We start from the raw sequence: 121,896 nt of genomic DNA on the forward strand, positions 1-121,896 counted from the left end.
TTAAAACATTATAAGCAGAGCAGACGCTAACCAACGTTCACTGGTAATCGGAGAAGGCAGGTGCGTTCGCTGACACATGGACAACTCAGCTTCAGTCGTTAAACAACAGCTTATCACGTAGGACAGCCACTAGGGTGGCCAATGTTACTCCAGGGAGGCCAGATCCAGCACCACGGAGACAAGGAGCAAAGACAAAGAGATGTCCCGGAAGAGTTGTCTCTTTTCAGGTTGAGTTTGGGCAGCAGAGAGAAAAAAGAACTTGACCCTGCCTGCCACCTTTTAGCATCTGGTTTAACATCTCTCAGTTTACTTGTGGGCTGAGACAGAAACAGGTCTGTGACTGCATTAATCATCAATTTGACATTTGGACAGCAGGTTTGCATTTAATTAGTCAAATGTTTTTTTGAAATAACATTTCAACACTGAGTATTTCTGTTTCCATGACCAGTCACAGAAACAGAAATATGTTGTCTATAATTGCAATAAATGCCATATGGTTTCAAATGAAATTAGCAATTATGCTAAATAATGCCGTTTTCAGTCAGAATAATTGAGATTCCAATTTAATTGCACACCCCTAACAAGCAGCAAATAAACAAAGTAAATCAAAAATCCCAATCAGTAGATTCTCTTTTGTTCGTTCTTGTATATGAGCTAGCATTAGCACTGCAGCACAGATAGCTATGACAGGAAGGTAGAAAAGAAGCTGTTTAAAATAGTCCAGATATTATATTTTTATTGATTTTTTAATGTGGCAACTATTAAGCCAGTTAAACACTGTAGTGGGTGACTTTATTAGTTCTTCCAGCAATGAGTAACACATAAGACTTTAACAAGTAAAATAATATAATTAATCGATCGACAAACACATCAGTAAAAGTACATGCTAATATAATTTGTGTAGAACATTAATACAGGATTTATCAATATCTCCCAAGGGAAGATTGATCTTCCTGTGTGTGTATTCCTCAAAGTATGTAACTTATAATGGCCCCTTTCCTTTATGAGATCTTTGTTACTATAAACATAAATATCTCCTGAGATCATAAGTCAGGGTTTGATTTTTGCCTCCAACTCAAAGAAATAAAAATGGAGTTATACATTACCCAATATTTTATATTCTTTCCTCCTCTTCCCTGGAATACAATAATAATAGTAAACTAAAAAGTGTCTGCGAGATATACTTGTCTTTTTAATGTCTTAATGTCAATACACAGAAAAATCAACAGGCCTAAATGAATTTCCCCAAATTATAGCTCATTACATAATTATAGCTAAAAAAATTGTTCCTCATAATCATGTCTGTGATCATAAAGATCAGCTGTCTGCCAGGCAGTCATGCTAGACCATCGGGTGATCGGTCCAGGCAGGCAGGCTGGATAGTTTCTCCTCAGTGGCCTGTTCAATAGGCCACCCCCAGGCTTTGAAGAATCCAGTCAGGTTCATTCCCACAGTCTGGGAGAACGTCTCGGCATAAAGATTCATCTTTCCTTTGTTGTCATTGGGGAAGCTGTTCATCTCATGGTAGGCAGCAAACACCTTCTTAATGGCATCCCAGCCAAACTTCTCCTGGAGCTATGAGGAAAAAGACAGAACTTAATTATTTAATTAAAACTATTAATAATTATGAAAAGCTGCTGTTGGGTTTTTGATTTTTTGGGGAGATTGAAGAACAGTTTATCTACAGATATAATCCTTTTACCTGCATGTATGTCTCCAGGGCCACCCACACACTCCAGCTGCTGAGGTTCCTGCCTTCTTTAATATAGTCCTTGACTCGTTTATTTCGCTCTTCCAAAGTCATTGCTGGATGAGCCTGCAATAAAGACAGTAAAGCCATGCAACTGTGTAATAGAACTTAGTAATTATAAATTAAATATTGAGAAAAGAGACGTTGTGTATAAAGTTTAGTTCATAAAAAGACCAATTTAACTATTTAAGCTAGTGATTTCCTTTACCTTTTCCCTGTTGATGCCAAAAACCACTTCATGCACATACACTGACCACAGGTTGCATGTGCACTCTGTGGTGTGTGAAGGGAACTCCCAGCAGCCTCGCTGTTGGTTGTGTCCCAGTTCGTGGATGGCACCCCACATGCCTATTGTCCTAGCATGTGTAACGCTCACCAAACCCTCTGCAGAAGCCTTATGTGCCATAATAGGATAACCTGCATGCATCCAACCTGAATAGAAAATGAACTCCTTAAAAAAGCATGCAGTGCTGAAGCACTGTTTGGAAGACTCATAAGGATAAAGATTGCTGTATGAAAGCCAAGAAATACCAACCATGAGAAATTTGAACATCTGCTACAAAACGCTCTTTACGTGGAAATTTGTGGGGTTTGGCAGCCAGGTCAGCGATGGCCTTCATGATGTCATTCCAAAGGGCCGCCAACTCATTGGGGTGCTCCAGCTGTCGGACTGCCTCCGACGGTACGGTGAGGATGATGTTGTCAAACTCCAACTCTGCCCAAGGTGAAGGAGCCATGCGCAACAACGACCAATCAGCTTCAGTTGTTACACCTGAAAAAGGAGAAAATGGAAGCAATGAAGAAACACTGAAAAAAAGAACAAAAACCCTGGTGTAATACAGCTCATGAATGAATTCAATCTGTCTTAGAAGTCAGAGCTGGTTATTGATGGCATATCCGAGTTGAGAGTGTTCTTGTTGAAACTCAGAAAACCAGAACCATTTTCCATTTGTTTTAGTGCTAACTGCTGCAAACAGTAGATCCTGATCATATATTTTTCTCCATTTTATGCGTTCAAATACTAAAGGAACATGTTCACTAATTTCCCAGTTGAAATTCTGGCTTAAGGGAGCACTCCCCTTAAATTCCGACAATGAACTTGGAAAACATGACTGCTAAGTACAAACAGAACAATTTTTTTACACCTCCACATGGGTAAAGATGACGTGTTGCCTGGAACAGAAGACCGCCACTGTCCATTCTTTTCAACAGATTGTTGTTACATCCAAAAAGGAGCGAGTGGGTACTCACATTTTTTCCAAAAATCCAGCCAGTCAGGAAACATTTATCAGATTTGTGAGAAGAAATAGAGGAAGAGGGCATCTCCTTGGATGTTGAAAAAACATTCTGTGTGGTTGAAAAATTCCTTGGTACAAGATTTTGAAACAAAAATTTCACAGTGTTGGTTTCCAAAAGGTCTGGGAAACCATGGCTCTGGTAGAGTCAGCAGCCAAAATATCAAGCGTCTAAATCAAGTGGCATGTGTAAAATCTGCAAAAACAGCAGGCGCAGACTTTTTAGCACGTTTGCCCTCATGAATATGCAAAACATAACACAATGACCCAAATGCAAAACTATATGTGAGGAGGAAAGGCAAATGTAATTCCTTACCACTAGCAATGTGAATTATCAGGCCTAAAACAGATATTGGGTGCTGTTTTTGAAGATGGAACACAAAAGACCAGCCAAGGGCATCTCAAACCCCATCACAGACTCCACACAAGAGTAAAAAAAAAACCTTTGTCTATTGCGACAAAAAGGGCAAAGTTGGAATCTGATCAGCGACAGAACAAGACTTGAATAAACATTGGGGCAGTTTTCAAGCAATGGAGGGAGCTCAGATCTGCCCTGGGAATGAAAAAGGACCAGCAGTTGGCCCTCTTTTTACTAAAAAGGTAAGATACTAAAAATACACGTATTATATACATTGAACTAAACAAGTGATAAAAGTTATTAAGTGAAATATCTACGTTATTGGCCAACTAAAAGGGTAGCTACGTTTTTCTCCTAAAAAAATTTATTTGACTATTGACTCAAAATGAAAAATTTCCATAGAAACTAAAATATTTCTATATAATATTAGATAATGAAATAATACTTCTAACTTTCTTACCTCAGAAGGGGGCAGACGTCTGCAAGAATCATGGATCTTGCGCTATGCTCCTTTAACATAGAAAGGATGATTGAGACCAAAGTTGGTGTGATTGATCCCCGACAATTGTATGTGGTCATATGCTGGCATCATCAAAGCCCCGCCCTCTGAGATGATGAATTCACTTTTTTTTACTTAGAAAGGCTCCTCTCTGACCCTCTTGACCTAATCAACTTGAAAGTGTGTCAGAAGACAGGTAGCAAGTTGGTCTAATGTCGTTTGGAACACTGAGACTGTACTCTGGAGGGTGTGGCCATGGCGGCATGACAAAATGAGACGTGACACCGTGGCCATACGTTTGGCTCTAATTTCCACATATATCATCCGATGCGCACCAAATTCAATATGATAAATCTTAGTCCAGCCCCCAAAAGATATCCAGTGACATATTTGGTGAGCGTGGCCTAATTCCTGCACAGCGCCCCCAAGAAGGTTTTTAAAAATCAGCCCCAAGCCGTGCTGTGACCGAGGATTATGAAATTCATTACACATATGTATCTTCTAAGGACATGATATTTTTAAAGCACAAAAAGAAATCTTTATTAATCCTTTACCACTAAACACGAAGTGACCACAGTTTCTATCAGGAAGGTCAAATTTCGTCCAAATTTTTAACACTTCTTGCCAGGCAAAACTCAGTAAGATTGAAGGTGATGTAAAGGCTTGCTCATGTTACTGTAACCTTATTTAGTGCTTTTCTAGTCATACTGACCATTCAAAGCACTTTTAACTAAAGCCCTATTTACAGAACCCCGTTCACAGCGCACAGACATTCATACACCGTTATGAATGTCTGTAGTCAACTTGTCATTGAGTGCCTTGACCAAGATGAATTAAGGACACATTTACAGGTAGTGGAGTGGGGGAAGTATGAATCAAACCCTCAACTTTCATACGGTATGACAAATAGTACTTCCAATGATCTTTTAAGAATTTTTGCTAAAAGTGGTAATTCCCTACAGAGGTAATCTACAGAAGACTGGGCTCAACATAGCACACTTTTAAATCCTTGGATGGGTCACTGGCCTGTTAGGTTTCAAAGGTGTCGCCCTCAAACAACATTTCTGCTGAATTCCCCTTCTTCACTGAACAATTCACTATATACTGTAAATCTTACTGTAAATACTGTAAACTAGGGACTTTGTTATCACTACCATCACTTTGTTTGGCCACTGTTTTGTGCCCTGATGCCTGAGGTCAGTGTTAAATGTGTAAATTAATACCTATTGACTACATCAGGACAGTCTTCATTGGGACTCCCATTCTTCGATCACCACACTCACCTGATTTATAATAGGGTGCAGGAACAGCCATCTGCACAACAACCTGCAGCCCTTGTGCCTGTGTTTTGGGTGGGGCCACAAGGTAAATGAGTCCTCCCCACAGGTTCCACACCTGTATCATCTCAGAGGTGACAGGAAAGCGCTCGTGGACACGTGGAGCTCTCTTTAACTCTGCAGCATTCAGATGATCTGTTTGACAGCCTATCTGAATCTGTGGGTAGAATTAAACACAGGTTAAAGCTTTGGAAGCATCATTTAATCTCCTTCTGGGGCAGAGTTATGTCTCCAAAAGCAAATACAGCAGACAGGTCCAGTTTTAATCCAGATAGAGAAACCTTCCTAATTCCAGAAAAACGTGTCTCACTTGAGTACATTCCTATAACAACTACAGCTGATCAGAGTGAAAACATTAACAAACACCACCCCCATGTGGCACTGTTGTAGCCAGAACTGTGGTAGGATTGGTACAGACAATGTGGTGGCCTGCTGCCAGTATCAAGACACATTAAGGTTTCATAAAGTTAGGGTTTATTAAAAATCATTAAAGCTTTTTGTCATGCCGTTACGTTCAGAATGACCGGAGTTTGGAGCACAGTCGCTTAACAATGACCCAGTTTTATCTGTTTTTCTGTCAATCACTTCTATATATTTCTCTTGTTTACAAGAATGTTGGGTGTGTTTGGAAACTATAAGAGTTCCTCCGCTTTCTGTTATCAAGGTAATGCTAATCTAAAACAATAAGAGGTTAGAGAGGCATGTCTTTTTACAAGCGGACTAAATGAGCATACATCCTATCTTACCAACTAATATCAGCTTGTTAGACCCCCCCAACTCTATTATTTAAAGAGAAAATTGGCAAATGGCATTATAATCTCAGTAATAAGCATGTATTTTACTACATGTTTGCTTTTGCTAAATTCTTTACCTTTTTTTTAAAAATAAGTAAAGTTGAATATTTTAAAACAACCTACGGTTTAGCTTACACTGACTTTAAATTTCTCTCACTACTTCAGACTAAGATTAAATCATTGATTTAATTTAATCATTGCTCAAGCTACGGGTTGGGCTGTTAAATCAACAAAATTATTGGATTTTGTGTAAAGTACCTGCCATCCTTTGTTGACGATCTCTGCTGGTATGGCCATGTATGTCTTCATACCCGGGGAGAGGTAGAGACCTGTGCTGATCCACTCCTCTCCTTCTGATTAACATAATAGTTCAAAGTTAGCAATATCTATGTCAGTGATTATTAAGAAAGCAAGTAACTTACTTGGACAGGACGTTTCACAAAAGGCTTTACAGTAAAAAACTAAAATAAACAGAGCAAACGACCCTATTTAACCTAGTGGGTAATGCAGCTTTCTCAATGGACAGTTATAATGAGTGACGCGAACATTACGTTGCAGTAACCAATGTGGGATGAGATGAGAAGATAAATGAGCATCTCCATATCTGTGGAGATACCTCCCTTAGCTTGATAGTGATTTTATGTAGGCATTAAAGAATGACTACTTGAATGAAGTACCACCCCTAGGTTTCTTAGTCTTGAGCAAACCTGCTAATGATGAGGTTTCTGAGATTCAGTTTCCTTCAGACAGTCTATGGATAGAAATTGAACAAACAGTATGTACGAAATTTGTATTTCATAAATTCCATTTATCAGTATTTTAATTAAGCAGCACATACATTGTACATTGTAAATTGTAAATTTGTATATTCTGTAATGCAAAAACAGAACAAAAGAGCAAAGTGTACCGGAGTCAAATTCCTTGTTTGTATGCACGAATTTGGCAATAAAGCTGATTCTGATTCTGATCTGATTCAAAAGTACCCTTATTAGTAAATCTCTGATAGCTTGGTAGGATATATATCAAAATGAATAGGCCTTCAACTCTCCCATGCAGACGAACATCCAATTGAAACAACCCAGACATAATATAAAGGGGCTATTTAACATGGAGCAGTAAAGGAATAAATCATTTAGAGGATATTTTTGATGGAAAATACTTTATACCCTTTAAAAATCATATAAGATTCATATAATAGATTCATAATACATTCTTTGAGTATCATTAACTGAAATCTATTATCCAAATCTCCCACTTTAAGATTTAACAGATAAACCTAGAAATTATATAACTTGCTTCTTTAAACCATAACCCACAAAGCACCTCTCAAAACCTGACATAAAACTCAGATTTAACAATCTCACTTCCTATCAGTAAATGGGAAGTTAATTTATCTACCAGTGCAGATTTTAACTTTTAGAGTAAAATTTGCACAAATAATTTTAGAATGACCCAAATGACATCCTTTAGTCTATACAATGGAAAATCCTTACTAGAACACACTGCACAGAACAAGGGACGTTCCAAATGGGTTTCTCACTTACTAACACATGTCTAAACTAAATGGGAGATTTACCTGATGACTATTTACATGCTCTATGGCATTGTCCGCCTGTATTTGGCTTTTGGCTAAAAGTATGTGGAGACCTGTCAGCATGCCTGAGTACACAGTCCCCATCTTCCCCTGACTTTGCTTAGTAGATTTGGAAACGAACAGATGCCACACTCTTCTTGCAGTTCAAAGCATTGGAAATTAAAACAATATTGAATAAGAGTAAACAAAGCTTAAATATAATTTATTTAAAAAAAATTGCTACAAGATTTGTTTCCATGGAGAGAATGTCTGCTTAAACGAAAAGCGACGGGGTTGGGCCGTGGACCAATGTGCCCTTGTGTCTAGCCTGCTGCTGCTCCTGACTGATATCGTTGTATTGGTGTGGGCATGGGTGGGACAAGCAGGGGTCTGGTTGGGGAGGTAGCCCCCAGGGGGATTCGTGCTGGCGCCTTGGAGCCCTTCCCTTCCTTCCTAACATATGCAACACCGCATATCAGCAGGGTCTTGAGGTATGGGGAGATGGTTCTTGCAGGCATGCAGTGCCCCCTCATCTGCTATGCTTGGTCCCATCCTGCACCTCAATTTTAATACACTATAGGCACTTAGGTCTATTACCCAAAGGCAACATATTCAGGATAAACAGAAATGGTCCCAGCACTGACCCCTATGCCCCTTTTCCATTAGTACCTAATCGAGTCAGGTTGGATTGGGTCAGTTTAGCACGGTTTGATTCATTTTCCATTACAGTTGTGTACCATCTCAATGGGGGTGGGATCATTAATAGCAAGGCAGCCCCACAGTCTGAAGTGATGTGATTTAGAGACAAAAACACTGTTACATATACAAAAAAAATCCTCAGAGAGCAAAGTGTACCGGAGTCAAATTCATTGTTTGTCTGTACAAACTTGGCAATTAAGGTGATCCTGACTCTGATAAACACAAGAACAGCCTATACTGCTATACAGCGAGACCCAAAGCACCGTGGATAAGTACAGGAGAGAGAGGGAAGCCATGTTGTATCAAACAGAAGGATACGAAAGAGGATGTGTGAGGGTAAGCTAACGCTACCTAATGCTAGCTTGCTATAAAAGTGCTCGTATTCACAATTATCACAGCAGAAAACAATTTAACAGTTGAAAATATTAAGTACTGAAATATGCTGTTAGTATTGATGCCCCCCTCCCCCACCCAATCAGTAGCTGACAGTCTTCTGACATCACGTTTTCTGTGCAAATCGGAGCAGTTGGAACCACAAGCAAGCGGGTACTAAAAATAGTAACTGTTACGTGGAAAAGCCTAAAAAGCGAGTTGAACCATAGCGAACCGCTCTAGTGGAAAAGGGGCATTATCTAACACCACAACCAGAGGGATCAGACAGAGTCTGAAAGAGAGACAGAACTCCTATCCTTAAAGTAAAATATACACCAGTCTAGGGCCACACCTGATAAGCCCACACATTCACCTAACCTATTTATAAAGATGTGGTGATCAATTCTATTGAAGTTGGAGCCAAGTTTAAGAAGTACAAGTAGAGAACAGTTTCCAGCATGGGCGACCATCTGTATTTCATTTTCTTTTATTAATATCACATAAAAGACCAAACATGTATATTTTATTTATGCCATGAGTTACACATGAATTGAGGAAAATTATAAGAAATTTACAATAAAAAGACCTGCTGTGTTGATGTCCATCTTGACCCTGTGATTGTGGACAACTGGCAACAGTGGATTATCCTTAATGAGGTAAGGCAGGAGGGCGTCTGGATCTGGGCAAACCTTATAAACCTCCGTCCCAACGTGGAGAAGTAGGTGTTCTTTGGGGCTTTTGACAGGGCAATTCTCACTCACCTTGAGTGAGTGAAAATGACAATGAGAGGTTATTGTATGATACCCATGGTCATAGAGTATGTTTGTAACTATGATAACTTGGTTTGATATAAAAAAAACCCCTGAAAATTCAAATTTTTTTTAGCAGTTTTAGAAATACTTTTTATATTCTAAAAACATGTTATTTTGAGCTCACCTGTGGCAGGCCGGACTTTTTTAAGATGTCTGTGAGGGTTGCAACCACCTGAGAGTAGTGGCAGGAGTCATGAGCCTTCATGTTCAAGTAGGTGGCACAATCGCTGCCCAGCTTTTTGAGAAATTCCTCCTCTTGTTCAGTGAGTGTTTCCTCCACAGTTACATGCTTAGCAAAGCGGTGCAGAAGGTGCCGGAAATGGTAGGTATCTTTAATGACCTGGGTGGGATCAGGAACCTTGTATGAACCTGCATTAATAGTTGTTTTCAACAGGCTCAACCCCATTCGGTTCAGGATTTTGTTCCCTGAAAGACATCCAACAGGTCAGAAGAACACAGAGCAACACAGAAACACACAAACTGCAATATTCATACATACACTCAAAATCAAATAACCTAACATGCATATGCGTCCTGCACGGTGTTGGGCTGTGAGCACAACCCCTATTTGAGGACGTCATGCCCTCATACCATCCTCATGGAGTCTGTTTCTAACTGTTTGTGAAGACACATGCACATTTGTAGCCTGCTGGAGGTCCTTTTGCGGGGCTCTGGCAGTGCTCCTCCTGTTCCTCCTTGCACAAAGGCGGAGGTAGCGGTCCTGCTGCTGGGTTGTTGCCCTCCTACAGCCTCCTCCACGTCTCCTGGTGTAGTGGCCTGTCTCCTGGTAGTGCCTCCAGGCTCTGGACACTACGCTGACAGACACAGCAAACCTTCTTGCCACACCTCACATTGATGTGCCATCCTGGATGAGCTGCACTACCTGAGCCACTTGTGTGGCTTGTAGAGTCCGTCTCATGCTACCACGAGTGTGAAAGCACCACCAATATTCAAAAGTGACCAAAACATCAGCCAGAAAGCATAGGTATTGAGAAGTGGCCTGTGGTCCCCACCTGCAGAACCACTCCTTTATTGAGTGTGTCTTGCTAATCGCCAAAGATTTTCCCCTGTTGTCTATTCCATTTGAACAACAGGATGTGAAATTGATTGTCAATCAGTGTTGCTTCCTAAGTGGACAGTTTGATTTCACAGAAGTTTGATTTACTTGGAGTTATATTGTGTTGTTTAAGTGTTCCCTTTATTTTTTTCAGCAGTGTAGTCTCTGTTCAGCCATGTTCAAAGAAAAAAAACTCATTTAGTACTACATAACTGCTGGTACACATTTTCAGATGTATTATATTTTAAGAACATTTCAGGCCTTCCCAGAACCATGTTTCATTATAGAACTAAATGAATATCAAGGAGTGGGTATTTATTTTAAGGCTTTTAACATATCTTTACCAGGGCTGCCAATAAAAGGTGAACGGTGCTGTATATGCAGACCCACTAGAAATATACTTGGCATTCATCATGAAGTTTTATAATAATTAATTCAGGTTTATTACCTCCAAAATCTGTCATTGGGTTTTTCCCACCATGCGACTGTGCCCAGTACCAGGCATGTCCACCAATCAGAAGACCTCCTCCCTCTGCTACAAAGTTCTGAATCTCTTCCCAGTGCTCGTTGGGGTTCGATGGAGACACAAACACACTCAGGTCTTTCTTGAAGCCTGTTTTCTCCATTTCTAGACCTGAGTCAGTAGCTATCTTAATGCCATTGTTCAGTCCTACGCCAACAATGCCCCTGCGGCCTTCATCCAGCCAGTGAAGGGCATTCTTCCAAAATGAAGCATTTTCCTGGTTTACAATCAGATGTTACAAGAGAAAGAGAAAAATTTACCCATGTGTTCTGATAAATTTTGAAAAGTTTTAACTCAGGTCTCTCGTGGACTTTACCTCAGCACTCAGAACTCCTTCATGTCCAGCAACGATGACCCGACCTTGACCATAGTAAGCTCCGGCCAGGAATGCCGGTCCACCTCCCGCTGTAGCAATCGGGAATGATAATGGGCCATGGACCAGAACCTCTGAAGCTAGAGAACCATTTGGGATGGCAAGCTCTGAAACGCCATGGAGTAAGAACTGCAAGTCATCCTCAAAATCCTTCCCTATTCTGTATTTGAAAACAGAAGCGAGTGAACGAAGAGTCATTGAAAATCAAAGAATTGGATCAGATATTTTATATCATTAGACTCAGAAAGGTGTCAGAAGTGAACAGGTCCACTTCAATAGTGAGTAAAGGGCTGCTGGCTCAGATTTGTTAAATACTATTACCTCAGTGTACTAATACACAACTGCATTACAATTTGTCAGCTGAGACTTAAAAATGTTCAAAACAATAGCTTTGCCTACATTTGAAAACTAATATTTTCAAAAAACAAAATTCCAAAAAAGATGCAAACATTTATAAAAACATTTCACTTTAAACTCCTATATCTATAAACATAAATTAAGAGCACAGCCTCACTGTTAGGGAAAATGTTTGTCTTAAAAGTCAAAACACAAAATAAAATGTTTTGATCTGATCTTTTAGTTTCAAAGGGAAAACTTGACTTTCAGAGTAAAACAGAAGAAATAGAGTATATGCTCACACTACAGCCATCCAGGAGGATGGGATCTGTGGGTAGACTGGAAGGTGCTCCGCCTCACCCTGATTCTTAGAGAAGTAGATCCCCGCAACCCCAGACACCTTGTTTCCATCAAAGTAATGCAATGTATTCTCCTTTGGGTGATCCGCAGCCCAGCTCCAAGCCTGGCCTCCTAATAGCACCCCTCCTCCAGCCTTTAGAAAGGCCACCAAGTCTTTTGGGTCAGCACCAACACTGTATGCATCTGTCACGTACACGCCAGACTTCAGATTACTACTAAAGGCCCCCACCACTTCTACTTGGAAGGTGGAGCTGCTCAGGTTATCGCTGACAACCTTCACGTTTTGATGCACGGCTACAGAACGGTTGTCTGATCCGTCGCCCCGCAGCCAGATCAGGGCGTTCTCCACCAGAGCAGGAAAAGCAGTCAGGTAGCCCTCATGACCCAGGACAACAATCCTCCCACGACCATACAGAGATGCGGCCATCAGAACCTGACCTTTGCTGTTCATGGCTAAAGGAAAGGCATGGTCTCCGATCAGCAACAGGTCGCTGGGGACATAGGGGCCACGGAGGTCCAGCTCTCTCAGGCCTTTCGTTAGAGACATGTAGGACGTCTCATGGTTGCTTTGGACGGTTGGATTGGACATGGTGTGATCTAGTTCTACTTGAAAGATCGATGAAGAAAATGTAGTGCAGGATAGTCTCCAACAATGCTTTCAGTTGAATCTGTCAACACGTCAAGTTTAACAGGTGCTCCTCGATGGATGAATGCAGGTTCAGGCTGTCAGACCTACAGAAGGAGAAAAGATTAAAATACAAACCAATACTGAGAGAACTTGTGACAGTCGGGATAAAACACAAACATGTAAACCCACAAAGATAAAATATGAAATATCTGTTCACTAGTTTGCTTCACAATATGCATACCTGAAAGCTGAATTTTTATTCCTGATAGGTAGACAGAAGCTTCACAAAACACCAGCTGTCAGCACAGAAGCAGGAATGTAAATGACAGCTGAGCAGGGAGTGACCACCTGAAGGATAATAACAAGAGGAGGAGGGATTTATTATTGTTTACAAATGCTGATGAAGACATCAAGTAAAACCTGCTTATCATGTGGGATTTAATCTGTATTTGAGAAAGATGACAGTACAAGAATGCATGTCAAGTACATAAAGAAACACACCCTGGACATGAGTTTTTTTCTTTATTCAAATAAATAGTTTTGCACAGTATCCTACTGCTGTATTGAAAAACTAGTTTTACAAAAATCAATTTAGAGCAAAACATTTTTGTTTTGTGTTCATGCCATCAGGGAAAAAAACACATACAACATATGACATGAAAAACACAACTCAACAAAGATTTTTTGCTGTTTTCTTTTTTTTTTACTTTTTGACTTCCACAAATGTATTCTAATCGGACTGAATGGAGAATAAATAATTACACAACCAAACAGCCTTCGACAAAATTAAACGGGTATATCAGAAGGAGCACATTTTATAATGCACAAGACCGCGAAATATAGTAAGTTTTACATGAATTAAAAAAGACAGAAATTAGCTGAATAGTGGTAAAACGCACAGTTGCGTAGGCCTAGTACGTAGCAGTCATTGCGGAACACTAAGGTGTAATCCACTTTTCTACACGAGCCTATTTGCAGAAGTACCGCATGTACAAAGAAAAACTAGCTTGCAACTAAACAAATCATTAGTTTCTTCATTGAAAACGGTCCGAAAAGGGAAAGCAAATTTGTCGGGTAATTTTCTAAGCCGCGTTACAAAATACACCCAGAAACTCCAACGCAACAGGGCGTAAAAAACTGTTATGTTTGCCTTTACAGATGCTCTAAAATAGTTAGTAAAAGTAGCTAAAAGCGGCTACAAAACCTCACAAAGATAAAATATGAAATATCTGCTCACTAGTTTGCTTCACAATATGCATACCTGAAAGCTGAATTTTTATTCCTGATAGGTAGACAGAAGCTTCACAAAACACCAGCTGTCAGCACAGAAGCAGGAATGTAAATGACAGCTGAGCAGGGAGTGACCACCTGATGGATAATAACAAGAAGAGGAGGGATATTCCTGTTACCACACCCTGATCTAGACATCAAGTAAAACGTGTTTATCATGTGGGAGTTAACCAATATTTGAGGCTGATGAAAGGACAAAAAAAACTTGGGCAGTAAAATAAAGAAACACACCCTGGGTATGAGTTTTTTTTCTTTCTCCAAACAAGCATTAAACAGTAATTTAACATGCACAATACTCTGGGAAAGCAAGCACACTTATTAAATACAGAGTTAAGCAAGACACAATTTGGGGACATCGTTTGGAGAGAGCTAGGTGTTTAAACTTCCGCTGTGTCGGTCTGAAAACGCTGGTCTACTTAGAACCCCACAGTGGTAGAAATTATTTACTTTTGGAAGTGGCAGTAAAAGGCATAAACTGGTATGTGAATGGTTCAGAATGGATACACAGGAGGATAATATGGACTTTGATGAATGGACGCCAGTAAGTAGAGGGAGAGGAAGAGGTAAAGCAGAAGAAGGGAAATTGTTAGACAGCCAAAGGAGTAAAAGAGAGCTGGAAGAAAACAGTTCTGAAGAATGTAAAATAATATTAAAGATAAAAAATGAAGAAGAAAAAGAGAACCTGAGTCCTATTTCACTATCTAGAGAAATAAAAAAAAAGATAGGAGATGTTGAAATGGTGAAGGTCTTGAGAGATGGAAATATACTGGTGTTGTGTAAAACCGAAGAACAAAGAAGAAAGGCTTTACAAGTGGAAAACATTTGCAAGAAAACGGTGACAGAGAGGAAGATTATAGGAGAAGATAAAATCATTCGGGGGTAATTTATGGCATTCCTCTGGAGGAAGATATAGACAAGTTAAAAAAAAGCATTGTTGGTGCAAAGATAAAAAATCTCAAAAGACTGACAAAAAATATAAATGGAGAAAGAGTAGGAAGCCTATCAATTTTAATAGACTTTGAAGAAAAGGTGTTGCCACAAAATGTTAAAATAGGATATCTGAGTTTTTCTGTGAGGCCTTTCATTCCTCCACCACTAAGATGTTTTAAATGTCAGAGATATGGTCATATAGCAGCTGTCTGTAAAGGAAAACAAAGATGTCCAAAATGTGGAGAAGATGACAGAATTGAAGATTGTGGGGAAGAAGTGCAGGAAAAATGTTGCAATTGTGGAGGGCAACATAGAGTTACATTCGGGGGATGTGAGGTAAGGAAGAAAGCAAAAGAAATTCAACAAATTAAGATGACTAAAAACATAAGCTATGCTGAAGCAGTCAAAAATGTACAGAAAGAAAGATCAAGGGATGAAGGTCAAATTAAGATTCCAGATTATCAACAAAGAAAAGTAGAATCAGAGGCAAATGTTACAATGTCTGTGGAAAAACTGATATTATTCATAGCTTATGTCATTAACTGCACTGAACAGGCTAAACACAAAACAGAAAAGATTAAAATAATAGTCAGAGGAGCAGAAAAGTTCTTAGGGTTTAAAGAAGGATCTTGGGAAAACATTCATAAAAAGTTGGAAACAGATGGGAGGCAAGGAGGAACCCCAGCTGATAGAAATATATGATAATATTACAGTGGAATGCAAGAAGTTTAATCGCTAATGGACAGGAATTTAAATGGTATATAGATGGAATTGAAGAAAAACCAGAAATTATATGTATACAGGAGACGTGGTTAAAGCCAAACCTAGATTTTGTGTTTAAAGGGTACAATAGTATCAGAAGGGATAGACAAGAAGGAAGTGGAGGAGGATGTGGAATATTTATAAAACAAGGGATACAATATCAGATATTAGGAAAAGGTAAAAATTTAGAATACATAGTAGTTGAAATTTACAATAAAAAAGAAAAATGTAAGATAATAAATTTTTATAATCCATGTAAAATATTATCATTTGAGTTGATGGATGAATTAATGGGGTATTTAGAAGGAAAAGTAATCTGGTGTGGAGATTTTAATGCTAACAGCACATTATTTGGAAAATATAATGATAAAAATGGACAAGTTATTGAAGAAATAATGGAAATAAAAAATTTGGTATGTATAAATGATGGAAGAGGAACAAGAATTAATGTAAAAACAGGTAAAGAGTCTGTGATTTATTTAATAATAGTATCAAATTGTTTAGCCAATAACTGTGAGTGGGACATTGACAAAGATACAACAGTAGGCAGTGATCATTACCCCATTAAAATCATAACAGGAATATTAATAAATAACAGGAATACAGGATTATATAAAAGATGGAACTTTAAGAAGGCTGATTGGGAAACATTTTAATATTTAAGTCAAAAGAAATTGGAAGAAATAGATGAGTCAATTGATATAAATAGTTTAAATATAAATATCTGTAAAATAAATCTTACAGGCTGCAGAAGAATCAATAAAAAAAGGAGGAAGAAAGAACGATAAAACAATTGTGTCATGGTGGACAAAAGATTGTAGTGAAGTAATAAAACTAAGAAATAAAGCATTTAAAATGTTAAAAAGTAACCCAATTTATCAGAATCTAATTGAGTACAAAAGAAAGCAGGCAAAGGTAAGAAAGATCATTAAACATGCAAAAAGAGAATATTGGAGAAACTTTTGTAATACCGTAGGGAGAGAAACAAAAATTGATCAAATTTGGAAAACGATTAAAAGAATGAAGGGTATTAGAAAAGAATATGGATATCCTATATTAAAAATAGATAATACAACTATAACAGAAGATAAAGAAAAAGCAGAAATATTAGCTAAAACATTTAGTAAAATTCATAGTTCAAATAATATTAGTGAAGAGGGGAAGAAAGGTAGGGAAATCACAAAGATGAAATATAAAGAATTAATGCAAAATAATGTAGATACAAATAAATTAATAAATGAACCATTTACACAAGGAGAATTGAACTTTGTTACCAGGAAAACAAAAAATACATCACCTGGAAAAGATCAAATGTATTATATGATGATAGAACATCTTAATGACAAAGCAAAAGACAAAATATTAGAATTATACAATAAAGTCTGGGAGGAGGGAGAGCTGCCACAGAGCTGGAAGGAAGCAATAATTATTCCAATAGCTAAACCAGGAAAATATAACACAAAACCAGAAAATTATAGACCGATCGCATTAACATCAAATATTTGTAAAATAATGGAACAAATGATTAATAATAGATTAACATATTATTTAAATATTAATGGATATATCTAGAAATCAAAATGGGTTTAGAAAAGGGAGAAGCACAAATGACTCTGCATTATGTTTAGAAAATGAAATTAGGAGAGCACAAATAAACAAAGAAAATGTAGTAGCTGTATTTTTCGACATAGAAAAAGCATATGACATGATGTGGGTTGAAGGATTATTAATTAAATTAAATAAAATGGGTATTACTGGAAAAATGTTTAACTGGATTAAAGATTTTTTATCAAATAGAACAATACAAGTAAGAATTGGTCAAGAATTGTCAGGTAAATATATAATAGATAATGGTACTCCTCAAGGAAGTATCATAAGTCCGTTATTGTTTTCTATAATGATAAATGATGTATTTAAAAATATTGGTAAGGAAGTCGGTTGCTCACTATTTGCAGATGATGGAGCTATATGGAAAAGGGGTCGTAATATCAAACGTATTGAAAAGAAAATACAGGATGAGATTATTAGAATAGAACAATGAGCAAATCAATGGGGATTTAAGTTCTCAGTGGAAAAAACAAAAGTAATGGTGTTTACACAGAAAAGGAAAAGAGAAAATATCAAACTAAAATTATACAATCAAGTTTTAGAACAAGTAAAAAATATAACATTTTTAGGTATATGGTTTGATGAAAAAATTATATGGAAAGTACATATAGAAAGAATCATAGATAAATGCAAACAAATATTAAACATTATGAGATGTATGGCTGGTATTGATTGGGGAGCAGATCGAACATCATTAAAAAGAATTTATACAGGATTAATTAGATCAAATATTGATTATGGAAGTATAATTTATGGATCAGCAGCAAACACTCACCTTATAAAATTAGACAATATACAACATCAAGCTTTAAGAATTTGTACAGGAGCAATCAGAACCAGTCCAATAGCAGCACTTCAGGTAGAGATGGGAGAGATGCCATTAGATTTAAGAAGGAAACAGTTAGCATTAAATTACTGGATAAACTTACAAAGCAATAATCTGGATCATCCCACACGTGATATTTTAAAACCATGCTGGGAAAAAAAAAAAAAAAAGTTAAGAGTTTTGGTTGGATTATCAATAATACAGCAGAAGAATTTCAAATATATGAAAAAGAAATAAGTTTAATGTTGCCTTTGCCAGTAGTGCCACCGTGGCTGTTACCAGAGGCAGTGGTGGATATGGCATTGATGGAAAAGAAAAAGGATCCAAAATGTAGATTAGATTCAAGTATAATACAAGAATATATAAACAATTACTATCATTATGTCCAGATTTACACAGACGCATCAAAAACAGATGAAAAAATAGGAGTAGCATTTGTAATACCAGAATTTAAAATAAATGTAGGAAAAAGAATTACAGATGGATTATCAGTATATTCAGGAGAATTATTAGCAATATTGTTAGCAGTGCAGTGGGTGGAGGATATAAAACCATTAAAAACAATCATTTGTTCAGACTCAAGTTCAGCATTATTAAGTTTAAAACATAATCATTCAGAGGGTAGACCAGACATTTTGTTGGAAATAAAACATACTTTATTTAGAATACAAAGAATGGGATTAATATTAGTGTTTTTATGGGTACCAGCACATGTAGGAGTTGGAGGGAATGAGAAGGCGGACAGGATAGCAAAGAAGGCAACACAAAACAACATTAGCTTTATAATTAATATTAGTAGGTCAGAGGCGAGAAATATAATTAAACAGAGAATCAGGAAAGAGTGGCAAAAAAGGTGGGATGAAGAAAAGAAAGGAAGATGGTTTTACAGAATCAACAAGATAGGAGAAGAAGTAAGAACAGGAAGAAGGAGCAGAAAAGAGGAAAGATTAATTACAAGATTAAGATTTGGACATACAGGACTTAATTCTACATTGTTCAAGATAAAGAAACATAATACAGGAAAATGTGATCATTGTGGAGAGGAGGAAACAATAGAACATGTAATATTGAAGTGTCAGAAATATGAACAAGAAAGAACAATTTTAAGGAGAGAATTTGTAGGTGTTAAAGAAAATTTTATTTTGAGAGATACTTTGCAAAGAAGTTTAGGTAGCAAACATATTCAAATTATAATTAGATTTTTCAAAAGCACTAAATTAATAAATAGAATTTGATTGTTGTAACAGTAAATAAGATTTAAAACCATGAAGAACCACACTCCATACCAGTCGGTGGCGGTAATGCACACCATAACGTTATTTGCTAACTGCCAAAAAATAACACAGAAGAAGAAGAAGATAGCGCACAGGAGAAAGTTAAAACCCTTGGGAGGCAAAGCGCTGCAGAAAAAGTACTGCAGTTGAGCTGAACGCAAGTTTAAGTTTCTGCCTACAGGTGGGTGATTGTTCTTAAAAACTGCAAGCATGTAGGCCAGTCTAAGGGATAAGAGTGTTGTGAATCCTTGGCAATGACATGTTACCGTAATGTGTTGAAATAGTGAGGTTAATCCATAAACGGCTATGCTAGGCTAATGGACCTGTTGCTAAGGAGTAACCCATAAAACAAAGAAAGATTAATGGTCCCGGTTTCTGTTGTTAACTGACCTGAAAAAAAAAACACCCAGTGCTAATGTGTGTATAACACATGATGTTAAATGGTTTTCCTGTATATGTAAGCATCGTGGATGACTTTAAAGGTGATTGAAATACAGTAGGTTGTGAAGTTGTTACAAGTAATGGTAATATAAGCGGCACATTTATTAGTTGAAAATGTTGGTACATAACCAAGTGAGAACAAATTACCGTAGTTTATTTGTTCTGCTGGTCAATATGAAAGTCACGTCATCTGAAGCATGGTGAAAAGTATGGACACTTATAGAGTTTATTATTATTATTATTATTGTTTTTGTCTGACGATCTGGTGACATCTTAAAGACCTAAAGAAACAGTTAAGCACTTGATGTTGCAACAAGCATTTTGCGTTATTATCTCAGAGAATCAAATGTTAATTTATTCCCTTGTTGAGGCAGAATAAATCCTGCAGTTGAGCTGAACGCAAGCTTAAGTTTCTGCCTCATTGTTTCTGCATACAGGGTCAATCTTTTCGCCCCATCCCCTCCCCTTCCTCCAGGCCAGAGGGGCAACAACATCAGCATGTCAACGTTGGGATGGTGTGTTCAGGCTATTGCATTGTGGCCAGAAAGATCCATTTTGTTCTCATCTGGCATGTTTGCCGTGTCTCCTGCTTGGCTGGTGGAAAATTGTTATTGTAGGACTTTTTATAGTTTTCTTTTAACAATGGATGTCTTAAAATAACCTGATTTGTAGAGCACTAATAGTTGTCCTTTCGAGAGACTCTCCAACCTCAGCTCCAGAGTTACCACGGGCCTCTTAGTTGCTTCCTTGATAAATGCTCCTCTTACCCAACTTGTCAGTTTAGGTGAACAACCATGTCTTAAGCAAGCCTTTGAATGTACTGCCACATCTTTGAACTCCGCTTCTCTTTGCATGTTTGTGGTTTCCAACTAAAACACAATGTTTAGGTTTACACAAGCAAAAAAAATGCATCATTCGTCTGTCACCCTCCTGTCACTTTGCACACTAGTGCTGGTTTCCAACTGCAAATAAATGGATTAAAGAAATATGTGAGTTGAGCCCTTCTCCTGTGGCATTTTAATAAACAAACAATTTGTTTCTATTCGCTTGCCTGATTCCAAAAGGGATTGAACAGAGCAAACCATTTGAAACACGTCACAGAGATTTCCTGGACAGTCCGAGAGCTCCAGCTCTAGAATCTGTTCTCCTCACGTCTGCTGTGGGTTAAAGTGGATCTTTGCCATGAAATTCTTCACTCTCTTAACCTCACTTCTTCACTCTCACCTTTCACCAGAGCCAGCAGTTTCACAAAGCAAAGAGAAGGGGAAAGGAAAACAGGAGATTGAAAAGAAACAAGCTCATACTTCTTTTCACTTCTAACGTTTGGCTTCCTTCTGTTACTAACGCCTCACCTCTGGTCGGCGTAACCCCCTCAGACACCGAGCTGGAGAGGAAAGAACTGTGATGGCGAAACAAGTAAAAGAAAGAGCCCAAGATCGAGGGCGCTGTTTTGATTAATGGTTCTTGTATTCATCTGGTGCTCAAACAGAATTACTTCACCCCAGTGGAGAATGAGAAAGTTTCAGTGCAGATTGAAACCAGATATTTCTGTTCACACTGGCTCGCATCCATCACTTGCACTGGACCCATGTTTGAGAACATGGCTAGTGACTAAAAGACCTACCTATAGAGTGTCTGGACTGTCTTACCCCAGTCTCAATCTTCACTATGAGCAGAGACGTGTTTGGTACAGCAGGGGGAGCAGTGTGGGTACTCGTGTCAGGGCACATTTCCATTGCTTTTTATTAAAAGAAAGAATTACTTGTTCCTACTGAGATCATTTCTAAACAAGAAACAAATGACTCAACCCTGACCCCTGACATATTGTCACATTACAACCACAAACATAAATATATTTCATTGGAATTTCATGTGAAAGATCGACACAAAGTGGTAAACGATTGTGAAGTGGAACGAAAATTATACGTGATTTATTTTTATTTTTACAAATAAAAAACTGAAAAGGCCACTATACAAAAGTATTCAGCCCCCTGAGTCAATCCTTTGTGGAACCAGGTTTTGCTGCAATTACAGCTGCAAGCCTTTTAGGGTTCATCTCTTCCAGCTTTGCACGTCTAGTGACAGAACTTTTTGCCCATTCTTTGCAAAACAGCTCAAGCTGTGTCAGATTAGATGGAGAGTGTTTGTGAACAGCAGTTTTCAGATCTTGCCACAGATTCTCGATTGGGTTTAGGTCTGGACTTTGACTGGGCCATTCTAACACATGAATATGTTTTGTTTTAAGCCATTCATCATTGTAGCCCTGGCTTTATGTTTAGGGTCGTTGTTCTGCTGGAAGGTGAACCTCTGCCCCAGTCTCAAGTCTTCTGCAGACTCCAACAGGTTTTCTTTCATGATTGCCTTGTATTTGGCTCCATCCATCTTCCCATCAACTCTGACCATCTTCCCTGTCCCTGCTGAAGAGAATCATCCCCAGAGCATAATGCTGCCACCACCATATTTGACAGTGGGGATGGTGTGTTCAGAGTGATCTGCAGTGTTAGTTCTCCACCACACATAGCGTTTTGCATTTTGGCCAAAAAGTTCAATTTTGGTCTCGTCCAACCACAGCACCTTCCACATGTTTGCTGTGTCCCCAACATGGCTTTTGCCAAACTGCAAATGGGACTTCTTATGGTTTTCTTTTAACAATGGCTCTCTTCTTCCCACTCTTCCATAAAGACCACATTTGTGCGGTGCACGACTAATAGTTGTCCTGTGGGCAGATTCCCCCACCTGAGCTGTGGATCTCTGCAGTTCTTCCAGAGTCACCATGGGACTCTTGGCTGCATCTCTGATCAGTGCTCTCCTTGTTCAGCCTGTAAGTTTAGGTGGACGGCCTTGTCTTGATAGGCTTACAGTTGAGCCATACTCTTTCCATTTCATGATGGATTGAACAGAACTCCATGAGATGTTCAAAGCTTGGGAAATCTTTTTATAGCCTAAACCTGCTTTAAACTTCTCCACAACTTTATCCCTGACCTGTCTGGTGTTTTTCTTGGACTTCATGATGCTATTTGCTTCCAAATATTCTCTTAACCAACCCTTGAGGCCATCACAGAGAAGCTCTATTTGTATTGAGATTAGATTACACTCAGGTGGACTCTATTTAGTCATTAGCAATCATCAGGCAACTTCTGAAGGCAATTGGTTGCACTCAGAGTAAAGGGGGCTGAATACTTAGTTGTAAAAAATGTTTTAAATCTTATATGAATTTTGTTCCACTTCACAACTGTATACCACTCTGTGTTAGTCTTTCACATAAAATTCAAATAAAATATACTTATGTTTTTGGTTGTAATGAGACAATATGTGGAAAAGTTCAAGGGGTATGAATACTTTTACAAGCCACTGTAAAATGTTCTGTCAATGTTTCGCTTGGTAACGGAAACACAAGATGTCCTGTATAATGTGAATTTTTTTTACCAAACTTAAATCTTGGGAACGTTTGGAGAGAAAAAGTAGAAATTAAAAGGTATTAGATCTGACATCAGAAAACAGCCTTAGATAAATTAAGGAAATGCCTTACCTTTGGCTTGGGTCTTGTACCACCTTACAATGAACTGGGTCTCTGAACCTGTGGTACTGGCAACCCATTTTCAGCTTTGTTGACCTAGGAATCTTGACCCTACATCGATTTGACCCAGCCTCAAGGTGGTTGTTCCAGTGCAAGACCTGCTGTTGTCATCTGGCTCTGGAGTGTTGGCTGTTCAGTGGATCCTCTTTAGAACTCAGAAACACATTGGTAAAGGTAAAAAGAATCTGGCTAAATAAGCTAGCTCCGGTCTATACCATAGTTGTGAAAGAACAAGAAAACAAAGCTTGCTGGAACCTTTTTTCAGATATTCAGGGAAGGAACACATGCATATTTGTCTGGCTGGAAGCAGAGGTCTAAGAAAAGTTAAATGGCATGCAAGCCTTTTAAATGAGAGAGAAAAATGATACATTTACTTTAAAAGCTGGCTGAACTACAAAAATTAGTATTTCCTGTGAAAATGCAGATTGAAGGCTGCAATCTGAAATTCTTCAGCTAAACACTACTGAAAAACGCTAAGTATATTCAAATAGATATGTGCAAGATGAAAACTGGTGAAAAAGCTGTAATAAGTGGGAAAACAGTAGCTCAAACATAATGACAATTCAGAAAAAGTACAACTAGAATTGTAAGCTAACCAGCAAAACTGTCAGCTTAAAACCGGATGTTGGTGTCTGTCAGTGATCTGCCAAGTTACTTTACTTTTGGCTGAAGACTTCTCCAATAGTTTTCAGCTGAGCTGCTAAATCAACTGGATCACCTGCTAAAACTTGCTTTATAAGCTGATCATAAAAAAATGAAATATCTGCAGAGCATTTAGAAAAGCAAAACTGAAGTAGCAACACTGTCTGCTGAAAACTGCAAAAGAACAACTGTCAACTAATCTGTGAAAGTAACTGGACTGTCTACTGTGGAAATTAGTTGAAAGATTAAAATAGCAAACATTTTATGAACAATATCCTGAAGAAATACATCAAATGAATATGTAAGAGCAGTGGATGATGTATTACATGTAGCTCAACAAGTGAATTGAATTTTCAGTAAGTGAACTTAAAAGGCAATAGTGACAAAAGTAGTCTGCTAGTGATCTGAGATAATTATTTTACAGATTAAAATATGTCCAGTCACTAAACAACCAAAGCAAAAATAGTCATTTGGTTTTTCTGTTCCTTGTATTTATTAGTATTTGTCGTTGTGTTCCAAAGGTTACTACCTCTCGAAACTTGAAACTAAACTTAAGTTATAGTAGAATTCTATAGTCCAGTATACATTGCTTTATCTTCAATCTTAAGGGTCCCGGTATAACTCTTATTTAATCCTCGGAAATCCCATGTGAGAACATCCCTCATTTTCAATGGTGCCGAGTCCAGCACAGTAGCATGCCTTATAATCAACAGAGTTAACAGTACAAAATCACGATAAGACACTTCAAATCAAAAAGATTAAACTGAATCGGAAACACTAGAATCACTGAAGTCACAACAGATGTGGGGTGCATGACATGGCAGATCTATACATTTTTGAGCTTGAAAGGTGAGCCGTGATGAACAGATAAAATATTTCTGGAAAGTAGATCTGATAAGGATGTAGCTTTCGTAAAATGACAAGACAACTTGTAAAGGAAAGTGATTCGCCAGGGCATAGATTTTATACTATAAGACATGCTTCTGTCAATCCTGGAATCCCTCTGTTGCAGTTCCCAGTGTTGTCATCCTCCTCTTGTGAAAGAAAATATTTATCATTGTTAAAAAAATGAAAATAGTCATATTATTCATGTATTAGATGAGATCAATATGTTAAAATGTTATTGTAATGGTTTGCAAATAAAATTCTCTTAATGTTATACTTAAATGTTTTCTTCTTTTTACCCTGATATTTCAGAGTATAAAATGAACATTTTATTTAGTCTGCCACTTTAATCTAGGCTCTATGCTAGAATTGTAAATACAGATAAATGTTAAATGAATGAATGAATTCTATCCTTTCACAAACGCATCCAGTGCAGTAACCAAGGACTACTTGGATGCAATGTCTCTTTCAGCAGCATTTTGAATGAGCTTCAGCTTCATGATAATTGGAGGGCTGTACACACAGTCATCCAACCTACAAAAAATAAAAGCTTGCACCAGTCTGCCATTTTAATACACAACCCATTATTCCACTATTATGTTTTATGATAGGCCAATTTAATAATCCACTGTTTGGTTGAGATTCTGCTCTGAGTCTATGATGAAATCATAGCCTTTAGCCCAACGAAGTCAAGTGGAGATATTATTTGGAACCAAAAACTTTCATTTTTGTATTTTCTGCATAAAGGAGTAAATTCTGACCCATCCACTCATGGATATTTTGAACAAGATTTAAAGCTAGCGCACAAACCTTGAAGAGAAATCTGAAAAAAACAACAACAAAAAAAACACTCAATGTATTTTATTCAGCTACTGGGAACATACAATCAGTTTGGCACTCTGGTAAAGACAGCAGCATAGTTTAAACCTATACTAATGTGTAGGATTTTTCACAGTGAGGGTTTTTACAGGAAACTTCATGCTGTCTACATTTAAAAGAGATTGTATTCCATGTTTTTGTATGTGTATACACATACAAGACTATCACAGCATGTGGACATCACTAGGAACACGTTACCAGCATTCACACATCGTTTTCACAAATAAAATATATCGTAGAGTTCTCAAATTCCATTTCTTGGGTACTAAAGCATTTAGCCCTTACTGGAGTTTTGTGTTGTGTGGCTCGGCAAGCAGCAAACAGGTCCATTAAAAAACAGGATGTTTATTGAAGGGCTTTAGAAACTGCAATATAAAAACAGACATACGCAGTTAAAGACTTCAATGTGTCGGCATTGTTTTGACACCAAACGCCCTAAAAATTGAGTGCTTTCCCAAGCTTCTCGGCAACGATTAGCATCATAGCTAATTTAACATTGAAAATGCCCTTGACAAGCTAACAGAGTTAGCATCATCAGAACAACTAAATTCAGAAATAACAGTTTTTTCAATCAGTACTAATAGCTCTCATACTGTGAAAACTTTCACTGTTACTTACAGACATATTCTTCAAGGCTGGCATCAGATTAGTGGGAAAGAGCATCAAAAACACTTTGGCTGCTGACACGTTTCATTAACATGAAATAGTGGCAACTTAACAAGAACAAGAGATTGGGTCGGCCATAATTACTTTGTTCCGTTAGAGGAGCATTACACAGCTGGAGGTCAGCCCACACAGAGGAAAATTGCTCCTACTGTCTTGCACACTTAAAATGCTACCAGTGACGTTCACAACTGACAAACATTTCTGGTTATTGTTCTACAAGTTTTGTTTCTTGAACAGAAACAGCAGTCCAGAAAAAGTAGGCAGACAAGAAATGGGGGATGAGAGAAGGTGAAGACCTGCAGCATAGGTCTCCGGGGTCGGGAAAGCTGCGCCGAAGACCCCCCACCCCCAATAAACACACACACACCCAAATTGTGTCTTCTTCTTCTTGTATTATTTTTGGTGGTTGGCAAATAACGTTATGATGTGCATTACCGCCACCGACTGGTATGGAGTGTGGTTCTTCATGGTTTTAAATCTTATTTACTATTACAACAATCAAATTCTATTTATTAATTTAGTGCTTTTGAAAAATCTAATTATAATTTGAATATGTTTGCTACCTAAACTTCTTTGCAAAGTATCTCTCAAAATAAAATTTTCTTTAATACCTACAAATTTTCTCCTTAAAATGGTTCTTTCTTGTTCATATTTCTGACACTTCAATATTACATGTTCTATTGTTTCCTCCTCTCCACAATAATCACATTTTCCTCTATTATGTTTCTTTATCTTGAACAATGTAGAATTAAGTCCTGTATGTCCGAATCTTAATCTTGTAATTAACCTTTCCTCTTTTCTGCTCCTTCTTCCTGTTCTTACTTCTTCTCCTATCTTGTTGATTCTGTAAAACCATCTTCCTTTCTTTTCTTCATCCCACCTTTTTTGCCACTCTTTCCTGATTCTCTGTTTAATTATATTTCTTGCCTCTGACCTACTAATATTAATTATAAAGCTAATGTTGTTTTGTGTTGCCTTCTTTGCTATCCTGTCCACCTTCTCATTCCCTCCAACTCCTACATGTGCTGGTACCCATAAAAACACTAATATTAATCCCATTCTTTGTATTCTAAATAAAGTATGTTTTATTTCCAACAAAATGTCTGGTCTACCCTCTGAATGATTATGTTTTAAACTTAATAATGCTGAACTTGAGTCTGAACAAATGATTGTTTTTAATGGTTTTATATCCTCCACCCACTGCACTGCTAACAATATTGCTAATAATTCTCCTGAATATACTGATAATCCATCTGTAATTCTTTTTCCTACTTTTATTTTAAATTCTGGTATTACAAATGCTACTCCTATTTTTTCATCTGTTTTTGATGCATCTGTGTAAATCTGAACATAATGATAGTAATTGTTTATATATTCTTGTATTATACTTGAATCTAATCTACATTTTGGATCCTTTTTCTTTTTCATCAATGCCATATCCACCACTGCTTCTGGTAACAGCCACGGTGGCACTACTGGCAAAGGCAACATTGAACTTATTTCTTTTTCATATATTTGAAATTCTTCTGCTTTGTTACTGATAATCCAACCAAAACTCTTAACTTGTTTTTTTTCTTTTTCCCAGCATGGTTTTAAAATATCACGTGTGGGATGATCTGGATTATTGCTTTGTAAGTTTATCCAGTAATTTATTGCTAACTGTTTCCTTCTTAGATCTAATGGCATCTCTCCCATCTCTACCTGAAGTGCTGCTATTGGACTGGTTCTGATTGCTCCTGTACAAATTCTTAAAGCTTGATGTTGTATATTGTCTAATTTTATAAGATGAGTGTTTGCTGCTGATCCATAAATTATACTTCCATAATCAATATTTGATCTAATTAATCCTGTATAAATTCTTTTTAATGATGTTCGATCTGCTCCCCAATCAATACCAGCCATACATCTCATAATGTTTAATATTGTTTTGCATTTATCTATGATTCTTTCTATATGTACTTTCCATATAATTTTTTCATCAAACCATATACCTAAAAATGTTATATTTTTTACTTGTTCTAAAACTTGATTGTATAATTTTAGTTTTATATTTTCTCTTTTCCTTTTCTGTGTAAACACCATTACTTTTGTTTTTTCCACTGAGAACTTAAATCCCCATTGATTTGCTCATTGTTCTATTCTAATAATCTCATCCTGTATTTTCTTTTCAATACGTTTGATATTACGACCCCTTTTCCATATAGCTCCATCATCTGCAAATAGTGAACAACCGACTTCCTTACCAATATTTTTAAATACATCATTTATCATTATAGAAAACAATAACGGACTTATGATACTTCCTTGAGGAGTACCATTATCTATTATATATTTACCTGACAATTCTTGACCAATTCTTACTTGTATTGTTCTATTTGATAAAAAATCTTTAATCCAGTTAAACATTTTTCCAGTAATACCCATTTTATTTAATTTAATTAATAATCCTTCAACCCACATCATGTCATATGCTTTTTCTATGTCGAAAAATACAGCTACTACATTTTCTTTGTTTATTTGTGCTCTCCTAATTTCATTTTCTAAACATAATGCAGAGTCATTTGTGCTTCTCCCTTTTCTAAACCCATTTTGATTTCTAGATATATATCCATTAATATTTAAATAATATGTTAATCTATTATTAATCATTTGTTCCATTATTTTACAAATATTTGATGTTAATGCGATCGGTCTATAATTTTCTAGTTTTGTGTTATATTTTCCTGGTTTAGCTATTGGAATAATTATTGCTTCCTTCCAGCTCTGTGGCAGCTCTCCCTCCTCCCAGACTTTATTGTATAATTCTAATATTTTGTCTTTTGCTTTGTCATTAAGATGTTCTATCATCATATAATACATTTGATCTTTTCCAGGTGATGTATTTTTTGTTTTCCTGGTAACAAAGTTCAATTCTCCTTGTGTAAATGATTCATTTATTAATTTATTTGTATCTACATTATTTTGCATTAAATCTTTATATTTCATCTTTGTGATTTCCCTACCTTTCTTCCCCTCTTCACTAATATTATTTGAACTATGAATTTTACTAAATGTTTTAGCTAATATTTCTGCTTTTTCTTTATCTTCCGTTATAGTTATATTATCTATTTTTAATATAGGATATCCATATTCTTTTCTAATACCCTTCATTCTTTTAATCGTTTTCCAAATTTGATCAATTTTTGTTTCTCTCCCTACGGTATTACAAAAGTTTCTCCAATATTCTCTTTTTGCATGTTTAATGATCTTTCTTACCTTTGCCTGCTTTCTTTTGTACTCAATTAGATTCTGATAAATTGGGTTACTTTTTAACATTTTAAATGCTTTATTTCTTAATTTTATTACTTCACTACAATCTTTTGTCCACCATGGCACAATTGTTTTATCGTTCTTTCTTCCTCCTTTTTTTATTGATTCTTCTGCAGCCTGTAAGATATATTTTACAGATATTTATATTTAAACTATTTATATCAATTGACTCATCTATTTCTTCCAATTTCTTTTGACTTAAATATTTAAATTTTTCCCAATCAGCCTTCTTAAAGTTCCATCTTTTATATAATCCTGTATTCCTGTTATTTATTAATATTCCTGTTATGATTTTAATGGGGTAATGATCACTGCCTACTGTTGTATCTTTGTCAATGTCCCACTCACAGTTATTAGCTAAACAATTTGATACTATTGTTAAATAAATCACAGACTCTGTACCTGTTTTTACATTAATTCTTGTTCCTCTTCCATCATTTATACATACCAAATTTTTTATTTCCATTATTTCTTCAATAACTTGTCCATTTTATCATTATATTTTCCCCATAATGTGCTGTTAGCATTAAAATCTCCACACCAGACTACTTTTCCTTCTAAATACCCCATTAATTCATCCATCAACTCAAATGATAATATTTTACATGGATTATAAAAATTTATTATTTTACACTTTTCCTTTTTATTGTAAATTTCAACTACTATATATTCTAACTCTTTGCCTTTTCCTAATATCTGATATTGTATCCCTTGTTTTATAAATATTCCACATCCTCCTCCACTTCCTTCTAGTCTATCCCTTCTGATACTATTGTACCCTTTAAACACAAAATCTAGTTTTGGCTTTAACCACGTCTCCTGTATACATATAATTTCTGGTTTTTCTTCAATTCCATCTAAATACCATTTAAATTCCTGTCCATTAGCGATTAAACTTCTTGCATTCCACTGTAATATTATCATATATTTCTATCAGCTGGGGTTCCTCCTTGCCTCCCATCTGTTTCCAACTTTTTATGAATGTTTTCCCAAGATCCTTCTTTAAACCCTAAGAACTTTTCTGCTCCTCTGACTATTATTTTAATCTTTTCTAACATCTTAGTGGTGGAGGAATGAAAGGCCTCACAGAAAAACTCAGATATCCTATTTTAACATTTTGTGGCAACACCTTTTCTTCAAAGTCTATTAAAATTGACAGGCTTCCTACTCTTTCTCCATTTACATTTTTTGTCAGTCTTTTGAGATTTTTTACCTTTGCACCAACAATGCTTTTTTTTAACTTGTCTATATCTTCCTCCAGAGGAATGCCATAAATTACCCCCCGAATGATTTTATCTTCTCCTATAATCTTCCTCTCTGTCACTGTTTTCTTGCAAATGTTTTCCACTTGTAAAGCCTTTCTTCTTTGTTCTTCGGTTTTACACACCACCAGTATATTTCCATCTCTCAAGACCTTCACCATTTCAACATCTCCTATCTTTTTTTTTATTTCTCTAGATAGTGAAATAGGACTCAGGTTCTCTTTTTCTTCTTCATTTTTTATCTTTAATATTATTTTACATTCTTCCCTTCCAATTTTCCTCCTAACTACTCTCTCTTCTTCAGAACTGTTTTCTTCCAGCTCTCTTTTACTCCTTTGGCTGTCTAACAATTTCCCTTCTTCTGCTTTACCTCTTCCGCGTCCTCTCCCTCTAATTACTGGCGTCCATTCATCAAAGTCCATATTATCCTCCTGTGTATTCATTCTGAACCATTCACATACCAGTTTATGCCTTTTACTGACACTTCCAAAAGTAAATAATTTCTACCACTGTGGGGTTCTAAATAGACCAACGTTTTCAGACCGAAGTTTCGCGCTCCGCCGACACTCAGCCTCACTCGTCTTCACTCTGGCCCCATCCGTACCTGTGCGCTATCTGCCACCTAGTGGACTCTTTAAGTATCGCAACTAATACCATACAAGGAAATTGGCACTTTAGTATTCATCTAAGACACAATATCATTACAATTTAAGATATATTGCTGTCTTTTACACCTTATTTACTTTACCAGTTAGCAGTAGTATTATGAGCTGTACTGATTCATTTACTTTTTAACATATTTTTATCTAACTGCAAACATTTTAACCCTTTACAGTAGCAATGTGGTGGTTACTTTCTGCACAGGGAGATGGAAATGGGCAAAGATTATATTAAGATGGATAGAGCTAAATATAGGGCAGTCCAAAAAGAAAACCTGTTAGAGGCAGCAAAAAGACTTGAGACTAAGGTGGGGATTCACCTTCCAGCAGGACAAAAACATATAAATAGAGCTACAGTAAAATGATTTAAATCAAATTATATCCATCTGTTAGAATAGCATAGTCAAAGTCTAGACTTAAATCCAATTCAGAATCCATGGGAAGAATTGAACATTAATGTTCACAGATGCTCTCCATTCAATTTTACTGAAGTTGAGATATTTTGCAAGGAAGAATGGTCAAATATTTTGGACTTGCCGCTTTAAGTGCAGAGAAAGGATGTTATACTGAGTGTTGACTCAGATGGATTACACACCATAGTTTTTAGATTTGTGTGTATAAACCATGTATAATTTTTCTTTCACTTTACAATTAAGTTCTACTTTGTGTTCGCCTATTACATAAAAACCCAATTAACTACATTGAAGTTTGTGGTTGTAATTTGACAACATGGGAAGGGGTTCAAGGGGTGCTGTTGAGCCCAGCCATGGGAGGAACAAGAACTGAACTACACACATAGGAGAGAACAAAAGAGACTCTGAATCCCAGAATACACAGTATTAACCTATTTTTATGACAGCTCCCAGCAAGGAAGAGTCACACCTAGAATCCTAGTGAGGTCACAGAGCTACAAAACACGTTGCAAAGAAGCATTTGTTTCTTTTTGCCTGCAGCTCTCCACAGGCTGCATTGGGGAAGACACATGCATGCACATCTTGATCTTGCAGGTCGAGTAAAAGATAGCATTTTTGAAGAAACCTTGGATCCAAAGTAGAGTACAGTTTGATGTCTGTCTATCTGGTGATCGTACCCTGGCGTACCCTGACCGAAAGTAAAACTAGCCGCCTGACCTCCTGCCGAAAAAATCTGATCATAGCTTCTCCAAGAAGAGATGGTGTCTCTGATTACGGTGATGAAGCATTTTTTCCCACGGCCTAAAGAAGACAGTATGGAAACCGCAGCTCTGTGCATCTTCTCTGTTCATCGGACCTGCTGAACTCAACGTGCACTAGCCTGCATAATAGATGTTCACATAGTCCTTATACGTGATAATTGTGTCTCAATTATCCCAGCTGCCGGTGGTAAAACTAAAGCTCTGCTAATGCTAAGACGGTAGTCACCATTAGTTCTGTTGTGTTTACTCCACAGCTTATTCTGTTTGCGTGGTGATCCGCCATGTCACCCTGCAAGTGCTCATGCACACAATAGCATCTGTATTAGTGATACTTAAAGGTACACGTGGGAAGGGTTGTTAGCAAGGTCGCTAATCCTGGATGTGACATCATCACAGCTGACATCTGTCTGCAAAATTGTGAGTTCATATCTGATTTTTGCTGCCATCTTGGTATTCCATCACACCATTTAATCAGTCATTGTGATGGCTAGTTAACACAACATTAATAATCAGTTGTCCAAAGGTTATTGATCTCTAATTCAGCAAATTACGTTTTTTAACATTATTTTATTAAAATAATTTTTTATTTTCCTATCTGCTTTGCACTGTGAACTGGTTGTTTGAACACCAGCTTTTAGAGCTAATTAGGCCTCATTCATATTCACACTGAACTTTAATATCCCTGCATTATTTTATTAGTTATTCGTGTTTCACTTTAATTCCTGTTCTTGTCATTATTGTTTAGTTTATTAGTGTTTTTTTTATATAATTTTTTATTTAGTAGTTTAGTTGAATGTTTCAAGCCTTTTTAAAGTTTCTTTAAAAATACAGAGTATTTTCACTGTAGGTTGAAGTATTTTGGTAATAAATTCTTGTATTTGGAGAAAATATCTTGGAATATCTTCTTGAAGATGAAGAGGCGCCGGGCTCCGGTTCTTGGCCGGGCAGTGTGTAGTGTTGATTGGGATGTGGATTTGCTTTGGTAGAGGAGCTGGCCGGTCAGACTGATTGGTGCGGCCTTCTGAGGCCGTGGTGGCCTTCCTCCAATGCTTCCTTCTGTGGTGGGCGGTGGTTGGGTGGGTGGGGTAGTGGAACATGTATTGTGCCTGCACTGGGGCGGCTGGCCTGCCCGGCCTGGTTACCGGGCTGGTGCATGTTTCCCTCTCTTGCGCTGACGGGCTGGGACTGTTGGCGCTGGCCGGATGGTTGGGCGGGCTTGGCGGTGTGCTGCTCTGCTGGCTGTTGTGTCCGGGGGAGAATTGGGGCGGCAGGCTAGAGGGTGGCTTGGAGGTGCTGCAACATGTGGGGTGGGGGGGTTGTGTCCTCTTCTTGGGGTCACTGGCATTTGGATCGGTTGAGCGGCGATGGTAGAGCTGAGCTGGATAATGTGTTCCCAGGGGTATCGTTGCAGTGGCGGTGATGTGGTTGTGGTGGGTGTGGTGGGGGACGCCGGCCCCGGGTGCTTGCAGCTGGCCGGGGACCTCTTGCCGGGTGAGTTTGTCCCATCTTGGTGTGGGGTCAGGGGTTCCGTTGTGGGTGCGGTGCTCAGGGGCTGGGGCAGCGTTGCGTGGGGCCCTTGCCTTGCCATTGCAGCGCGCTGTGTGGTGGGGTCAGGGTTTTGGCGGGGTGCTTGGAGCGGTGCTGTGTGTGGAGCTTGCGCTGTGTGGGTGTGGCTTTGTTGGCTTTTCAGAGATAGTGCTCACCTGTGGGGGTGTGCCGCTGTGCTGTTTGGAGGGGATTCATGGCGTTTGGGTTCGGGGGCATGTGTTCGATATCTGTGTCCTGGTTGGGGGTGGCCCTGTAGGGAAATTCATGCTGGGGTCCATTTTGGGTGGGGGGGCTCATGGGGTTAGGATTGGAATTCATTGGGGGGGTTGGGATTGTTTCATCCTGTGGTGGCTTTAGTCGGCAGGCTAGTTTGGACCATGTAGACCCCTCTTTTGTACATGGCCCCCTCTCCGCATGAAGATGGAAGTTGTTGGGGACTGGGGTCGGGGTCCGGGCCGGGGTCGCTCAGGGTCAGGCACCGGCCCAGGCCAGCCCAGCCCAGGTTCAGGTGCGGGGATGGTCTGCTTTAATGAAGATGTTTGGTGGTTTTTCTAAAATCATACCTGCTGGCAGCCCGCCATAGCCAAGGCCACCTGTTCCAAAACCTCCTGGTACCACACTGCCGGGTCCAACATCTCGGCCTCCACCTCTACAACCTCCTACTGCTGGGTTCAAACAAACACATGTGTGACTCTAATCAGTATCATTATTAAAACCATGCTTAACATTTTCAATTACTTTGTCTAACAATCCAGAGTTCTAAATATTAATATCACAAGAATCTCCATCCACCAAACCTAAAGATTTCTCAACTATTCTGAAGAGAATGACGGTTTTAATCTTGAGGGCGTTAGTAGAGTATGTGGTATTGTTTATTCATAAATACTGTGTATTATGTTTAGAACGGTCTCTGTAGATAAGGCTTCCAGAAGCTATGGCCTGCAGGTCAATGATGCCTGACCTGGCAGTGACCAGAGGACCCTGCTCGTAGGCAGCAGCGATGAAAGCTGTCGAACTGCAGTGGGAGACCTTGTCCAAAACAGTAGACAGGTACCCAGTGGGCAGAAAGACTGTCTGTAGTTGTAAAAGCAACAACTTGGGCATAGGAGGATTTCAGAGAGGATATGGAGAAGGACTTTTGGTTGGAAATTTCTGGAAAACTGTTCAACAACTCAGACTGGGAAAGCAGGGACTATCTAATGCTAAGTATCATGTATGACAGCAAATGCTGATTCGGAAAGAGGTTACTGTCGAACAAAGGAAGGAGCACTTTCATGATCTTCTCAACCCGGTCACCATGTCCTTCTCAGAGGAGGCAGAGGCTGAGGGCTCAGGGAAAGTCCTCAGACAATTTGGGGAAGTCTTTGGCGATGGTAGAGGTTGAAAAGGTCATTAAAAAAATGAGTAGATGAGATTCACCCCAAAAGCTGAAGGCTCGGGAAAGTGTGGGCCTGTCATGATTGACACACTTCTTCAATGTTATATGGAGGAAAAGTAGAGGCAACTCCAGTTGAGTGGCCCACTAGAGTGGTGGACTTAGTTTTTAAGAAAGGGGACCAGAGAGGTCCTGATAAACAGAACGTAGTTCTCTTCAGCTGTTTATTAGTTAGGTGTGCATCCAAATACTGATTTTAAGACCTTTGGGATGTAGTTGCAGTAGCTGATTATTTGCATCTCAAGTTATTTACACCGAAGACTCATCAATGTTCCATGTTATAAGTATTGCAAATTGTGTTCTATGCTTCCTTTTGTTCAACCAAACTGAGGTTGTTCAGAGAGTAACCTGCTATTGGTAAGATTCTTATTACTCATAATCTCTTGACAAAACTCTTTAAACAATTTTTTGACACAGTGATTGGTTCTGGATGCTTGGTTTATTTGCCGAAGCTGCAGTAAATCAGTTGTAGATTCTCAGAGTAAGAAGAAAATCTACGGTTCTTTACTCTCTGACCTGATCAAACCACTGACTACAAATAGGACAATTTCTCTTCACAGCATCAATCTGTTCTACTGCGTTGTTTTACTGCTAAATGTTCCAACAGACATAAATATGTCAAAGGTCACATCGGTCTTACTGCAGCCTTAGCTTTATTATTTTTGGCTTTAAAAGGGTCAAACTGCACACGGTCAAACTTGTACAGCCAATGGAGGCTGAAGGCTGGCCAACATTATGATTACAGAGGGTGATCTGCTGCTAGTGGCCTGTGCTGCAGAACTGTGAGTGATAGATGTGTGAAGTGACAAGCAGCAGAGAGAATATGCGTGGCTTTGCAGCATACCTGGTGAATGCACTGACCATTTGAGCCAGCAGAATTATAAAAGATTTCTAAAACAAACATATTTAAAGTACCTTTTAAAAACTGCAGCTTTATATTTTAATGTATCTATAAGAAATAAGAGATCATTCCTAAAAATATTTGTTTAATAGCATAAAAATCCCAATTATGTAATAGTGTTAAGGTGTTTTTCACTTACCCCCAGGTTTTGCTGGTTTATAGCCTGCAGGGCCTCCTCCAACAGACCCTGAAAGAGTCACAGATTCATAGTATTACTATACGCCTGTTTATGTACAAGATTTGGCTTTCCAATTGTGGGAAAAGGTCATATCATACATCAAATCATGTCAAACTTGAAAAAGGAAGAACCAATAGGGAATGAATGAGGGGCTAATTGGTAGGTCATTATTTAATGATTAATATTTCAGGCAATAATTAGTTGATTTCTTTAGATAACCATTTGTAGCCGGTAGATGTGATGAGTAATCATTCACAGTCATATGAAATGAGCTTGTTCATTAGCGGTGTTAAATGTTTTTTGGAGATCTTCTATCTTAACAATGTTATTATCTATTTACATAAATTGAACTCCTTGGCATCATTAAATGTTGCTCTATTTTGGATTTAGTGACAGATTAAAACCGCAAAATGTTTAATGTAAAGTTTAGCAGAAGAGAATAGCAACATTTTCCAAGATCGAAGGTAATAGAAAACTGCTGGGTATGTGTGCATGGTACAGGCTGTTACACAGATGCATATCTGCATTTGTGGTGACCCGACATTGATAATATATGCCTCTTCCCTCACTTTTAACTTAAAATTATATTCTGAGAACTTTTGCGACTAATTAAAACTTTTCATGCTGAGATTGAGAGCCTGTTGCAGGCAGGGAGTATTTAGTGAGTTTGCAGATATGGAAGAGATAAGCAGATGAATGAACCCGCAGCTACACAGAGGGTTAAGCATTTTAAGGCTCTTTTAAAAGCCCACTTTGTTACTTTGGCTTTTAGTTATTGAATATTATAGCTTTTACTCTGTTAATTGCCATACTTATTTGATTACTTTTTTCACTTAGTTAAGAAACGAGTAGAATAGAATAATAAAACACCACTGTTTTACTAGTGATTTTTTACCATGTGCAGCGCTTTCGTCAACTATTACTCTTTTTAAATGTGCTATAGGAAAAAAAAAAGTTGGACTTGTATGTACATAGCATCGGCACATGTCCACAGATTGCATTAGAACAATAATCACTCTCTCTAAACGATCCTCCTGCTCATCCACAATTAATAGCTGCAGCATCAACTAATGTCTTCTATGTGTCATCCAAGTACTTAACTTCCCTCCCCTCCACCACATGTATAGCATTAGTAAGTGGCTATTTGGTGTCCTAGTAACAACATGTTGAAAGCTACATTACTGTTGTGCAGTTTTGCTGTCACATAGACTGTCACAAGTGAAACATGGACTGAATATACACGGAGAAAAGTGGGACTTGCACAATCATTGCATGGTTCATTAATGTGGAGTATTCTGGTGACAGATAGTGGGAGTGCTGGTCCCCATGGGCAACAGAGTAACAAAGCTGGTCAGAACGAAGGCAGAAATTGCAATATCTAATCTGAATGCTGACAGGAATTTCGAACAGTTTTTATCGCAGGCTGTCCTTCACTATCATTATAAATTACAGGCAGACAGCTCATCACACGCTACTGCACACAGACAACATTTCACCTGACTTCCTGCTCCTTACTGGATAAATTTGCCTATCACCAGTTTTAATATAAAAGTGTTTACAGTTAGCCTGATTATTTTGAAACCCGGAGAATGTGCCTCCTTTGACAGACGTGATAATGGCAACAGTTACAGTGACAGCTGTGCATGATTTCATGAATGAGCAAATAAATTGGAAGATCAGACAGCTAAACAATAGTGGAATTTCTCAAATTTCTTGTGGGATGGCCTTGTAATACTAACTAAAAAGAACTGAAAATCCTACAGATTTAAAAAGATTATAGTAAAATAAGTCACAATACTTTTGATTCTGTGTCTTATTAGCAAACCAGCTAAAACAATAAATGTAACATCTGTGAACATATGTCTGTTTATGAGCCTCTGACATTTTGTCTGTTCAAATAGATCATATATAGCTCTCTTACTGTCACGGTTTTTCAAGAGACCTTTTGAGACTACGCACTCCAACAAAGTTTCAGTTGTCTTTGGAAAAGAATCAAACCCACAGCATCACAGATCCTCTACCTTTCTTTTCTGTTTGTTTTCTGATCATATTTGGGTTTTCTTTATTTGTTATTTCATACCTTCTGAATCTTGTGTTCATTATTGTTGGATGGATCCTGTTCTTTTAGTTTGTTCCTTTGTGTTTAGCTTACTTATTCTGATGTTTTGGCTGTGCTTTAAGGATATTCTCTTATGTTAGTGTTAGTCTTGTACTTCCTGTGTGTTTTGGTTCAGCTTCGTTGGTGTTGGTCTCCTTCACTTGGTTACGTTGCTCAGTACTCTCTTCTGCCAGGTGTTCAACATTCTCTTGACTAGACTCACATAGTTCCCATGCCACTAACCACATCTCCTGTATTTCATTATCTATTGCTGGATTCTTCTGTTATGCTCACACCGGTTCCATGTCCCAGTCTCTTTGTGACACAAAGTCTTTATTGTCTTTATTAATAAAACCTTCCACTTCACCTCTCTGCCTGAGGTCTGTCTAGTTTTTGGTCCATCATAAGACCAAATATGACACTAAATGCTTGTCCCTGGCATGTTTCCCAAACAACTGGTTGGTATTTAGATTGGGTCTGATACTTTAGGGAGTCCAAGATGCCATTATTTGCTGCAGCTCTCTAAGATGGTGTTTTGGAGATTTTTTTTTACCTCCCTTACCACTCTCTTACTGAGATGAGATGAACTTTAGTTATAATGCTAGCATAATGTGACACACATGAATGTTTTGCCACATTTTCTTTCTACTTTTTTATCTTGGTGGATGTAGCACTATTTGTGTATATAATAAACGAAATGTGTTTTCCAGTAATAGGAACTAAGTATGACATTACTGGTGGTTTAGTACCAATTAATGTCACTGAGGGGCGTTGCATCTGTGCAGTCTGGTATGATCAGGAGTCATCTCCCCTCAAACTGGCTTAAGAGAAAGCAGGAAGCAAACCACATTTTGCAAACTCATCGTTTTCTCTATTGCCTACAGAACAAATAACATTTTTCAACAGGTCTCACACCTGAGGCCTGTTTCAATTAGCATTCCAACAGATGGCTATGACAGGAAGGTAAAAAAAAAAAGAAGCAGCTATATTCAAAAGTCAAGATATTGTTTATGATCTTTTTATTGATTTTTGCCATGTGGAATCTATTAAGCCTGTTAAAGGAATTGAGGAGCCTGTAGTTGGTGATGTTATTAGTTTTCAATACAATACAGTGTTGTATTGTTGGAAAGTAAAGACACCAAAAAAAAGTTCTTCCAGCAATGAGTAACACATCAGACTGTAATATGTAAAAAAACATAATATATTGATGGACATAAGTAAAAGTAGGTGCTAGTATCCTTTATGAGGAACATGAATACTGAATTTATTCATTTGTCCCATGGGAAGATTGGTCTTCCTGTGTGTGTATTCCTCAAAGTATGTAAGTTAAAATGCCCCCTTTCCTTGTATGAAATCTTTGTTACTATAAACCTAAATATCTCCTGAGATCATAAGTCAAGGTTTGATTTTGGCTTCTAAGAAATAAAGATTAAATTTTACATTACTCAATATTTTATATTGTCCTTCTCTTCCCTGGAATATGATAAAAATATTGCATTAATAAATAATTAATTGTTTCTCCAAATTATAGCTCATCTAAAGAAATTGTTAATCATAATCATGTCTGTGATCATAAAGATCAGCTGTCTGCCAGGCAGTCATGCTAGACCATCGGGTGATCGGTCCAGGCAGGCAGGCTGGATAGTTTCTCCTCAGTGGCCTGTTCAATAGGCCACCCCCAGGCTTTGAAGAATCCAGTCAGGTTCATTCCCACAGTCTGGGAGAACGTCTCGGCATAAAGATTCATCTTTCCTTTGTTGTCATTGGGGAAGCTGTTCATCTCATGGTAGGCAGCAAACACCTTCTTAATGGCATCCCAGCCAAACTTCTCCTGGAGCTGCGAGCACAAACAAAAGGTAAAAAAGACAAAACCATCAAGATTGGCAAAGATTTGCATCTGATATATTTGGACTTAAAGCAATTCTGAATCACTTCATTAACATTATGAATAACTATGAAAAGCTGTTTCTGGGTTTTTGATTTGTTGGTGACACTGAAGAACAGTTTATCTACAGATATAATCCTTTTACCTGCATGTATGTCTCCAGGGCCACCCACACGCTCCAGCTGCTGAGCTTCCTGCCTCCTTTAATATAGTCTTTGACTCGTTTGTTTCGACTTGCCAAAGTCATTGCTGAATGAGCCTGCAATAACGACAATAAAGCCAGGCAACTGTGTGGTAGGTTTTGGAAATACACATTAAGTGTTAACAAAAGAAGATATGTATTTGGAGTTTGGTTCATAAAATACTATTTAACTGTTTAAGCTACTGATTTCCTTTACCTTTTCCCTTTTGATGCCAAAAACCACTTCATGCACATACACTGACCACAGGTTGCATGTGCACTCTGTGGTGTGTGAAGGGAACTCCCAGCAGCCTCGCTGTTGGTTGTGTCCCAGTTCGTGGATGGCACCCCACATGCCTTTTGTCGTAGCATGTGTAACGCTCACCAACGCTGCTGCAGAAGCCTTATGTGTCATAATAGGATAACCTGCATGCATCCAACCTGAATAGAAAATAAACTCCTTAAAAAAGCATGCAGTGCTGAAGCACTGTTTGGAAGACTCATAAGGATAAAGATTGCTGTATGAAAGCCAAGAAATACCAACCATGAGAAATTTGAACATCTGCTACAAAACGCTCTTTACGTGGAAATTTGTGGGGTTTGGCAGCCAGGTCAGCGATGGCCTTCATGATGTCATTCCAAAGGGCCGCCAACTCATTGGGGTGCTCCAGCTTTCGAACTGCCTCCGACGGTACGGTGAGGATGATGTTGTCAAACTCCAACTCTGCCCAAGGTGAAGGAGCCATGCGCAACAACGACCAATCAGCTTCAGTTGTTACACCTGAAAAAGAAGAAAATGGAAGGATCTATGAAAAGAAAGCAATGAAGAAACACACTGGCATCCCCTATTTTTTTTAAAAAGAAGATTGAGCTCGAGAATGAACTCCATCTGTCTCAAAACTCTGAGCTAGTATTTGTCAGGACTTGAGCAACGGACCAACCCAGAATGCAGACTAGCAGGCAGCATGATGGTAGGTGAAAAAAGATTTAATAACAAAAAACACATTCAAAGGAGGAGGCAGGAACCAAAACAATAAACGGACAGGCAGGACAGGCAAAAACAGACAGGCTGGCTAGACAGGCTTGGCATGAATAACAGGACAAGAGCATGATCTGAAAATGATTCCGCAAAGAATAAACAGAACGGAGGTGTATATAAGGAACGTGAACCAGGTGAAGAATGGAGCCAGATTAGCTTGGAGCAGGTGAACTGAATAAAGTTAATTGACAGGAGAACAAAACGTGGCTGGAGCAAAACAGAGACTAGAAAAACAGGAAACTAAAGCATAACCAGATCTGAAAACCAAACTTGACAAACCATGAACATGACGACAAAACTAAAGCATGACCAGAAGCATGATTTAAAATCTAACAATAATAATAATAATATTAATAATAAACAGAAGAATGATTCAAAACCTTAACTGTGAAAAACATATTAAAAAAACCCAAAACCAAACAACCCCAAATCATAACAGTATTGATTTCAAGTGCTTGTTGCAACTCAAGAAACCAGAAGAATTTCATATGTGCAGCAATCATACTGGATATAAATGTTGGCTGCTTGGTGAGAGTCATCTTTCCCAGTTGGAAATCCAACTTCAGGGTGTGTTCTTGTTAAATTTAGACTAGGAAATGGTAAAATATGACTGCTGAGTACAAAGAGAGCAATCTATTTACACTTCCACATGGGCGGTAATGAGCAATCTGGAGCAGAAGACAGCCACTGCCCATTCTTTTCAACAGATTGTTGTGTTGCCAAAAAAGGAAAGTGTTGGTACTCTTACTTTTTCCAAAGATCCATCCAGTCAGGAAAAATGGACAAGATTTGTTAAAATAAATAGAAAAAGAGGCATGCCTTGGATGCCGAAAATATTCTGTGTGTTGAAAACATGTTTTGCAACACGATTTTACAACAAACAATCTACAATATTGGTTTCCTAAAGATCAGAGGGACAAGGAATGGACTAACCCACAGTTTATGTTGCACAATGACTGGTAGCTCTAGTAGAGTTTGCTTCCAAAGCTTTAACCTGTATTTAATTCTACACACAGATTCAGATAGGCTGTCAAACAGATCATCTGAATGCTGCAGAGTTAAAGAGAGCTCCATGTGTCCACGTTCGCCTTCCTGTCACCTCTGAGATGATACAGGGGCATTGTACCCTCTAGGAACATTCGAGTACTCAAACACCTCCACCATGTTAAGGTGGCGGTTCAAGGAGGGTCATTGTTTAATGACTAGGATAGATTTGACTAGGAATTGACTACGAATCTGCCTATATGATTGTACTGACCTTAAGATGAGATGAGAGGGGGACAAGTTTATTATTTACACATCAATCAAACAAACCCAATTCTTTAACTCCTAAGTTTCAATTTTTAAGAAATGAAAGCCTTTTAATTTATGTATGCTAAAACTATCAAATCAAATTTTATAATATTCTCATTCTCAAAAAACAAATACAAAACATTTTAAATATATGGTCTGTATTAAAATGTAAGCATTCAGGGGATGCCGCTAATGTTTTGGGGACTCTAAACAGCCGTTTAGTTTACTTATGCCCTTAAACAACATTTCTCCTGATTTCCTCTTTTTCAATGGACAATTTACAGGATACTGTAAATCTTTTTTGTGGGAGCCAACGTTCAAGCTGAGGTAAGGTAAGTTTATTTATATAGCGCTTTTCAGCAACGTGACACTCAAAGCGCTGTACATACAATTACAATACAATCACAAAGCAAATAAACACAGATACAGACACAGAAAAACAAATCAAATGATAAAATCAAACAACAGAAGTAATTTAAAAAAGTTAAATAAAATAAAGAGAATAGAATGATGGACAAGAAAATGAAAGGAAAATTGGACTGAAAACGCAACTAATCATGCCTAGATGGCACAGTCAAAGGCCACTCTAAACAAATAAGTTTTTAATCTTGATTTAAAGTAACTTATGGTTTCAGCGCTTTTACAGTTTTCTAGGAGTTTATTCCAGATTAGTGGAGCATAAGAACTAAAAGCTGCTTCTCCATGTTTGGTTCTGGTTTTGGGTACGCAGAGTAGAGGCTGACATTTTTTCGGGATTCCCACGGGAATCCCGCGGGACGCGAGACAGCCTCAGTAAAGATCACGTGATTGGGACGGTACAGGATATGTATTTTGGTGCTAAGCCATTCAGTTATTTATAGACTAACAGAAGTATTTTAAAGTCTATTCTCTGAGCTACAGGGAGCCAGTGTAGGGACTTTAGAACCGGGGTGATGTGCTCCACTTTCTTAGTTCTAGTGGGGACGCGGGCAGCAGCGTTCTGGATCAACTGCAGCTGTCTGATCGACTTTTTAGGCAGACCTGTTAAGACACCGTTGCAGTAATAAATTCTACTAAAGATGAACGCATTCATTAGTTTTTCAAGGTCCTGCTGAGACATTAGTCCTTTAATCCTGGAGATGTTCTTTAGGTGATAGAAGGCCGACCTACAGGTCCTTCTCAAAATATTAGCATATTGTGATAAAGTTAATTATTTTCCATAATGTCATGATGAAAATTTAACATTCATATATTTTAGATTCATTGCACACTAATTGAAATATTTCAGGTCTTTTATTGTCTTAAAACGGATGATTTTGGCATACAGCTCATGAAAAACCCAAAATTCCTATTTCACAAAATTAGCATATTTCATCCGACCAATAAAAGAAAAGTGTTTTTAATACAAAAAACGTCAACCTTCAAATAATCATGTACAGTTATGCACTCAATACTTGGTTGGGAATCCTTTGGCAGAAATGACTGCTTCAATGTGGCGTGGCATGGAGGCAATCAGCCTGTGACACTGCTGAGGTCTTATGGAGGCCCAGGATGCTTCGATAGCGGCCTTTAGCTCATCCAGAGTGTTGGGTCTTGAGTCTCTCAACGTTCTCTTCACAATATCCCACAGATTCTCTATGGGGTTCAGGTCAGGAGAGTTGGCAGGCCAATTGAGCACAGTGATACCATGGTCAGTAAACCATTTACCAGTGGTTTTGGCACTGTGAGCAGGTGCCAGGTCGTGCTGAAAAATGAAATCTTCATCTCCATAAAGCTTTTCAGCAGATGGAAGCATGAAGTGCTCCAAAATCTCCTGATAGCTAGCTGCATTGACCCTGCCCTTGATAAAACACAGTGGACCAACACCAGCAGCTGACACGGCACCCCAGACCATCACTGACTGTGGGTACTTGACACTGGACTTCTGGCATTTTGGCATTTCCTTCTCCCCAGTCTTCCTCCAGACTCTGGCACCTTGATTTCCGAATGACATGCAGAATTTGCTTTCATCCGAAAAAGGAACTTTGGACCACTGAGCAACAGTCCAGTGCTGCTTCTCTGTAGCCCAGGTCAGGCGCTTCTGCCGCTGTTTCTGGTTCAAAAGTGGCTTGACCTGGGGAATGCGGCACCTGCAGCCCATTTCCTGCACACGCCTGGGCTCTGGATGTTTCTACTCCAGACTCAGTCCACTGCTTCCGCAGGTCCCCCAGGGTCTGGACTCGGCCCTTCTCCACAATCTTCCTCAGGGTCCGGTCACCTCTTCTCGTTGTGCAGCGTTTTCTGCCACACTTTTTCCTTCCCACAGACTTCCCACTGAGGTGCCTTGATACAGCACTCTGGGAACAGCCTATTCGTTCAGAAATTTCTTTCTTTGTCTTACCCTCTTGCTTGAGGGTGTCAATAGTGGCCTTCTGGACAGCAGTCAGGTCGGCAGTCTTACCCATGATTGGGGTTTGGAGTGATGAACCAGGCTGGGAGTTTTAAAGGCCTCAGGAATCTTTTGCAGGTGTTTAGAGTTAACTCGTTGATTCAGATGATTAGGTTCATAGCTCGTTTAGAGACCCTTTTAATGATATGCTAATTTTGTGAGATAGGAATTTTGGGTTTTCATGAGCTGTATGCCAAAATCATCCGTATTAAGACAATAAAAGACCTGAAATATTTCAATTAGTGTGCCATGAATCTAAAATATATGAATGTTAAATTTTCATCATGACATTATGGAAAATAATTAACTTTATCACAATAAGCTAATATTTTGAGAAGGATCTGTATGTGCCTCTGAAGGTTCAGGTCTGAGTCCATCACTACACCCAGGTTTCGAGCCTGACTGGTGGTTTCTAGCTGTAATAACTGAAGCTGTGTGCTAACTTTTAAACGCTCTTCCTTTGGTCCAAAGATTATTACTTCAGTTTTGTTTTGATTCAGCTGAAGAAAATTTAGGCCCATCCATGCATTGATTTCTTCTAAGCATTTACCCAGCGCTTGAATGGGTTCATGGTCACCTGGTGACATCATAACGTATAGCTGTGTGTCATCTGCATAGTTATGATAACTTACGTTGTTGTTTATTAAGGAAAGCTGTGGGTAAAAGATCGAGACAGCAGGAAGAAGAGCTTAGTTGCTGTACGATTTCTTCTAAGATTTTGCAGTTTATTTGGTGAAATTGGGAAATCTTGTCAAAATCAGTTCTAGTTGGAGACAACATTGGTCCTGGAGTTGATGTGGATGTGCTGACTGCTTCTCTGATCTTTTGGGTTTTTTCAGTAAAGAATTTCGCAAATTCATTGCAGGCCCTGGAAGAGTGGAGTTCAGATGCTACAGTTACAGGAGGGTTTGTTAACCTGTCCACCGTGGCAAATAATGCACGAGCATTGTTAATGTTTTGGCTGATGATCTCAGAAAAGAAAGATTCCCTTGCATTTTTCAGTTGTAGGTTATATCTGTATAGTCTCTCTTTATAGATAATATAGTGAACCTGGAGTCCAGTCTTTCTCCACCTGCGTTCAGCTTTTCGACACTCCTTTTTTCACTTCTGACTGGTGGAGCACTTCTCCATGGAGACATTTTCTTCCCAGAAATGACTTTCACTTTAATTGGAGCAATTGAATCAATGATGTCAGAGATTTTAGAATGAAAGTTGTCTACCAGCTCATCTACAGTGTTACAGGGCAAAGTGGAGGTAGAAGAATAAATCTGGTTAAAGGTTTCAGCAGCACCGTCCTTAAAGATGCGTTTTCTTATCATGTCTCTTTGTGAGGACTTTGTTATCACTACTTTAATTTTGTTTGGCCACTGTTTTGTGCCCTGATGCCTGAGGTCAGTGTTAAATGTGTAAATTAATGCCTGTTAACTACATCAGGACAGTCTTCATTGGGACTCCCATTCTTCGATCACCACACTTACCTGATTTATAATAGGGTGCAGGAACAGCCATCTGCACAACAACCTCCAACCCTTGTGTCTGTGTTTTGGGTGGGGCCACAAGGTAAATGAGTCCTCCCCACAGGTTCCACACCTGTATCATCTCAGAGGTGACAGGAAGGCGAACGTGGACACATGGAGCTCTCTTTAACTCTGCAGCATTCAGATGATCTGTTTGACAGCCTATCTGAATCTGTGTGTAGAATTAAATACAGGTTAAAGCTTTGGAAGCATCATTTAATCTCCTTCTGGGGCAGAGTTATGTCTTCAAAATTAAAAAAAGCAAACAAGTCCAATTTGAATCCAGTTAGATTGAGAAACCTTCTTAATTCCAGAAAACATATCTATCTTGAGAGCATTCCTATAATCACTGATCCTTGGGGATCAGCTCTTTAGAGTATTCAAATTAAAAAAACGGGAGGAGGGGCGCACTACCTATCATTTCTACATATTTTTCTTGTTTACAAGAAAGTCAGGTGTTTACAAACAAAAGAAGTGCCGCCTATTTCTGTTATCAAGGTAACACCTTTTAGAAACTATAAGAGACTAGAGATGCATGTTTTTTAAGCAGCAAACTGCAGATTCTCTGAATGAGTAAACATCCTGTCTGTTTTTCAAGTAGAATCAACTTGCTGGGTCCCCTAACGCAATTCTCTAAAGAGAAAGTGTTTTCTTACTGTATATATTCTTGTATGTATCAAAATCAAAACAATAAAATACAATTTTTGTTTTAACACCTTAATGAGGTCATCATTTAGTGCGAACTAACACAATGATTGGATTTTAGATAAAGTACCTGCCATCCTTTGTTGATGATCTCTGCTGGTATGACAACATATGTCTTCATGCCAGGAGAGAGGTAGAGACCTGTGCTGATCCATTCCTCTCTTCCTGATAAACACAAACAAATACAAAAGCACACCAACATATATATATATATATATATATATACACATATATATATATATATATATATATATATACACACATGAACTTGTGGCATTATTGGATAGTAATTTACAAAAACAACACCTGCAGTCTTGACGTCCATCTTGACCCTTTGATTGTGGACAACTGCCAACAGTGGATTATCCTTGATGAGGTACGGCAGTAGGACATCTGGATCCGGGCAAACCTTATACACCTCTGCCCCAATGTTGAGAAGTAGGTGGTCTTTTGGACTTTTGACAGGGCATTTCTCACTTACCTTGGCAGTACAAAATAAGACAAATAAGAGGTTATGCTATCATACCACTGATCATCTGTATGTACTGTAAGTACATATATTAAATGTGTTGTTCTGTGCTCACCTGTGGCAGGCCGGACTTTTTTAAGATGTCTGTGAGGGTTGCCACCACCTGAGAGTAGTGGCAGGAGTCATGAGCCTTCATGTTCAAGTAGGTGGAACAATCGCTGCCCAGCTTTTTGAGAAATTCCTCCTCGTGTTTGCTGAGTTTTTCGTCAACAGTCACATGCTTAGCAAACTGGTGCAAAAGGTGCCGGAAATGGTAGGTATTTTTAACGACCTGGATGGGATCAGGAACCTTGTATGAACCTGCTTTAATAGTTGTTTTCAACAGGCTCAACCCCATTCGGTTCAGGATTTTGTTCCCTGAAAGACATCCAACAGGTCAGAACAACACAGAGACACAAACAGTAATATACACACACTCGGCTAGGCTTGCAGAGGAGACATACTCCCCCATGCTGTTAAGCACATTTCAAGTAAGTATGTAATTACCTATAAAATACTGTATAGAAAAAAGTTGTTTTTTTGTTTTTTTTAAATACACTCGCACACCCCTCACCCACCCCCACAATATACTTGGCATTCATCGTGAAGTTTTATAATAATTAATTCAGGTTTATTACCTCCAAAATCTGTCATTGGGTTTTTCCCACCATGCGACTGTGCCCAGTACCAGGCATGTCCACCAATCAGAAGACCTCCTCCCTCTGCTACAAAGTTCTGAATCTCTTCCCAGTGCTCTTTGGGGTTCGATGGAGACACAAACACACTCAGGTCTTTCTTGAAGCCTGTTTTCTCCATTTCTAGACCTGAGTCAGTAGCTATCTTAATGCCATTTTTCAGTCCTACGCCAACAATGCCCCTGCGGCCTTCATCCAGCCAGTGAAGGGCATTCTTCCAAAATGAAGCATTTTCCTGGTTTACAATCAGATGTTACAAGAGAAAGAGAAAAATTTACCCATGTGTTCTGATAAATTTTGAAAAGTTTTAACTCAGGTCTCTCGTGGACTTTACCTCAGCACTCAGAACTCCTTCATGTCCAGCAACGATGACCCGACCTTGACCATAGTAAGCTCCGGCCAGGAATGCCGGTCCACCTCCCGCTGTAGCAATCGGGAATGATAATGGGCCATGGACCAGAACCTCTGAAGCTAGAGAACCCTTTGGGATGGCAAGCTCTGAAACGCCATGGAGTAAGAACTGCAAGTCATCCTCAAAATCCTTCCCTATTCTGTATTTGAAAACAGAAGCGAGTGAACGAAGAGTCATTGAAAATCAAAGAATTGGATCAGATATTTTATATCATTAGACTCAGAAAGGTGTCAGAAGTGAACAGGTCCACTTCAATAGTGAGTAAAGGGCTGCTGGCTCAGATTTGTTAAATACTATTACCTCAGTGTACTAATACACAACTGCATTACAATTTGTCAGCTGAGACTTAAAAATGTTCAAAACAATAGCTTTGCCTACATTTGAAAACTAATATTTTCAAAAAACAAAATTCCAAAAAAGATGCAAACATTTATAAAAACATTTCACTTTAAACTCCTATATCTATAAACATAAATTAAGAGCACAGCCTCACTGTTAGGGAAAATGTTTGTCTTAAAAGTCAAAACACAAAATAAAATGTTTTGATCTGATCTTTTAGTTTCAAAGGGAAAACTTGACTTTCAGAGTAAAACAGAAGAAATAGAGTATATGCTCACACTACAGCCATCCAGGAGGATGGGATCTGTGGGTAGACTGGAAGGTGCTCCGCCTCACCCTGATTCTTAGAGAAGTAGATCCCCGCAACCCCAGACACCTTGTTTCCATCAAAGTAATGCAATGTATTCTCCTTTGGGTGATCCGCAGCCCAGCTCCAAGCCTGGCCTCCTAATAGCACCCCTCCTCCAGCCTTTAGAAAGGCCACCAAGTCTTTTGGGTCAGCACCAACACTGTATGCATCTGTCACGTACACGCCAGACTTCAGATTACTATTAAAGGCCCCCACCACTTCTACTTGGAAGGTGGAGCTGCTCAGGTTATCGCTGACAACCTTCACGTTTTGATGCACGGCTACAGAAGGGTTGTCTGATCCGTCGCCCCGCAGCCAGATCAGGGCGTTCTCCACCAGAGCAGGAAAAGCAGTCAGGTAGCCCTCATGACCCAGGACAACAATCCTCCCACGACCATACAGAGATGCGGCCATCAGAACCTGACCTTTGCTGTTCATGGCTAAAGGAAAGGCATGGTCTCCGATCAGCAACAGGTCGCTGGGGACATAGGGGCCACGGAGGTCCAGCTCTCTCAGGCCTTTCGTTAGAGACATGTAGGACGTCTCATGGTTGCTTTGGACGGTTGGATTGGACATGGTGTGATCTAGTTCTACTTGAAAGATCGATGAAGAAAATGTAGTGCAGGATAGTCTCCAACAATGCTTTCAGTTGAATCTGTCAACACGTCAAGTTTAACAGGTGCTCCTCGATGGATGAATGCAGGTTCAGGCTGTCAGACCTACAGAAGGAGAAAAGATTAAAATACAAACCAATACTGAGAGAACTTGTGACAGTCGGGATAAAACACAAACATGTAAACCCACAAAGATAAAATATGAAATATCTGTTCACTAGTTTGCTTCACAATATGCATACCTGAAAGCTGAATTTTTATTCCTGATAGGTAGACAGAAGCTTCACAAAACACCAGCTGTCAGCACAGAAGCAGGAATGTAAATGACAGCTGAGCAGGGAGTGACCACCTGAAGGATAATAACAAGAGGAGGAGGGATTTATTATTGTTTACAAATGCTGATGAAGACATCAAGTAAAACCTGCTTATCATGTGGGATTTAATCTGTATTTGAGAAAGATGACAGTACAAGAATGCATGTCAAGTAAATAAAGAAACACACCCTGGACATGAGTTTTTTTCTTTATTCAAATAAATAGTTTTGCACAGTATCCTACTGCTGTATTGAAAAACTAGTTTTACAAAAAATCAATTTAGAGCAAAACATTTTTGTTTTGTGTTCATGCCATCAGGGAAAAAAACACATACAACATATGACATGAAAAACACAACTCAACAAAGATTTTTTGCTGTTTTCTTTTTTTTTTTACTTTTTGACTTCCACAAATGTATTCTAATCGGACTGAATGGAGAATAAATAATTACACAACCAAACAGCCTTCGACAAAATTAAACGGGTATATCAGAAGGAGCACATTTTATAATGCACAAGACCGCGAAATATAGTAAGTTTTACATGAATTAAAAAAGACAGAAATTAGCTGAATAGTGGTAAAACGCACAGTTGCGTAGGCCTAGTACGTATCAGTCATTGCGGAACACTAAGGTGTAATCCACTTTTCTACACGAGCCTATTTGCAGAAGTACCGCATGTACAACGAAAAACTAGCTTGCAACTAAACAAATCATTAGTTTCTTCATTGAAAACGGTCCGAAAAGGGAAAGCAAATTTGTCGGGTAATTTTCTAAGCCGCGTTACAAAATACACCCGGAAACTCCAACGCAACAGGGCGTAAAAAACTGTTATGTTTGCCTTTACAGATGCTCTAAAATAGTTAGTAAAAGTAGCTAAAAGCGGCTACAAAAAATGTCGTGTGCGCTGGTTGGACCCTCTGGGATCCGGATTTCTCTGCAGGATGGACGGGCCGTGATTCTGGGCCGAGGTCCGGAGACCGGAGTGGCCGACAAGAAATGCTCCAGGCACCAGGGTGAGGCACAGAGGGACTCAATGACTGCACTGCTGGGCCTTATATATATATATATATATATATATATATATATATATATATATATATATATATATATATATATAAACAAACACTGAAGGCATCAAAACTATGAATTAACACATGTGGAATTATATACTGAACAAAAAAGTGTGAAACAACTGAAAATATGTCTTATATTCTAGGTTCTTCAAAGTAGTCACGTTTTGCTTTGATTACTGCTCCGCACACTCTTCACCAGCCTCAGAAATCGCAGGTCAACAGCAGCTCAGATTAGAGAACAGGTCAATGCCACACAGAGTTCTAGCAGCAGAAACATCTCTAGAAGAACTGTTAAGAGGAGACAGTGTGAATCAGGCCTTCACGGTAAAATAGCTGCTAGGAAACCACTGCTGAGGACAGGCAACAAGCAGAAGAGACTTGTTTGGGCTAAAGAACACAAGGAATGGACATTAGACCAGTGGAAATCTATGCTTTGGTTTGATGAGTCCAAGTTTGAGATCTTTGGTTCCAACCACCGTGTCTTTGTGCGGCGCAGAAGAGGTGAACGGATGGACTCTACATGCCTGGTTCCCACTGTGAAGCATGGAGGAGGAGGTGTGATGGTGTGGGGGTGCTTTGCTGGTGACACTGTTGGGGATTTATTCAAAATTGAAGGCATACTGAACCAGCATGGCTACCACAGCATCTTGCAGCAGCATGCTATTCCATCCGGTTTGCATTTAGGTGGACCATCATTTATTTTTCAACAGGACAATGACCCCAAACACACCTCCAGGCTGTGTAAGGGCTATTTGACCAAGAAGGAGAGTGATGGGGTGCTGCACCAGATGACCTGGCCTTCACAGTAACCGGACCTGAACCCAATCGAGATGTTTTGGGGTGAACTGGACCGCAGAGTGAAGGCAAAAGGGCCAACAAGTGCTAAGCATCTCTGGGAACTCCTTCAAGACTGTTGGAAAACCTTTTCAGGTGACTACCTCTTGAAGCTCATCAACAGAATGCCAAGAGTGTGCAGAGCTGTAATCAAAGCAAAAGGTGACTACTTTGAAGAACCTAGAATATAAGACGTATTTTCAGTTGTTTCACACTTTTTTGTTCAGTATATAATTTCACATGTATTAATTCATAGTTTTGATGCCTTCAGTGTAATATTTAGTGATCAATCTACTTTAGGCCTTAGGTCTTACGTGTTAGAGGCACTGAATGAAAGCTGAAAGAGTTACAGTTTTACTGGTGTGAAAGCTAAAAAGGAATCTGTGAGGAGTTTGGTCATTTCAACAGAATTTAAAAGATACAAATTATATTTAAATAAAATGAAAGTATATGTTTGTGCTTGGCTGTCAAAAATCAAGGGAGATGTACAGAAAATTATGTCTGTATAATGTTTGAAATTGATGATTTATAGTAGCTGTGGTTGAAAGACAGTATATATCCGGGGTTTGTTTTGAGAACATATGTTGTTAAAATGTAATTTGTAATAATTTTAAGTTGGTCTTAGTGTAGGAAAATTAAAACCACATCACCATTATGTCACCTCCTCTGTGGCCATGTGCCAGAATCCATTTTAACTTTCCTTGTGTTTGTTTCAGTGAAGGTGGTGGCTTGTTATGAGGAGCAGGATGTGGTTGTTACTCAGGTATGGAAACAAACCAGCCCAGGGTGGTGATTTAACTTCTGTGTTTATTAACGTGTAAATAAAATGTAATTACAATAACACCTCTGCCAGATTATGCAACATTTCTCTCTAAACAGTCTTTGACCATCAAATCAGTTCTTTTATTTCATGTAAAAAGCTGAGGTCAGCACATTTTTCTTACACACGCCCTGCTTGTCTGGGAGCCAATAAACTAATTGTTGCCATGGGAATCTCTGCAGTCCAACGTCCACATATGCCATATTTCTTTCCCTGCAGCTGGGGCCCAATCCCAGTTTCCTGAACGGTGAAAAGCTTGGCCGGGGTCAGTCGGGTAAACTCACCCACCAAGGGACCCTTTACCTGGTCAACCAGAGCCACCCGTTTACATTGAACTGCTCTCTGAGCTCCAATGGAACAGCAGCTTGCAGCATGGCAAAGGGCCTGAAAGCCAAAGATAAGACTAAAGGAGGGAGAAATGGAAAAGAGGCCGAAGCGAGTCCGACGCCCAAACGCAGCATCAAGGATTTCTTTTCCACCTCTCCCTCTAAGGTAAAATATAATCTTCTCATTTGTTCTATACATTTATGATATACCAGCAATAAAATTATATGAGTGAGGTGAAAAACTGAGCTTATATGTACAATTTTTCTGTTCAGCCTTCTAAAAGGCAGCTGAGCCCAGAGCAGTACCACCCTGAAGTGAAGCGACAGAGATTAGACCACCAGGATGAGGAGGAGGAGAGACTCGCTGAGGAAAAACTAAAGCACCTGCAGGAGTTTGCAAAAACGAACATGACAGAGGAGAAAAAAGACGCCCAGTCTTCCCTTTCTTCATCTCCAGCAAAGGCGTGGGTGACGAGCAGCTGGCAGCAGACAGGAAACCTGATGTTTTACACCGCTGCAGGAGTGAAAGCGAGCGACAAGGTAGGGAATGATTTCCTCCTAATGCGTTGTTCCTTTTTGGAACAAAGCACAATATTCAATCGTATATATGTGTGTTATGCACAACTAGAGACGGTTTGTGTGCCTGTTCTCTGCTTTCAGATTGCTGGGTTTGATATTGATGGATGTATAATCACCACCAAATCTGGAAAAGTATTTCCTACTGCACCTGATGACTGGAAGTATGTCCAGTCTCCTACGCTTTACCAGCTTACTTTTTTACAACCATGCTATTATTATTGTTCCTTTTTGATTTCCAGTGTGTGCAGGTCCACTTGTTCTTTTCTGATTTCTGTCATGTCTGCTACCTACTGTGCCTTGCAGAGGTGCATAGCATAACGTTTGGGCTTTTCAAACATTTTGTCATGTTGCAACCACAAATGTCAATGTATTTTAATAAGGTTTCATGTGATAGACCAACACAAAGTAGAACATTGTTTCAGAAATGTTTTTACAAATCAAAAGTATGGGTTGCATTTGTATTTATCCCCGTGGGTCTGTGCTTTTTACCATGTTTTGGTGCAGTTACAGCTTCAGGTCTTCTGGGGTATGTTTTTACCTGTTCACACCTTTAGACTAAAATCTGCCAAATGTTTGCAGCTTCTAACAGGTTTTCTTCCAGGGTTGCTCTATTTTCCTATCAGTTCTAACCACCTTCTTTTTTCCTGAGTAAAGAAAAGCATCCCCACAGCATGATGCTACCACCACCATGCTTCACTGTGTATTTAAGTTTATGCAGTGTTAGTATTTCACTCTTATCTGATCCGAGCACTTTCTTGCACATGTTTGCTGTGTCTCCTACATGGTTTGTGGAAACTTTTTTTCATGTCTGCCAATAATAAAATCCTATGTGCTAATATTTCATAAAGCCAAGTTTGGGCAGTACATCACTAAAAGTTGTCGTAATGACAAATTATCCCACCTGAGAGGTGGCCTTATGCAGCTCCTCCAGAGTAACTATGGGCCATTTGGCTGCTTCTTTGTTAATTGCTCAGTAGAGAGCGACAATGTACTGAATCTTGGGGCTAACTAGATGGACTCTTAACTGCCCCTAATGCCCACACCTGGTGTATATTTCTAGTGGCTAAGACGTCAAAGAGTTGTGGATACATTGTGTAGTGGTAAAAGAAGAAAAGTAATTTTCAGAAATGGCAATTAAATCTTTTTCTGATATTGTGCACCTCTAAAACTCTCCTTGCCGAGCCTTTGCCAGACAGCCATATCTTGGTAGTTTTGCAGTGGAGTCATACCCTTTCCATTTTCAGATGAGGGACTGAACAAAGATCTGTGAGATGTTGAATGTTTGGGATATGTTTATATAACTTAACCCAGCCTTGAACCTCTTCACATCTTTGCTCCCGACCTGCCTGCTGTGTTCCTTGGTATTCATGATGCTGGTTGTTTCTAATGTTCTCCAGCAAACCTCTGAGTCCTTCAGAAAACACCTGGAGTTATAGTGAGTTTAAATTACACACAGACAAACTCTGTTTATTAATTACGTAGCTTCTGACGGCGCTTGGTGTTACTGGATTTTATTTAGAATTATCAAGGTAAATGGGGCTGGATACAAATGCCTACCACACTTTTCAGATTTTTACAAATCAATGTAACCAAATGTACAGAAGTTCAAACTAAGTAACAGATGGTAGATGGTTTAACTGTCCTTTGTTGATTTACCAGGATTCTGTACCCTGAGATTCAGCCCAGGCTGGCCAGCTTGCTCAAAAAAGGATATAAGGTGCGAAGGAATACAACATTTGATCTGCTTGACTGTTTTTTTAGTACTTTGCTCTTGCAAAGGCTGGTGCAGTATTGGATGTTACATGCTTGGATATCCCTTTGCAGGTTGTTTTCTTCACCAACCAGCTGGGAATCGCTAGGGGCAAACTGAGACCGGAAGTGTTCAAGTCAAAAGTCGAGGACGTCCTCGCCACACTGCGGCTCCCCGTGCAGGTTGGTCAAGTCTTGCACAGGTTCTTTTAGCATGAAGTAGCACCTGATCTCTTCCTGTTCTGTGTTTTAGGTGTTTGTAGCCAGCGGTCCTGGTGTTTGCAGAAAGCCTGTGATTGGAATGTGGAATCACCTGTGTGAGAAAGTAAGTACACTCCTTCGTAACTTACCTGCCACACCTGATATACATCGTTTTCACCACTGAAGAGCAAATTCATCAATAAGAAATCTGTTGCATCCTTTCTCTGATGTGTTTCCTGCTCAGGCTAATGATGGTGTGACTGTCGACAAGACACAGAGTTTTTATGTAGGCGGTAGGTCCAGTCTCAGATGTCTGGTTTTGATGTCCAAATTATAAACATCCTCTTTTTTTCATGTTGCTGTTGTCAAACATGTAAGCTACCATTGCTAAACTAAATCATGGGTTAGTTGTTTTGGCTTGACTCATAAGACAGCTCTGAAACTTGGTACCACCTCTGTTAACAAATCCACACATCATCTTGATTGGCTCTCTGTATCCAGATGCTGCAGGAAGGCCGGAGAACTGGGCTCCTGGCAAGAAGAAGAAGGATTTCTCCTGCAGTGACAGACTGGTAAGAGCTGCAAGGTTTAGTTCATTTCCCCTCTTCTTTTGAATCGCTCTTCCCAGGGTCCCTACACAGTTTGAGGAAGGCTGGGACTTCATTGAAATATGTTCCAGGTTTGGATAATTCTAGGAGAGAAAACTGAAAATTAAGAATATTTACTTTGTTTTGTAGCCTATTGTCTACATGTTATGTCTTTCCTTGACCACTCCTTTCTTTCTGTTTTTCTTACTTCTTTTATGTCCTCCTTTTTCCTTCCTTGTGTTCTTTCTATCCTACCAAGTCTCTTTCTCCTTCTTCCTTCTCATGATTCCTTCCTCGCTTTCTTTCTTATACCCTGCCTTCTATCTTTTTTCTGTAATTTCTTCCTTCTTTGTGTCCTTTCTTATTTTGTCTGTCCTTCCACTCTATCTTTCTTGTCATTCCTTGTGTCCTCCCTTCCATCCCACCTTGTGTCTTCTCCATCTACATTCTTTCCCTCCTTCTTTCCTTCTGTCCTTTTTTCATGTTGGTCTCTGGTTTTTGCAGGTTCCATATTGAAAGGCCTTGTGTAAAAATATCTGCTATATATTCATAAGGATTATTTTTTATTTTAAAACATGAGAAGGACAAAACTTCAAAGAAAATTATTACATGAAAGACCTCCTCCTGCTATCACTTCCTGTGTGCAAAAAGTTAACTGTCAGTGAATAGATTATTTATTGGAGCTTGAACCTTTCTTTTTCTGTTGCAGTTTGCACTGAACATTGGGTTGCAGTTCCACACCCCAGAAGAGTACTTTTTGGGTTGGAAGAGGGCCCCCTACAGCCTGCCTGACTTTGACCCTGTGAGCACAGCTTAGATCTTCTGAATGCTGAATTATAAGCCTTCTCTTGTGCTTTGCTCCGTCTCAGTATCAAACTCATCAGGCAACCTGTAAAGACCTAATATGTTAAAAGGGACTGTAGCTTTTCATTGGAGGATCCTATTTACATCCAGGCCCAGGGCCGATGAGCCTCTGCTGTGTAGATGTATAATCGGTGTGTGTATCTTAATCGTTGTCTTTCATTCTGAATTAGCGGAAACTTGACTCCACCTGCAGATTGTTCGACCCACCGTCCACCTCTCTCACCACCACCAAGACAGAAGTCATTGTTGCTGTTGGTTACCCTGCAGGTACTGTCAGGAGGAGTATGTCACCTTTCTGGTCTGCCCGCGCACCAAGATAATCTTTTTTTTGTTCGGGTTTCTTTCCTCTCCAGCTGGTAAATCCACCTTCTTCCACACCCACATTATTCCAGAGGGCTACGTCTATGTCAACAGGGTGGGTCGTTTCTAAATGGTATAGCTTAGCTAACTGAATGAGTCGTGATTGTGTTGCTGTTCCGTTTGGTAAAGCTTATTTCCACTCCTGTGTGCATCAGGACACACTCGGCTCCTGGCAGAACTGCGTGTCAGCTTGTGAGCGCGCTCTTGGGGAAGGCCGAAGCGTCGCTGTGGACAACACCAACCCAGACCCAGAGTCTCGCAAACGGTAGCTCTGTTACTGTAGCAGACCATGTGTCTTTCTGTGTGTTTGGGTGTGTCCTTTTTATGTTTTAGTTCGTTGGTCATGACCCCCTTTACTGGGTGCGACTTTATGTAAACAATCGCTATAATTAAACACAGACCGAGGAGTGTTTGCAGGCAGGGTGGAGGACTCCATCTTGAGTTTGCTCTAAAATCCATTCAAGACACTTTTCTCAAGGTTGATACTTTCTGTTATTAACTCAGAAAAATTGATTTGTTATAATTCAGCAATAAGGGTTACTATGCAGCCTTAAAAAGTCTGAAATATGCCTTTAACATTACATTAACTGAAAAAAATCAACAATATACATATTTTATAGGAAACTTTTGCTAAACATGTAAAGTTTTTCCTACATAAGAAGCACACTGATGAGCTGTTTGGGTGTTTTCTGCAGATACATAGACGTGGCCAAAGCAGCGGGAGTTTCCTGTCGCTGTTTCCTCTTCACTGCCAGTTTGGAGCTAGCCAAGCACAATAACAGAGTAAGAATAACTTTACCACACCTCCCATGTTTTTACCGATGGCTTAGTTTTATCCTGGTTATGAGGAGTCTTTACTGTTTTTATTCTCAGTTTCGTGAGATGGCTTCATCCGACAGGAAACACGCTAAGGTCAACGACATGGTTTTCCACAGCTACAAGTGAGTGCAGCCGGCCTGGAATGGCACCCTTTCTCATGTTGCTCAACTTGTTTCTAGAGCCAAAAGGCACATTCTTAAAGGCAGCTCAGGTGGATTAAAAATGAGCTGTGATCTGTCTCTGTTTCTGGGCAGGAAACACTTTGTTGGTCCAGTTCTCTCAGAGGGATTCTCAGAGATCCTTCAAATCCACTTCGTTCCACACTTTACGGACAGACAGACTGAAAGTCTGTTCAGACAGTTTTCTGAGGGCTGACTGGACTCCTGCTGCGTGATCTGACCTGGACGGAGCCTAGATGACACCTCAGGAAAACAACTGGCAGTCATTAGACCCACAGCTGATGACCAGGCTGCTGATTTAGCTGACATACGGTGTTTGCAGCAAAATGTTGAAGAGATTACTTTAAGCAACAGTGATGTTAGTCAGATTAGATCAGAATCAGGGCCTCTTATTTAGATAATGTTGCAACAAGCATTTCAACATATGAACAGACATACATGCTTGCAGTCTGTATGTTGAGCTTAGAGAACAAACTTAAGAATAAAGCGTTGCTCTCCACTGAGCATTTCAGTGGTACCTAACTAGACATTAAAGATCCCAAACCTTGACCCGTGTTGTGGTTCTTGATATCATGTATTGTTGTTTCAAAAGTGTCACCTATAAAAAGTCTTCTTTTGGATCGAAGAGTTTGCATTTAAAAATGTTTTGGACGTTCTGCATTATATGTACTGAAACATTACTCCATCAGAATAAAGTTAGGTTTATTTTTTGAACTGTTGAATGCAGTTTGTGTTTCCGTTGAAGTTTATGTAATCAACGGCACGATGTTACAACTACATTACATCAGTTATTCATTATAATATCCTGGACTGTCCCACTGTATGCAGACTGGTCCTGGATCTGCTCTATGGCTCTAATGAAGAAACTGGATGTCTTTCCCCAAGTGCCTTTTCAGCCACGGGATTATCTTGAAGAGGTCGATGTGAAAATCTCGAGCTTCAGGAGGAGGCCTGCTGCTGCTTCCTTGTTTGTTTCTAGATGCGTCACACACATTTATGGTGCCCCAGCTCAGCACTCCCACCTAACGATGAAAACAAAAGAGTTTGCTTCCTTCCACACAACTCATGATGATCCAGCTCTCTCAAATAGGAAAAAAGCTTTCAGACCTGAAAAAAGCGCTGTCTTTTCTGCAGAAACAGAGATCCACCAGAATCACCTATAGAATCAGAGATGTGTAGCTGTTACATGCATCTGATATGATTCTGTTATTGTCTTAGAACAGTAAGAGTCCAGACCTTTACAGCTGATGGCATCCTGATATCCTTCAGTACCTCCAGAGCAGAGGAAACTGTCAGGCACATATTCTTCTAAAGTTACATCTGTGGGCTGAGTTAGTGTTTGCATGGCCTTTTCCACACAGGCAGGCCTCTGCAGAGAGCGAAAACAACACTTTGTTTCACCGGGAGGATTTATATCAGATTTATGACGATGGGCAAGAAAACGCTCACCTGACTCTTCAGATGGATGTGAGTTTGTTTACGTTCCGTCTTCTTATGGATGAAGAAGGCAGTCGTCACCGTGTGTGTAAGAAGTTCTTCTCCTGTTGAAACAGACATGGTGCTTCATTAGTTTAACAAAGACAAACCACGATTATGCTTCCCTTTGAACTTTTACATGTTTGGTCGCGTTGCAACCAAAAACCTAAGTGTGTTTGTTTGAGAATGTTGGCGATAAACCAGCAAATGAACTGAAAAGGAAAACGATGCATGTTTTTCATATATGGTGTTTTTGAAAGACTACAATTTCTCAATTGGATTTAGGTCTGGACTTTGACTGGACCATCCAAAAACAAGAATATGCTTTAAACTATATCATTTAATTGTAGATCTTGCTGCATGTTTAGCCTTGTCCTGCTAGAAGGTGAACCTTTGTAGTCATCTTGAGGCTTTTGCAGCCTCCAGTAGGTTTTCTTGTAGGAAACATTTTGTTCTCATCAACCAGAGCAGCTTCTCGCACACTCTGCCAGTGCACAACTAATAGTCCTTTCAATAGATTCTCCCATCTAAGCTGTGGATCTCCGCAGCTCCTACAAAGTAACCATGGTCATCTTGGCTGTTATTCTGATTAGTACTCTCCTTACCCAGCCTGCAGGTTTAGATGGATGATCATGTCTTGGTTAGCTTGAAGTTCTGTAATATTCTTTCTTATTTCAGATGATGGATTGATAAGCTCTCCGTTAGATGGTCAAAGCTTGGGTTATTGTTTGATAGCCTAAATCTGATACAACTAACAAACAGGACACAGAACATCTGAATTTATGGAGGTATTAAATTATACAACTGAACTAAATTTTTTTCTTAGATGGCTTCTAGAGACAGTTGGTTAGGATCTATTTTATTAAGGAGCATCAGAGTAAAGGGGCTGAATACAATTGCCCCTCACACAATTTACATTTATATTTGTAAAAAAAAATCTAAACCATGTTTCATTTTCTTTCCCAATCATGCACCCCTTGCGTTAAGGTATCACATTAAACCACAATAAAAAAAAAGATACAAGCTGGAGGTTGTAAAACGTTCAGGGGGTTATGAATACGTTCTTGTTTCATGTTCTACTGACAGAATAAAAGCTACGTACTGTGCTGCTCACAGGTGGAGTTTATTTTCTTCATGGCTCGAGAGGCTGCTACGGTACATGGCAAGCAGACAGGTCTGTTGGAAAACATTTTGTAATTATTTCTTTTACAAAACTCACACAAAACCACACCTATAGTGCCTTGCAAAAGTACTCAGCCCCCTTTGAACTGATCAACCACTTGCCACATTTCAGGCTTCAAACATAAAGATATAAAATTCTAATTTTTTGTGACGAAACAACAAGTGGGACACAATCGTGAAGTGGAATGAAATTTATTGGACGTGTCAAACTTTTTTAACAAATAAAAAACTGAAAAGTGGGGCGTGCAATATTATTCGGCCCCTTTACTTTCAGTGCAGCAAACTCACTCCAGAGGTTTAGTGAGGATCTCTCAAGGATCCAATGTTGTCCCAAATGACTGATGATGATAAATAGAATCCACCTGTGTGTAATCAAGTCTCCGTATAAATGCACCTGCTCTATGATAGTCTCAGGGTTCTGTTCAAAGCGCAGAGAGCATCATGAAGACCAAGGAACACACCAGGCAGGTCCGAGATACTGTTGTGGAGAAGTTTAAAGCCGGATTTGGATACAAAAAGATTTCCCAAGTTTAAACATCCCAAGGAGCACTGTGCAAGCAATCATATTGAAATGGAAGGAGTATCAGACCACTGCAAATCTACCAAGACCTGGCCGTCCCTCTAAACTTTCATCTCGAACAAGGAGAAGACTGATCAGAGATGCAGCCAAGAGGCCCATGATCACTCTGGATGAACTGCAGAGATCTACAGCTGAGGTGGGAGAGTCTGTCCATAGGACAACAATCAGTCGTACACTGCACACATCTGGCCTTTATGGAAGAGTGGCAAGAAGAAAGCCATTTCTCAAAGATATCCATAAAAAAGTCTCATTTAAAGTTTGCCACAAGCCACCTGGGAGACACACCAAACATGTGGAAGAAGGTGCTCTGGTCAGATGGAACCAAAATTGAACTGTTTGGCCACAATGCAAAACGATATGTTTGGTGTAAAAGCAACACAACTCATCACCCTGAACACACCATCTCCACTGTCAAACATGGTGGTGGCAGCATCATGGTTTGGGCCTGCTTTTTGTCAGCAGGGACAGGGAAGATGGTCAAAATTGATGGGAAGATGGATGGGGCCAAATACAGGACCATTCTGGAAGAAAACCTGTTGGAGTCTGCAAGAGACCTGAGACTGGGACGGAGATTTATCTTCTAACAAGACAATGATCCAAAACATAAAGCCAAATCTACAATGGAATGGTTCACAAATAAACGTATCCAGGTGTTGGAATGGCCAAGTCAAAGTACAGACCTGAATCCAATCGAGAATCTGTGGAAAGAGCTGAAGACTGCTGTTCACGAATGTTCTCCATCCAACCTCACTGAGCTCGAGCTGTTTTACAAGGAAGAATGGGTGGGCAAGAATTTCAGTCTCTCAATGTGCAAAACTGATAGAGACGTACCCCAAGCGACTTGCAGCTGTAATTGCAGCAAAGGGTGGCGCTACAAAGTATTAACGCAAGGAAGCCAAATAATACTACACGCCCCACTTTTCAGTTTTTTATTTGTTAAAAAAGTTTGACACATCCAATAAATTTCATTCCACTTCAAGATTGTGTCCCACTTGTTGTTGATTCTTCACAAAAATTTGAATTTTATATCTTTATGTATGAAGCCTGAAATGTGGCAAGAGGTTGACCAGTTGAAGGGGGCCCGAGTACTTTCGCAAGGCGCTGTATATGTTTTCCTAATCAAATGGGCATATACTGGTAACAGTTCCACTCTTTCAGTCAGCTGTGTCCCAACCAGCAGCCATCTAAAGATTGTTTTTCTGCCATCTATCTCACCTGGCTTCCCAGGACAGCGGGATGCTTCTGTTTGTCTGAACCAAAGCCACATCATAGTCATAAAACTCTGAGACATTCCTCTCTTTCATTGCGAGAGTGTTGTAATCGGGGTGCATGATCACCTTGTTAATTTGCACTTCTCCTCCACCTGGAAACCAGAGACACTACTGATTATGTCAGCATAAAAGGTGAGAAGTCAGCATGATGGAACATGTTCAACCCCCCCCCTGGAAATTGAATGTCCAGGGCAGTGTCAAAGTCCAGATCTTGATTTCTTTGAGATGCTTTGGGGTTGCATGGAACAGGCTGTAGATTTAGGAAACACTTCAAACATTTCGCAGCTGAAAGTGAGGAGTGGAGCAACCCTCTTCAGACGGTCAGGTACTGGTACATTGCTACAAGAAGCATCTCATTGATGTTATGACAAGCAAAGGGGGAAAGACTGGCTATTAGAGGGTAGGGTGTCCTGATTTTTTCCTCACCTAGAAAACACCTTTGTCTTTATATGTCTAGTCTAATAAATAAAACATGGTTAAGTTTTTGGGGTTTATCTGTAATTAAGTAACTTTCTTTTCCAGAGATACAATTAAAAAGGATCTGCCATCAGTACGTGAACATTTCTTTTGAAAAGACTGAATATTTAATGGGGTGTCCTAATTTTTTTCACCTGGCTATATCCAAATTATTTCCCATTTTAGCCACTCACCGTACTGTATGGTTAGCTGCTTTGGGACTCTGTGTGTGTCTGTGCTCACTTTGGCAAAGCAATGAGCAGCCGTCAGCACCCAGTTCTGGCTTAAAATGGATCCTGAACAGTACTTTTCCAAACCCCATGTAGGCTGCAGGGAAAGAAAATTCATTTAGGATTCCAGCCCACTTTAGATTTCTATAAACCAATTTCTTCTAACTGGGAGAGAATGCAAAGCCCTTACTGATGTCAAAGTCACGTGCCAAGGCCTGGTGTAGGCTATCACTCCATCCAACTCCTGTTCTTTGGATAACTGCTCCTGAGCTATCCCACACATGGTCACACTGCTGTCACCTGATTAATAATCCAAAATGTACATTTTAATGATGGTTTGGCTAGGTTTCAAAAATGTGTTTGATTTTGCATTGAGTGAGAGCTGCTACTCACTGATGATGCTGTTGAACACCTCTCCCAGTTTGTTAAAGTCTTTCAGAACGAAGAAATGATTTTCACCACTTTTCTTTGAGGCCAGAGAGTTCAGCTCATCTTTGTTCACGTGCTCTCCGACACCAAATACGTAGACGTCTAAAAAAATTGGACATGAAACTCGTCACTTCTTTCAGTTGATAATTTTCTGAAGTAGTTCACGTCAAATTTGCCTTTTTAAATTAAAAATCAAAAATGCATCAATTGTTGTACTACCCAGCATTTTCTCATGTCCATGATCATGTTGTGTGGTTCTATAGCCCAGTGAGCTCCTGATCTTGGCCAGAGCGGCCTCAGGCTTTTTCCCTGTATTGGAGTAACCTGCAGGTAGAAAAAGACTTTAATAAAGCAGCATCTAAACATTTGACAATCAACTGATTGGTTTAAGAGTTCATGGTTCTCACACTGTTATACAGGTCATCCGTTTTATTTCAATAGATTCTTTTAGGATTGTTAGGGTTTTTATATCTTTTATTATTTTATTATTTTACTAGCAGCATTTGGGGGCTATTCATCAGGTTCCCACTTCCTCTGTTTGTTTATAATCAAGACAAATGAACCCTAACCTTTCTGACCCCACACACACACACACACACACACACACACCCACACCCACCCTGAATGTTGTTTGAACTGTATGTGACCAAGCATGTATAAATAAAGAGGGAGGAGTGTTAATACTTCGTAGTTTGTATTGCACAGCTACCCTTGCCGCAAGTAAAACTGACTCTGTGTCGTTCCTTACCTCTGAGATGATTAAATAATACCTAACAAGGATAAAACCTCAAGGTGCTTCCAGACAAAACAACATGGTGGACACAAAGTTAGTTTGTTTAAAATGAAAATGAAAGTAAACTTAATTAAAAACTCAACTAAGTAAAATCAAATAAAAGAAACCCCAGTGTGGACAGATGAGACTTCACAAAGCAGTAATTTAACGGGATAATACAGCCAGAGTTGAACAGGTACTTTCCAGAACCTTCCTGGAATCAATACTTGATCTATTAGCTATCACACTAAAATGTTTTAATGATTAATTAAGTAAAGAAAAAAACAAAATATAAACAACAAAGACCAAAATGGAACTTTAAGGGACATTCTGAGGTAAATTCAAGGTTTTTGTGCATCAGCTCTGTCCATCTTAAACTGCTGTTAAGAAGACCCTTACTTTTGGATCAGAACCCAGACTGCGTTGCCACCTCTCTGTGGGAACACAGTTTGGACATCATTCATTCCCCTCGCTCTGAGGCTGTTGATGGGAAATATCTCAACAGCTGTTCGGCCAAGGAGGTCACCCCCAAACTGCTCAGTGGTCTCTCCCCTAACTCTGGCCTCTAAATGTCTCTCACTTGGACTTATAAACCAAATTATAACTAATTCCAAAAAAGCGATCTTACTGGTTAAACTAGATTGTGGGCGATAAAAACAAAACTTGTTGCAAGAGTAATTAATATCCTGGTCAATAAAATCTATTTCCTGACCAACTTTAACCAAATTGATCCAGGCTTGGTTAATGTGATTGGCTCTGTGTGTCTGCTAGTCTGTCCATCATTCTTGTCTGACTCTTCTTCTTCTCTTTGCACTCAGCAATAATCAGCACACATACATTAGCATTCCTAGGATCAAACAGGATCTGGAATTTTTCAGAAACATTTAAATATGTCTGGAAACAGTCTGTTCAAGGTCTTAACCAGCGGAGAAAGATAATATTTAAAAAAAAAAACATTATTTTATGTGCATTCACTTCACTCCAAATGAACAGTGTCCCAACCCCGGACCAGAGGCTGTGGAATAACATTTCATGATGAAGGCCCTTGCAACACTCTTCATCAGAGTGTGATGTGTGTGCATGTATTTACAACTTCAGTGTTTTTTTACATTCCTAAAATTGTTATAAAAAGCTTGAGACCTGCTAAACTACAGTAGTGTTTGTGAGACTGTGAGTTTTTACCATCTGTTTCTATGATGATGATGTTCTGGGTCTCATTTAAACGGTTCTTTTCTCTGTTTACATTTAAGAAGCTGATCTGTTGCCAAACATTTTCCAGAGCAGAGTGAAGGTTGGTGCCTGTTTTATACCCATGGCCTGCAGCAGAAAGAAAGAGCAAATTCTTAAAAAAAAAAAATGAACCAATAGGTTCAATTCATTAACACACCGGAACACGATCAATCATTACTGCTGTGATTTCCAGTTTGATTCATTTAAAGAAAACAACAAGACAAGTCGTACTTGTGTAGCTGAACTCCATCAGAGCCGTTATGACCTGTTCAGTATCCCCACTTATATCCGTTTCTTGGATATTGACAATGACTATAGTTTCGCTGGCAAACGACAACACGTGGAAATTCAGCTGGACGTCATAGCTGTCAAGCTGAAAAGACAGAGAAGAAGATACAAAGTCGCAGACTGTAGTAGGACGATATCTTTTCAGACTGTAACTTTAACCCTGAGCACGTTTTATGCAGACCTTTTTGATCAGAGCAATGGTTGCGTTCCTGGCCAATTGAAAGTCCTTCTCTTTGATGCTTCCTGATGTGTCCAGCAAAATGTAAACGTTCATACGACTGACTTCAGCCACACGAAAGCTTCGGCCAAATCCTCTACTAACATCTTTTTACACACAAACACGCAGTTCACTTTTATTCCTTCTTTTGAAGGTAATATTGTTATTACATATTACTTAATATTAAAAACAACAAGTTCACAAAGAAATTACCCACTTTTCTTTTTGTAATCTGGTGAGAGAACGTCCAACACTCCGGCGAGTGATCCCGCCATGGCTGCAGCCACAGAGCTGGGTGTGTCAAAGGTGTGAGGAGCTGTGGTAAAGCATAAAATCAGTGGATTCAGGGAACAGCTGCCTGCACTGCTGCTGGTGAAGTTATGATATAGGTCTGTTTTTGTGGTGAGGAGTTAAGTGTGTGTGAGCTATTTCTAAAATGAAATATAAAAGCTAGCACCTTGGCACCTTGGTGATGAACCACTCCACTCCCTGTTCTCCAGGCAAACCCTTTCAGCCGACCCAAGCAGATGCATACCAGCCTGACACCGATAAGTCACTTTTGCTCCTGTCTGAAATCGGTCACCTGTCCTCTCAGCTCCTGAGGGGACCCCTGGGTCATCGCAGTCATTGGCTGCAATTGAAAAAAACAAATATGACCCATAATTGATTTATTTTGAGGCTTCAGAAAATGTATGTTTGTGTTCATAAAATGTTCAAAATATATTTGATTCTTAGCAAAACAAAACAAAAACTATCTACAGTGCCTCGCAGAAGTCTTTATACCTTGTAAACTTCTTCACATGTGACATTACAATCTCTGGAGGAGCTGCAAAGAGCCACAGCTCCAGCAGAAGAATCTGTTGACAGAACAAATATTGCTGCACTCCGCAAATCTGGCCTCTATGAATGAGTGGTTATAAGAAGTCCAGTTCAAAGTTTGCCACAAGACAAGCAGGGGAAACAGCAAAAATGTGGATCTATAAAAACTTTGAAAATCCTGTTTCCACTTGACAACTTTGCACTACTTTATTTAGGTTTATCACATAAAATCCCACTAAACGCCACTGAAGTTTGTGGTTGTGAAACAACAAAATGTGGAAACAATCATGAGCTAAAATGATCCACAGAAGGCTAATAAAATGAACAGGAAGCAGGCCCTAATATAATTTGAACCTTTTGTAATTATTGGGTTCTGCCATAGCAATGAATGGAGGCACCTATATATGTATATCTCCTCCTCTAAACTGGACTCTTAATTCTTATTCCATCTACATTAACATTAACTGTAAGGTGCAACCCCACAATTTATATATATTATAAATGTGTGCTATATTATAGATGTTTTCTATATTATAGATGTGTGCTATTACTTTTATTGGTGTTTCAAGTTACCATGGTGACCCCCAAAAATCCAATAGTAATGAATGGAGTCAGGTGAGGAAACAATCATAAAAATGAACTGTTTTTGAGACTTTGTTGTGTTGTCACACTTTCGCATAAGAACACAGTTAAACCTTCTGTTTGTAGAGAAATCTGTATTATTTTCAGCAGTGAAAATGGTGTGTTAAAAGCTGCTACAGTTTTTAAGCTCAAGTTTTTAGTCTTTGCAGGAAAAACCAGCAGCTTGATATATTGAATAGAATATTTGTTCTTTATATGCTTTTTGTCTCAAAATAAACATGAACAAGCGGCCCTTGTTTTAAATTAAATGTCTTCTTTCATAGTTAAAAGGAAAAAATCCACCATATAGTTTTTAGAATGAAGTAGTGAAGTGAACCTGCATTTTGTATTCTAATGTACAATTGTTTGCTTGTGTTAATTTTCAAACAAGCAAATGCAGCAGATCCACTAGACTCACAAACACTGGGTGAGTAACCAAAATATGAACACCACACAATGATTAAGGTCAAAGTGACAGAAGCTGTACAAAACACTCCTACAGTTTTAACCCATGTTACACCTAAAGGAGGATTCCCAATGATCCTACATTCCCAAAGAGCTCAAACCAGCAGTGGAAAACAGGAATTATGAATCATGCTTTTAATCTAAGTGTAACAAGTGCTATTTAAAATCACAGCCTTGGTCATATACTTGTCAGATAATGAATATATGAGGTGTTCTATGTGGGCCTACAACAGAGTTGCACAGTTGCATTAGTCATTAGGACGTTCAACATAAAGTTATAGATACCCTAAAAATACATTTAGAGATAAAAAAATAAAACATTGACCCACTTTTATCTGGACAAAGCCAGCAGCACTGTGAGGATCATGTTCTATGATTTCTCCAGTTCATTTAATACAATTCAACCTGATTTGCTTTGTCAGAAACTCCAGGAGACTCCGTGGAGGCCTCAACAATCTCCTGGATCAAAGACTACCTGACAAACAGACCACAGTTTGTGAAACTGAAGGGTTGTGAGTCTAACCAGGTAGTCAGCAGCACAGGAGCACCACAGGGTACTGTACTCTCACCATTCCTTTTCACTCTGTACACCTCAGACTTCCAGTACAAGACAGATTCCTGTCACCTGCAGAAAGACTCGGGATGATTCTGCAGTTGTGGGGTGGATCAGAGATGGGCAAGAAGCTGAGTAAAGGAAGGTGGTGGACCGCTTTGTGGCATGGTGTGGAAACAATCATCTCATGTTGAATGTGAATAAAACAAAGGAGATGATTGTAGATTTTAAGAGAAACAGGAATAAGTCAAAAACTATTTCTATCATGGGAGAAGAAGTGGAGGTGGTGGAGGAGTATAAATACCTCGGTGTTCACCTGGACAACAGACTAGAGTGGAGATGCAACTGGAGCTGTCTACAAGAAGGGACAGAGCAGACTGTACTTGGTGTACGGTGTTTGCAGCAAGATGCTGCATATCTTCTATAAGTCTGTTGTGGAGAGTGTGATCTCTTCTCCCATCATCTGCTGGGGAAGCAGCATCAGAGCCAGGGACTTAAAATAGTTTAACAAGCTAATAAAGAAGGCTAGCTCTGTCCTGGAGACTCTTCTGGAAGCTCTTGAGATCATTGTACAAAGAAGGATCCTTCATAAAATGAAGAACATTATGGAGAACCCTGAGCATCCTCTAGATGAGACTGTGGTTCGATAACAGAGTGTCTTCAGTCAGGGGCTTCTTCAGGTCTGCTGTATGACGGACCTCTGCAGGAGATCCTTCCTGCCCACAGTCATCAGCATCTACAGCAGTTCTTTGAAGAAACCTGCATAATATGAGCTACAACAACATTTAATTTCCCTTCGGGATTAATAAAGGATTTTTAAATTGAATTGAACTAAAGTACTGGGAAAATTCTATATTACTACTGGGATTAAACCCGTCCTTAAAAGACAACAATGCTGGACTTTCAAAATAAGATCTAAATATACTGTACAAAAAAATAGCCTTCATATTTCACCAAACAGATAATTGCAGCATTGGGTTTAACATTAGCGCTGGAACTCACCCAGTGTTAGAAATAGGACTACTTTTGCCTTTTAAAAGAAGGCTTTCTGAAAAGTTCAAAATAAAAGCCTAAGTTTCCAATAGTTACTATTTAAACTTAAGGCTGTTAATATAGTGTTAATATAATCACACTGTGATTTTAGCACAGGGAGCTACTAAACCAGACCTGAAAGGAAAACTACGCTGGACGTTCAGAATAAGACCTAAATAAACTCCACAAAATAAAAGCCTTCATATTTCACACAGTAGATGATTGCAGCATTGGGCTTAACACTACTGCTAGGACTCAGCCAGTGTTGGAAATGGAACTAGATGGTCTTTTAAAATCAGGCTTACTGAAATTTTCAAAATAAAAGCATCAACTTTCCATAGTTACTAAATACATTTAAAGCTAATAAAAGAGTACACATGGCACATTTTAGCAAATGAAGAATGTTGCATATGACTATTGGACCCAAACCAATGTTGAAAGGAGATCTATGCTGGACTTTCAAAATAAGACCTAAACGTTCTCTACAATGTAAAAACCTTGATTTTTAACAAAGCAATTTATTTCAAAATTAGGACATACAGCACTGTTGGAACTCAGTAAGTGATGGAATGGTTCTACTTTATCCTTTCATAATAAAGCTTACTTATATTTTCAAATAAAGGCCTCAATATTCCATAGTAACTATTTGCATTGAAAACTATAATGCATCATAATGTGATTTTAGCATACAGATGTTAAGGACTTTAATAAAAGGCCTGCATGACAAAACAATACATATTTGTTGATTTTCATGGAACTGACAGACACACACAAATTTACTATCCTTTTAACCTCTCCAAGGTTTTCACACACAAGCCTGATGCACACTGGGCTTAACTCAGGCACAGAACCTTTGGCTCTGGTCCAAGAAGCATGTACATCAAAACCTCTTCAGGAATTGTTCTACCTCTCTATTACGCTGTTATTCAAAGTCAAATCACAGCATATATATTATTCATTAGTAGGGTAGTGAGCAACCTTTGCATCATTTCCTCACCATGATCATCACAAATTGGAGTGGCTCCGGTCCACTCTCCAGACAGCGTGCAGTTTCTTTGGGCTGACCCATAAAGGGAGAACCCTTCCTGGCAGGAAAAGCTCTGCGTTGTGCCAACTTGGAACCATTGATTCCTGGGCCAAAATTCACCATTGTCCAGCTGCAGCTGACCCGGACACAGCATGTCTGTGTGCGGCAGAAAAAGAAGGGTGTTCAGTAGATGGAAGAGGAAACAGGTGGGGACTTTTGAAAGAAATGTAACCTTTGCAAATGGGCCGGGACACAGGTCTGCCACTCGGTAGTCTCAATGGAGACCAGTCTCCATCAGCACTGCAGACTCTGTAGCTGACTGGGAATGGGAATTTCCCAGGATCACAGTGGTAGGTCATTACACTGCCCTCCATGCCTCCCTGGGGAGGAAATGCGTGATCACATCAAGTGTTAAATCAGGTAAAGAGAAGCTTTCATTGAAAAGAAGCTCACAGTTCTTCTTCTTTTTTATGCTTTGTGCTCAATTTGCTGATAAATAAACAAAGTTAGTGTAGGAAGTTCAATCTACAAGCTTCAGTTTATTTATTTTCTTTCTTCTCTTTTCTTTCTTCTCTACTATTTATACTCCTTGGTGCTCTTACTATTAATTTCTTTAAAATATGTTATTCTGTTTCAAGCCTTGTTTTTTACTACTTTCATCAGCCTAATCAGCTTGATAAATGATTTTTGAGACAACTCATGAGGACTAATCATTGCATATATGTACAGGTACACCTCAATACATTAGATTATCATCAAAAAGTGAATTTACTTCAGAAATTTGATTTAAAATGAAACTCATCTACTACATAGCGTCATTCCAGACAGAGTGATGTATTTCAATCATTTGATTCTGTTAATTTTAATGATAATGGCTTACAGCTAATAAAAACCAAAAACATTGAACAATTTTATATTACATCAGACCAATGAAAAAAGATTTTTGGTACAGAAATGCTATGTCATGGCCTTCGCAATTATGTGGAAGACTACTGACATGACAGATGTCCAGCAGACAGTCACTAACACTGCCCTTAAGGACAGTAATCCACTAAAGGTGATTGCTGTAGAGGCTGGCTTTCACAGAGTGCTCCATCCAAGCAAATTGATGGAAAGTTAAGTGGAAGGAAAAACTGTAGTATAGGTATTGCAAGCAACATGGATAACTAGAGCCCTAAAGAAATTTTGAAGCAAAGCCCTTTCAGGAGTTTGTTGGACATTAGAAAGACGTGGGCTGCAGCTGGAGTCAGAGCTTCAAGAGCGACCACACGTTTTCAGGGTATATCCCACAACCAGAGTTAGGACCAAGTCACCCTTTGGCAACTCGCAACTAGGTCACAAGTTTTTCCTGCCTACTGCGTATTTCCATCACTGTTGTTGGTGACTCCCATTTTGGCTCATAGCCAGTTAACAAAGGCGCTTAATGGCAGATGTTCCTGACAGAGGTGGCCAGAGAGATGTCTGGGTTTCCCTCATAGAAGTCTCAAGTAAAGATATGAAGGTCATAAATCAAATCGGACAATATCTAGGTAAGCTCATGTTTAAATATATATATATATATATATATATATATATATATATATATATATATATATACATACATACACACAGGTCCTTCTCAAAATATTAGCATATTGTGATAAAGTTCTTTATTTTCCATAATGTCAAGATGAAAATTTAACATTCATATATTTTAGATTCATTGCACCCTAACTGAAATATTTCAGGTCTTTTATTGTCTTAATACGGATGATTTTGGCATACAGCTCATGAAAACCCAAAATTCCTATCTCACAAAATTAGCATATCATTAAAAGGGTCTCTAAACGAGCTATGAACCTAATCATCTGAATCAACGAGTTAACTCTAAACACCTGCAAAAGATTCCTGGGGCCTTTAAAACTCCCAGCCTGGTTCATCACTCAAAACCCCAATCATGGGTAAGACTGCCGACCTGACTGCTGTCCAGAAGGCCACTATTGACACCCTCAAGCAAGAGGGTAAGACACAGAAAGAAATTTCTGAACGAATAGGCTGTTCCCAGAGTGCTGTATCAAGGCACCTCAGTGGGAAGTCTGTGGGAAGGAAAAAGTGTGGCAGAAAACGCTGCACAACGAGAAGAGGTGACCGGACCCTGAGGAAGATTGTGGAGAAGGGCCGATTCCAGACCTTGGGGGACCTGCGGAAGCAGTGGACTGAGTCTGGAGTAGAAACATCCAGAGCCACCGTGCACAGGCATGTGCAGGAAATGGGCTACAGGTGCCGCATTCCCCAGGTCAAGCCGCTTTTGAACCAGAAACAGTGGCAGAAGCGCCTGACCTGGGCTACAGAGAAGCAGCACTGGACTGTTGCTCAGTGGTCCAAAGTACTTTTTTCGGATGAAAGCAAATTCTGCATGTCATTCGGAAATCAAGGTGCCAGAGTCTGGAGGAAGACTGGGGAGAAGGAAATGCCAAAATGCCAGAAGTCCAGTGTCAAGTACCCACAGTCAGTGATGGTCTGGGGTGCTGTGTTTTATCAAGGGCAAGGCCAATGCAGCTAGCTATCAGGAGATTTTGGAGCACTTCATGCTTCCATCTGCTGAAAAGCTTTATGGAGATGAAGATTACATTTTTCAGCATGACCTGGCACCTGCTTACAATGCCAAAACCACTGGTAAATGGTTTACTGACCATGGTATCACTGTGCTCAATTGGCCTGCCAACTCTCCTGACCTGAACCCCATAGAGAATCTGTGGGATATTGTGAAGAGAACGTTGAGAGACTCAAGACCCAACACTTTGGATGAGCTAAAGGCCGCTATCGAAGCATCCTGGGCCTCCATAAGACCTCAGCAGTGCCACAGGCTGATTGCCTCCATGCCACGCCGCATTGAAGCAGTCATTTCTGCAAAAGGATTCCCGACCAAGTATTGAGTGCATAACTGTACATGATTATTTGAAGGTTGACGTTTTTTGTATTAAAAACACTTTTCTTTTATTGGTCGGATGAAATATGCTAATTTTGTGAGATAGGAATTTTGGGTTTTCATGAGCTGTATGCCAAAATCATCCGTATTAAGACAATAAAAGACCTGAAATATTTCAGTTAGTGTGCAATGAATCTAAAATATATGAATGTTAAATTTTCATCATGAACTTTATCACAATATGCTAATATTTTGAGAAGGACCTGTACATATATATATATATATATATATATAGTACAGACCAAAGGTTTGGACACACCTTCTCATTCAAAGAGTTTTCTTTATTTTCATGACTATGAATATTGTAGCTTCACACTGAAGGCATTAAAACTATGAATTAACACATGTGGAATTATATACTGAACAAAAAAGTGTGAAACAACTGAAAATATGTCTTATATTCTAGGTTCTTCAAAGTAGGCACGTTTTGCTTTGATTACTGCTCCGCACACTCTTCACCAGCCTCAGAAATCGCAGGTTAACAGCAGCTCAGATTAGAGAACAGGTCAATGCCACACAGAGTTCTAGCAGCAGAAACATCTCTAGAAGAACTGTTAAGAGGAGACTGTGTGAATCAAGCCTTCATGATAAAATAGCTGCTAGGAAACCACTGCTGAGGACAGGCAACAAGAAGAAGAGACTTGTTTGGGCTAAAGAACACAAGGAATGGACATTAGACCAGTGGAAATCTGTGCTTTGGTTTGATGAGTCCAAGTTTGAGATCTTTGGTTCCAACCACCATTTCTTTGTGCGGCGCAGAAGAGGTGAACGGATGGACTCTACATGCCTGGTTCCCACCGTGAAGCACGGAGGAGGAGGTGTGATGGTGTGGGGGTGCTTTGCTGGTGACGCTGTTGGGGATTTATTCAAAATTGAAGGCATACTGAATCAGCATGGCTACCACAGCATCTTGCAGCAGTGTGTGTGTGTGTGTGTGTGTGTGTGTGTGTGTGTGTGTGTGTGTGTGTCCATCATCACTAAAGATAAATCATCAAAATACCGGTGGAAATATTAACAAAGTTGGTTTTTGATGTCTGTAATGTCTGTAAAGATTTTTCCATTGATTGAGAAGGGTATACATAGTTTTCAGCTTTCAGTTTTTATTAAAATGTGGGTAAAAACAAATAGATTTTTTGTTCCAAAAGTGATACTTTTACATCTCATTTCCTATCAAAAACAAAGTTCTTGGTTAAATAAATAATTCTAAATCTAAATTTGCTGGGGGTATGAATAACGTTGAGCTTGACTGTAAGTTCAGAGTCAGGTTCCAAGTTCTAAACTTTAAATTTTGAGTCTTAAACAAGTAAGCAGAGCAAATGTTTATTTTCAACACAAATTAGCAACCCAAAAGAAAAAAATGTCTGTTTGTTAATACAAGGACAGTGCATTTTCTGTAAGACTATTTTAGAATAAAAGGAGACTGTAGCTAAATGTTTTTTGTCAGAAATAAAATAAGCCTCGAGTCTTTGGTATCAACATTTTTTGTATCTTCATCAAGTCAAATCCAAAGTAATTCAATTTCTGAATTTAGTCCAAGGTCATAGGACTGGAGTTCATACCTCTGGCTACAACTGTTGCCTTTCTTGTTTAAAGCCAGTACTGAAAATGTCTGCAGTGCCTAATAAGGAGAAAAAGGACTGGACTGTTTCTCAGTGATCCAAAGTCCTCTTTTCAGATGAAAGCAAAGTTTGCATTTCATTTGGAAATTAAGGACCCAAAGAGCGGAGAGGCATGTTGTTTGAAGTCTCTTGTGGTGGCTCCACAGTAGGTGAGAATTTCGGGTGACATCTCCTGGAATTGGTCCACTGTGTTTTAAAACATTCAAAGTCATTAAAGACGTCTACCAGGAAATTTTAGAGAGCTTCATGCTTCCCTCTACTGACAAGCTTAATGCAGAGGTTCATTTATTTTTCAGCAGGATGTGGTACAAGCCCACAGAGGCAAAAGCACCAACACCTGGGAGCCAAAATCATCAAACTTAACAGAAGTAAATGCTTGAAATAGACCACTCTGTAAGTTTTGAGCTTATATGAAAATACCTTGACTTTTTAAAGTGAATTACTGAAATCAAAATTATTTTTGACTCTTTTTAAATTTTACTGAAATTCACCTGTACTACAGAAAAATAGTATGTTGATGTAAAATGTGACACCTTCATTTACTAGCAGTGTGATGCTACTGTGATAAAGATGTGTGCAATTTGTAACTTCCACCTGTGAGTAGGTGACGTGTCCGCCCTTGATGCTCTCTGTGGTCGAGCAGTTCTGAGGTTCTGGGTCACCATAATCATAGTCATAGTAGTTGTCAAACTCCTGCAGAGCCACTGGAGCATAAAAAATGTAAAACGTTTGAGACAAGCACATAACTCTGCACGTAAATACAGCAACAAACCATCTCCATTTGCTGTTATAAATAGAGATTAAAGCTGAAATGCTCACCCCCCTGGATGGTGATGGAGAGAAGGATCCACAGTGCAGACGTGAAACTCATAGTCAGACTCAGTAGTGCTCAGTTTCTTTGTCTTGTGGCAGGAACCACACACAGACGGTCTGAATCTTACTGCAGTAAGTGGCTTTATTTGATGACTGATTACCCATTAACATCCATCTACCAAATAGGGACAGAGGGATTGAGCAATTTAGGACAAAAAAACATTTATTTCAGCACTTTCGTTTTTAGTGGCATTACCCCTTTCTGTTGAAGGGTTCTGTTTTCAGAGTAGATCGCGATGAGCTTTTACTGTCTAAAAGATATTAAAAGACAACTTTGCATTTGCATCCTACTACTGATTTGTTGTTTTTTTTTTGTACTTCTTGCAGGTATATAGCTGGAATTGATCTTTGATAACTGGGACTGCTTTGTTTTTGTCAATTGCCTAAATTTCTGTGCTTGTCCGTTCAGGTTTGTTTGCACTCAAGGGTTTGTTTACCCGTCCACTCTAGCTCAAGCATGCAAGAGTATGTTTCTGTACAATCAAAGGATAACACACATTTAGCAAAGACTCCCACCCACCCCTGCTATCCTTTAGTTTTTCCCTCCTTCTCAGGGCTTAGTCCTCTCAGCTGACTCGGCTTTGATCAGCACTGAGAACAATTTTCTGAAACTTTTTTGTAGCCAGTCCCATACGAAAAAAATCCAAACAAGACAAATACAGGAATAAAGAGCAGGAAGAAAGGTTATGCTGATGACTGCATCTTTAAACCCCTTCCCTATTAATTATTGTGGTTTTATTGCTTACCTTTATGTGGATTACGGTTATGGATTACCAACAAAGGAATGTTGTGTGCAAGAGGATTGAAGACTGGAAGTTTTCACATTCAAAGAGGTTGACAGTTTGGGCAAAATGAATGATTGTAAGAAAACTCTGGAAAATTTTCTTTGAAAAATCCTTACAGAGAAACAGCTCTTTTCGCGATGTCCCTTCAGACTTTTTCCGAAAAACGTGAGACATTTTGTTGATGAGAATCCCTCTTCTTTCCCTTTGAGATTGAAGATGTCAGATCTCAGCCAGGTATCCGTTTTCTCCGACTCTTCGGACATTTATAAGGTGAGTGGAAAAGCATTAAGCTGAAAGCATTTATCATTAACATGGGCTAAGAACAAGGACACAGAGATTTTGAACATAGACATTCTTTTACTGTAAATGTGACATGGTTAATAAATAGCTTCATGACACCCTTTCATTTCATGTGTGGGTCCAAATCTCCTTTGTGAACATTTTAAGACCCAACCTGTTTTAAGCAATACCAACCCAAGACCACTTGATGTTTCTACTGGAACCTTTCAATGTTATTAGTTTTTTTAAATAAAGTGTTTAGTATCCACTTGTATTAGACAATAGGCACACAACCTGAGCTAGTCTAATGCGCCTTGACGTCCCACAGCTTGTTCAATTCCTCTTTCTTGGATTTCTTTAATTTTTAGTCTTACTTTTTTTTGAGTAGAGGCAGTTTTAATATGGACATTTAGGTGAGCATGGTGCTGAGGGTGTAGCGGTTAAGCGTGGGACCCATATACAGGCTTTAGTCCTTGACGTGGCCATTTGAGTCCCTGCCCCAGGCGACATTTGCCACATGTCTTGCCCCTTCTCTCTGCCCCCATTTCCTGTCTGTCCACTTTGAGCAAAATACTGGAAAAATAAAGGTCACTAGTGCTACAGAAAAAAAAAGCATATTTATATATATATATATATATAAAAATGGAGATGGGGGGGCTACACAAATGCTAGATAAGAACAAATCATTTATCGATCAGTTGAAATTCAGCAGGTTTGCTATTGCTTTAATGCATATGCAATCATATAGGGAGTAGGTGCCCTAATGGAGGAGAAAAAGAGAATAGCAGAACAGCCTTGCATTTTATATTGCATTACTATTTAGACTACATTTAGAATGTTTTTGAATGAAGACACTCAATATCAAGAACAGCTGTTCCTGATATTACTGCAATTGGGATTTGCTACATCTGTCATGACTCCCCTCTTGACTGTTTCATCCATCACTATATTGTCAAGTTGGTAAGCCATCACCTGCTTGTCAAAAGCTTCACTTGGTCTTTTGTCCTGCCTATCTCCACCACTGTTTTTGATGACTCCCATTCTGGCTTATTGCCAGTAAACAAAAGCACTTAATGGCAGATGTTCCTGACAAAGGTGGCCAGAGAGATGTCTGGGTTTCCCTCATAGAAGCTGCTGCGCCCGTGACCCGGAATACAATAGATTGATGGTGCAGTAGACCATGTTCACCGCTATGTTTAGTGCCTCTAAGTATAAAAAACATAATGGACCAGTAGGAAGACTCAGTTGGCACTTCTACTTCCTCAAATAAGTTACAACATAGATACGACTTTGACTCAAATAATATTAGCGATGGTGGCACAAGTGGTAGGGGTTGGCAATCCTGGCCTGTCCGTCTCAGTCGTTGCGTCCTTGAGTTAGACATTTCACCCGCCTTGGTGGTCAGAGGGTCCAGTGGCAGCCTCACTTCTGTCACTTTTTAGCTAGCTAAAAACAAGCTAGTCCAAATAAACATCTAATAGGAGAACGTGTTCTCCTGTACTGCTTATTTAGACTTTGGTCAGTTAAAAAAAAAGCTTGTTCACATTTATTCTTTTTTCATTTCTGCAGAATGTGTTCTGTAACCCTGCGTTTGAGCTGGAGGGGGAGCAGGAGGAGAGGGTGGAAGGTTTCAGGACATCCTCATCCACCCCTGAACCAATGAAACCCCCAGCTGCCAGTGAGTCAGCCAATCCCTGACTCAAGTTAGGATGTCTTATAGTTTGAAAAGTTTGAATCTGCATACAATAAATAACACCGATGGGTAACACAAACTGAGATGGCACATGCACACCTTTCTTAATGACAGAAATTATGGAAAATAATTACTTACATTATTTATTTTATATTTGTTAGTTTTTCCATGACTGTGAAAAAAGGACAGTCAATGCAATCTCTAGCTCTGGAAAAACAGAACTCGCAATGTTTTTAATCCGCTCATTGGGAGTGTTTGCACATTCTTTGGTAATAATAAATCAGATTTATGTGTGCTTATAATCTGTCACTCAGGCCCAGGCTTTCTGGAAGTGTGCTCGATGCATCTCAGAGGCACAGGTGGTGGCTGGGGGGTGGTGGTGGTCTCTGCTGCTGCCCTGCTCCTGTTAACAGCCATTGGACTGGTGCTGGCTTTTATTCTCACTCGTGAGTCCCTGCTGCACCATGGTTGTTCAGAATGCAATAAGAGACATTTAAGAGTGGCTGAAAGAATAAATGAATGAAGTTAAACTGTTTACTACTTACTCTAGATTAAACATAATTCTCTGTCCAGATTTGTGTAATTTCTCATAGTATTTCGCTTTCTTTAAGAATTAAAGGGCCAGGTAATAGACAATCATCTGACCACAACCTCTACAGGCCTACAAAGTGCAGGACATGAAGTATCACACACTTCACCCACAATACCTTCAAAAATAAGTCACATAGAGAGCACGAAGGTACCACAGACTGCCAGGATCCCCCAGTCTGAAACAAGTAGGTCTGTCCTCAATCAACAGAATTGTCATTGCTTTCTGTACATGTTTTTTCTAACTCACATAAAATATCCTTTTCTGCCTCTCAGGTTGTGGAGGTGGTATGACTGACTTAGGGGGAAGTTTCAGTTCCCCAAACCACCCTGGCTCCTACCCCCCAAACTCACACTGCATCTGGGTGATCCAGGTACCACCCCCTCACTTGGTTCAGATTCGTGTTTCCTCTCTGGCAGTGGAGGGTCCATCTCCCTGTCTGTTTGACTGGTTGGAGGTTCAAGAGCAGGTCGAGCAGATCTCTGTGTTCACCAGGTCGGTCAGGTCCCATGGAGGTTGATATTGTCATAGTTCTATTTTTGTGGTGGACCAAAAGGCACACAAGCACGGAGAAAAGCAGAGAGGTGGTCGAAAACTCCTTTAATTTAAAGCGAGTCCACTTACATGCAGGCGAGGTGCAGGGTGACAAGATTATCCAGTTCAAGGACAAAATCCAAAAGACATCTCATGAGGACATTGAAAAGACATAACGACACCACGTGGAACAAAGGACGAAGGCAAACTTAAATACAGACAAAGGTGGACAAGAAACAATAGGGCAGGTAATCAGAGGAACAGGGAACAGGTGACACAAGGAGGCTGGGAGGCAGAGGGAGCAGGTGAAACAGATTAACCAATAAGGAGAAACACAGACCCAAGCAGAACAGGAGAAAAGATGACTAGAATAAAAGTAAACAGTAACTAAAGCTAACCTGTTAAAGGAGGAATTGGAGAATAAAGATAAACAGAAGAAACAGAGCTAAGATGGACAATGAATGTAAAGGGAACAGAAACTGAGTAATTAACAACTAAAAGAGGAAAACTAATGATGAGAGGAGAACAGACAGGGAGGCAAAAGGAAACCAGAATTGTCAGAACACAAAGTGATGAACAAGAATACAAAACTTTAAACAAGAGCATCTAGTAAAACAGAAACCCCAAACCACAAACAAAGTCCAAAATCTCACATCCTGACAGATATAGTATCTCCTTTCATTTTCATACCACAGGCTTATTTCTTGAAACTGCTTAACTGAGATGTGAGGTTTGTACCTTCGCTTTTCCCACAAAATACTAAAAGATGACACAAGATGGCGCTAAAGATTTGCACATATTTGTTGAGCTCTTTAACAAAGAGGACTTGGACTTGGGATTAAATACATTGACCTTTTTGCATACTATCTTGGAAAATGTAACACAATGGTAAAATTATGGATATCGCATGAATGCTGCCTACAAATCCTAAAAGCTGCAATGGAGACTTAGTAAAAATGATTCAAATAAACCTTTCTGCTGCAGGTTTTGTGGTAACGTCGCCCCACCAACAATTAACACAAACAGCAGTACCGTGTGGGTCACCTTCCAGTCTGACGGCAGCATCGCCGGTAATGGCTTTGCTGCACAGTACAGAGCTGTCCTGCCGGCAAACAGTCAGTATTCTGTGTTCTAGATGTGTGTGCATGCTCTTATTCATTTGCAGTGTCACCTTAGGATCTATTCTGTGTTTTCTCAGAGAGCTGCAACAGAGAAGAGTTCATGTGTGATGGCGGTCGATGCCTGCTTCCTGTGTCTGTGTGTGATGGTCATCTAAACTGCAATGACCAAACAGACGAGGCAAACTGCAGCCATAAGCACAAAGGTGACAGCACAAAAGCTATCAATAAACTCAACAGGGATTCTCAAGAAGCATGCATGAGTGACTAAAGTTGTTTTCCAGAATGTGGTGGTCAGAAGTCTGGCCCTTATGGTTACATGGCAAGTCCAAATCACCCCAGGCCTTATCCTCACCAACAGGTACTTCTGGAAAGACTGAGCACTACCAAACCCACACAACTGCTAATAACAAAAGCGTAATGCTATTTTTATGTTTTCTAGCTGTGCATGTGGCATATATCTGTTGACGAGGGTCATGTCATCATGCTGAGCTTCACAAACTTTAGCCTGGAAACCCAGGATGTGTGTGAGTTTGACTATGTGGAAGTTCATGACAGCAGCAGCATTGGAGCTGGAAGGGTTTTAGGGAGGTAAGGACTCCACAGTCCTTTATAAACTATTGTAACATTAGTGTTTTCCTTAACCTGAGTCCCGTCAGTGGAGCTGAAGCCACTGATCTGCCTCAATGACAGGTTTTGTGGTACCACCTTCCCACCGGATCTGACCTCCTCGGGCCACCACATGACAGTGGTGTTTGTGGCTGATGAAGGCGTGGCTGACAGTGGCTTTAAAGCAACATACCAGGCTGTATCTGTGCTGAACAGTGAGTTTTTGCTTTTATAAAGTTAGTGCTCTTGTTTCCTATTACCCCTCTACTTTTATCCCCATGTTTTCCAGATGGGTCAAAAGAAGACAAGTCGACGCTCGTATATTTAAAAGTTAATAATGACCCCAGTAGAAACTAAAAAGGGTATGACACACAACTGCAAACCTACAAAGACATGGCCATCCAACTACACCAAGACATCAGGCAAGAATTAATCAAAGATGCAGCCAATAGGCCAATGGTAACTCTGGAGGAGCTGCAGAGATTCACAGGTCTCTTTGGAAAATCCTTTGACAGCCCAAACAATTAGTTGTGCAGAAGAGCGGAAAGAAAAAAGCCAAACGGAGGCCCATTAGCAGTTTGCCTCAAAGCCTGTAAGGGATAGAGCTAATGTATAGAATAAGGTGCTCTGGTCAGATTAGATTAAAATTTAACTCTTTGGCCTACACGCAAATACTATTTATAGCAAAGAACTCACACTGCACATCAACCTGAACACACCATCCCCTTGGTTTCCCATGGTGATGGCAGCATCATGCTATGGGGATGCTTTTCAAAAGCTGGGACAGGAATATTCATGGAGCTAAAAACAGGGCAACCCTAGAATAAAACCTGCTGGAGGCAACAAAGACTTGAGTCTGGGCCAGAGATTCACCTTCCAGCAGGATAACCCTAAACAACCAACCAGAATTATAATAGAATGGTTGAGGTCAAAGCAGATTAATGTGCGAGAATGGCCCAGTCAAAGTCCAGACATAAATCTAAAGATTTACCGTCGATGTTCACAGATGCCCTTCATCCAGTCTGACTGAGCTTGAGCTATTTTACAAAAGAGAATGGACAAAAATTTCAGTCTGTACATGTGCAAAGCTGGCAGAGGTATATCATGTAAGACTTGCAGCTGTAATTTTTAACATAAACTCAAGAGGGCAGAAAAGAAATGCACCAAATATTTCTCAGATTGTTACTGGTAAAGATTTTTGCAAACCATGGATGCAATTCCTTTCCCTTTAAAGTAACTCACTAAATTGTGTTGAGTTGTTACATAAAGTCCCACTAAAATACAGGTCCTTCTCAAAATATTAGCATATTGTTATAAAGTTCATTATTTTCCATAATGTCATGATGAAAATTTAACATTCATATATTTTAGATTCATTGCACACTAACTGAAATATTTCAGGTCTTTTATTGTCTTAATACGGATAATTTTGGCATACAGCTCATGAAAACCCAAAATTCCTATCTCACAAAATTAGCATATCATTAAAAGGGTCTCTAAACGAGCTATGAACCTAATCATCTGAATCAACGAGTTAACTCTAAACACCTGCAAAAGATTCCTGAGGCCTTTAAAACTCCCATCCTGGTTCATCACTCAAAACCCCAATCATGGGTAAGACTGCCGACCTGACTGCTGTCCAGAAGGCCACTATTGACACCCTCAAGCAAGAGGGTAAGACACAGAAAGAAATTTCTGAACGAATAGGCTGTTCCCAGAGTGCTGTATCAAGGCACCTCAGTGGGAAGTCTGTGGGAAGGAAAAAGTGTGGCAGAAAACGCTGCACAACGAGAAGAGGTGATCGGACCCTGAGGAAGATTGTGGAGAAGGGCCGATTCCAGACCTCGGGGGACCTGCGGAAGCAGTGGACTGAGTCTGGAGTAGAAACATCCAGAGCCACCGTGCACAGGCGTGTGCAGGAAATGGGCTACAGGTGCCGCATTCCCCAGGTCAAGCCACTTTTGAACCAGAAACTGGCAGAAGCGCCTGACCTGGGCTACAGAGAAGCAGCACTGGACTGTTGCTCAGTGGTCCAAAGTACTTTTTTCGGATGAAAGCAAATTCTGCATGTCATTCGGAAATCAAGGTGCCAGAGTCTGGAGGAAGACTGGGGAGAAGGAAATGCCAAAATGCCAGAAGTCCAGTGTCAAGTACCCAGTCAGTGATGGTCTGGGGTGCCGTGTCAGCTGCTGGTGTTGGTCCACTGTGTTTTATCAAGGGCAGGGTCAATGCAGCTAGCTATCAGGAGATTTTGGAGCACTTCATGCTTCCATCTGCTGAAAAGCTTTATGGAGATGAAGATTTCATTTTTCAGCACGACCTGGCACCTGCTCACAGTGCCAAAACCAATGGTAAATGGTTTACTGACCATGGTATCACTGTGCTCAATTGGCCTGCCAACTCTCCTGACCTGAACCCCATAGAGAATCTGTGGGATATTGTGAAGAGAACGTTGAGAGACTCAAGACCCAACACTCTGGATGAGCTAAAGGCCGCTATCGAAGCATCCTGGGCCTCCATAAGACCTCAGCAGTGTCACAGGCTGATTGCCTCCATGCCACGCCGCATTGAAGCAGTCATTTCTGCAAAAGGATTCCCGACCAAGTATTGAGTGCATAACTGTACATGATTATTTGAAGGTTGATGTTTTTTGTATTAAAAACACTTTTCTTTTATTGGTCGGATGAAATATGCTAATTTTGTGAGATAGGAATTTTGGGTTTTCATGAGCTGTATGCCAAAATCATCCGTATTAAGACAATAAAAGACCTGAAATATTTCAGTTAGTGTGCAATGAATCTAAAATATATGAATGTTAAATTTTCATCATGACATTATGGAAAATAATGAACTTTATCACAATATGCTAATATTTAGAGAAGGACCTGTACAATGACATGGTGGTTGCAAAGTAAGAGAATGTGGAAATTGTTACAGGGTAAGAACCTTTGCAATGCATAATAGTAACATTTAAATGCATTTAGGTTCTAATGTGAACTACTAGGTTCTTGACATGTGTCACTAGAGACGTGTAAAAACAACCAACCAAGGCACGCATGTTATCTTACCAAGTTTGGTTATTTTGGATTTTCTTTACAAGAAACATGTGGCCCAAACCAGTTTGCCTGCAGCACAGGGGAGTGCCTTCAGCAGCAGTGGCTGTGTGATGGTTGGAACGACTGTTCAGACGGAGCTGATGAGCAGGGCTGTGGGAACTCCACCTACCCTCCTTTCAGTGAGTCCATGTTATCGCTGACCTCAATCTGGAAGCCTGACATAGGAGACATTTATTGTTCATATCAGGGAAAAGGAAATAAAAGTAGCAAAGATAAAGAAGACACCCCGATTTAAATGAGTTTTGATGAAATCCTGTTTTCTCACAGCAGTTTTAATGAATTGAAGTAAACTTTGTTTGTTCTTGCGCAATAAATCCAGCTTCATCCTGTGAGATCATAGAGGTGGAGATGTGTCAGGGCCTCAGTTACAACTTGACCTCATTCCCCAACATATGGCTGTCCATCTCTGACCAGAGAGAAGCCGCCACACTCCTGCGACAGTACCGGGTAAGAGTTACCTCTATAACACTTATTCTTTTTAACACTGGTTATAACCAGACAGTAATGATCAGGTTTTTCTCTGTTGTACGGGCAGGTGCTAATGGAGCTGGCATGCTTTGAGCCTCTACGGAGGCTGGTGTGCGGGATGTTTCTTCCTCAGTGCAGCCCTCAGGGTGGCATCCTCCAGCCCTGCCGCTCAGTCTGCTCCTCTGCTGAGCAGCAGTGCAGCCAGGCCCTGGACCTCTTCTCCTTTAGCTGGCCTTTCAACTGCCACCTCTTACTGGACTCGCAAGACCCCCTAGAGTGTTCACAGCCTTAAAGATTTCACTGAGAACACATTCGAGTTCCCATTGTGGAGTTACTGCAAGACCCATATTAGTGTTTTAACCAGAGGATGATGCAGCACATGGCATAGTTGTGAGGGAGTTATCCTTCTGAAAGTCAGACTAAAGCTGTATAACCCTCAACCAAGAACATATCTTACTAATTTTGCTGAACATTTTGAACCTGAAGCCAAAAAAAATGACAACTTTAAACCTCTAAAAGTAAAAAAGACCCAAAAGTCATGTGAGTTTACAGATACTGTAAAAATAAAAACCAGTAATCTTTATTGCTGTGTTTTTTCCACCAACATGAAATGCTTTCATCATTTAGGCTTTTAGCAGTCTGGGTTCAATCAACGAGGAAATAAGAAGGCAAACAGGATCTTTTTACAGCCGCCTTGGTTCACTATACATGACTTCACGAGTGTTCTTGTGTTTCGGTCATATGTGGATCAGTCAGACAAAAAATTGACTCCATCACTTTATTAACTAAACGAAAAATCCTAGGAGAAAAATTTAAACAGTATATTTCTTCAGTGAGGTCAAAAAAGCAGGCAGCTGTCTTTATGCATAACAGATTATATTATTTTTTTTCAGTAAATGTACAGGAGAAAAGATCCTTCTCCTAAAACTTGATAAACACAACAAATCATATATAATTAAAATTAGAGTGGATGAATTAGAGGGGCTGATTATTGATACATGATAGTTGCTTCAAATAAAGCATTTAAGAATTGAAACTTTCTGTAACAGAACTGTATGGAGGTATAATAAGTTTCAGAGTATGGTCCAGAGCGACTGCAGTCAGACCCCACACTCGATGTTTACCATTACGAAACACTGGGAGTGTGTATCCATGCTTGTCACCACTACGGAAGTGTGTGTAGCCACGGTTCTGGGGGCTGGACAGGTGTGACAGGGATAAGGTGAAGATCTCGTCCACCTGGAAAATAATACAGTCAAATAAAGTTCACTGTACAACATTTTTCATCGTTTTCAATGCGTAACCAAACCATTCGACCTGACATCCCTGGGTCAAATCATCGTTATGCCTCTGACCGTACCTCCTCTGGGTTCGGTTTGAAAGTCAACTCCTCAAGAGGACCAAGGTTAGCCAACACTGGAGCAATCATCATCCCCGACTGCAGAGGAATAACAACATACACATCCGAGTCAGAACATAAGAAAGTCACAACGCTTAAACTTTCTCATATTTTGTCAAATTACAACCACATTCTCAGTTGGATTTAGATCTAGACTTTGACTGGGCCATTCTAACACACGACTATGCTTGGATCCAAGTCGTCCCAGTACAGCTCTGGCTGCACATTTATTATTGTTGCCTTGCTGGAAGGCGAACCTCTCCAGTCTCAATTGGTCTGCTGCCTCTAACAGATTTCTACCAGTATTGACCTGTATTTAGCGCCATCTATCTTCCCATCAGCTCTGCTCAGCTTTCTGGTCCCTCCTGAACAGCAACCCCACAACATGATGCTGCCACCACCATTTTTCACATGAGTGATGTGCTCACAGTTTTTTTCTCCACAGTATTTTTCACATAGCCAAAAAGTAACATTTTGTTTTCATCTGACCAGAGTTTTCTTCTGCATGTTCACTAAATGGTTTCTTTCAACAACAACTCTTGGATAATGGTCCGATTTAAGGAGTACATGACTCCAAGTTACTTAGTCAACAGATTCTCCCACCTGAGCTATGGATCTCTGTAGCTCCTCTAGAGATATCATCAGCCTATTTGGCTACTCATTGCCCATCCAACCAGCTTTGGTGGACGGTCACATCTTTCCATGTTCAGATGGACAGAAAATCTTGGGATATTGCAATGTAACCTAACCCTGCCTATAACCTCTCATCAAACCTTCTCCCTGATCTGTCTGCCGTGCTTCTTGGTCTTCATGATGCCGATGGTTCACTATTCTTCTCTAACAAACCTCTGAGGCCTGCTGCAGAACAGCTGGATTTACATCGCTGTGATTCAGGACATCAAGTTACTTTCGACTCTTTAATGATATTCATTGCCTTATTATCTTCATTGTTATTACCTTGACGGTTTCAAAGAAAAGTTAGCTTTCAAACCGGTTCAAAACAAAACCCTTCCACTCACTGCGTCCCTCAGAGGTTTCATGACACCCCAGACCCTCTCAGTTGGAACAGTAACTCCCAGCTCCTCTCTGGCTTCCCGTAATGCTGTGGCCACTACATCTCTGTCTGACGGATCACTCTTTCCTCCAGCAAAGCTACAAGAATGACACATAATATTGTTCTCGGACTGGGAATCCATAAAATACAAAGTACAGAACAACACCACCGCTGCAAGTTTGTCTCCTGCTTCCCACTAACCTGACGTCTCCTTTGTGCCTGCCCTTCAGCGTAGAGGACCGCAGAGTAAAAAGAAACGCCGGTCCGCCCTCATTGTAGCAGAGGGAAACCAAGATGGAAGCCCACTTCCCCTTGTTCTTTCCTTGAGTCTGACGGGCCCCTGTTCTTACTTTCTCCATGTCGTAGAGCTTCCAGTTGGCCTGCAGGACCTGTCGACATCTGTTTTCATTCTCAGGGGACATGCAGTCCCTCCAGGTGTCTGCCACACGAGGGACAGCCTGATGAACAGTTCTGATTTGATGAGCAGAGCGGTAGTAGAGTTGTGCTTGAAAGTGGAGCTGGTTTAAAATCCAGGGGTTAAGTGCTGGCATTTTGAAAGAACTATAAGAACTGTGTTTGGGATGCAGACAGTTCTGGAGAAAGTTACATTGGCTCTTATTAATGAGACTAAATGTAATCTGGTTAGGATCCCAAGGCCAGAAACTATTATTGATTAAACAGTTCCAGAAAGCGCTAAAAAGATTAGATGCTACTTTGGTTTTGGTAGAAACCAGAGGGTGGTGATAATAGCTTTTCAAAATGGCTTTGGAGAGGGGGTTTTCAGATGTAAGGTCTTCCAGCTGATACGTCTCACTGTCTGCGCTGAGAGACGACAGCTGCGCTAAACAGCATAAAGTCTTTTCACGGGTTTCTCCAGGTCTCCTGTCATGAATGTGTTTTACTTCCAATCCTGCAGAGCTAACACGTTCAGAGAAAGCAAAAAGGTTCAATTGTCTCAACAGCTGCGATGACCTTGAAGGACAAGCCCAAACCAGGATTGGTGAACCTCTAAACATCCTGTAAAACAAACAGAAACACACTGAGAACAATGTCAGACAGGCTGAGACTCAACATGAATAATGCTCATGTGAACCTGATGCTACATTTTTCAGCCTCAACACAGGAGACTGACTGACTTCCAATAACTAGATATAAAAAAAAAATACAAATGCCCGTCACACTTTTCAGATTTTGATTTATAAAAAATTCAGGAAACCATGCAGCATCTTTTCTTCTACATCACATTTAGGAAATACTTTATATCAGTCTGTCATAAAAATCCTAATAAAACACTTTGAAATGTGTTGTAAGGTGACAAAATTTGAGAACGTTCACATTTTCAGCCAAAACATAAATACACTATTTCAACAACCAGCAGCTAAAGTTTGTGCCTAAAGTCAAACTTTGCTGCTGCCTGACCTTAATGTGACTTACTTTAACTTAAGGCAATAAATTCACTGATTATTTAACGGGCAAATAACACACAACAGTTCTCTAGTAGCAGCCCTCTGTAAGAGGAGCTCTCCGAAAACCAACCCAAACTATTTGGCTAAGTGAGCAAAACACCTGCAACACAGAAAGCTAGCAAGCTAATGTCAACCGTAACAGAGCTGAAATGTGTGTTTTACAAGCTACAGCTATCCAGCATGTCCCACAGCGGTGATTAATATGTGTCGGTGACATATTTACTAGAGCAAAACGTAACAAAGAGCTGAAAATGTTCACAATGAGACATAGATCAACAGTACCTGGTCAATCGTCGTGCTACCACCGGCTAGCTGCCCAGGAGCTAGCTGCTCCTTTTGCTCTTCACGGCGCCGACTTAGGGTAGAAAGTATGAAAACGTCCGGCGAGGGAGGGGTGGATTGCTTAACCAGAGCAACTCAGATTTATTATTGTTATATTACAGGCTTACAAGATGAATATGCAACAAATGAAAAATATGTTTAATACACAGCCTGTAACATATTAAGTATTTTCGCTGATTTCATTCATATATTTATTCACTGGCAAATAACATGTTGTTGCTTAGCATTAAGTAGAAGCAGGGACTGGAAAACTGGTCTAAGTTGAGGGAAAGATAGATGATGCTAAATACAGGGATATTCTTTAGCAAAACATATGACAATGACCCAAAGCATACTGCTAAAGCAACACTTGAGTAGTTTAAGGGGAAACATTTAAATGTGAATAGCCAAGTTGAAGTCAAAGCCCTCAGTCCAGTTCAGAATCTTAGACTTGCTAACAAGCCAAAACCATCCAACATGAAGGAGCTGGAGCAGTTTTACATTGAGGGATTTTCTGTTTGCATTACAATAAAAAAAATGAAACATCTTCATAGTGGTAGGTAGGTTCTGGAAATGAAATGGTGCAATCTCTCAAACAAAACATTTTAATTCCAGGTTGTGAGGCAACAAAACATGGAAAATGCCAGGGGAGGGTTAATACTTTTGCAAGGCACTGTATGTAAACAAATAAATGAAACATATACACAGATTTTCAAGCACAACCCTAAGGTTGTGGAAGGACATTGACATGTTGGGGTGAAGGCCACAGGGCTTACAGCTCGTGCTTTCACAAGGAGCAAGTAAGCCTGCACCCAAAGAGCAGAGACTGGAACGGACTGAACATTTAAAACCAGTTTTATTCTCACCAGAATAAATAAATAAGGGAAAATATAATTAAAGTAATCACAAGACAAATAAAATAATTTCTTAAACAGGCAAAGCTTGGACTATTCGTTTCATAAATATAGTAAAAAATAAAATATCCAAAAATATAATACAGAAAAACATGGCATTTTACCAGATGTTCAAGAACCCTCCACACAGCACTTGCGACGCAGGCTACATTCTTAACCCTGTAAGGTCATAAAAATATTTTACAAAATTGTCCTCATCATACCGATCACATCTATATATATGAGTTTATGTTACTTGTTCTTGGTCCTTTGTATTTGTATTTGATTTAATAAAAATCCGTTGGACAAAACCTCTAAATAGCGTGCGCTGGTGGGAAAATGATGCGGACCCAACTGAGTTACATCACTTGCGTCAGTGCCGCCCTCTGTGTTGACGTCAAACGTACCTCACATACAGGTCCTTCTCAAAAAATTAGCATATTATGATAAAGTTAATTATTTTCCATAATGTCATGATGAAAATTTAACATTCATATATTTTAGATTAATTGCACACTAACTGAAATATTTCAGGTCTTTTATTGTCTTAATACGAATGATTTTGGCATACAGCTCATGAAAACCCAAAATTCCTATCTCACAAAATTAGCATATTTCATCCGACCAATAAAAGAAAAGTGTTTTTAATACAAAAAACGTCAACCTTCAAATAATCATGTACAGTTATGCACTCAATACTTGGTTGGAAATCCTTTTGCAGAAATGACTGCTTCAATGCGGCGTGGCATGGAGGCAATCAGCCTGTGGCACTGCTGAGGTTTTATGGAGGCCCAGGATGCTTCGATAGCGGCCTTTAGCTCATCCAGAGTGTTGGGTCTTGAGTCTCTCAACGTTCTCTTCACAATATCCCACAGATTCTCTATGGGGTTCAGGTCAGGAGAGTTGGCAGGCCAATTGAGCACAGTGATACCATGGTCAGTAAACCATTTACCAGTGGTTTTGGCACTGTGAGCAGGTGCCAGGTCGTGCTGAAAAATGAAATCTTCATCTCCATAAAGCTTTTCAGCAGATGGAAGCATGAAGTGCTCCAAAATCTCCTGATAGCTAGCTGCATTGACCCTGCCCTTGATAAAACACAGTGGACCAACACCAGCAGCTGACATGGCACCCCAGACCATCACTGACTGTGGGTACTTGACACTGGACTTCTGGCATTTTGGCATTTCCTTCTCCCCAGTCTTCCTCCAGACTCTGGCACCTTGATTTCCGAATGACATGCAGAATTTGCTTTCATCCAAAAAAAGTACTTTGGACCACTGAGCAACAGTCCAGTGCTGCTTCTCTGTAGCCCAGGTCAGGCGCTTCTGCCGCTGTCTCTGGTTCAAAAGTGGCTTGACCTGGGGAATGCGGCACCTGTAGCCCATTTCCTGCACACGCCTGTGCACGGTGGCTCTGGATGTTTCTACTCCAGACTCAGTCCACTGCTTCCGCAGGTCCCCCAAGGTCTGGAATCGGCCCTTCTCTACAATCTTCCTCAGGGTCCGGTCACCTCTTCTCGTTGTGCAGCGTTTTCTGCCACACTTTTTCCTTCCCACAGACTTCCCACTGAGGTGCCTTGATACAGTACTCTGGGAACAGCCTATTTGTTCAGAAATTTCTTTCTGTGTCTTACCCTCTTGCTTGAGGGTGTCAATAGTGGCCTTCTGGACAACAGTCAGGTCGGCAGTCTTACCCATGATTGGGGGTTTGAGTGATGAACCAGGCTGGGAGTTTTAAAGGCCTCAGGAATCTTTTGCAGGTGTTTAGAGTTAACTCGTTGATTCAGATGATTAGGTTCATAGCTCATTTAGAGACCCTTTTAAAGATATGCTAATTTTGTGAGATAGGAATTTTGGGTTTTCATGAGCTGTATGCCAAAATCATCTGTATTAAGACAATAAAAGACCTGAAATATTTCAGTTAGTGTGCAATGAATCTAAAATATATGAATGTTAAATTTTCATCATTACATTATGGAAAATAATTAACTTTATCACAATATGCTAATATTTTGAGAAGGACCTGTATAGCCCGTTTTTCCTCTGCTTTTTGTCGAATAGGGGCTGGGTTGGTTGTAGAAAAAAAATGTTGACAATATTGGTGGTTAAATCTCCACGAAAACACCTCAACTGCGTCATTGTTCCTTAGTGCTAAAAAAAAAACCTGTTTGTCTTGTTTGCTACTTTGTTTTCCAAAGGGAACGAAAATTTGCTCTTCAATTCCTTTCGTTAAAAAAATAAATAAAATTAAACCTACTGTTAGTTCATATTTTTTTAACATTTATCCTAAGTATTTCGTGTTGATAATTTCAAAAGAATTATTAAAATGGTTTTAGTTAAAAGTACTCACTTTACAATTGAGAAACACCAATGACATAATTTGGAAGAAACTCCTCACCACACCTGTTCAACAAGCCCCACCCCAAGCCAAGGCAGCTTGAGTATTTCAGTGGCTTGTGATTCAAGTCAACTGCCATTTTGGTATTTTAGTTCCTCGTTGTCCTTTCTTTTTGCTTTAAGCACTGATTTTTGTAAACTTAAACCTTTTCTGGTTCATCCATACCTTCAAGACCTCAAGCATCATTATGGCCTCAGCTTGGCCTGAAGAGGACAGCTTTGCTTGCTCAGTATGTCTGGAAACTCTGAAAGACCCCACCACTCTAACATGTGGACACTCTTACTGCTTGAATTGCATCAAAAACCACTGGGACAAAGAAGAAGACAAAGGTCAGTACACCTGCCCGCAGTGTAGGCAGCTCTTCACTCCTCGGCCTTGTGTTGGCAAGAACAATCTGCTTGCACAGGCCATGGAGAAACTAAGAACAAACAGTATAAAGCAAAGCTCCTTGGTGGGCATCTATTCAGCTGGACCATCAAGGCCCTTCTACTTAGACGTTGTACCTGATATTGGACCGAGGAAGGGGAGCATGTACCCACATCTGCCTTCAGTGGAACCCAGACCCTGCCCTCAACACAACCAACCACTGGATCTATTTTGCCATGAAGACGAGGAGTGTGTGTGTGTAATGTGCTGCCAAGATGGACACACAGGACATCGTGTGGTTAGACCACAAGACGAAAGAAGAGAGAGACAGGTATGTAATTGGCAAAACTCCCACCTTGGTAATGGGTTTGGTGTGCTTTTTGCATATTTGGTGAGTAGAAATATAGATCAGGTGAATCAAGAACTACCTTTATTTGTCTCTGCTGTGATCTTACTTCACTACAATGCATTTATTCACTTTGCCCAACATACTGTGAAATGTTTCTAGAAAGAGGTCATCCAGATGCAGGCAGAGGTACACAGGAGAATCCAGGAGACTGAGAGGATGACCGGGAAAATCCCACATACGGCTCGTCAGCACAAGGTTTGTGAACCTCATTTTTGTTAATTCCTTCTAGTATATTTTTGTTAATTTTAGTGTTTAGGTATTCTTAGGCTTGTCCTTTTAATTACTCTTTTATTTGTTCTTGTGACTGTACGTTCTATGCAAATAAAAAATCTCGCTCTTTTTATCTGTTAGGCATGGACATTTACAGCATTTTTGTGTCTTCCTCTCTTGGCTTCTAGGCTTTGCTACAGGCCCTTCAAAGAGAGAGTTCTGAGTTATTTCCTGAGCTGGTTAAAAGTCTGAATCTTACAGGGACACAGGTTGGCAAGCTCCTTAGTGATCATGAGATGGTCTTTGACGATCACGTTGAGGGACTGGTCAAGTGTTTAGAGCAAGATTTAGCACAGCTTCATCTCAAAGGTGAAGAGCTAAGCAGGCTGGCTTACATGCAGGATGACATCAGCTTCTTGAAGGTAAAGCAGGATTTTTCCGCACGATGGTTTCGTTCTTTTTCACCAGATTTGGGGAATTGAAAGATGGGTTGTTGGTTTTTTTTTTCTTCTTCCTGAATCCTTGCAACATTTGTCTCTCAAGAATTTCTACCTAACGGAGCCGCTGGGGCAGAATGATGCCACAGGACAGTCTGGGATTGATCAGGAGGAAGCCGTAGTGGCCTCCATACGATCGGTCATAAAAGGGCTGCAAGAATCAATGCAAGACCTCTGCAAAGACAGTTTGGCCAAGATTGTCAAAATAAGTCAGATTCTCTTCCCTTCTCATTGTTTTTTCTTTATTTGCTGTTCTCTTCATGGCTAAAATGTTGTTTTCTTTGTAGTGAGTCATGAACCCATGGCTTCAACACCAAACGGTGTGTCAGAAACAAGCACAATATCCACTGATAATTCTGGTCAGGCCACTACACAAGATTCAGGTTGGGAAAGCTCTTCTTTTGCAAAGCTACCTAGCATATTCTCAAGTTTGAAAAGGTTTCATTTTAAATTCGATGGAAAAGCCTTACTTTTTACAGAGTATTTTCTTTTCTGTAGTCTATGAAGAAATAGATATTTCTCCAGCTTTGCCACCTCTCCAACTTCAGTGTAAGTTTCTTATTCACATAACAAGGATGTTTTTTTATTATAAAATATGCCAAGACTCATTGTGTCATTGTTTCCTCCACAGCACGTGAGTCTTCAAGATTCAGAGGCTCTATGAGTCATCAAGGTAAAATTAGAACAAAGCAGGACAGGGTTGATGATGTACTGATGCTTGATCATATGGATAGGATCTTTTTTTTTTTTTATCTTTAAAATTATTTTTCTCTTTCCCCACCTATTTTGGATATGAAGCTTCAGTACCCCCTCCACCACTCCCACCCCCTCGACGTCAAGGTACTTCAACTTGCAAAGCATCCAAACTGAACCTTCCATATCAATTGTATTGCTCAAAAATGCATCATTATGAATTTGTTGTTGTAGAAACATCAATTAGGCTTGTGAATCCAGAGCCGAAAACAAGGGAGGAGATGTTAAAATGTGAGTGTGTTTTATCCTTCATAATGAAAACAACTGCACTAAAGCCTCCCGAGACTTCATCACAATGCTTCCTGTTTCTCTAGTCCGCTTTGAACCTACCATGGACCCCAACACAACATACCGCCACATGAAGCTCTCAGATGATTGTCGTAAGATTACGATGCGTGCTGAAAACCTTAATCCTCCTGACCACCCTGATCGCTTCTTCTTCTGGAGACAAGTTCTCTGCAAAGAGTCTCTGGCAGGGAGCCCTTATTACTGGGAGGTGGAGTGGACTAGCCAGAAGGTGAATCATTACACATTAGCATTCAGTGCACATTTGCCTTTCTTTATGCTTGGATAATCATAATAATACTAATTATTGTGTGTCTGCCATTAATGAATGTTCATGACTGTCATTTTGACAGAAACGTCAAAACTAGTGGATTAATGGGTTTTAATATCTCCCCTCACTGTGTGGTCATCTTCACTTTTAATTAGGGAGATTTGAGATCACTGAATACATGAAAATTCAAGGATGCCACTAAACACCAGTGCTTTAGATTTTTCCATGCTAAGCAGAGGTGAGCATAGCAGTGAGAAATTGTACTCAAGTCATAGTAGCACAACTTCAATATATTTTTAAGTAGGAGTAAAAACTAGTCATCCAAAACAAATTACGCAAGAAGTAAAAAGTGTTTGATTGAAAAGGCTGCTTAAGTAAAGAGTACTTGAACTGTTGATGCTGATTTTATTTGTCAAAATGACTTCTCGTGGAGGCAAAGTATAACATTATGTGCAGGTTCTGGTATTTAAAATAATAAAATTAAAAAATCAGTAAAACAAACCGCATCATTACAAAATAACACATTTGGGAAAGTAAAAAAAAATGCATTTCCAAATGTGTTTTCTGCAACATAAAATATTTGAAACCAATACTGGTCTAACATGTATGCACTTAGGTACTGCATACATGTTAGACCAGTTCAAAGTACTTCTGGTGAAAATAAATACAGTTTACAGTATGTTCACTTGACTTTCAAATATCACAAAGGGCCTAGCAGATAGGAAGTAATATTAAAACAATGAAGTTTGTTTAGAAACCAGAAGCCTCAGCATTTTTGGTTAGAAGTACAATTTGTTTTCAAGAAGTTACTCAAGTAAATATAAGGGAGTAAACATGTCTAGTTACTACGTACCTCTGATGCTAACATATTATTAGCACTACTGTATGTCTGGCTAATTGCAACCTACTAACATCGATAAGGTGTGTTGGTAAATTAGCATGTAAGACCTAAATGAGCCACTTGGATGGCAATTGTTTTATTATACACTGCCTGGCCAAAAAAAAGTCACCACCAAAAAAAACAAGGTCACACACTCTAATATTTCATTTGATCGCCTGCATCTTTGATTACAGCATGCATTCACTGTGGCATTGTTTTGATAAGCTTCTGTTATGTCACAAGATTTATTTTTACCTAGTGTTGCATTAATTTTTCACCAAGATTTTGCATTGATGATGGTAGAGTCTGACCGCTGTGCAAAACCTTCTCCAGCACGTCCCAAAGATTGTCAATGGGGTTAAGGTCTGGACTCTGTGGTGGCCAATCCATGTGTGAGAATGATGTCTCATGCTCCCTGAACCACTCTTTCACAATTCGAGCCCAATGAATTATCTTGAAATATGCCCGTGCCATCAGGGAAGAAAAAAATCCATTGATGGAATAATCTGATCATTCAGTATATTCAGGTAGTCAGCTGACCTCATTCTTTGAACACTTACTGTTGCTGAACCCAGACTTGACCAACTGCAGCAACCCCAGATCATAGCACCACAGGCTTGAACAGTAGCCACTAGGCATGATGGGTGCATCACTTCACCTGCCTCTCTTCTTACCCTGATGCACCCATCACTCTGCAAAAGGGTAAATCTGGACTCATCAGACCATATGACCTTCTTCCATTGCTCTAGAGTCCAATCTTTATGCTCCCTACCAAATTGAAGCCTTATTTTTCGGTTAGCCTCACTGATTAGTGGTTTTCTTAAGGCTACACAGCTGTTCAGTCCCAATCCCTTGAGTTTTCTTCACATTGTGCGTGTGGAAATGCTCTTACTTTCACTATTAAACATTGCCTGGAGTTCTACTGTTGGTTTTTCTTAGATTTCACCAAACGTTTAAGTGATCGTCGATCACGATCATTAAGGATTGGATTTTCCGGATTTTTGGTAATTTGCACATTTTATGTGTCCTCCACTTTTATTACCTGCTGTCTGTGGCAGCTCTTTGATGAATGGTGCCCAGGGTGGGTCCCTCTGTCAATGCATCACAAAGTCTTGAGTCAAGTTTAACCCATTCACCACAGCAGCTGCAGACTCTTACATTTCTGTACTACTAAAAACACCAATACAATGCAAACCTGGCCTTTTTAAAGCTAACATTCGAGGCCGTTATTAAATGTCAACTCGCCTTTAGGGTTTTTTCGTGTGTATAGCTTATTTTGAAGCCTTCTCTTTTGCAGATTTTGTTACAGCTGTACCCAACTGTAGTTGCACTTGACTTGCAATTTACTTTGACAAGCCCCACAAAGCAAAACCTTCTGGCCTTCATGATTGCAAACGTCCACATAAACTTCAATGGTTTTTGAAAGCTCCGTTTCTCCAAATTTCGAGTGTGACTGACTAAAAATAGTGAAGACGTGACAAGTTAACTTCCACTTCAAGTTGTGTGCTCAGTTTTATTGAAAGGCAAAGCTGCTATAAATACTAGAGCCTTTACCATTACCCTTAGTCATTTAATACATGGAAAACATTATTATTGTTCATCTATCATTCATTTCTGCCTTTCTAAAACCAATGAAAATGCTGGAAATTATCAAAATGTTTAGGATGGTGAAAAAATAAGGGAACACTGCTCTGAAGCCCTACATAAAGTAGAGGACCTTAATACACCCAGCCCCCCTCATTCTCTGTTGCAAGTGGCTGCGTCAACGTCCCACTGAAATGACCTGCATATAAGCAGCATGTTCATCTCAGGGCACAACTGGCAGATGTTTGTTGTTGTTTTTTTGTTTTTTACCTCCAGGTGCTTCTGCCACCATTGATCTACTGCCACCCTGAGTGGAGAGCCATATCACTCACATCATCAAACCTGCCACTTCCTGCTATAGTTGTATGGTTTGCTGCTCTTTAATTTGTTTTACTCTCTCTGGTACCATCCAGGTCACCGTTGGTGTTGCTTACAAGGAGATGGAGCGTAAAGGCTCTGACAACAAAAGCCGTTTGGGTCACAATTCTCAGTCCTGGAGCCTATACTGGTCTGGGACTGGCTTCTCCTTTTGGCACAATAACCAGGAAAAACTGCTGGGCTCACCTAAGGCAAAGCGGATTGGCATCTATCTGGACCAGCATGGAGGGATTCTAAACTTTTACAGCATCATCAATAACCAGGCTCATCTCATCCATCACTACGAGACTCAGTTCACCGGGCCATTGTACGCAGGGTTCAGGCTGTGGGCAGGAGTAGGGGACTCGCTCACTATTTGTCAACTGGACTGAGCTAATGATTATTTTTGATTATTTTTGATAGAGCCTCCCTGTTTGGTTGGAATAATGTGAAACTAAATTTTAAGCCCTTAAAATGTTTTATGGCTCTAATGTGCATAGAAATATATTTACTGTATGCGATTCCATGAATGTTATTTGTGTATCAACCTGATTGTGATTTGAATTTTACTAATGGTTATAAGGTAATAAAATAATAAGCATCTTATTTTAAACTTTTGTTTTCAATAGTGATTTTCGGTTTGAATTTGGAGTATTAATCATTAGGTTTTTTCATGTATTATTATATTTAACTCCTTTTAATTGTAACTGAAGGAACCAAAAGTCTCTTCTAACTGGGGTGATGCTAATTATTTAAGCCGAAATCATTTGGAATTGTTCTGTTTTTTCATTTTGGATGCAGACAGAAGAATATTTCTTTGATTCCCCCCCAATTTCAGTATTGCTATACATCTGCAGGACGCACATGGTCAAAAACGTTTGTGCATGTTGTCATGGTAACCAGAATCAGATTCGTCATATATATATATATTACTGTAAATTACATTGGACCAAAATCGTATGGCATGTTATGGTCCTAATGCGGTACAAGCTTTTCTGACTCAGATCTGAAGAAAAGGAAATCCAAGTCTCCATCATGACCTTTTGTTGACCCCAAGATGTTCTTGAGGCGTTTACACTGTCTTTAGTATAACATAAACTTTGTTCTGATCCACTGCGAGGGAGTATCTGAAAAATGTAGAGGTCTAAATAATGTTGCATGAATTACTTCCTTTGTGAGTAGTTTGAATGTTGTGGCCAATCAAAAGTAGTTTTTCTGTCTCTGGGATCATTGTCTTATTGGAACATTCATTTTTTTCAAGTTTCAGCCATCCAGCATGCTGGGATGTGAAGTTTGAATTCAGGCACATTTCATTTTTTCATTACTTCAGTCAGTGTGCTCAGTAGTGTCTCGTATGATTACAAAACCATGTGGCTTGTTATGTGAGCTGCTGAATATATTAAAACCCTTTAAGTACCGCCATATCGCCGGCACTATGTTGCTGGCGCGGCCGGTGTTACTACTATAAAACTGAGGTATGTTGTTTTTAGCATAAATTGTAAGATTTAGAACAAATTTTGTGTTTAGCTCAATTTTATCATAATTATTTGTCAGAGAGTGTTTATGTAACATATGAGACATATCTATTATTTGTACATATTACAATGACATATTACAATTTGCCATTTGAAGAGTTGAAGGCCAGGTATGATATCCCAAGTAAACATTATTTTAAATATCTACAGATGAGAAATGTTACTAGATCCTCTCAAAATCAATGTGAATCCATCCCTCTGCTGTCCACCTTGGAAATCGAAATTAAGAATGATTGCTTTAGAAAAGGAATTATCTCCAAACTATATAGCATGCTAGTGGAGGGATCCTCTGACTGTTCTTTATGGAAGCTCAATGCCTGGAGGGAGGATTTACAGGAGCACTTGCCTTCAGAGGACTGGGAGAGGGCATGTGCTGAAGCACAAACACAAACTATCAATACACGCCTCAAAGTACTGCAATATAATTGGTTAATGAGAACATATGTGATGCCAGAAAAGCTTAATAAGTACAACGGTGCCATCCCAGACCTGTGTATCAGATGTGGAGAGGAGAAGGGAACATTCTTCCATTGTATCTGGAAATTTAAGAAGGTTAAACTATTCTGGAGGGAGATTAAACAAGCTCTAGAGACTATTCTAGGTATAAAACTAGTTTTTGACCCCAAATTGTTCATTCTAGGTTTATATTCTGACAGACATATGTCCAGAAAGGTTATTACTGCCATGGATTTATGTTCACTACTTGCAAAAAGAGTCATAGCACTCTCATGGAGTACCAGTAAACCAAAATTCATTAACTGGATTAATGAAATATCCACAACATTACCAATGGAAAAGATTACTTTCATTATAAAAGGGAAACTATTGTTATTTCAAAATATTTGGGGTCCTTTTATGGAATATATAGAAAACATGGATATGAGGGTTGTCGGTGGTGAATTATAGTTGCGGTTTGGGCTAAATCCTGGAAAATAGAGCAACCATTATTGTTGTAATTGTTGTTTCTTCTCAGGGGGGCTTGGGGTTGGGGGCATTATTTTTCTTTTCTCATATATATTCTGTATGTAATAAGTGCTGCTCTAAAATATCTCATAAAGAGCTGGTTTGCAAGGAAAGACAAGTTGAATGCTGGACAATAATTTAACTACCCTGGACTTTTCCTTTGATGTGAGAGCACACTTGTGTCCTGTATATTATTGGAAACGTTGAAAAACCAATAAAGATAATGTTGGGGAAAAAAAAACAATGATGGAAATCATTGTGTTTGCTGCTTCTGTAAAAATGAAAGATTTTCATTTGTTATCCATTTTACTTTCAGCACTTACCCCACTGATGCGTTGAATATAATTATTTATTTCTCATTATGTGTAAAATGAGGAAAAATCAAGCACTTGTGATTGAAAAAAACTTTTTCAGTTTGAAGAAATTCAAGCTACACTGCAAATGATTTTGAGTGTGGGACTTGGCAATTTTTCCAATTTTCTTCCATCAATGTTCTCTCTTCTGATGAGCAGCCATCCTGCAGTGGTCCCAGCCATGGTGACTACATCTCACCACAAGGGAGAGGGAGATGCAGGGAGAGATATTATTGTTTTTATTTTGACTTATGAATGTTAAAAATGCACTTTTTTCTCAGTGTGTGTATATAGTTATCTTTTGCACTGTTTTTTGCACACATGTAAAGGTTGATATTTCAAGTTTCAAATCAAAAGTTCATGTGCAATATTAATACATGACTTGAGAATGTTCATAACACATTTTATATACCTTTGTAATGTTATTTGGCCAAATTTCCGCCTATGTATATTATGTTTTGCACTGTTTTTTGCACACCCAGTGTCCTAGACTCAAAAAATGACTTGTGATTGTTCAGAACATGTGTAGGCTCACATTTCAAATGTCAAATCAAAACTTCATTAACAATCAGAAAATGTATTCTCATTAAAGCCTTAAAAAACAAATTTGATTTTGCATTTGTCTTCTTTTAAAGAGCTGACAATGCTTTATAATATGCAATAGTCATTAACCAGGTGTTGGAAAGTCAAGTTCAAGTCCCCCCTGGCAAGAGGGGCCAAAGTTCGTAGACTTGGGCATTCTCTGGCCATTTTACAGCCATAATAGCAAAATATGTCAAAATTGGCATTTTAGCCTTGGTTCTTAAAGGCATAATTGAAGGGGTTGATTTTTGAGTAGTAGTCAGGTGGTTGAACAAGCTGGGCCTTAGCCATAATAGAAATTTGTGGACTATGCTGAGATGTTAGTTTATGGAGAAAACAAACAATTCAAATGCATTGTTAAAAATCCACACTTAATGTGGCAATCATGCCAAATATGGAAGTATGTACATTTCTGACTTAGAATGGGAATTGTCAAACATCCTTCTAAAAATAAAAAAAGGACCCAGGCCAGGAGTTTGGTTTGGACACCGAGCAGCTCAGTTATTTAACCAAAAGATTAGTACACCTCCTGCAGGTGACGGATAATACCTGAGAAGCATGAACAACAAAGCCCCAAACTATGAGCAAATGTCAGGGATGGATAGCCTGCAGGTATGAAGAAATCTATCCTCGCTCATGAGGTTTTGAAGGCAATTGGGAGGGACGTAAAGGACAAGGAGGAGCAAAGACAGATGGTTAACAAGGGAGGAGCAACACAACAAATATATATTCTCTGTTCCTGTCTTATCGGTGAACACCTTTCCTCTCCTTCAGAAGGATCGCTATCACTTGCCAACATGAAAGGTGAGACTAAGAGTTAGAGCTTCACAGACTTTGACGTTTGAGTGCCTGATTTTCTAATTGTGGTTATAGTTGTTAGTGCTGAAGATACAAAAGGAGAAATACATTAGGCTAAATGTATTAAAACTTTAAATTTAACAGAGCACATCTGATAATTCATGCTTGGTTTACAAGAATAGCAAAAGATGTGTCGATTTGATAGTAATTTATGGTTCAAACTTAACAATATTTAAAGATCTTCAAAGTCAGCTTAGAGCAGCAAAGGTATTTGTGAAAAACCTTTCCTGATTAATCCAGTGTTTTAATTTTTATGTTGTTCCAGCAATTGTTCTGCTGTGTCTGCTGCATGCAGTTTTTGGTCAGGAGCAAACTCAATTCTCCTGGCACGGACCGGTCCTCACCACACCCCCTGCAGACCCTAATCTAAACATAAGTGGGTTACCTGTCTCTTTACAGAGTCTCTTTAGACAGAGTCTCTACCAAGTCTCGTCTGCAAAACTAATGTATGTTTTTTTGTGGGCATTTACAGTGTGCACTAATGACCAAGCAGAATGTGGCTGCTGTCTGATGCAGAAACAGATGGCGAGGATGGAGGAGTTCTTTAACATGACGGTTAAAGAAATGAGCCAGCAGCTGATGCACTCTAAGATGACCCTCAACTATATTAAAAGTGAGTGTTCACACCCAGCACAATGCAGTGTAGAGCAAGCACGGCCAACCAATCCCTCTAACCAGAACCTTTTCTTCTATCTGGCTCTTCAGACAACCGCACCGCCTTCTCCGTCGCCCTGAACAACGAGAGAAGTTTGACCTGCTTTGGCCCCTTCAGCGATGACAGAGGGGTCCCCTTCAAGCACGCCTTCCTCAACCTGGGAAATAGCTACAACGTGCAGACGGGCATCTTCACCGTTCCTTACTCAGGTGTCTACAACCTGGCTGCCACTGTATACAGCCGGTCTCTTTTGGACCTGCCCCAGGCCACCTGCGCCCTGCTGCAGTTGAACGGCGTGGCTGTGGCTCCCCTTGTCGAGAAGAACGGACTGGACAGCGAGGACAGCAACACTGTTGTCGTCGTCACGCACCTGAAGGCAGGCGACCAGGTGTCCGTCAACCTGCAGAAAGGATGCAACATCTGCGACGACACCACCCACTACAACACATTCACCGGCTTCATGCTGTATGCTGCTGAGAAAGCATAACTGCTTCTGGCTTTAATTCTGCTAGATTCCATCTATTCAGGTTAACAGTGCTACTTATTGTGTTTGAGACAGTCTGTTTTCTTCTGTTTGCCATGCACATGAATTGTTAGCATCATGTTAACTGAAGGGAAAATATGAACAAATAAATTAGCTGTTGTCTTTTTTATGTTGAGGTATCCTGGCTGTAATTTTTGACCCTGTACTAATGAAATGATCTGATCTGAGCTACCAGTGAAATGGTATAATTGTTTAAATAAAATAAACTAGACTTCTAAACATACACTGACGTTGTGAGCATATTTTTGTGAGCAAATAAAGTGACAATGAGAAACGTATATGCACACTAAATACGCTGCTGTTCCCAAAGATATGACTAAATAAGGGGATATGAAGAGTATGAACACTGCCTGAAAGAAAAGAAGAATGACATTTTCTACTATGTCCTTATGCCACCCCTTGGAAGTTAAATATTGTTTAACCCTGTAAAAAAGGCATAAGTGGAACATTAATACTTATACAATAAATATTTATCTTTTATGGTTTTCTTTCCATAATTTAGGAAAAAATACATTCCTAAAACCAGTGAAGAAGACTCAACCAGGACTTCTGTAGCTGAATACTATTCTGTTCCAATCAAGAGTAAATTCATAAAAGCACAGTATGATTTAAACCATGAGATAAGGCATATAAGAACAGCAAATACTTTGTAGCTCCCTGCACCAGCAAGCCATTTCCACAGCCTTCTGTGTATCTGACAATTTCTGTAAAATGTAGCGCTGAAGCTATCGCATACCGTGCAAAAATGTCGGCCTCTAAATGCATAAAATTGGTAGACAATTGGGGTTTTGTGTAATAGATCAACACAGCATTGCACATATTTGTAAAATGAAATGAAAAATACATGTTTTTCTACAGTTTTTAATGAACGAAAACTTGAAGGGTGGGGCTTGCATTAATAGTCAGAGAGCCTCATGAAGACTGATGAACACAGCTGACAGACGTCAGAGAGAAAGTTGTGGAGAAGTTTAAAGAAGCATTAGATTAATAAAAATATTCAAAGCACATCTCACCGAGCACTGTTCGATACAAAATAATTGTTAAAATGGCCCAGTCAAAGTCCAAATTTAAATCTAATGGAGAATCTCTGGCAATACTTGAAATCTAATGTTCATAGAACCTCTCCATCCAATCTGGCTGAGCTTGAGGTGTTTTGGAAAGAAGAACAGACAAAAATGTCGGCCTCTAAATGCATAAAATCGGTAGAGACATTGACCAAAAGTAAAGCCGCTGTAACTGGAGTGAAGGTTGACTCTTTTTAGATTTGTACAACAATTCCCAAAAATGCATAATTTTCCTTCTACTAGAGGATTATGCAATACTTTGTATTTATATTTCACATAAAATTTCAATATACTACATAAAAGTTTAAAACATGACACAGTGTGGAAACATATAATGACTTTTCTAATTTACTGTAGACCATTTCTTGTTATCTCGTGACGTGACAGCAACAACACCTCCCTCCAAACGATATGTGATATGTGGCCTGCACCGATAACAAAGAACTTGAGGGTGTGTTCCTGTTTCTGTGAGTACCCAGTGATGAAGACACCCCCAGTTATACAGTTACAGGGACAAACAAGGGGGTTCAGATTAAAGAAGAACAAAACAAGGTGGAGCAAAGGAGGAGCACTCCAAATGTGAAACAGTGAGGGAGGAGCCCCTAGAGAACTATATATCCATGATTTTTCCCCAAACAGTCATGTCTTTCACATTCCCTTTCCTTCCGAACCTGTCTGTATATCACCAAAATGAGAGGTGAGGTTAATACACAACAAAACAGTCTTCTAGTTCAAAGCTCTACAGAGGCTGATGTATCTTTTACCTGTTTTTCCCTCCAGCTGTTGTGTTGCTGTGTCTGCTGCATGCGGCTGCTGGTATGAGTGCGTACAACTGGGAAGGACCTGGGCGAGCCGCTCCGGATCCCCTCACCAAGCCAGTCAGTGGTGAGGACTTGTGGCTGCATTATCAGAGCGTATGCATGTGTGAATCTTAATCTGAATGTGCGCTCAATTCGTTTTGTGTTCAGCCTGCAGTGTGGACAAGCTGTCTTGTGAGTGCTGCACGATGGTGCGTGAGACGAACAGACTGCAGACATACTTTGATACAACTCTAACTAACCTGGAGAAGGAGTTAGATAAAGCAAACCAAGGTTTTAACGCTCTTCAAGGTGAGGGGCACATCCCATAGATATTCCTGCAAGAACCTTCTATGTAATGAGAGACCACTGTTCTACTGTCTAACTATTCTTATCTTTCCTTTTGCAGACAAACGTGTTGCCTTCTCTGTCTCTTTGTATACCGGAGACAACTTTAAATGTCTCGGGCCATTTGGTGTCGACACTGTCGTCCCCTACCAGCACTCTTTCCTAAACCTCGGAATGGCCTACAACATGGCCTCTGGTATCTTCAGTGTCACCTACTCCGGGGTCTACAGCCTGGCCGTGACTTCGTTTAGCGACGCCGGTTCTCCTGGTAACACGCTGGCCGTCTGCACCAGCCTGCAGGTCAACGGCCAAATAGTGGCTGGATCTAGAGAACTCAATAGGAAAGACCAAGAGGACAGCACCACCATAGCTGTTGCCCTGAATCTGAAAGCTGGAGACAGCGTGTCCGTCAAGTTGACAAAGGGATGCTTCCTCTGCGATGACTCTAACCACTATAACACTTTCAGTGCCTTTCTTCTTTATGCTGATGCATAAATTATGGAGTTTAGTTTCCTTCTTTGTAATGTCTTGTAAGCCCTTGCATCATTATTGTCTAATTTGTATGAGGGAAACCTTATTTTAAAAACCATCCTATAAGCATCCAGCCTGGGTGGTGTGAATGCTTTCCCACTTCAAAGCATGACTATCTTTGCTCTTATATTTTTTATCATCAGATTATGGCATTTCTTGATTGATTTGAGACCCAAACCTCTAACACCTTCAAACCTGTAAATGACTTTAAGACAAAGAAGTTTCCTTTATTTGTGATTTTCTTTTTCCTCTGAGTTGTTGTGTATCGTCTACACACAAGGAAGTGTAAAAAATATAATAAAATACTAGAATGTGAACATTGGGTTACTGTCTTTTTTTGTTTATTATTTTTTTTTTTTATATGCATATTACAATTAAAGTGTCTGATCTTTTCTCACAAAACCAATAACAAGTCGCCACCTTAAAAGACCAAGATTAAAGCATATATGTGTTAGATGTAGTAAAACATCTTCGAGGTCTGTTGGGGTGGATGTTTGAGAATAAAATTCTAAACATTAATAAATCACAAAACATCTCTACATTATCAAAGTTAAGGAATAGAAAGTTCTCCCTGTTTTACCTGCACTGTGAACAATATACATTAACTGCCCATACAGTTTGAGATGAACAATGCAAACAGTTTAGTGAACTGTCTGTAACACAATCAGATAGCTATAGAAAATATAGATAATGTCATAGATAATATAAACAAATCTGGGCTGTACAGTGATGCAGTTGGTAGCACTGCTACCAATGAAAAAGACAAACATGCTGAAGTATTGGCAGTATTAATAACTACTTCAACATAACTACTTCAAAACAATGTCTTATAAAACTATTCATGCCCAGTTTGACATTTTGTTGCGTTACAACTATAAACGTCAATGTATTTAAGTTGGATTTTATAGGATAGATCAACGAACATTATCATGTAAGTGTAAATGAAAATGATAAATGTTTTTTAAACTTCTGTTGCAAAAACAATTTGCTCTCATAGGTCAGTACTTTGTAGAACCATCTTTCACCACAATTACCATGGCTCGTTTCTGTACCAGCTTTGCACATCTAGAGGTTGAAATATTTGGCCATTCTTTTTGTAAAATAGCACAAACTCAGTCAGACTGGATGGGGAACATCTATTAACATCAGTTTTCATGTACAGCCCCAGTTTCTCATAGGCCTGGACTTTGATTGAGCCATTCTCTGCAGCTCTGGCTGTATGTTTAGGGTAGTTGTCCTGCTGGAAAGTCACCCTCTGCTTCGCTCTCTAGTCTTTTATAGCCTCTAACTGGTTTTAAACTTGGTTCCATGACATGTTTGCAGTGTGACCTATGTTAAATCATTCTTCTATGAAGCACCAGATATCTGGAGTGCCTGATTAATAGTAGTCCTGTCAACAGGTTCTCCTACCTGAGCAGTGGATCCCTGCAGTTCCTCCAGAGCTACTATGGGTTTCTTGGCTGCTTCTCTGACTAATGCTCTCCCAAGACTACACAGTTAAGCCCAACATTTTTTCAGCCAAGACGTTTATTTCTGAATGGAAACGAGAAAGATGTCCAACAGGAATACAATAGTTTTTGTAAAAAATATATTTCTTTAGTTTTTATTTATACTGTACAAAGAAAAGTGTGTTGTAAATTATTTAGAAACCTTTCTTAATAATAAATGGAAAAATCTCCATTGGTATTCCAGCGATCAAACCCTTTTGCTGATTCCTGAGCCGCTTTTTGCATGTGTTTGATGTTGGATAGCCTCCTTCACGTCACTTTAATGTTTACCCCAATACATAGATTCTCTATGAGACTTTAGTCAGGACAGTGGCTGGGTCACTCCAATATGTTAAAAGTAGAGGTGCGGGTGTAGGACGAAGGGCTAAACTGAACTTGAACAAGGCTTCTGGCTTCCCCTGGGGCAAGCTAGAAGAAGCTTCAGTTTTAACGTACATGGGAGCACATCTCATCATGTTTGTCTTCTTGAACAAAAAGAAAACCTTTAATAGGTTTACAGTATGAAACTATGAAAGAGTCACATGTGATGTATCATTAAATATCTCCCCATTCAGTCCAAAAGGGTTTTGAGTTCAATTTATGGGTCATAATCCAATTATTTTCCCTTTTTCTTTTACCGTTATTGTTTTTTGGGTTTTTTTTGTATTAAATTAGATTCTTGTTGTATACTATAGAATAATTAAAAATAGCAAAAGCTCACATCTAGAAACAGTTTGTTTCCATCACACAGCAAAGTGTCAAATGTCCCTATCAAACCATCTCAGATGAACCAAAAATGTCACAATTCAACACTGGGGTCTGAAATCACATCCGTGATCAGGAAACAACAGATCTGTTTTACAGTTGGCTCGTACATGAATTTTGCTTTGTGAAGATGTGTGCAAAGCCATCATAAAGCACCTAATACATCCCGGCCTCCATCTAGTTGATAAGACCAGAGGAACACAATAAAGAGTGAGAAGAAACAGGTCAGCTGATGTGGGAATCAAGCAGTGACAATGCACTGTCCCAAGAGGAAAGAGAAGCTGTAAAGCTATTGAAAGGAAACTCCCTGCACCTTAAAAAGAACTGCTGGAACAAGTATTGGCTTAGGATATCTCCTTTAGATACTTTTGTAAATACGGATTTTCCCCAAATCATTTCTCATGAGAGTTAATATTTAATTCCTTTGAATTGATTTCAAACTTGACAAACTTGAAACATAAGATTGTCAAAGATGAAATAAAAGCTATTTTCCTCCTTAATGTTCAAGTCTTATTTGAAGGCTTTTCATTGACTAACAGAGAATCTAGTCTACAAAGAAAGGCAGACAGATGATGGGAAAAGGAAGCACAGAATGGCTCCAATTGATGCAAGTCAAACATACTCTCCCAAACAAGTTCAGAAATAAAACAAAATCACTATAACCAGTCACCTAAACACAAAGTATATCTGTATAGTACCTAATTGTGTTAAAATGCCTTAAATCTCTAAAGCGTTGTCTTCTACTAATCAAAACCTTGGAATTTAGGATTTCTGGACAGGATTTCTTTCCCTCCATGGGTTCTCCTCTGAAAATGACTTTGACACTAAGTGCCTTGTGATGTACTAGCAGACCCCCATGGATGGATGGATGGATGGATGGATGGATGGATGGATGGATGGATGGATGGATGGATGGATGGATGGATGGATGGATGGATGAATGGATGGATGGATGGATGGAATTAAAGTCACTTCTGCATGCAATAAACCAAAAACAGAGAGAACTGCAATCTATTCTAATGTGAAATGTTAATGTTAAAACACTATGTGTGGAGGAAAACTAAAACTACACATCACCTTGAATCTGTCAACAGCCAAACTATTAGTTGTGCACTTGACAAACCTAGCAATTTTTTATCTACATGCAAAATGCCCTATAATGCCTTAAACTGCACATCGCCCTGAGGACAGCATCTTCCACCAAATATCATCATTCTCGGGATGCTTTTTTTCTGCAGTAACAGGGAACCAGTTCAGAGCTGTTGGGAAGATGAATAAAGCTACATAATCCCACAGGAAAACCGACTAGAGGCTGCTAAAGACTTGACCAAGGGGTGGAAGTTTAACTTACAGGAGAACAACGACCCTAAACATGCAGCCAAAGCTACAATGGAATGGTTTAGATCAAAGCCAATTCATGTGCAAGGAATACCCAGTCAAAGTCGAGATCTAATCAAATTCAAAATCCAAACGTATGGATTGTGGTTGACAGGGCCTGCTCCAGTGTGAGTGAGCTTAGACGAATGGGCAAAAATCAAAGCTGCTAAAGACTCACCACAAAAGACCTGTGATTCTATGAAGTTTTGACTCAGAGGGGCTGCATGTAAATGCGCACCTCACTCTTCAGATTTATGTTTTTGAAAAATGTTGAAAAACATGCATCCTTTTTCATTCACTTCCCTAATAAGTGCTACATTTTCATGGTGTGTTACATAAAAGTGCACAAAAGCTTGTGGTTGTAATGAGACAAAATGTGACAAGGGGTATGCAGAGCTGAACAAACAGAATGGGAATCTAGAGCGAGCATAACATATCAGGCCTAATATCTGACACAGGTTTAAAGTGTCTCACAGCTTCATTGTTTGTTTTCCTCGTACATTTTGGAGATTTATCATATTTGGCTTTCCATGAAATCTTCCTAGGAAAGAGAAAACCTTTAGTAACACTTTGAAGATGGCTTTGGGATTTGGGGCTTTAGGGATCCTTTCATTCTAATGAAGATGGAGTGTGCCGTGTTCATATCACGTGTCCCGACCAACAATAAGCGATTAATCAGTGTCTGCTTCTGCTACAATAACTGAGGAGAACACGACTATGGGAATAACAGTATCAGCTAAGCCTCAGCATGAGAATCAGGTGACAGCATATTGTTGCTATATTGAGGCCATTATCGATTGACGGATAAATGTTTCTTATCAGACTCTTTTGCTTTTTTAACAATAGTCTGCACCATCTTATGAAAGGATGGCAACCAGAGACGATGTCCTGATAAAGGATATTATGGTTCAAGCACAAGTGATTGTTATTCTTCTACACCTAAAAGACAAAATATCCACCTTGGTACCATATTACCACGGACAGGGACAGCTCTCATTGTGAAGAGGAAACGAGCATACAGTATTTAATTTACAGTGAATGTTTTTGTTTACATGTGAGGAGGTGGAGCTACTGCCAGTCGCCACCTTGTGGGGTGGATCACCTTCCGTTCATCAATAAGAGGCTACAAACTTCCCCTGCTTTAAACTCTCAGTTTCACAAACTCACCTCAAGTTGACAGTGCATTTCTGAACGGGAAGAGGGAGCAACTGAACAAAACAGTAAGTTTTACATTTTTATCTCTGCAAAAAACTCAGCTTCAGTTACAAGTTAACTAGTGCTTAATAAAAACAATAACCACTACGGCTCGGTTTTGAGACAAAGTAAAGCATCTGGAGGGTAAGGGTTATGTTCTTGTGACTCTACCAAAGAGTATCTAAAAGACTAGACAAATATTGGAGTTTTCAGTTACTGTGTCAGATTCCTGTGCAGATAACATACCTGAACTCATACTTCTGCCTTATCAGCATTAATTTGGTCAAATATCTAAAGTTATCCAGTCCTTTGTGGCAGAATTAAAAAAAAAATCTGGATGAAAAAAAATTTATCTGGGAAATTTTCCAACCCATTCCCAGGTCTAAGGTTAATTTAACACAACAGTGTTCACTCATCGGTTTGAACCAGTATACATCTGGGTTAGGCTATTGTTAAACTTTAATCCACTATAAATAATGGATTAAAGTTAATAATGTGTAACATCATTACCTTATTAACTAATGAGAAAATATTTGGGTTAAAATGAAAATTTCATTATCATGGGGTAATCAATCTATCCCCCCATTTTCTAAGTAAAGCTGCATCCTAAATAAAGACAAACTACTGACAGAAAAATTCATATTCCATATAACTGTACATATTATACAGCTGTATAGTACACAACATTACCTGTTTAGTTTGGGACTAATTCATTGGTCAAAGCTTGTGTTAAATACTGGGCAGATAAAAGGCTAATTTTAAGCAATTTAAATTAACAAACTCTTTCTCTATTGTGAACTAAAGTCATTTACACAACTCACTGAAATCAATATTATTATAAATAGTCATATCTTATCGTTTCTTATTTCATCTTTCATCTTTTGCCCAAATGTCAGTCAGTCAGTAAACAAAAAGCTCAAGTCTATGTTTCACTATAACTATTATTTGTTTGGTAAAATACTTTAATGTTACCTGTCATTTGTTCTACTCTTTTCCGATCCAAACCTTCCCTCTGTCTTCTTTTTTTCCCCAGATGGGTGTGTTACCACTAGTGCTCCTGTCGGGGTCGCTGTTTCTCTGCGGACGCGTTGCGGCCCTGTCCTCTGCTATGGACGTCCTCAAACAGGACGCAGGTAAGCCACAAACTCTCAACTGGATTAATTAAATGTAAAGTACATTTTTAGCTTTTAGAATATCAGAATCTTACTGTTTTTATAGTGATCATATATGTCTGGGTTGTTTTTCGTGCCTTGGTGTTGCATTTCTTGGTGTGACTGTGGATTGTTGTTTACATAATTATCCCATGTTTTATTTTTCAAAAGACACTTTAAGTTATATTTTAAATCAAATCTGTTCAAATCTGAAACATTCGTAGTGCAGAGCTGCTTGATGAACATGATTTGACATGATGATTTCTCTGTATGTCCCTTGCCTTGCAGTTCAGTGGAATGGGTCTCTAACCTGCAGCAAGTGGGACTGTGATTGCCCTTTCTATCGCCAACGTGGCTGCTGCTGCGCAGCCAATGAAATGTACCAAGTAGAAGAAGAGAGCTTCAAAAGGATCAAATATTTGTGGCAGAAAATCATATCCCTGAATAGCAGCGTAAATTCACTTTCAGGTACACCTGTGCCTAAAATAACCAAACATTATATTTGAGCATGAAAGTGTAGTTAGTGAGAAGTCTGATTTTTTTTCTCAGATGGTTTCAAGGTTTCCTTCAAGGCCACCATGATTCCAAATATGGCCATCGAAATTCCTGGAACCACTGAGCGTTGCTTTGGTCCTTTCAATACCAACGTACCAATCCCGTTCCCCCAAGTAACACTCAACTCTGGCAATGGATACAACCCCTCTATGGGTAAGGAGCACACCAAGAAGAAAAAATTGAATCAACTATGGAAGATTTTCTCACCATCAATTTAAAACAAACGTCACTTCTTCCTGCAGGTGTCTTCACTGCCCTTTGCCCTGGTGTTTATATGTTTTCTTTTACCACCTTCTCATCTGTTGGAGAGGGTGGACGCCTCTACCACAAAGTATGGCCTACATTTTAAAGTGCACATTTCTAGCCCAGGCATCTTGGTTGAGCTGTTTGTAATGTTTTTTTTTCCTAGGTCCAGCTCATGAAGAACGGCAGGATGGTGGTCAGTGTGTGGGAGAACAATCGAGAAGATGCCGAGGACAGTGCCACTCAGGTTAGTTTTGCAATGAGTATTAAAAAGAAAAAGCACAAATGATTTGTTCTGTTTGGCTAAACATTGTTAAATGTGTTGGGGCATATCTCTTCTTTCAGGTTGTGGTAATGGAGATGCGGCGAGGCGATCAAGTCTATTTGGAGCTGTTGTCCGGGAGGAAGCTCTGCACAAATATGGAATACAATATTTTCACCGGTCACATTGTGTACCCCTACACTGTGTGACCAACCTACAGGACATCAAGGGGTCCTTTGAAATCCACTTGTCTTCATACAACTAAGAGAATAAATAGAGAAATAAAATAACTGTTACTGCACCCAGTCTGTGATCTACTGTCAGAATTGTCCAATAGCATAAGAACCTGTGCTGTAGTCATATATGTGAATACAAACAGTGATTTTGCATAACATGAATATTTTCAAATAAAAATGTATTTTTGTGAATACATGACCAGAACAATGCTGAGAGGCTGTGTAAAAACAAAACGTGACATTTTGTTGATTTGAATGCAATTAAAGGCTGTCTGAGAGATGATGGATTTTTCTGGGCCACAAATAAGAAATTAATAGAAATTGGCAGGAGGCAAAGGTTTATCCAGTTCATTTATGTAGATCTGATGGCAGTGCACTGGTCCTCCAGTAAGAATGCTTCATGTACAGTAAATATACTGTAATATGCTTTAACACGCATGTAATATGGAAACTTACACTCACAATGATATCTTGACATGTAAGTCATTCTAGTGAGAACAAGAACCCCTAATAAGTGTGTATGTTGTTACTTTAATGGAAACATTTCATATTATTACACATATTAGATGACATGATTTAAGACCTCAGATATCTGCTAGAATAGCAATGACTGGCTGTAGCACATTGTGTGTTACTGCATCAATCAATCAGCCAATCTATAAACATAATACATCCATCCATTGTCTATACCTGCTTTTCCTTGCATGGGGACTGGTGCCTCTCCAGCAGTCATTGGGTGAGAGGCAGGGTAAACCCTGCTCAGGTCTTTAGTCCATCACAGAGACACACAGGCTAAACAACCATGCATGCCAAGGCCAGTTTAGAGACACCAGTCATGTTTTTGGACTGTCAGAGGAAGCAGGAGTACCCGGTGACAACCCTCACATGCACAGGGAGAACATGAAAACTCCATGCAAAAGGAGCCCAGCTTGAATTCGCACCCTGGACCTTCTTGCTGCAACAGTGCTAACCACCATGCCAAGACTAATAAAGTTCATTACAAATAATTTTTGGGAAGACTGAAACAAAAAACCTGAACAATAAAAATGAATCAAGTAAAGAAAATTACCTACAAAAAATGTTGTCTCATTATAGTTATGTCATGATAAAAATCTAAATGCGTAATACAAAACACAAAAATATTGATATTGACATCTGAAAAGTATGGTGAAAGGCCCAGGTTCCCGTCCTGCTAGGGAGACCCTTACTCACAGTAAAGCATCCATCACTGCTTAATCCATGGATGGTTGCAGGGGAGCGACCGGTGTGCCATTAGGAAAGGCAACAACCTAAAAAGGCACCATTTCTGAGAAACTAGTTCACAGCTCACCATAAGAGGGAGGATTTTCGATAACTTTTTCTGTCAAAGATTCTCCCAAGTCATTAATGACGAGCTCACTTTCATCACATTCATTGTCAGGACATAAAGTTTTGACTCTATGTTTTTTATACAAACGTCATCTATAAGACACATTAATGTTGGCTTCATGTGTGTGAATAAGTCCTATGTGCTGAATCAGCTTCATAAAAGTGAAAGCCCTACTTGAGCATTTGGGGCACTGCAATGTACCGTAGGAGGAACATTAGAGTGTTCTTCAGGTGTCTAGGGTATGCCAGGTTGGAAACAAAGTAAGTGCAGAAATCTGAGATGATCCCTTCATCAGTTGTTTGGGCGTAACGCACCACAACATTGTCTCCTTTCACATTGGTTGTAGCTCTCCTGGGGAAGGCCATCTTCCAGTCTTGGCCAGTCAAGTGAATTGTTGGTTATGGGGATGGATAATTACACTATTTGAAGTCAAAAAGGGATTAAAAAAATCGCAGCAAGTTAACTTAACAGCCTGTAACACTGCATTGTGCAACAATGTAAAAAGATCCGAGCTTCAAAAAGTAATTAAACATCTCTAAAACTGCAGCAACAAACCGTCTTAAGTTTGTTCTGCAAGAAAACAAACTGTGCGTGGAGGGGGACTTCTAGCATTTTACATATGTATATATTAAAGTCTAGGGAATTTTCTTGTTCAATTTGTTTTATATTACTAGATCAAATGCTTCTTTCATTTATTGTTAAGAGAAACATGCTCTTTTTTGTTTTTACAACGCAGGTTGCCATTGTTCTTATAGCCCACACACTGCGGGAAAAAACTGTTTACTTGTCTGGATGTTCCTTCTTTGAACAACCTGTAGGTTAATACTGAAGTTTCAGGCAAAAAAGGTGACAATGCGATTAATAACCAAAGCTTGGCATTTATTAAACAAAACTTTAAAGATTAAAATGTCTATTATCCGTGACATAACAGTTTTTAAATACACACTGATTAGAATGAGCGCAAACACTGGTTTGTGATCGTTTATTGCATAATGCGCAGCATGAATATGAATTATAATATAATTTTTTAAAAAGAGAAACAGCCCCATTTTGTAACAGCCACCATAAAATTTAATAATGTGGCAGAAACTATTACAAAACGTCTTAAAGGAATTGATTACATTTTGTGGCAATTATTATAAAACCGGATTTTAGTGACAACGGCTTTTGAAGCCATTAATCCATAATGCAGAATTACACAGCCTTATAGAGTGAAGTAGAATGCATCCTGTTAATATTCAGTTTATTTAAATTAGACTATATGAATGCTTCAAACACTAACTTTGTTGTATAAATGGGTTAAGCTGAACAACAGACAAACCTGCTGAGCAAGTTAGACACACCTCTCATAGCATGATAAAGAGATCAGTGTCCTCTTTGAAAATGTATGGGAGATAATAAGGGCAGCTATTAGGTCAATAGATTTCAAATTTAACCAGCATGTTTTTGGTTGAAATTTTTACTTTTTTTTTTATTTTACAGGTGTTTTGCAAAAAAAGTGAAAGTAGTAGTAATGTATCAATTTTACTTAATTTTTCAATATATATCTAAATTTTACATTTTACAATTAATCCCTAACACTAAATACATTTCTGTACATTTTCACTTACAGAACCATTTCCCTCAAGATCCCTGAGAAAAGGACACTTCAACATCTTTACAGCCTGGACATTTTTTGCATTTGTGGGATACCTAAAACATCAAGAGAAATTGAAATAATGGAGGTCAAGTTATGACTTTACATTTGTGTTATTGGTAAACTAGGTTAACATAACCCCAATAATAAGATATATAGTCAGTTTTAGGAGACTAAAACCTCACATTGTATACTTCATAGAGGACTCTGATGAATGTGTCTATCTTTTGGGTTTTTCTGGCATGGTTCTTTGCCATCAAGTTTTGCTTGCAGAGTTTTGGGGAATGTCAGGATGTCAAAAGTAGGAGGAAGTCCCACACTAGTCGCAAGGCTGACAAATTAAACTTTTTTATTTTTCTGGGTGGATATGAATTTAAATACAATTTGTTTTACCGCTTGTTGAACTTAAAACTTGATATTGTTGACTCTCTTTGCTTGGACAGAAACGGCTTAAATTTCAGCTGCTTCTTGAAAGAAAAAGCACAGAAAAAGTACCGCGGTCATGTTCTCTGTGAGACCACAGTCGACTGTATAACCGTCCACGTCTTTATCTGAAAGTGTAAAAAATATATAGACAGCCCTGTTCAAATGCATGGCAAAAAGTCTGATTTTGGTTGGAATGACAATATTCTGGTCTTTTTATATTATATTTGACAATAATGGCAAGATTTAACTTGAGCACTTATTCATCCACCAACGCCACAGGAATTAACATGATTTTACAGACAATGTAAACAGCATATAAATTTAATATTAATTTAGCTTTTAAAGAAATACTTAATTGTTCACATAAACAACCCTGTTCTTGACCAGATATAAGTTCTCTGTAACTAACCAGTCACTGGTTAATGAATAATGATAAGTTTCTACTGTCATAATCCTGGGGTGATTGTGTGTTGCTTGTTTTATCCTCTCTCTTCCCCTCCCTTTTTGTGCTCTTCTGTTGGCTGACCCATCCTTGAGGAGCTGTTCACTTGCCTAAAGCTTTTCCACTCATTATCTCTGAGTACAAGAGGACCAGCAGGACCCTCCAGCACTGCCAGATTGTTCCATCAAATGTTATTGAAATCCTTCCTTGTGTTATGCTTCCAGTGACCATTAGTTGCTACAGTTTGACTCAGAAACCTTGAACTCACGTCAAGCCTCCACCTGAGCATCATTAAGTTCCTCAAGCCACTTCCTGGTTGACAATATAGTAGAAATCCTCACGTGGACAACCTACCTTCACCTACCTGCCTGTTTCATCTCCTAGAGATCAGACAGCAAAGCCAGAACAATACCTGCTGCTTCTTACCTGCCATCAAGCTGGTTCAGCTTCCCCGGGATCTTCAGCCAACTTTCTGTTCCAGTAACTCAGCTGCTGCAAGTATGAACCATACAGTCCACAGTACCTAATCTAATAACCTGCCTGAGCCTCTCTGATGTTGTTCTTATCTTCTTTAGAGTAGTCCCCAGGCCATAATTGTCTCACAACAATGCAAAACATGTTTTGAATGATATCAAAGAGCCTTCAGTAAAAAGCATTTTAACTGTAGTACATAGGCACAAATAAGACAAAACTAGCAGAAACATTTATGAAAGCGTCCTGAATTTTATAACTTCGATTACCAGATCACCAGAACTGTGAGATGCTTCCCCAATAACAAACCTTAGATCACCAGTGACCTGAAGGACCTGGTTAACAAGAAAAAAAGAGCCTTCAGAGAGGGAAACAGAGAATTATTGAGGATTATACAGAAGCAACTTAAAGTCAAGATAAGAGACAGCAAGGAGGTGTACAAGAAGAAGCTGGAGAGCAAGCTCCAGCAAAACAATATCAGAGATGTGTAGACAGGGATGAAGAAGATCACAGGCTTCAAGCAGAAGGATGATCAGACCGATGGAGGTCTGGACAGAGCCAATGAACTGAACACATTCTTCAATAGGTTCAGTTCAGAAACAAGCTTCGCATCCTCCTCTCCTGCTCACAGCCAAACAGACATTCCATCTTCCTTTGACCCACAGGACCCACAGCTGTCCAGTAACACCTCACATTTTTTATCTTCCACCTCAGCCCTAGACCCTTCTGCTTCTACATGTTTGCATTCAACCATATCAAAAGATGCTGATGCTTCCTTTGCTTCCCCCTTCCACCTGTGTGTCTCAAGAAGTCTGGTGAAGAGACAACTGGAGAGACTGAATAGGAATAAGGCTGCAGGTCCAGATCATGTCAGCCCTAGAGTCCTGAAGGCCTGTGCAGAGCAGCTCTGTGGGATTCTGCAGCACCTCTTCTACCTTAGCCTGGCCCAGAAGAAGGTTCCGGTGTTGTGGAAGACCTCCTGTCTTATTCCGGTACCAAAGAAAACTCACCCATCAGTCCTCAATGACTATAGACCTGTTGCACTGATATCTCACATCATGAAGGTCCTAGAGAGACTTCTGTTGGCCCACCTGAGTAAGCAAACAGTAAACCATCAGGACCTCCTTCAGTTTGCTTATCGCTGTGGAGTTGTAGTTGAAGACGCCATCATACACCTGTTTCAACAAACCCACTGTCATCTGGACAAAGCCAGCAGCACTGTGAGGATCATGTTCTTTGATTTCTCCAGTGCATTTAATACAATCCAACCTGATTTGCTTTGTCAAAAACTCCAGAAGACTCAGGTGGAGGCCTCAACAATCTCCTGGATCAAAGACTACCTGACAAACAGACCACAGTTTGTGAGACTGAAGGGTTGTGAGTCTAACCAGGTAGTCAGCAGCACAGGAGCACCACAGGGGACTGTACTCTCACCATTCCTTTTCACTCTGTACACCTCAGACTTCCAGTACAAGACAGACTCCTGTCATCTGCAGAAATACTCGGATGATTCTGCAGTCGTGGGGTGGATCAGAGATGGACAAGAAGCTGAGTAAAGGAAGGTGGTGGACCGCTTTGTGGCATGGTGTGGAAACAATCATCTCATGTTGAATGTGAATAAAACAAAGGAGATGATTGTAGATTTTAAGAGAAACAGGAATAAGTCAAAAACCATTTCTATCATGGGAGAAGAAGTGGAGGTGGTGGAGGAGTATAAATACCTCGGTGTTCACCTGGACAACAGACTAGAGTGGAGATGCAACTGTGAAGCCATCTACAAGAAGGGACAGAGCAGACTGTACTTCTTGAAGAAGCTTAGGTCCTTTGGTGTTTGCAGCAAGATGCTGCCTA

At 39.4% G+C, this 121,896-nt stretch overlaps 10 protein-coding genes and 2 long non-coding RNA genes across 20 annotated transcripts; 7 read left to right on the forward strand and 5 right to left on the reverse strand.

Moving 5' to 3' along the window:
• Positions 1 to 719: 719 nt before the first annotated feature.
• LOC124884656 (TRPM8 channel-associated factor homolog) lies at positions 720 to 14,611 on the reverse strand. 3 transcript variants are annotated; one of them, XM_047392699.1, is made up of 13 exons: positions 14,028 to 14,611; positions 13,008 to 13,114; positions 12,081 to 12,870; positions 11,386 to 11,602; positions 10,995 to 11,286; positions 9,614 to 9,915; positions 9,264 to 9,438; positions 6,292 to 6,383; positions 5,186 to 5,396; positions 2,286 to 2,522; positions 1,959 to 2,182; positions 1,703 to 1,816; positions 720 to 1,575 (listed from the first exon to the last, which is right to left on the reverse strand). In XM_047392699.1, exons 3-13 carry the CDS (start codon positions 12,725 to 12,727, stop codon positions 1,342 to 1,344), a joined length of 2,745 nt encoding a protein of 914 aa, XP_047248655.1. In that variant the 5' UTR covers positions 12,728 to 12,870; positions 13,008 to 13,114; positions 14,028 to 14,611; the 3' UTR covers positions 720 to 1,341. The 3 variants fall into 3 exon arrangements, with proteins under 3 accessions (XP_047248655.1, XP_047248652.1, XP_047248653.1); XM_047392696.1 differs by having other exon boundaries at positions 6,292 to 6,386; XM_047392697.1 differs by lacking the exon at positions 13,008 to 13,114 and having other exon boundaries at positions 6,292 to 6,386.
• A 4,903-nt stretch (positions 14,612 to 19,514) lies between these two features.
• On the forward strand, positions 19,515 to 20,901 carry LOC124884428. Its single transcript, XR_007042432.1, has 2 exons — positions 19,515 to 19,637; positions 20,335 to 20,901. It is a non-coding gene; the product is annotated as an uncharacterized LOC124884428 (long non-coding RNA).
• Positions 20,902 to 25,847: 4,946 nt separating this feature from the next.
• LOC124884284 lies at positions 25,848 to 26,923 on the reverse strand. The gene is made up of 2 exons (XR_007042411.1): positions 26,503 to 26,923; positions 25,848 to 26,245 (listed from the first exon to the last, which is right to left on the reverse strand). It is a non-coding gene; the product is annotated as an uncharacterized LOC124884284 (long non-coding RNA).
• A 13,189-nt stretch (positions 26,924 to 40,112) lies between these two features.
• LOC124884194 (TRPM8 channel-associated factor homolog) lies at positions 40,113 to 51,742 on the reverse strand. The gene is made up of 12 exons (XM_047391948.1): positions 51,297 to 51,742; positions 50,370 to 51,159; positions 49,675 to 49,891; positions 49,284 to 49,575; positions 48,722 to 49,023; positions 48,444 to 48,618; positions 48,208 to 48,302; positions 47,394 to 47,604; positions 41,721 to 41,957; positions 41,394 to 41,617; positions 41,141 to 41,254; positions 40,113 to 40,947 (listed from the first exon to the last, which is right to left on the reverse strand). Exons 2-12 carry the CDS (start codon positions 51,014 to 51,016, stop codon positions 40,714 to 40,716), a joined length of 2,748 nt encoding a protein of 915 aa, XP_047247904.1. The 5' UTR covers positions 51,017 to 51,159; positions 51,297 to 51,742; the 3' UTR covers positions 40,113 to 40,713.
• Positions 51,743 to 51,998: 256 nt separating this feature from the next.
• On the forward strand, positions 51,999 to 60,309 carry LOC124883853 (polynucleotide kinase 3'-phosphatase). Of its 3 annotated transcripts, XM_047391256.1 has the most exons (18): positions 51,999 to 52,131; positions 52,216 to 52,382; positions 53,993 to 54,039; positions 54,316 to 54,588; positions 54,696 to 54,962; positions 55,083 to 55,162; positions 56,661 to 56,718; positions 56,826 to 56,933; positions 57,004 to 57,075; positions 57,196 to 57,244; positions 57,453 to 57,523; positions 58,248 to 58,340; positions 58,573 to 58,669; positions 58,756 to 58,817; positions 58,918 to 59,027; positions 59,458 to 59,545; positions 59,636 to 59,703; positions 59,836 to 60,309. In XM_047391256.1, the coding sequence occupies exons 2-18, from the start codon at positions 52,262 to 52,264 to the stop codon at positions 59,954 to 59,956; spliced, it is 1,785 nt and encodes a 594-aa protein (XP_047247212.1). In that variant the 5' UTR covers positions 51,999 to 52,131; positions 52,216 to 52,261; the 3' UTR covers positions 59,957 to 60,309. The 3 variants fall into 3 exon arrangements, with proteins under 3 accessions (XP_047247212.1, XP_047247211.1, XP_047247213.1); XM_047391255.1 differs by having other exon boundaries at positions 52,039 to 52,382; XM_047391257.1 differs by lacking the exon at positions 51,999 to 52,131 and having other exon boundaries at positions 52,269 to 52,382; positions 53,998 to 54,039.
• Positions 60,310 to 60,445: 136 nt separating this feature from the next.
• Positions 60,446 to 81,979, reverse strand: si:ch1073-280e3.1 (complement C2). Its single transcript, XM_047391254.1, has 20 exons — positions 81,839 to 81,979; positions 77,815 to 77,983; positions 77,590 to 77,699; positions 72,641 to 72,788; positions 72,379 to 72,564; positions 68,349 to 68,522; positions 68,109 to 68,207; positions 67,856 to 67,998; positions 67,618 to 67,759; positions 67,339 to 67,473; positions 65,604 to 65,708; positions 65,349 to 65,486; positions 65,146 to 65,255; positions 64,920 to 65,052; positions 64,214 to 64,361; positions 62,339 to 62,412; positions 61,210 to 61,301; positions 60,997 to 61,129; positions 60,868 to 60,917; positions 60,446 to 60,782 (listed from the first exon to the last, which is right to left on the reverse strand). The coding sequence occupies exons 2-20, from the start codon at positions 77,864 to 77,866 to the stop codon at positions 60,615 to 60,617; spliced, it is 2,340 nt and encodes a 779-aa protein (XP_047247210.1). The 5' UTR covers positions 77,867 to 77,983; positions 81,839 to 81,979; the 3' UTR covers positions 60,446 to 60,614.
• On the forward strand, positions 78,785 to 87,454 carry LOC124883856 (membrane frizzled-related protein). The gene is made up of 13 exons (XM_047391262.1): positions 78,785 to 78,923; positions 80,502 to 80,610; positions 80,946 to 81,071; positions 81,237 to 81,401; positions 81,490 to 81,709; positions 82,733 to 82,863; positions 82,947 to 83,072; positions 83,151 to 83,227; positions 83,309 to 83,457; positions 83,560 to 83,690; positions 86,576 to 86,710; positions 86,911 to 87,038; positions 87,127 to 87,454. Exons 1-13 carry the CDS (start codon positions 78,870 to 78,872, stop codon positions 87,349 to 87,351), a joined length of 1,776 nt encoding a protein of 591 aa, XP_047247218.1. The 5' UTR covers positions 78,785 to 78,869; the 3' UTR covers positions 87,352 to 87,454.
• A 146-nt stretch (positions 87,455 to 87,600) lies between these two features.
• Positions 87,601 to 91,378, reverse strand: nudt8 (nudix (nucleoside diphosphate linked moiety X)-type motif 8). 3 transcript variants are annotated; one of them, XM_047391258.1, is made up of 5 exons: positions 91,261 to 91,378; positions 89,714 to 90,529; positions 89,478 to 89,610; positions 88,420 to 88,497; positions 87,601 to 88,298 (listed from the first exon to the last, which is right to left on the reverse strand). In XM_047391258.1, the coding sequence occupies exons 2-5, from the start codon at positions 90,526 to 90,528 to the stop codon at positions 88,083 to 88,085; spliced, it is 1,242 nt and encodes a 413-aa protein (XP_047247214.1). In that variant the 5' UTR covers position 90,529; positions 91,261 to 91,378; the 3' UTR covers positions 87,601 to 88,082. The 3 variants fall into 3 exon arrangements, with proteins under 3 accessions (XP_047247214.1, XP_047247217.1, XP_047247215.1); XM_047391261.1 differs by having other exon boundaries at positions 88,238 to 88,298; positions 88,386 to 88,497; XM_047391259.1 differs by having other exon boundaries at positions 88,238 to 88,298; positions 88,377 to 88,497.
• A 2,887-nt stretch (positions 91,379 to 94,265) lies between these two features.
• Positions 94,266 to 100,814, forward strand: ftr86 (finTRIM family, member 86). 3 transcript variants are annotated; one of them, XM_047390855.1, is made up of 12 exons: positions 94,269 to 94,918; positions 95,057 to 95,286; positions 95,464 to 95,559; positions 95,763 to 95,996; positions 96,118 to 96,280; positions 96,359 to 96,454; positions 96,570 to 96,620; positions 96,703 to 96,744; positions 96,870 to 96,911; positions 96,999 to 97,055; positions 97,139 to 97,341; positions 100,258 to 100,814. In XM_047390855.1, the coding sequence occupies exons 1-12, from the start codon at positions 94,777 to 94,779 to the stop codon at positions 100,591 to 100,593; spliced, it is 1,692 nt and encodes a 563-aa protein (XP_047246811.1). In that variant the 5' UTR covers positions 94,269 to 94,776; the 3' UTR covers positions 100,594 to 100,814. The 3 variants fall into 3 exon arrangements, with proteins under 3 accessions (XP_047246810.1, XP_047246809.1, XP_047246811.1); XM_047390854.1 differs by having other exon boundaries at positions 94,266 to 95,286; positions 96,359 to 96,430; XM_047390853.1 differs by having other exon boundaries at positions 94,268 to 95,286.
• A 3,583-nt stretch (positions 100,815 to 104,397) lies between these two features.
• Positions 104,398 to 105,914, forward strand: LOC124884531 (C1q-related factor-like). Its single transcript, XM_047392482.1, has 4 exons — positions 104,398 to 104,438; positions 104,758 to 104,868; positions 104,965 to 105,105; positions 105,198 to 105,914. The coding sequence occupies exons 1-4, from the start codon at positions 104,432 to 104,434 to the stop codon at positions 105,632 to 105,634; spliced, it is 696 nt and encodes a 231-aa protein (XP_047248438.1). The 5' UTR covers positions 104,398 to 104,431; the 3' UTR covers positions 105,635 to 105,914.
• Positions 105,915 to 107,337: 1,423 nt separating this feature from the next.
• LOC124884498 (complement C1q-like protein 4) lies at positions 107,338 to 108,748 on the forward strand. The gene is made up of 4 exons (XM_047392436.1): positions 107,338 to 107,452; positions 107,536 to 107,640; positions 107,724 to 107,864; positions 107,962 to 108,748. Exons 1-4 carry the CDS (start codon positions 107,446 to 107,448, stop codon positions 108,393 to 108,395), a joined length of 687 nt encoding a protein of 228 aa, XP_047248392.1. The 5' UTR covers positions 107,338 to 107,445; the 3' UTR covers positions 108,396 to 108,748.
• A 4,394-nt stretch (positions 108,749 to 113,142) lies between these two features.
• cbln18 (cerebellin 18) lies at positions 113,143 to 115,979 on the forward strand. Its single transcript, XM_047392389.1, has 7 exons — positions 113,143 to 113,280; positions 114,288 to 114,387; positions 114,694 to 114,873; positions 114,955 to 115,113; positions 115,203 to 115,291; positions 115,370 to 115,450; positions 115,549 to 115,979. Exons 2-7 carry the CDS (start codon positions 114,288 to 114,290, stop codon positions 115,672 to 115,674), a joined length of 735 nt encoding a protein of 244 aa, XP_047248345.1. The 5' UTR covers positions 113,143 to 113,280; the 3' UTR covers positions 115,675 to 115,979.
• The last annotated feature ends 5,917 nt before the right edge of the window (positions 115,980 to 121,896 follow it).

This window comes from Girardinichthys multiradiatus, chromosome 18, assembly GCF_021462225.1.
Source record: "Girardinichthys multiradiatus isolate DD_20200921_A chromosome 18, DD_fGirMul_XY1, whole genome shotgun sequence".
Classification (NCBI taxonomy): Eukaryota; Metazoa; Chordata; class Actinopteri; order Cyprinodontiformes; family Goodeidae; genus Girardinichthys; species Girardinichthys multiradiatus.

Coding starts and splice junctions, on each gene's coding strand:
- LOC124884498 (XM_047392436.1), top strand. Junction 107,641..107,723: donor CCTCACCAAGCCAGTCAGTG/GTGAGGACTTGT, acceptor TTTTGTGTTCAG/CCTGCAGTGTGGACAAGCTG. Junction 107,865..107,961: donor AGGTTTTAACGCTCTTCAAG/GTGAGGGGCACA, acceptor TTCCTTTTGCAG/ACAAACGTGTTGCCTTCTCT.
- LOC124884531 (XM_047392482.1), top strand. Junction 104,869..104,964: donor AGACCCTAATCTAAACATAA/GTGGGTTACCTG, acceptor GGGCATTTACAG/TGTGCACTAATGACCAAGCA. Junction 105,106..105,197: donor GACCCTCAACTATATTAAAA/GTGAGTGTTCAC, acceptor CTGGCTCTTCAG/ACAACCGCACCGCCTTCTCC.
- LOC124884656 (XM_047392697.1), bottom strand. CDS start 12,727: ATGTCCAATCCAACCGTCCAAAGCAACCATGAGACGTCCTACATGTCT. Junction 5,397..6,291: donor TCGTCAACAAAGGATGGCAG/GTACTTTACACA, acceptor TTCTACCCACAG/ATTCAGATAGGCTGTCAAAC. Junction 2,183..2,285: donor AGATGTTCAAATTTCTCATG/GTTGGTATTTCT, acceptor TTTTCTATTCAG/GTTGGATGCATGCAGGTTAT.
- LOC124883853 (XM_047391256.1), top strand. CDS start 52,262: ATGTCGTGTGCGCTGGTTGGACCCTCTGGGATCCGGATTTCTCTGCAG. Junction 54,963..55,082: donor GAGTGAAAGCGAGCGACAAG/GTAGGGAATGAT, acceptor CTCTGCTTTCAG/ATTGCTGGGTTTGATATTGA. Junction 58,818..58,917: donor GCTACGTCTATGTCAACAGG/GTGGGTCGTTTC, acceptor TGTGTGCATCAG/GACACACTCGGCTCCTGGCA.
- si:ch1073-280e3.1 (XM_047391254.1), bottom strand. CDS start 77,866: ATGAGTTTCACGTCTGCACTGTGGATCCTTCTCTCCATCACCATCCAG. Junction 77,700..77,814: donor CTCCATCACCATCCAGGGGG/GTGAGCATTTCA, acceptor TTTATGCTCCAG/TGGCTCTGCAGGAGTTTGAC. Junction 67,999..68,108: donor ACCAGATTACAAAAAGAAAA/GTGGGTAATTTC, acceptor GTGTGTAAAAAG/ATGTTAGTAGAGGATTTGGC.
- LOC124884194 (XM_047391948.1), bottom strand. CDS start 51,016: ATGTCCAATCCAACCGTCCAAAGCAACCATGAGACGTCCTACATGTCT. Junction 41,255..41,393: donor TTGGCATCAAAAGGGAAAAG/GTAAAGGAAATC, acceptor TCGTTATTGCAG/GCTCATTCAGCAATGACTTT. Junction 40,948..41,140: donor CCCTGGAGACATACATGCAG/GTAAAAGGATTA, acceptor TTGTGCTCGCAG/CTCCAGGAGAAGTTTGGCTG.
- nudt8 (XM_047391258.1), bottom strand. CDS start 90,528: ATGTTTAGAGGTTCACCAATCCTGGTTTGGGCTTGTCCTTCAAGGTCA. Junction 89,611..89,713: donor AGGCACAAAGGAGACGTCAG/GTTAGTGGGAAG, acceptor TCATTCTTGTAG/CTTTGCTGGAGGAAAGAGTG. Junction 88,498..89,477: donor TGAAACCTCTGAGGGACGCA/GTGAGTGGAAGG, acceptor ATTCCTCTGCAG/TCGGGGATGATGATTGCTCC.
- ftr86 (XM_047390853.1), top strand. CDS start 94,777: ATGGCCTCAGCTTGGCCTGAAGAGGACAGCTTTGCTTGCTCAGTATGT. Junction 95,287..95,463: donor ACGAAAGAAGAGAGAGACAG/GTATGTAATTGG, acceptor AAATGTTTCTAG/AAAGAGGTCATCCAGATGCA. Junction 97,056..97,138: donor AAGGGAGGAGATGTTAAAAT/GTGAGTGTGTTT, acceptor CTGTTTCTCTAG/TCCGCTTTGAACCTACCATG.
- LOC124883856 (XM_047391262.1), top strand. CDS start 78,870: ATGTCAGATCTCAGCCAGGTATCCGTTTTCTCCGACTCTTCGGACATT. Junction 81,072..81,236: donor GCTGGCTTTTATTCTCACTC/GTGAGTCCCTGC, acceptor GCTTTCTTTAAG/AATTAAAGGGCCAGGTAATA. Junction 83,228..83,308: donor GGCCTTATCCTCACCAACAG/GTACTTCTGGAA, acceptor TATGTTTTCTAG/CTGTGCATGTGGCATATATC.
- cbln18 (XM_047392389.1), top strand. CDS start 114,288: ATGGGTGTGTTACCACTAGTGCTCCTGTCGGGGTCGCTGTTTCTCTGC. Junction 114,874..114,954: donor CAGCGTAAATTCACTTTCAG/GTACACCTGTGC, acceptor TTTTTTTCTCAG/ATGGTTTCAAGGTTTCCTTC. Junction 115,114..115,202: donor TGGATACAACCCCTCTATGG/GTAAGGAGCACA, acceptor TTCTTCCTGCAG/GTGTCTTCACTGCCCTTTGC.